The sequence below is a fragment of the Dipteris shenzhenensis genome, chromosome 25, assembly GCF_047967505.1.
Source record: "Dipteris shenzhenensis isolate YYH24624 ecotype China chromosome 25, Dip_SZ_1.0, whole genome shotgun sequence".
NCBI lineage: Eukaryota > Viridiplantae > Streptophyta > Polypodiopsida > Gleicheniales > Dipteridaceae > Dipteris > Dipteris shenzhenensis.
The window spans coordinates 21,944,807-22,088,985 of record NC_141620.1 but is presented as its reverse complement, the minus strand read 5'-3'; the positions used below and the strand labels follow the sequence as shown (position 1 = coordinate 22,088,985).

Below are 144,179 nucleotides of genomic sequence, written 5' to 3'. Positions count from 1 at the left end.
GGCATCCTTGGGTTCATTTCAATTTGCATCCAGCACAAAGCAATTTGAATTTAGCACATAGAAATTTGAATTTTGCACATAGCACTTTGCATTTGGCACACAGTACTTTGCACATAGCACTTCACATTTGGCACATAGCAATTTGAATTTGGCACATAGCACTTTGCATTTGGCACATAGTACTTTGCAATTAACACATAACCACACATTTGTGTGGGGGGAGAGTTGGCACACTTCCTCTCCAAAAATTATAAGACCAAGGAATGTGCCCTTCCTTGGGTTCATATAGACTTGCATTTAGCACATAGCAATTTGAATTTGGTAAATAGCACTTTGCATTTGGCACATAGCACTTTGAATTTGGCAAATAGCACTTTGCAACATTACATGATCCAACTGTGAATACTTCCTAAATAGACTGGTGTCAAGTAGCAAGCTCTTGTTTCAATAGTGTGCTCTTTGTTTTGACAAGTACCATTACTTTGTGTGAATTATGTTACAATATAATCAAATCCTAGTGGCTTTCCCATGGGACAGTACTCTAGTACATGAAACAGGGAGGTGACGTCCATGTATTGATAGAAGTCATACCGTACCTTGTCTTGAGGCCATATGGATGGCTCGAGTCTTTTCCAAGGTGAGGTTTGAAATGAAGTAAAGAAGTCAAAACTGATAGTAGTACAGGTTGTTGTCATATCTGATCTTCAGACTTCAAAACTGATTGCATACACTTTTTTTATAGCCCATCTTCTTGAGACTAGGAAGGCAAGCAATTTGTAGGTGATAAGAGAAAGAAAACTCTGCATGGAATTACTATAAATTGGGACCATACACCATGATAGTGGGCCTTATTCTTCAAGATCACAACATACAAGCCTAAGCAATTTTCCCATTTTCATTCAACACCAAAGCTATTGTGAATTACATTGGAACATAGGAAGACCACACATTGTGCCACTTTTAGCTTTAGCACAATTTCTCCAAAAGCTGGTAGCAAAAGACTCTTGAACAACATGAGAGAGAGACAATGAGCGAGCGACCAAGTGTGCTTACACGCGTGCGCGCGCTAGGGAGAGAGAGAGAGAGAGAGAGAGAGAGAGAGAGAGAGAGAGAGAGATGCTTATCTACCAAATGTTGTAGATGCTTGAACATCACCTAAAGATCTTGGATTATTAGAGGAAGACATTCTAGAGAAGTATTTTGCATTAGAAGTGAAGTGGAAAGCTGATTACTTGGTTAAAGTAAGGCCAGGTGGCAAAACAACAAGTGAACCACTAAAATGAGAGTAAAATGCGAAATAGTAGGAAACGAGAATGACATGATAATTATAAGGAGCTTATTAAAACCAAGTCTACAATGTTTGCAAATCTTAACATCGGCATAGAGGAGAATCTACTCAAATGAGGACCGTGCTTAGATGCATTCTCTTCCTAAAAGAGTACCGTGGATGCTACAATAGTTAGATGCATTCTCTTACTAAAAGAGCATAGTTACATCCCAAAATTTCTTACATGCTTGACAGCTTTATGGATGCACTGGACGGAGAAAAGTTAATCATCACTGAGAATTGTGACACCAACCTAAGAGTTGTAAGATCATTCAATGCACTCCAGGCATAGAAAAGAGAGAGCTAAGCGATCTCTAGCTCTTTCGGTAAGGCAGCAATCTTCTCTTACTTGTGTCATACAAGCAATCATGATTGTGTCACGCTCATTTCCAACATCAATCCATAGATCTTTGATATAGTAACAACAATTCTACGAGTTATAATGTGAAAGGCCCTCATCTGAATGCCGACGAATGTTAAACTGCGATGAGGATGGTTGAAAACGAAAATGCTAAGAAGCCACTTACTCAAAGGCGAAGAATAACAAAATCAATGGTCGCTTTGTCCTCAAAGGCAATGAGACCGAATTGTATAGAAAGACAGAGTCTAACAGAAGAAGCACTGCCAAGAATGAAATGATCTTGCCACGTTTCAGGCGTGAAACTGAAGGAGTTGTCTCGATATACTCCACTCTTTTCTGTGCTAACCAGTGGAATGCCTTGATGAACAGGAGAACGATGACCATGGTACATTGAACTACTCTCTCAATATGGTCATCGCAAAAAGAATTTTCATGAGCTCACGCCATGATTGCTCGTTAAGACGATCTACCTCTGCTGCCTCTCGGAGCGTCCCCAAGAAGATAAACTTCACGCACTGCCATAGAGCACACATGATCACGAGGGCCATGTTCAAGAGCAAAACGATTGGAAGTGGGGAGGAAGAGCATGGAGGGATAGAACTGGACTCTGCTCTGAAAGGCATGGAAGATGATGGCGTAAGCATTGAAGGCACTAGCGACAACGTAAGTACCAAGCTTGACCATGGCGAAAGATGGGATTGCGAAGGGGAGGGAGATGGGGAAGCTAAGGATTGGAGCTCCAAATAAGGACCATGATCTGACGGAGAAAGTGAAAATAAGAAAAAGCAGCGGTACCTAGTACCAAATATCTAGTACCAAGAACAGGAGAAATCCACTCACCTAGGCTACCTGGCATATCACAAGAAACGAATCAAACGTATATGCATTGAGAAGCAACCATTGGTTTGGAAACCCACTATTTTGAGCTTGCAACTGCAATTGTGCATCGTCCATGGTAGAAGACAATTCGACTACAAACAGGAAGTTCCTATTGTCACGAGCAATCACTTGCCTCATCTTGTTCAAAAGCAAGAATAAAAATAGGTGAGAAAACTTGCTCTTCCAAGGATCGAACAAGAAAAATGAAATCCACATAACTCCTTTAAAGAGCCAACATCATGTGCCTTCCAGGCAAAGGAATTAATCAACCACCTGTTGCGCCAGTTTGACAGGATTGAATTCGAAGGGAGTTGAACCTAAACTAACATAGGGGTTACAAGCAACAGCTAAGGGAGGTGAAAAATTAACAAGTTACGAGCGTTTATGATTCGGCAAAGCAGCAAACGGGACTAAAAAACTTGGAAAGAGAGATTATAAGGAAACCCCCCGATGAACAAGATGAAGAAGACGACCAAATGAAGAAGAGAAAGAAAGTGATGAGGTGGACGACAAAGAGGGGTCAGTTATGTTGGAAGGGCAAAAGGCAAAAGAAAAAAGTATTGAGAATTAAAATTATGACACGTGGCTCGACGAAAAGCTACTATTGCTTGAAACCCACCTAAATTGCCTAAAATTCACAAAATTGAGAAAATATTTTTACAGGGTCAATGTATATAGTTTGCACAGGTTTTCTATGAACACCGATAACAAAATTTATAGGTTCATTGTATATAGTTTGCAAGTTCTCTGTGAACATTGGTTGAAAGGTGGCATAATCACTATAATTTTGTTTTTTTCCCCTCCCATTCTTACCCACCAATGGCCCACTACAAGGGGCACATCTACCTAGGGCTTGAAAGAAGGAGACATCCTGCAAGATTCAAACATGGGCAACTCGCTCAGCTAGGCAAATGCCTTGCCACCTGGCCTGCACCGGTATCCATTCTACGTATTACCTAGGAAAAACAAGGAAGGCTTTTTGGCATGTGGTAGCTTGGAGGAGAAGAGCTTAGGAAATGTTGCCACTAGCCATCCTTGGACTCTTGGACAATCAATACCTCTTGGATTACCACCTTGAACTCTTTGACTTTTGTAGACTCATGGACTATCATACACATATGCAAACAAGTATACAACACACACACACACACACACCTGTATACATACACACAAAAACACACATATGCGCATAGTGGCCATGGTAAGAGTTTACACGACCCGCCTTTGACAGGTCATGCAAATCGTACCTTGTTAATAGGTTGCACTCAACAAAAAAACATGGTTATCCATTTAATTAGGGGGAGAGAGAAGAGGAGTGAAAAACACGGGGAGGAGGGGCAATCAACCTAAGGGGGAGCGGGGCGAGATGGTGTAATGGAGGGGAAATTTTTATCCCAACAGGATAATCTCTCTACTGCTTACAGTGTGACCAACCCCTTAATGAATTTGATATTTTGTTTTTTTTATAAAGAGTATTCAATTCATTAATGATGTGATCAAATAACTCTTGACTAGCTTCATGGTGATCCACAGGTGTAGTACATACTATTATTTATAGGGAAATGCTGGACAATCTACAAATAAACCCCTATGTAATGTACTCACAAAGCACAATGCCTTGATTGCGAAAAAAATTTAAATGCAACCTTATGGTCCTACAAGTCCACAGTCAAGATCATCATATGATTCACTTTGTTTCAATTGGTATACAACCTTGAGATTATGGTTCCTCTTTAGCTTAGTGTACCTAGTCTAAAGATAGCCATACAAGAATTCTTAGGTGACCAAAAACTCCTTGACACACACAAGGACATGGTTGATAACCTATTAAGAACAAGGACATAAAACAAGGCAATCTAGTACTGCTATATAACACTATGGCTCATAAAGGAAAACTCAAAGCTTTGGGGCAGCGACCTTACACATTGAAGAAAACTCTTATCCATATATTATTTGAGACATTGGATTGTGTCCCAATGATAAATGGTAGCATTTAGACTCCATTTAGATGGCCTTTTCTCATATCTAGGCTTTACAATCTAATTTTTCTCTTCGAGGGATAATCGCTTGCCAATTCACATCAATTATATATAAGTGGTAGCATGTTAAATATGTCTTGTGCTTTCAATTCAATTGGACCTTTGAATGCCTCTAGGTCAACATGTCATCCGAATCAAATTCAAGACTCCTACTTTTTGGAATAGATTTTGGGCTTCCTATCTATCTACTCAACCTCTATTTGATGGAGGCTTGATGGATGCGCTAATGTCGACCTTGTTTGATGAACACTCCATACTGTTGATGTGGCAGCTATTGTTGATCGAACCTTGTTTGATGACATCAACAATCACAGGAAATTTGACAAGGTGGCACCATCGGTTGAACCTTGTTTGATGATGTGGCACTTGTTCGATAGTCAAGTTTAATTCGATGACTTAGTAGTGACCCCTCGACAATCAAAATTCACATGTGAGGTAGTGATATCTAACAAAACTTTGGGATGTTTTTAACGAAATGCCAAAAGGAACGTATACTATGGTCATGATCAAATAGACGTGATGCATTTGAACAAAAATACAAAAAAGGATATATAACATTTAGATGATACAGTTAGATAAATAGGGGAAGCAATGAAGGAGTTAAAGCAATAGGGACACATGACGAACATAGAACCTTAAATGTTCCTCCAAGTGAATAATAATTAAGATACTAGGGTCATCAAGTTCTCCTCAATAGAGAAAAGTTGATTAGCCTACATCACCATCAAGATTTGCAACATTAAATCCATTAATTCCTCCTCAATGGAGAAAACTTGATTAGCTTGCATCAACATTCAAAACCTCAAGCAAGATGAGTAAAAAAACTGGTGGAAGAAGCATAAGACACTATTAAGGAGAAAAACCTAGACGTCAAGGTCTATGCTGCTTATTGAAAAATATTAAAGAGCCAAAATCTTTGAAGCAATCCAACCAAAACATTGGATTCAAGCCATGGAGAAAGAGTATGATGGCATATTGAAAAACAAGTCAAGGGACCTTATCGAATCATCTTCAAACAAGAACATTATTGGTTTTAGATGGTTTATAAAGTCAAATTGAATGCATATGGCATAGTGGAAACATGAAAAGCAAAATTGTTTACAAAAGGTAACTCTCAGTAAAATCGAGTAGATTTTGAGGAAACTTTTACACCTATGATTAGAATGAAAAAAATCAAATGATTGTCAGTTTTATGTGCTTTGGACTTATATGTTCATCAAGTGGATGTCAAATCAGCTTTTCTTAATGGAGATTTGAAAGAAGTCTACATGCAAGAAACATCAAGTTTTGAGTAAAAGGAAAAGAACATATGGTATGCAAATCAAGGAAAGTACTTTCTATTTCGAATCAATCTCCCAGAGCTTGTTACAATAAGATTAACGGATACTTCAAGACAAGGATTGGTTTGAATGGAGATGATCATGGGTTATACACCCTGAATCAAAATGGTAGCATTGCATGTGGATGAATCATGACTCAATGGCCATTGTGGGCAAAAGTATGAGATGATCGATTAAGTCAAGTAGAGTTGAGTAGGCAATTCGACAAGAGAGATTTATTAGAATTGCTTTACACGTTTTGGGCATTTAGTGATATCAATGGGAATGAAGATGGGATCTTTCTTAATCAAAGAAGATACATTGGTGAAACGCTCAAATAGTTTGATATGGGAAATAGCAAATCTGTCACCGCTCCAATCGAAATAGGTCATGGTACATTCCTGGTACCTTTAAGATTAAGAGTGAGAAGTTCCAAGGGCTACACTATGTTGGCAAGCTAACTTACTATGATAGGAACTACACTATATTTGTTATGCAATAGGTTTGGTTAGCTAGTTCATCAACCCATATGAGTAACATTGGAAATGGTGAAGAGGATCTTCGAGTACCTCAAAAGTATAACCATATATAAAGAATATAAGTTCAAAACCATACCTCATGGGATTCTTTGAACAAGAAGTAGGTAAAGACTTAAACTCCGAAATTGGCTTCACATTCTGCTGAATAGCTCTACCTCATGGGATTCTGTAAACTAGAGGTAGGTAAAGAGGTAAGTTCCGCAACTGGTTTCACATTCTTCTTGAATCAACATCGCATAGCATTGTCAAGCAAGAAGTAGAACACTATTTCTTTGTCCACAACCAAGGCAAATAATATTTTTATGAAGGCATCTATGTGGAACTTGGTTCAATCTAAGGTGAAGCTACTATAATCTTTTATGATAACCTTCCAGTTGGCACATTAGATCGAGCAAGGAGGAATTCAATAATTCCATTGTTTCTTTGAAGAAGAATTGCTAGCTCTATTCACCAAGGCATTGTTGAATTCAAAGAAACACTATGTATTATAGACATTTCAAAAATATCAAAATTTTCTATGTATTATAGACATCAGAGTGAGCAAGGAGGAGCTCAACCCTTCCATTGTCAAGAATTGGTAGACCTATTCAGGCATTCCAAAGGCTAAAGTTTCAAGCATTCGAGGAAATTCTATGTATCATAAACATGAGACCAACTATAAAGGAAGCATTAGGATAATTACTTTCACAAGTCTCATGTCTGGGTAAGCGTACTATGATGTGGACAAGGGGGTCACCCCCATCCACATGTGGATAACTGTTTTCTTCATTGAATGGAAGTGCATTGTAGGTTCATGGTAGTGTGCACTTGCTATATGTCGTTTGTGTTTTCTTTCTCACTTCTCTCTATGTGTTCATTTAAGTGACTATCTCTATTGTGTGTGTGTGTGTGTGTGTGTGTGTCTATCTATCTATCTATCTATAAATCTGTCTGTCTGTCTGTCTATCTATCTATCTATCTATAGATCTATCTGTCTGTATGTCTGTCTCTCTATCTATCTATCTATAGATCTGTCTGTCTGTCTGTCTGTTTGTCTGTATGTCTATAGATCTATCTGTTTGTCTGTCTGTCTATATCTGTCTATCTATCTATCTATAGATCTATCTGTCTGTCTGTCTGTCTATCTATCTATCTATAGATCTATTTGTTTGTGTGTCTGTTTGTCTGTCAGTTTGTCCAGACAGACAAACAGACACACAAATAGATCTATAGATAGATAGATAGACAGATATAGATAGACAGACAGATATAGATAGATATATAGAGAGATAGATAGACAGACAGACAGACAGACAGACATATAGATAGATAGATAGATAGAGAGAGAGAGATAGAGAGAGAGATATAGATAGATAGACAAACAAGCAGATAGAGACAGAGAGAGAGAGAGATTTATCTCTCTCTCTCTGTCTCTATCTCTTTCTCTCTCTCTCTTTCTCTCTCTCTCTCTCTCTCTCTCTCTCTCTCTCTCTATAGATAGATAGACAGACAGATAGACAGACAGACAGACAGATAGATATATATATATATCTCTCTCTCTCTATATATATCTATATATATATGAATGAATGAATGAATGAATGCAAAGAAACCCCATGCAAATGAACAACAAGACAAGGAATAGGACCATTGAATAGGAGTGCCCCTAGCCATGCAACCTTTGGTGGCATGGTTCTTTCCCAAAGCCCATATACTTTGGTGAGTAATCAAAGGCCAAATTTGCCCTTCGATGTGATACATTAGTGGAACCATGTTTGGATGTGTCACTGAGTCAATAAGATCATAGAGCCTCTTGTAATAAGGCACTAACCATTCAAAATTGCACACGCACGTGCGTGTGTGTATGTGCGTAGGTGTGCGTGCATGCGTGCGCGGTGCATGTGTGTGTGTATGTGCGTAGGGGTGCATGTGTGTGTGTGTGTGCGTGCATGCGTGCGTGCGTGCGTGTGTGTGTGTGTGTGTGTGTGTGTGTGTGTGTGTGTGTGTGTGTGTGTGTGTGTGTGTGTGTGTGTGTTATGCTTAGCTAACTACATTCCTATAAATGACCAATTCATTCAAAATTTGAACCCAATATTCAAGTGCATTAGAGTAAAAATTTATATACTTGTCCTTTCACTATACAATATGAGTCATCCACTTTCCTAAAACCTGTCCCTCTATAATCTATGGAAGAACATAAATGATATCGACATCTTAATCTAGGATAAAAGCCATAAGCTGGCCAAAAGTTAGAAAGGTCTCGCTTAGAACGCTTGACTTGTAATCCTTTTGTTTCAATAATACTCACCATCTAGGGGTAGTCCCCTACCTTCCAAACACAAAATCAAAAAACGTGAATTGAAAGATTCCCTTATATAACCATGGATAAGAAAGAAATCAAATTGAAAAGATTCCCTTATATAACCATGGATGAGATCCTTTGGTAGCAATAATATACAAAGTCCAAAGAAGTAGTTATTGGAGGAACCAACTCCCTTTTTACATCACCACAAAATGCACCAAATACTTTTCATTGCAAATCTGTTGGGGAAATGGGTTGACTCACTTGCATCCATCCACAAATGTAGTCATGTTAGAACATGCATGCTATACATTGTGGGACTGCAGGCTTCAATGCCAACCCATAATTGTTATTTATGTCCCTACCTTAACTAAGCAATAATAAAGTCCTTAGGTTCTCCAAATTTTTGTAAGTAGGGCCCCCTAACATTCTCAAAAATAAATTTGTTTAATTAGTCGTTGAGGCGAGGGCGTTGGAAAAAATGTAAGCATTGGAAAAACATTAAAGTCTCTAGAATTCGATGTTTAGAAATTCATTGTTCGAGAATGTTCTATTGCCATAATGCAAATATATAAGAGAGGAGGGACGTGTAGGTAGACCCACGGTAGAGAGGAGGGGGAGAGAAGGGGAGGTAGAAGGAAAGGGGAGGGCTGAAAGTACAGAGCGGAGAGAGAAAGCTGAAAGTACATACGAACAAAGGGAGGGATGAGCAGAGAGGGAGAGCGAGATGGAGGAAGAGGAGAGCTAAGGGCAGAGAGACAGTGAGCAGAGGGTTGAGTGGTGGGGGGAAGGGGGACGGTTGAGCGGTGCGGGGAAGGGGGTGAGGGAAGAAGCAGAGTGGCAGAGCGTTGCTTAGGTTTTAGAGCTTAGGTTAATTGCGAAATTAGGAGTGTGATACATCTAATTAATAAATTTAGTAACCTGAGCCATTACGAGAGAGTGAAGTACCTCAAAATATACAGTTCTACCAATGAAACTTAAATTACTACTATTCCAAATGGTTAGAATTCTACCAATGAAATTTAAATTATTACTATTCCAAATGTTTTCCTTTAGAAAGTAGATTGCATATTGAAATAAAGAATTCCAAAAAAATTGGTACATTACAATAGCTTTCTTATCTTTCATATATTCGCAAGGAATAACTAGTATCTACTCCAACCAATTATTGTATATAGAAAATAAATTCTCCAAGTTAAAAAAAAAATTCCATTATAAAACCCTTCTTTGAAAACCTTATTTCTAATCTACAAATTGCTCAATAAATTCCCTAATAAATCTATGATAAATTTCTCTCTCTACTAAGAGAGAGTGAAACATCTCAAAGTATACAATTCTACTAATGAAATTTAAATTACTACTATTCCAAATGTTTTCCTTTAGAAAGTAGAGAATTGCATATTGAAATAAAAAATTCCAAAAAAAAAGGCACATTACAATAGCTCTCTTATCTTTCATATATCTCCAAGGAATAATTAGTATCTCCTCCAACCAATCATTGTATATAGAAAATAAATTCTCCAAGTAAATAAATAAATCCTCCAACCAATCATTGTATATAGAGAATAAATTCTCCAACCAATCATTGTATAAAGAAAATAAATTCTCCAATAATTAGTATCTCCTCCAACCAATCATTGTATATAGAAAATAAATTCTCCAAGTAAAAAAGAAATTCCATTATAAAACCCTTCTTTGAAAACCTTATCTTCTAATATACAAATTGCCCAATAAGTTCCCTAATAAATCTATGAGAAATTTCTCTCTCTACTAATTGGAGAGCTTCAACTAAAGGACTGCATAATAGATTCCTTTATGCAACTATGTATAATAAATGCTTCTCAGGATAGTTTTTGTCAACTATGTTTCTGATAGAAATGTCCTCCTCCATAAGAACTGCATGAATATAAAGAAAGAACTAGTAATAGTGTCCATTATGCTTAAGTTGATCATAGTACCCCAAAAATGAGAAAAGATCGTACCGTATACAATAAAAGTAGGAAATTGTCTTATGAAAATAAATTTTTTCGTAGTATGTACATACATCTTCTTTATTCCTCAAGTGATATTGAGGTTCCTATTATCAAACTTACATATAAACATGCCTGATAACCAAAACATATGCATTAGAGTTCCTATCTTAGATTGTTATAACTATAATATGCATGTCTTAGACTGGTCTATTTTTTAGTAGCAATAGATGAGACAAAGATGGAATATACCAACTTAGCCTCATTCTTCATGTAGGTTAGATACCTTTGTGCATGGCACTATGAGTGCCATCAACCTTAAGATGCTTCAATGTGATTGGAGGAATTGCCCCATAAAATGGCCCCTTGAGCCTCTTCTAGAAAAGGCATGCTTGTCTTATAGTGCTTGTGTTTGGTGGTGCAAAGTTAAGTAATTTGAATCACAATTGTGCATATCTATACACATATGGATTGAAAGGTGAGGATGAGGATGGCCGCGTTACTATGTGTGCTACGATGACTGTGATGGTGCGCTTGTTTGCCATGAAGACTCCTCTTCAGTGCATGACAAGAGTGATTGTGTGGGATATCATGTCTACATAAGCATGGCAAACTCATTCTGTCAAGAATCCATGAAGTGCATGTGTATCAAGATACATCCTCCCTCATGCAACCATTCCCTAGGTGAGGCTACATTGACTTGTCGATTTAATAGACGAAGCTTGCCTCAATGCAATTCTTGCTGCACGAGGCTAACATACTTTGGGATTCATGGAGTACGATCTTTGCCTTGCTAGCCTGGTATTGTGTCTGATACAGCTTCTTTCATGTGCTTATAAGACCACACAAAGCAATCTTGATATTCAGTTAGAAGTTCTTTTAAGGGCATTAGTTAATCCTTGGCTCATATGCAAAAGACCAAAGTCGAACATCCTAGCACCTAAGACCCCAAATAAAAAATTTGAGTAAAGGTAATCTTTTTCAATCAACCATCTCGAAAAACCAGCAGAAGCTAGAAAGCAAGTCTAGCTTCTTTCAAGGGTCTGTGTTTTTTAGTGTGATGGAAAGCTTTTAATAGTTGCTAATGGTCAAGACGTTGAACAATTGACGAAATTTATTTTGTTTTGCTCTAGTTACATCATAAAGTACAATGAAAGTGAATGTATTAACGCGACTATGTGTCGAAATTTTAGGCTGGTCTTTTATGTTTCTCTCCATTCAGCGACGTCCAGAAGGCTACCAACTTCTTGAATATGTGTGAATCTTGAAATTCACCAATGCTACATCCAGGACGTGCAAACTAAAGATTGCATGGAATTTCGTACAATTGTGATCGTTTGTGGCATCGTGAGCTATCAATTGATGAGCCTCGTACACAAGGATAGAACTATGATTTGCTCTTTTAAAGTTGGCATACAATTATCTAGAAAGCCTAGGTTACATCCCTAATTAGCTAGAATCATTTTCCATCACCTAATGTGCATTGCAAGGATCTATTACTAGTCTAGAACAAAGAAAAAGCCTCCTTTGTGATCCATGTTGCAATTCAAGTAGCCAATTTTCGAAGATATAATAATGATTTTGACACTCTCTCAACAGAGAACAAGATGGTACTGTTATACAAAGGGCTGGACATTTGCATCGCAATCAAACTGTTGAAGGTGCACAGATCAAATATGATCTTCCACAAACTATGGGCTATCCAAAATAGAAATACACCCATATGTTCTCATTCTGCCTCTTTCAATTTCTGGTCCAATCATCAAGTAAAAAATTTGTTCCCGCAAGGCATGGTGGGGATAATACAAGTTTTGTTTTCAGTAATAACTGTACAACTAACTCCATGGTATTTTCTAAATAAATGAATATCTCGGAAAGGAATGAGGACCAAAGGCACAGGCACAAATGCATGAGGCATTTCTTCTATTCTAGCCTTAAAGACTGGGTATATCAAGAATCAGGATAAGCATGCCTGTGATGTGACTTCTGCTAAAGCTCCCATGAAACACAACAGCCTCAATTCTTGCAGATGACAGGAAAATTGATTTAAAGGTGCCGTTGTATGATGATATAAGGGCTTCTAAGTTTTTTAATTTACATATTCAGATCCAACGGATTGAGTTGCAAAACAGAGCACTTTCTTGGAGATGATATAAGTATAATTTCCATGTTTCCATGTCTTGCCACATGCTTATCTCATACTGAAAAAACTCCTCCATAATTTTGTACACTTACTCCCTTACACCTTTTATTTTTACCTTCGCAACCAATGAAACTATGGGGCTCCCTTGTTTTCAGCAAAAACAACTCTGTTATTTGGTGCACTTCAAGCAACACGCCTTCAAGAATCTAAAGAATCATGAAACCGTTTCATTGAATCAATACAGTTTGATACATACCAATGAATTTTAATAAATTTTGTATACATCCAAGGATGGCTCTTTTCTGAAATTGGGATCCTATCAAAGGCCAGCAAGCAGATAACCAATGGCTCTTTTCTGAAATTGGGGTCCTGTCAAAGGCCAGCAAAAGGGTAACATTTTCCAAAATTTGGAACCTATACCCAACGCTCACCCCCACAAATGGTTTCGGTCTGCTAATAAGGCATATCTGACATCCCAGTACATTAGAAACCAAGTTTGCGTGTACAGTGATCTGAAAGGTTGGCAATCACAAAGCCAGCAAAAACCTGTGAAACAGCTTAAGAGTTCAGAGATAACACTACAAAAACATACAAGATGCTTTCATACTCTTCATATTAAACAATACCTGGGCTGAGCCAAGAACATATATGGCAGAAAAGTGCCTCCCATGAATGAACATATCTGCAACCATGGCTAGGGGTATTGTTAAGGACATACCAAGTGTAGCTACCAGAGGAGTCGTCCACACAACAGAAAGAGCCCTACAAACAGAACTCCAAATGTTAGGAAATGCAGACCAATTTTGAAAGAAAAAAATTTACATGATTGGAATACATTTGACATAGTAGAATAGACCGACAATCAAGTCCAACATAGGATAGAACTTGCAGCAAGTTGAAATGCAATGCAACTAAAGAGCTTTTTCATGGACACATACCAGAAGTAGTCAGAGAGAACACTACCAACAAAACCATTCGCAAGAACCACCTCATCCACTTTTGCCGAAGTAGGTATGCTGAACTTAGGCTCTAGATTCAAAGCAGTAAGAGGCCACACTGTCCCACAGTTTCAACATACATAGATATTTATGTTAGTATTCTTATGAAGGCATTTAAATCCCACCTAGTAGATCAGTGATCACAGTTCAAATATTAAGACATGGCAAATAAGAATGAACAAAAAGCAGTACCAATAGCCTTTCTCAAGTTAGACACAACACCATTGTGACCACATTTAAGTCAAATTAGCTAGCATGAAATCTGATGACCTGAGAGAATGGCGAAGGCAGCAAACAGGCCTACTGATTGTGCACACCGTAGATTTTGCAATTGAAATCCAAAATTCAAAACAAAAACAGATAGCTGTGTGCACAATACTGTCTCAGATGGGTGTTGAAATCTTTATTGATAACCAGAATGTCATCCACAGACACCCCTACAATTTCCCCAAATTGTGTGCCGAGTCCATCCATAGCAACAAAAATAAGGCCTCTCACAGTCATGTATGGTAGCTCAAGGAATTCATAAACAACCAGGCTGCTAACAACATCACCAAAATTTTCCCCAAATAAGACTTATAACAAGCTTGGGGATGCTTCCTTGCATCCTTGATTTAAAGCCTCCAAATGTTGTGACTTCAGATACCTCGTGGCTAGCTCATTGGAGCAGAGGTTTTCTTATGCAAATTGTCTGTGGTAGGCTAGTCCTGCTGTCGTGGAAAGTTTTTTTCTGCCTTAAGGAACCCACTACTGAGCTGGGCAACGGGCTTGGGCCAGCTCAGAGCTTAAAATCAGGAGGAAGCCTCTATCCTTCCAGAGTGCCACTTTCGGAAACAGGTTGAGTCCTTTACTTGAGCGATGAGCTATGCCTTTTGCTGCGGTGGCAAGACTGTCTGCAAAATGTTCCCGGCCCCCCCACCCCCCCAAAAAAAAGACGCCCCCCCACCCTTGCCCATCCAATGGGGCTGCAAGTTGTGACATTTTGGTGAAAAATTGAACCGTTGTATGAAATGAATTGCACAGCTGCAGTTCCAAAAACCTATGGATCACTGCCATCTGGCTCTGATGACTTTTCCATCGACGTCTAATGAAGTGACTTCCATCGACGTCTAATGAAGTGATGCCAGCTCTGGTCTCAGTTCATTTAACTACAGATCTGTTCTAGGTCTGACAATTTTTTATGAAAGCAACATCAGGCTGAAGGGAGAAGCCCTAATTGTCTGCATGAACCAAACTATAACTGGGAGCCCTAGCGCTGTGTGAAGCTAAACATTGGCCTCTCCTTTATAAATGCCACGCATCACTGTATGTATACTGAGGGAAGGAAGATTGCATGATCGCAACACACTGAAGCCAGAGAGAGAGAGAGAGAGAGAGAGAGAGAGAGAGAGTATAGTAACAACCAGTCATGTATGTCCAACACTTTATGCTTGAGTCCTAAGGCAGGCATTTTTTATCTTCAAGAGGCCTTCCTTCAACTATAATCATAAAATAGAGAATTGCAAGTGAAACTTCTACAGATCGAGACATTGGTGAGCTGCTTGGAGAAGAACAAAAATGAGGTAATGGACGCAGATATAGACAAATGACTACATTCCCTCTACCGCAATTGATTTCTGATTTTGTTACTAGCCGGACTACAGAGATAAGACATTATCCGATGGTGTGGGGAGTAAAGTAAGTATACACACAAAGATAAACACATTACATACACACAAAGATAAAACACATTATATACTAAAAATCAGCATTGGTGGATTGTCAAATGGGTGCTATGATGGAAAAATCTTCCCTCCAGCCTTCAGTGGCTAGAACTTCCCTGTGACTACAGCAGGAGAGAAATAAATGCAACAGGCTTGCCCTTGGAGAATCAAAGATACAACTCCCAGAATAGTATGAGGCAGCTGCAAATTTAATTTTCCAGTAGCTACGCTGCAATATATCAGCCCTGCTCAACTGAGTCCTCTATTCACTTGGCCCAGATGCTTTGGGCTTCATTCATACTCATGAACACTTCAACATTATATTTTGTCTCCTTTATTTTGCATATTAAAGCACACTAAAGCTTATGCATTGTGACAATATAAGAAGCTTGGCCAGATAAGAAGCTGGCCTTGGATGAACCTAACAAACAACAACTAAGATTGATACAGTTCTATCCAACAGAGATTTTATTCTGATTTCCCATTGAGAAAAATCATCTAAGGAGCACATCCAGCTTTGGGATTTTACACTTAGAACGAAGAATACTCGTGAAAGCACACCTTGAGATAGTAACACATCAAGGATACTTTTGTTTAAGGAAGGATATACACACTCATTTAAAAAATTGTTGACAAAAACAGATAAGGATATCGATAAGTCCTCTTTACCCTCGAAAAGCACAGACCCCAATCTTATGATTGTTTTCATAAGCCAATGAAAACTTATTCGCATGAGCCAGAATTGATGCAGAAACCAGTTTCACTTTATGCCTTCTATTACAATCATCAGCTTAAGATTGGAAATTTGAGAATGCACTAGGGTGCAAAGCCCTGTTCTTTTGGCAGACTTGGTAGAGTTTCAAGGCAAGATGTGTTTCATTCAAGCGGAACAAATGTGCATTACGTCTAGTACGCAGGATGTGCACCAAACTGACGAAACTGACCTCACCTAACCACCAAAGTGCAACAAGCGTAAACAGGCCAATATAACCAAACACCTTCTGCACGTCAAAGCTTTCCCCCTCCTTGCCTGCAAACTTTTTCAGCAACACTACAACAATAAACAAGTAAAACAAATAGGTATAATTAGAAGACAGCAGGGAAAAGACATGTTGATTACCAGTGAAAACAGATTCAATATGAGGATGAAGGCCCACTGCTTAATCACCTTACCAGTGAATAGACCATATGAAACAGCTGACAGCAGTCCCAGTACGTCTCCTATCAGTGAGTGTTCGCTTGTTCTGGTTGCAGAAGATGTGTTAAAACAAGGATTTTGAACAAAACATACCAGCTTTTGTGCAATGTGAATTATACATCTAGGGATGGGATATAATTTATTTAGAGCTCTGTTTAAGATGTAAATCTGTTTCAATTTTAAAAAAGAGATTCTACTGAAGTACACAAGAAAAGGAGGGACGTTGTGGGGGTGGGAGAAGCGGGGGAACGAAACCTACTCGGCTGCAGAAACCTCTGCATCATCTGCTGCCCAAGTCTTCCCAAGTGTGGTCATGAACACTCCTGTGATGCTAATAAACACTGCTAGAATCCTACTGATATTCAAAGAGTCTTGCCCCAGTAAGGCACCAAAGAAGAGAGTGAAGAGTCCTGACGTTGATGAGAGGATTGTTGTGCTGGCAACACTGGTATTAGCGAGTGCGGCATTTGATAGATACTGCCATTTGAAGAGTGTCAAGATCCATAAAGTGATCATGTTACTAGTAAATACTTTCCATTTGCAAGTACAATCCATATTCACGATTCCAGTGGTGACTGTGAGTCGTTGTCTTGCAGTTTTAAAAACTGAAACCTGGTGGCATTAACTTACCTCCGTGAGAAACCACAGCGGAGCTATATAGAAACTGTGTCTTGCAAAATCCCACGAAGTGAGCTGAATGGAACTCTTTGTGTTGATGGTGTCTCCTGCTTTGAGCACTGCTATATCGCCTCCTGCTTCTTCCACAGAATGCACATCTTCTCTTTTTGAAATAAGATGTTGCAGATCCAAATCTGACCCTTTCAGCACGCCATTAGACTTCAGAGGGGATTCTGGAATGCCGGTAGCCTTCACACAGACAATTTCCAAAGAACTCTCCCGAGCTGTATGCCGTGAAGTATAGCGATTTTTAAGATGTGAGTAAATGCAGTCCTTTAATGCAGCAATCGGGAGGTAAACAACCATAAGAGACGCTCCGAGATATGTGAGGGCGAAAGGATGTTTGTATGCTGTAAATATGCTCTGCATTTCATCAGGAGACAATTCAAGGCTTCAATACGCAAAACTACAAGTATTGGCTACGCAAAAGCTAGACCGGTTGAATCAGAATTCAATAAGCCACAAGTTGTGCGTAACATTCTGATGTCTAGGATGAGATGTGGCTCATGATCTAGACATCTCCAACAAGATGGTCTGTAGAGGCTAGATCCGGAATCTAAAAGAAAGAAGCAAGATCCCGGAGGCGCTAAGAAGAGAGGTAACAAAAAGACTATCCGGATTCCGAAGCACCAATGGAGGGAGAAAAACGAAGGTGCACCTGGGTGACTTCGGCAGAGGTGACCCAGATGACGACGACAGAGCCGATGAGCAGCAAGCCTACATTGTACTTCCAGCCCATTGGGGGGAGGAGGGGGGGAGGAGGAAAGGGTGGATCTGAAGGATCAAGGGAGACCCAGGTGGGAGAGGGGGAAGAGGGAGGCCATGGAAGGAAAGAAAGGAGGAGGGGAGGATGAAAGGTGGGAGATTTTTGGCTATGGCGGATGATGGGTACTCACTGCTGATTCCTGAAAACAGAGGAGGTTCAAAAAACAGTGATTTTGGAATCAGAAGAGAATGAAGACACACTGTTGACTGTACAACACTTCCCAATTTATCCTCTGTCACCCCACGTGGCCTCTTCCCCCCCGTCCGATCCTCCATCGTACCGCCCACATCTCTCTCCTCCCCCCTCCCCAAACCCAACTGCATTCCGACCATCATCCCCCATTAATTACGTCCCTAATTGTCATTTACTGCCCCTTAATCTCATCGAGTTGACCGCCAGCTCCAGATTCCGGAATCTACAAAATTTCCCCCCAAATATATTTACCCATCTTCTTTGAGGTCGCTGCTCGCCCGGAAAACCGGTTAACCCGGAAGAAATGGCTTTGTCATCACTATCTCACCGTGGAGAACGTAGTGTCCGTCGCTTTCAATGCTTGCAGCGACTGCCCTTGACGTCCAGAAAAGGACCTAGGTTGGCTTGACAAGCTCCGGTCGTTGCCATATCCATCTTCTACTTGCTTGTTTTCGTGGAGACCCATGGCCATATCTATCTTCTTCTCACCGACTTGATGGGCTTCTTTTCACAATGGGGCCATCGTTGTTGGCCTTAGGGTGCACTTCAAAGTGGGAATCATCGTCCCTCTTCACGAAAAATGTTTTTTCCCAACAAATACAACAAGTGAAAGAAATGAATGACTTTTGTCAATCATAAGGCCTACCCAAAAGAGGTGGTGAATGGAGAGAGAGACGAAATGACAATAAAAATGAGGGGCCCTAAGTCTTGAATGCTCACTTCCAAGCTCATCTCAAAGCCATTAGTGCACTTAACTCCCACTTGACGGTAGCCAATCAAAGCATCACACCTATTTTGAAAGCAAATTAATCCTAAAAATTCGAATTTTTGCTTTACAAAATGAGAATGATTGCTAAGGCTACCCAGAGGGTAGGCCAAAAACCTTTTACCTCCTAGATTTACAATTTATAGAAGCCTCCAAGGGCCCATTGTTGATGGCCCATGTGTCCCATTGTAGAGACTCCAAGAAGCCCATTGTTGATGGGCTTTCTTTTCTAGAGAGAGTCCCTCTTCACCAAAACTGTTTTTACAATTTAAAGAACCCTCCGTTGTTGATGGCCCGTGTCCTATACTAGAGACTGCACTGTTGACGGACCTAAGGGTGGGTCCTATAATAGAGACTCCACTAGGTTCTTAAATTTGAAGTGTGTCTCATGAAATACCTTTTATGATTGCATGCATCATGCATGTGTTTGTGTATCTGCACAAGTGCTTGTGTGTGTACCGGTAGTGTTAAGGGAAAGCCCCAATCCTTAAGGGCCCAAGCAAGAAGAACCTACACTCATGGGCTTTGCCTCGTGGTTTTTATGTGGCATGTATGGACACAGAGAGAGAGAGAGAGAGAGAGAGAGAGAGAGAGAGAGAGACCCATTCTAGAAATAGGAGCCAAGAGGAAAAAGGCAAAGTGTGTGGAAAATCACACATACCAACTTTCAAGTCTCTCTTAGGGAAGTGAGGTATAGCCTAATACAATTTATGAACTAGTTAAGAGGAAACAAGAGGAGTGTGGGAGAGAGGGGAGATGGTAAACCATACTTCTTTCACATGATTCTTTGCGAGGGGAGATGGTATTAAGCTTACCTTGCTGATTGGGTGCTTTTTTAAATAGCAAGATAGATTCATCTCATTTAGACATTTCCATTATGACTTCCGGATTTTGCAAAGATAAGAGACCCATTAGTATATGGAGATCATGCATAAGTCCCCTAATATTTATTGTAAGAACAAATCCTTCATTCACCTTCAATGCTACCATAGCTATTCTAGTAAGGACCTATGGTTGCCCTTGGGGATCTTTTACATAGGGGAAGGATAATCTTCTTGTGCTCTTAAAGGACGTATGCTTGCCCTCTCTTGAGGGTCAGCTCTATCGTGGGTGAGTAGGATGTCATCCGGGCAGGTCTATGAGGAGAAGAACAAGTCGAGTTCAATAATTTGCCTTTCTGATTAATAACAAGCGAATATGTGCATGTACTAGAGTCTAATTTTGTTAGTTCTTCCTTATTTTATCATGGTCCTTGTCATTAGATATGTAGACATTAAAAAGAAACCAACACCCTTTTTACAAAACTACGACAGTATACTTTATCAATGCAGAACTTCAAAAGTACAAAAGAACAATGGATAGTTACACTGCAATGAAAACTGAGAACCAGAACTGAGAGGATTTCATTATTTGGAATTGCAAAACTCTTTGAAAAGAGGTACAAACTCATAGACAAGAAGATACAAACTGTTTTCGAATGTCTCCAAGGGGGGACAACAATTTAGTGATATAGCTGCAGAGTCAGTTCTTGCAGTGTTTTCTCAAAAAGCTATCAGATTGATTACCTTTTGACTATTTCAAACCCTAATACGTCTACATATTTTGAATATTCATATTTAAGAACTACGTATTTTAGGCACAAGAAAAACACCTCACACCTCCTGTGGGCAAGATTTAGCGTATCTTGACCTAAACCCACCTAGTACAAAAATAAATATGACTCAAAATTGAGATTTCATGGGAGACCAAAAATATTACAATAATAGTTTGTCTTCAATGGAGGAATTTTTTTTACAAAAGCATTTGGTTGCACGTTATCTATAACCTCCATGAGCTCAAGAACTCCTCCAAGATCTTATGTATTATTCTTTTCTTAGTTGTTGCTCTGTTCCATTAAAAGATAATACTATTTGCTTAGCTTCAACAATTCTGCTTGAAGCTAATCCACCTTGATAATCAACCCACATTTTTTAGCCTAACTATTACACTAGGCATAAATCTCATAAGGCTTGCTTGCAAATTTGAATAGCTTGGACTTGCCTTGTCGCTATGAAAGCAACTTTTAACTCTTGTCACTCCATGTTGGTGATCATATCTATTTCGTGTGCATCTACTAAATCATGCAGCTATTTTTGGACATCAATGAGCACTGTCAACCATTGAGACAAAAGCACATTCTTTGCAGAGAATTATTTTTTTGTGTAAGCACATCCAAACTAAGCAAAATATCCTATTTGCAGTTCATCAAGGTGAGATTTGATTAAAATGAAGGATATAGACTTTGTTATTAACTTATGTGCCATTTTGGTAGACTATCTGTGATGCCACTTACTTGGTTTGTCAGTGCTACTGCAAGGTGCTTGATTTTGGCCTTTAAGCTCTCTAGCTCCAAATATTGTTTCTTCAGTTGCCTTCTGAATAGACCTCTATTGTTGCTGCACAAAAGCACTAAAATTGGAGAAGGCATCAATGGCCTATCCAATACCCACTTCTTCTATTGTGGAGCTTGGCAGCTTTGTTGACAATGATGGTTTCTTTTCAAACTTATCAAAAAATAAATATGGTAAAGCATGTCTCATTTTCAAATTCAATTTGGTTGCCTTTTTTCCTATTGCTTGAGAAGGAGAGGCACCTAGGGTAGGAGCTATTGATCTTTATATCAGAGCAAACACATGGTTTCAATAGGGGATGTCTTGGGCACTTGCATCATAGCTTCTTGTGCTTCTTTAATTGAGTAGCCAACATTAATCAAATCTCTAAATATTGAAACTGGATACTTAGAGCTGGTGGCTCATCATTTAAATTGTGTTGTGGTTGTTGCTTTCAAGGGAGAAATTGGAATGGACATCCTTGTATTTTGATATTAAAGCATGCTTGCAAAAACGGTTCTAGTCTAGAGTTCTATGGCAATTTTCTTTCATCCTCTCTCAAAATCTGTCCCATGATCCTTGATTACACATAACTTACCCAATTTATTTTAAGCCCTTTCTTGGTTGTGAGCAACAATACATTGTTATCCTTTGACATATAATTGGTTTTTGCAAGCAATAAAACTCAGTCCAAAAACCATGAGAGTTGCATTTTGTACTAATGATTCTTAATATTTTCATAACATAATAATTTCTTGTTGTTTCCAAAGGACCAAATTTTGCTATCATAATGGCATCTCAACATTTCTCCCATTTTTAATTCTCAGCTAATGGTAGCTTGAAATCTTGTGTAATCAAATTGATAATACTAAACAAACGTGGTGAAAGTATGTTAGCTTTGGATTGTTAAAATATTTTGAACTATGATGGGGCATGGATATTTATTTTCCATCTCTTCCTGCTAATGTGAATTTGCCTCCAAGTCGAGATTAATAATACCGATGTGCAAGTCCTAAAATAGATACATTAATTCTATTGCCAATCTCCTGATGTGCCTTGGTTTGATACTAACATCCAAATTAGAGGTCTCTAAAGGCAAATAAGAGAGTGCTTTTGTAGGTGGCATGGTCTTTTTGGGGCTACCAAGGAGAGTGGGAGTACTGTGATGCATAGTTTTGTATGTGTCTGCTTGGACAGAAGCCATAAGTTGTATGCTTAGAGAAGGGTTTTCAAGGTTCATTAGAGAAGAGTTTTCAAGGTTCATTTTCCACAACAATGTGTGACTAATAGAATATAATGAGTATGTGGGTTTGCAAATGAAGTTGTCAATTTGGAGGAATGACGTTTGACATGCAGAGGTAGTTTGTGAAGCTTAGCTTGTCCACTACATTCGAAAACTAAATCACCAATCAACTAATATAGTCATTTGATCAATTTTAGCCATTGGCCCCAATTTTGGTTTCAAGCAAAAACCATAAATTGATTTTTCAAAGGCAATGCCATGCATTTCAAAAACTCAAAATGTACCTTCTCCCAATACATCTACCATCATATCTAAGTTTCATTTTGCCTGGTCTAAGACCCAATTTGTCAAAGAATTAGGCAACAAAGATCAAGGGCGTAAGGTCTATCTTATAGCCCTAACTAAAGGTGTGTGAGAAGAAGCCTCCAATGCTTATAAACTAATGCTAAAGTTTTTACTCAAAATTAGTACCATCCACACATTTATCTTAACATGTCAAGTAGGTAAGTCTATATTGAGGTTGTGCTTGTTAAGTTGATCTTTAATCACATCCAAAGGTTGTGTGTTGTTGTTCATGCATCTATGGCTGAATTTAGTATACTTCTTTCCATGGTTTGAGTGTGGTGAGGACAACTAGACATTATTGAGGACAAGAATACCTCTATCCATGGCTAGAGTTTGCATAGCAAGACCAACCAAGTTGGACTCGGTCTGTCATTGAGGGAAGCAGATTCAAGAGATACAAATTCAATCTCTAACCATAGCCAAAGGTGCATGTGTGGGGTAACCTTTTCTCCAAGTTGGAGATTTATTCGCTAGATTAAAATTTAGCCAAGAACCCTAGAGTTTTGTTGCATGGGTAACCTCTAGCTAGGGCTAATGGTTAAGGTATGTAATTATGCATAAAATGCATGTCAAGTTATTGCATACTACTTTTTGACACATGGTGAATGAGGATAAGAGCAACATTATTGAAAACGATATCATGGAAATATAGATAGACAAATGTGACAATAAAAGCAACTATTATATTGCAATAGTATTTGCAAAACAAATCATTGCCACACCCTCATCTTTCTAGAAGATTATTAAGATTAGATACCTATATATGTAATTTTAAGGAACAAGCTCTATGGCATGGGGTAACCTAAGCATGCTCATGTGAAGTTTCCATCTAGGCTAGGAATGTAAAAATGCAATATCTATGATTACTTAAAAGCCATAGTTGAGCATGCAATAAATGGAGAGAGTTTGAGAACATATGATTATTTAGGAAAGCATGTAAATTGCAGAAGAGCCAATATATGGTCATGGAAGGAACAAGCACAATGTCAATTAGAGGAGTGAAATGTACTTGATCTTTAATGGAATGGATCAAGGTATAAAAAAACTTCATTAGTCTCTCCATTAGCTTGTGAAATTAGAAGTAAAAATTCTTTTAAAGACACACTTGTGTAGAGTTTTTATACATGGGTTCATGATACTTTGTGACTTTTGAATCTCCATGGTGAGAGCGACAAAAAAAATACAATTTGTAAAGGGATGAAGTATTGCTCAATGCTAGTTGCACCTTAAATATTTAGTGCGATTGAGGTTCACTTCTTTAGGTTGGTCATATGCACAAAGTTATTGATCAAGTCTAGTGTGGTTATACACGGTAAGAAACCATAAGATGTTCCCATTACGGATGACCTATTGAGAAGATGACTATTTAAATTGATTGACTCAAAAAGATTGTAAATGGAAATAATCATATAGTTTCAAGAGTTAATGACCTTGTAGTCCATACCAACCCACACATGCAAGCTCATGTGTAATGGAAGTAATACTTTGTGGATGGTCAAATGGAGTCAACCCTTGTTCAAGTTGCTTCATGTGATTATGCATCTCAAATATCCTAAATGTCTCACACCTACACCATCTCTACTATAGAGGATTATTGAAGGGGTTGGGAACATTCATACAATATAATGAGTATATGAACGTAACATTCGTAAAGAATAAAAATGAGAATGACAAAGACATAGAGAATCCAAGATATTTGAGGATGATTTAACAAGAATGCAAAATCAACAAAATGGTAGGTACATATATTTGGACTTTTGGTCTAGTTGTCAAGGACAATGCATGACTACCATGCCACTTGCAGTTCAGAAATGCATGAAATGTTGGTGCCTTGCAAGTTTTGCGAACAAAGAGGAGGTGCACCAAGAATAGAGCTTACTCATGAGATATAGATGGAGATGCCATTTTTGTTGATTGCCTACTCTTTATGATACACAACAAAAACTCTCACATATGATTTGGAAGGTGGTAGCCTAGACAATAAATGGTGTAGGAATTCTACACGGCTCCATAGGTCCTTGATATTAATCAAAATCCCTTTTAAAAAGTGGAAAGGGGTTAGGATATCCCAAAGTGTTTTGTACAACAAAATTTGAATGTGAATTCACTCCGAAAAAAGATTTGATACAAACTTTACACATAGATTCAATGATCTATGCATGGAAAATTAAGTGGCAAAACTAAGTGTGATAACATTGCCATGTTGTGAAAAGTATGAGAATACCACCTACAACTATTTAGCTAAGTGTCAAAGCTAAATGTTTAAGATAAGTGTGATAACATTGTTGTGTGGAGAAAAGTACCACCTACAACTATTTAGCTCAAAGAGCATTTGCTACAAATGAGGATGTATCTAATAGCAAATGATAATTAAAATGTTATTGTATTTGTGTCCATAATAATGAAACATCACTTTTCTTATAATGGGCCATCACTTTTGGAGTATTGGAAAATCATATTATGAGTACAAGCTCCCTAAATATATATTATGAATCTAATTTTGACAAATATTGAATGTACTTCCACATCACCGCGTACGTTAATATCTACCAAATCAAATCCTACTTATTTCATACCAAGTTAAATATCTACCAAGTCAATTATACTTATTTCTTTTGGCTATATGAATGAATTTCCCACTGATACCAAACTATATCTCTAAATCAAACCAAAACAACTAGCTAAACAGCATAGAAGTTACACAAAAAACCACAATTTAAGACCAAAGGGTAGCTAAGAACACAGAAAAGCACATACCATGACAAACACCAAAGAAAGGAAAAGAAATTATTGAAACCACATTGTAGAGGCTTGTAAATGAACCTTTAATATGTAAAAAAGAGCACAGAAAAACACATGCCATGACAAACACCAAAGAAAGGGGGAAAAACTATTGAAACCACATTGTAGAGGCTTGTAAATGAACTAAATGATGTGTTTCAATAAAGTTTAGGATTTATAAACATTTTATTTAGTGTATGATATGAAACAGACAATATCAAGATATTATACATGACTCCTCTTTTTTCCTTTCAAAGTTTATTTATGAAATTTGACAATTGGCATAGCTTAATAAAAACAACTACACTCAAGGAATGTCTAGTGATATGAGAACAAGTCTTGAAAGACCATGGTAATAACTAGCTTGTGGTTGATGATTTTGTTTGCCCTTAGTTTGTAGGTTGCTTTTTCAAGTTGTCCAAGGTTGTGTCTATAGTCGGGTTGCAATCCAAATGATATCAAAGAAAATATATCCAACATCGGATCTAGAACCCTTTATCAAGCCTACATAAGTAAAGCTCTCTTGGATAAATATCGGCACGAGCACACAAAATATATATGTATTCCTATGTAGGGAATGTGTGTGTGCGCGCGCATGCGCTCTTGGATAAATATTGGCACGAGCACACAAAATATATATGTATTCCTATGTAGGGGTGTGTGTATGTGTGTGTGTGTGTGTGTGCACGTGCGCGCGTACGTGCATGGAAACACATGAGAGAACACACATGCACATGCATAGGCACACGTGTGCACACACACGTCCTTCTAATGTCAATTCATGATTGTCAATTTACTCTTCGGTTGGAATTTAGTACAGTAGGTAAAACTAGATATTGTGTAGATATATTAGTACTCTACAAGGGGGTAGAATTTGACCTTGACATTTATCAAGAAAGGCTATGTCACATGAAAAAAGGGGGTTCTTCCTTCTTTTAGCCTCATGAATCTATCAATAGACGGATGGACGATACATTTCTTCTCTTTCAAAAGCTTTAACTAAAATTTCCTCTTTTGGATTTGGAATGCGGTGGACAAACAACTTCCAGCTAATATTGTGCCACAAGAATGTTGCTTTACATGAGATTTATGGAGGTAAATTGCACCTATGTTAGTTGGTGGAGTGGACCTATGTTATCTTCAAAACGTACACACACTTAGGTATTTGCATACATACATACACGTATGTATGCATATATATATATATACATATATATATATGTGTGTGTATATCTATATGTATATTATATATATATACTTATACATATATAATATATGTATGTATGTATGTATGTATGTCATAGTACACCGGTTTGGACATTGGTTTCTAGTGGTAGTTTGTGAAATGGCATGTTTGACACACAAATGGTTTTTCCAAACTCTCTCAAGCACTTGGTTTGCTTATAGTTTTTGAAAACATTAGTGTACAAACTACTAGTCTCTTACATAATGAGGCAAATCTAGGTTTCATGTTAGTAATATTGTAAGGTGATTTGTATATACTTTAACTAATGTACGATTGGCATTGGGAAGAAATTGTCAAATTTTCCCTTACCATGGGACCTATGGATTACTTTAACATACGTTAGGATTTCAAGTATTGTTCATACTATGGAAGGTATTTGGGGCCCATACTTGTGCCTTTGAGCAAATTATTGTAATTTGCAATTGTATACCTTTTAGACCCACCAATGGTCTACCCTTGTTTAATTTCCTAGACTAATTAATAAGGGAGTATGATCTTTACTACTCTTTGAGTTGGAAATCATTAAGATACAAGTGATTACTGTGTTACATCTCCAATGGTGTCATTGTTGCTTAGCTATGTCTATAGTTAAGATGCTGTCCATAAACCATGTGGTTTGTGACTACGTATCTTAATGTGATGTAGCTCTCAGTGTATGTTTGGAATGGGGCTCTTAGTCTATGATCATAACAACTTACCATAATGGAAGTATTTATAAAATACCAAAGACTTTTTTTGAGACTTGGAAATGGATTATCTCAATTTTATATGAGTATCCAATTTGTATGTTTGTAGCACACATTTTCAACTACGACATGCAAGCCATACCTTTATGTAGTAGACCAATGCCTCAATTTCGTATGCATCATTACTTGTTGTTTTGTTCTCATATTTGGATTTTGACAATGTCAAGTGGAATTTGTTGTGACCCTTTATATTGTGTTTGCCATCTATGGCTCATGTGCATTTTGGGTGAACTACTTTGGATGTTAGATCGAATGGTCTTCTTGAGAGAGGGCAGATGTGGCTGGACAAAACGATGAGGAGGGGTTGTGTGTAACATAAACTGGGAGTGCCAAATGTTAATAGGGAAAAGCTTCCCTTTAAAGAGAATGTATCGTAAAAGGAAAGAGAGAGAGACTTGCATGTAAAACTAGAGGAGTCAAGTCTAGGCATTAACTCAAACCATGCTTCTCTCAATACTCAATAATCCAAGAAAGTCATCATACAATGAAATAAGTTGAGACTCCAATGTTCACCTCAATGTCTCTCTTCCACCTCCTTTAATGTTCACTTGCAAGTGGGCTACCCCTCATAAATGCTAGGATGCCCCTCCTATGATACTACTCTTATGCCAAGGTACCATCCCTATGTGCCTAACTCCATCATCCTCCAACTCTATGCCTAACTAATGGCCATAACGGCATGTACAAGTGCGATCTCCGACTCAAGGTAGCATGGCAGTCTTATTAAAGATGGACCTACCACAGACGAGTGGGCCAAACTAGTAACAATCTCATTTGATTAGGATGAGAAAGCACGCTAATCTGATCCCTAGGATTGGATTACTGACCACACACTAATATGACCCTAGGGATCACTCTTTTTGAGAAGATCACCAACCCTAGGGAGGGAATGGAAGATGGAGATGGAGTGATGTCACACAATCAAATCAAATCAAATTCAATTTCCCCAAAGGTCAAGTGACCCTTCAAACATAGAAAAGACACACCACAACACCTTTCATTCTCATACTAAGACTAGATCCCTAGTCACACTAGATGCTCCAAAATACCACCACGGGTGGTGAGATCCAAACACAAAAGAAGCAACCAACATTCAATTCCAACACATCACTGCAAAGAGGAAACCTAACCATGTGCACTTCTCATGCCATCAATCAAATTATGTTCGAAGTTGAGACTATTACTTAGTCAACCCCCTAACTCCTAGCAAGGATTATTTAGTCAACCCCCCTAGCTCCTAGCAAGGATAAAGGATCACTTAAAACCGATTATAAAACAAGGAATAGATGGAACAGACATATTATTGCATTCATTTTTACCCACTTGTAGTAGAGTTCCATTATTGACACTCACACACATAAGTAGAGAACTCACGAAACATGATCTTCATCTTGAAGATTAAGATCATGAATGCTGCAAGTATAGGCTTCAAAGGTGTCGATGTAGGATTAATCTGCTTCACCTTTTGTATTAGCATAGTGTTCTTGTTGCTTCTTTTCTTTTGTCATGAAAATAAAAGCTTGCTATAATGATGTTGTATCTTCTTTCCACCCCTCTAATTTGATGAGGATAAGGGCAATGTCTATGTACTCATCTCTACTGGAGGTTTCATTCATATTTATGCGATCTTTTTCCACTAGTAGGGCCACCATGTCTTCAGACGTGGTAGATGCAAAGTGGAGAACTTACAGAGAGTACTAGAACCATGCTACATCCTTCATGATCTTAAGGCCTTATGACATTGTGGTACTTTTGTGGGAAATGGGAAATTCTATGCTAAGGTGGCGTGTGGTCCCCTACCTTTTCTTCCCATTTTTTCCCCACAATACCGTGGAGGAGCACTTGAGCTCAATGGTTTTGTGGGAAAAAGTGTTTGTGAAGCATTAAGGGATGAGAATTACATAAAATCCATGTTTTTACTAAATATTATGACATTCAAAGTGGGAAATTTGTTTTTCCCATGAAAACCCTTTTTCCCACCATGTCATTACCCCTTTAGTGAGGGTTGCCATTTTGTCCTCATCATTACACTCACTCTTGAGGCTAGTAAGCTGGTTGATAATAGAACCAAGTTTATCAATTCCAAACATTTTAAGAGTTGGTCCCGATGGATCGACAGACTCCACTCCTTTGGCTATCTTGACTCAACTATGAGTCCCCATGCAACCTGCTACCAACTAGCCGCTAAATTCATCCAATCCAAGGGCTGTCTAAGGGCACCCCTAGCAACCAAAAACTCCCACGTCGGGAGTTCTAGCCTATTTTGGGCACTATGGCCCTGGTCACTCACCGACTCCCACCTTCCTGCTATATGGTTCTCCCCCTCCACCTCTTGCTCGTCAACATGTGCCTCCTTCGGCTCCTCAGTCACCTCCAACTCCTCCATCGGTTCCCAACATAGCATCTTCGCAATCTTTTCTATCACAGTGGATCTCAACAAGCTTTGGAGCCCATTGGAGTCTATCCTGCAACTCCAACTACATCTGCCTCCTTCTTTAGTGACTTCACAAACTCCTCCCAGTAGTTGGAGTATGTTCCCTCCACTCACTAAAATAACTTTGTTGTGGCCTGAAATAATTCATACTTTGGGACATCACTCCAATGTGGCTGCTTTACAAATCCAAAATGTGAGTTCTTTTGGCAATGTGGTGTGCATTGTTTCAATTGTTGCATTGTTGAGCACTATGTTTAATTGTTTCATTTTCATTGACGTATGAGGATGAGTACTAGAATAGAGTGGTCTGGTCACGGATTTTACCCCACGCTCTGCATAACTCTGTGGCATCCACATCATGTATAGCTCCAATGACATCTAGCAGTAGCTTTGGGCTTCTTACCCCGCTGGTCATCCCTCTTTTCTCCCTTGTTCTCACTCTAATCTGACGAGGAAAACTCTCTTCATGTGTGGGCATTCATGTGCTCAGTGGCCCTCTTCCTTGCATATGAAACATTTGTTGGCATCATAGAGGGCCTTCTTCTCTTCCTCTGGCAACTTCTTTCCAGGCGATCCTCACCTTTGTCCTGCAGTAAATTTAGACTCGACGGGCTGTTCAAATCTTCTGAAATGCTTATGGCCTCCCTGCTTGTTGTCCCTAAACTTTTGTGATTCCTGGTGGTTGCCCTTGAAGCCCGAAGTCTTCCCCCATAATAGGCCATAAGATGTCTTGGCATTTTCTATCACTTGGGACGTATTGGAAACTTTGGTTTTGATAGAGTAGTCCTGAATTTCCTTTGGCAGCTCACAACAATCTTTCTCAATCTGTTTGGACAGCGCCACACGCCTGTAAGAGCTCACGGGAAGCAAGGCTTCCCAAAACTTTTTATTGTACTCTTCGAGGTTCTTATAGTTCGCGGCATCCATCTTATGCCATGTTGTCATTATATCCACTTCAAAAGTGGTGGTGAGCCAAGCAGATGAGAAAACTTACTTGAACTCAACCCAAGTGTTAGGGGCTTTACCCTACAAGAGTAAATTGGTCCACCATTAAAGTGCATTGCCCTTGAGAAATGTGGATGCCTTCCTGACCTTTGATGACTCTATGAAGTTGCCACTGGCATAGGCAGCATCAAATTGTTGCACAAAAGTCAATGCTTTCAGCCTATCCTGAGTCCCATTGAATGTCTCAGATTTTATAGCAACCCCACCCTCTTTGTAGTCTCTCAATTTTCCCTTGGGTGCAATGTTGTCATACACAGGTGGTTGCAAATAAGGAGGTGGCATCATCTAGCCCAAACTCTTTGCATTACTGCCCTCTCATAGCTGGATTGACAATTCCAGGTCTTATTCCCTACATCTGTGGCATATTCATGGAACCACTCATCATTCCTGGCATCCCCATCTGCATTCCGGGTTGCATCCCTATGTTTGCATACATCATGTTGGCATTTGCAGCCGGCATTCCCCCCATCATTTGTTGCTGGAAATTTTGCATTCCTGGCTGAAGACTCCCCAAGTATGTGCCAGGCCTGAGCCCTTCTGTGGGCTGTCCCACCATTGCTTGGAAGACCGACCCTCCAAAATATCTGGGGTGCATAATTAGAGGGGGAAAGGATTGCTCTCCATAATTCAGTGACTGAAAATTGTTGCCCTATGGGGCATTCCCCAGCCAGGAGCAATTGAGGGTATTATAGGTGGAGTCACGGGTGGCTGTCTGCTTTAAGGTGCATCATTATGCATAGGCCTTTGCTTCATGTGTTTCTTGGCTGCCTTTTTGCTCTTGGGAGGGGCATCTAGTATCTCAACCAGATCTTGGGTCAATTGTGTCAAAGTGCCCATAGCACTTGCCAATTTCATCTTGAAGAGGGCGTTTGCATCTAGTTCTTCTGCTTCGTCAGCTTCATCTTGGGATGCCTTAGTGGCATGACCCAAAAGAACATGCTGCCCCTCATTATTCTATTCGTCTTCACCCTCAGTGGTCTTGTGCACCTCCTCAAAGCTATCTTCTTCATGTTCTGAGATGTTCAAAGACTTCTCATAGTGTGACATGCTTGTCGTTTATATGGTTGTGACAAAAATGTAATGGGGGCTTTCTTTACCCAACATTACCAATGCTCACCTCTGTAGGAAGATGGTGACTATCCCGGCAATGGAACCACTAAAACCGGCCTTCAGTAAACTAAAGGGCAATAAACCGTAACTAGCTTGGCATCCATGTCATTTTCAACCACTTCATTAAACCACTTAGAAACAACTTGGAGAAAGAAACTAGATGGAGGCTAGAGTGCCCCTGCTCAATGAAATCAAACACGAGACACCACACTGGCCCCAAATACTGTGGTCCCCTTTTGGTATTTATTTAATTCCTTTGGCAATGAAAAATATTGTTCTTACACCAAGGGCTCACCCTTGCACTCTACTACACTAGTAGTCCACTGCACAAGCCAGCACTTGGCTTCAAAATGCATCCAATTCTAGTGCACCCACTAAAAACTACTAGGCAAGGCTAAGGCATTTCCTCACAAATGTGTCCAACCAAGAGTGGCAATACATTCCACAAGTCCAAAACAGATGCTCAAACAGCCTCAAGGCTTGAAATGCATCCAAACTGCCCCCCTAAGGGTCTGGCAATCCCACAATCCACTAACCGGCCTCTCGGGGCAGCAATGCATTAACATAGTTCTCACACTAAGCAAATGACCTCAATACACGAAGAAATTCACACACTGCACCTCTGGCTCCAATCTGGTTGCACCCTTTGTAACTGGGTGCCTATTCACAGCTTGAATGGCCAAGAGGGGGCTTCCAACAACAAAGACTTCAAAAAGGACAAAAGAACTCCAAAAGGAAGTCAAAATATCCATACTTGTTGTCCATGGTAGAGGTGCAAGTCTATCTTGCACCTATCCTCTGTCCAACCCCTAAGGTTGTAGAAATGGCTTCCAATCAAGGGGAAAAGAGAGAGAAAGTAAGGATAAAGATTCTGAGAGATGAAAAGCGAAGGAAGAGCAAGGCTCACGTGGTACAAGCCGGAAACATGAGAGAAAGGCTAAAATATCTGCAATAGGATCTCTCGTGGTGCAGAACAACCCGTACAGCATCAAAATGGGTCGTTCAATCAAGAAAACATGTTGTACCAACTGGAAATCAGGTCTTGGACTGTGTGCCAACAGTTTTGGTGCAAGAGAGCTACCTTGGGATGCGTGCCAATAATAAAAACAATTGACGCTTCCTCTAGGCCAATCCTTGTGGCCAAATGGGAATTCGAGGAAGTAGACACTTCCTCTAGGCCAATCCCTCATGGCCAAAATATCCACGAGTGTAGCCATGGTTTTAGATGCACATGAAATTCACGTCCCCCTAACAGAAATTTAGTTTAGTGAGGTTTTAAGTGTTGGAATATGGAAGAAAGAACTAGAACTAGAAACTAGAAATGAGATGACAAGACTGAAAAATAAGAAATACCTTGAGAAGAGTGTAGACAAGACACAAGCTAGACTGATAGATTACAATGATGTGACCCATTGAATATATGGGCCAAAGTACAAGACATAAAGCAAGAGTGCTTATGGGATAATTGTAGAAGTGCCACATGGCACACACTCAAGACATAAAGACTAGACTTAGACTTATGTAGACTAGGAAATAGTACTTAGTGTGCACTTATCTCCAACACCCTCCTTAAGTGGACACTAGGAGTAAGACAGAAAGACAAGACTAGAAGACAGACTTGATAGACTGAGAGATAGAAAACATGACAGACAAATGATCCTGAGACACCCCTCCTCAAGTGATATCCTCATATGGGTCCACAAGGGTAAGGACAAGATGGATCTAAAACACAGTCAGATTGATAGACAAATAGACAGACAGACAAGACTAGATAGACAGAAGACTGACTGTAGACAAATAGAAAGACCAAGACACTAGAACCCCTTGACCTACATCATCGGTGGTCAAGGTGGTAGACAAAACATAGAAGTAATCAAAAAGCCCACTTCTCATCATGTGAGGAAGGAACAGCAGGATCAGCTGATGGAGATGTTGCAGCAACATGGGCTGAGGTAGTTGCAAGAACTGATGTAGAGGTTTTGGAGTAGCAGTCCTTCTCCCGGTGATTATCACGGCCACAAATGGTGCATGGATGAGCCTTGAAACAGTCCTTCTCCACATGATTAGTTTTGCCACAATGGGTGCAAGGCTTTCTTACCTTAGAACTTCCTTTCTTTGCTAAAAATGCAGAGTTAGTTACCTTTCGTTGTTGAGTTCTTTCTTCCTCTTGGAGAGCATTGATGATACCCTCAAGAGAAGGACTATTATGATACTTGAAGGTAGTGACAAGAGTATCATAGGAGTCAGGTAAGCTTTTGAGAAGCACAGCAATAGCAATATCTTCGGAGATGGGAGACTTGACTGACACAAGCTGAACCATAAGACTGCGAAGATAATTGACATGAGAGGCTATAGTAGCTCCTTCCTGCATATGTAGATCAAAGAATGAGATCATAAGTGCAATCTTAGAGTTTTTAGATCGGGCTCCAAAAAGAGTATCCAACGTGATCCATGCTTGAGGAGCAGACTGTATGTCAGAGATGTGATGAATGTAATCATCTCCAAGGCCGAGCAATATGATAGCATAGGCTTTGTCGTTCTTGGCAGCAACAACTTGCTCAGATGGACCTTCGGGAGCATCACGGTGAACAATGTCCCAAAGACCTTCTTTCATAAGATGGCACTTGATTTTGATCTGCCAAGTATGAAAGTTGGACCCATTGAATTTGTCGATAGATATGAGAGAATGAGAGGAAGATGCCATGTAGGAAGGTCTTACCTCTTGCTAGGATGCAAGGGCAGTGTCTATTCCCTTATAATTTTGCAGAAATAAATGAGAGAAAGAGATCCCAGAAGCCGGTTCTCTCACCACTTTGTCAAGGCCATAGCATATGACAGCCCATCGAAGCAGGAGGAACCAGCAAAAAAGGAGAGACTGTTCAGCAAACTGAAAGAGGCAAAAGCTCAGTACCTTAATTCCGGGCAGAAGTAGAAGTGTAAAAAGAATGTAGATCTCCGTGAAGATGGAGCAGGAGAAGTCGTCAGCCTGTGCAGGTACGGATTCTGTACAGTCGTACGGACTGTATGGACGACGTACGGACAATGGCGAGCAGAGTACGGACGACGGCACAGAGTACGGACATACGGACGACGACAAGCAGAGTACGAACAACGGCGCAGAGTACGAACGTACGGATGACAGATTTACATAGATCTGGCGCTCAGATCTGTGGCTGAGCTGCACAGATTTGAAGCGCAGAGACTTGGAGCAGGCGGAGCAGGCGTACACGCAGATCTGAGCGCAATGGCAGGGCAGAAAGAGGGCAGATCTGAGCGCAATGGCGGGGCAGAAAGAGGGTAGATCTTGGAGAAGAGGCGGCCAACAGAAGCGTAGAGGAGGGCGGTGCAGAGGTAGAGGTGCCACGAGAGGCTGAAGAGAGAAATGCCGGCGGGAGAGGTAAACTGAAAGGAGAAGACGAAGCTATGGCTACAGCAGAGTGAGAGGAGAGGAGAGGGGATCTACATGCTCTGATACCATGTTGGAATATGGAAGAAAGAACTAGAACTAGAAACTAGAAATGAGATGACAAGACTGAAACATAAGAAATACCTTGAGAAGAGTGTAGACAAGACACAAGCTAGACTGATAGATTACAATGATGTGACCCATTGAATATATGGGCCAAAGTACAAGACATAAAGCAAGAGTGCTTATGGGATAATTGTAGAAGTGCCACATGGCACACACTCAAGACATAAAGACTAGACTTAGACTTATGTAGGCTAGGAAATAGTACTTAGTGTGCACTTATCTCCAACATTAAGTTTCTTTAAGTGTGGTCTCATAAAGTATTGGTTCGCCTATGCTTCCATCGGGGTGTGAGTATGGAAAGTTTCACTTAAAGGGAATTAAATTAGTTAAGTTTTAAGTTTCATTAACTATGGGCTGCCATATGGTTTCATGGAGCTTCAGTTTAGTGGGGTTTCAAGTTTTATAAAGATTGGGCTGCCATACGGCTTGATAAAGTATGGGCATATGTCGGCTTCAAGGTTTATGTTTTAAGTTTAGTGGGGTTCTAATTTTCTTCAAGTATAGGCTGCCATATGGTTTCATGGAATTTCAGTCTAGTGATTTTTAAAGTTTCATAAAGTTTTGGCTGCCATATGGTTTCACATGTAAGACATTACAAAGATATGGTGTTGTAGGCATAAAGTCAATCCTATGGTTAACCAGTAGTACTTGGGTACTATATATACCAAGTACTTGTATTGTTTCATTTGAACATTCCTATTGGAGCTTTCTTGTGTGTGCACTCTTGCTCACTTGTGTTCACAACCTGTCTCCACAATGTTCCTACATTTGGTATCAAAGCGCTTCCGTCTCTAGAGCCCATTCCCGCACTTGCTTCCAGACACCCGCAAGCTTGGTGCTCCAGTGCGCATTTCTAGTTCTCACATTCAGCACTCCAGCTTTCGTTTGAGGTAGCTCCAGCATTCAGCTCCTTCTCTAGTTCAGTCTGGTGCCTCATTTCATCGCCAGAAACTTGTTTTAGAGTAGGAAAAAAAAATAGTCCAGCAGTTGTTTTTGACCTTTTGAGGCCTGATTTCAATGTTTTTCGAAATTTCTGAGCTATCCGCATACAAATAAACTTGTCCCTCAACATTTCGTGCGAAAAAAAACTTTTTTTTTTTGTCCGTACAATTGTACGGACGTCGGTACGAATTTGTTCGTATAGTTATGCGACAGTGTTGGGAGTCCGTGTGACTTGTCGGAAGGTGATTTCGAATCCGTACGACTTGTTAGAAGGCGATTCAAGCAATTTTTGACTGTTTTTTGGCATTTTTGCTCAGATTTGGACACTTTTTAGCTCCAGCCTCTCCCGGGTGTATTCCAACAACTCCAGGCCTCTCCATACTTCTCCAAGCTCTTCCCTACATTATATTGTGCTCAGAAGTACTCCCGACAACTTCATTCAGCTCCAAGCAGCTCACTTCAGCTCCTTTGTCATCTCCAGCTTACCCACAAAGTCAGTGGACTATTTTGCAAGTGATTCCGACCAAGGTGCGCTTTCAGTAAGTGTTTTGAGCTGTGTATTTCGCTTCGGGATTGTTTTTGCAACCCATACTCTTGCACTCTCAGGTGCATTTGTAGATACTCTGCATTCTTGGATGCATTTGCAGTTACTTTACAGTTGTGGATGCCTTTGAGCTCCGTTGGATGCATTTGAGCACTCGTGGGTGCGCTATTTTAGATTTGGGTTGTGCATTTTCAGTTTGGGATTGCACTTCAGATTGCAGCAGAGTGCAGTGATTGGTTGATGTCATTTTTGTAGTGATTGCATTGCGCAATCAATGGCATTTCAGAGCAACCAGTCGTACTTTGCATTTGCACTCAACTCAGATAGAGGGGGAGAGTACATGTCACATGCATTCTAGGGATTTTTGAAGCAGCATGGGATTAAACATCACTTGACATGCCCTTACACACCACAGCATAATCCACTCTCTGAGAGAAAGAATCATAATCTCATGGAGATGACGACATGCATACTGAAATTCAAGAGAGTCTCAAAGGCTTTTTGGGGAGAAGCAATTGTGACAACCACTTACATTCTAAACAGATGCCCTACCAAAGCTTTGGTTATGTGACTCCATTTGAGGCTTTGTATGGCTTTAAGCCAAAGATTAGTCATTTCAGAGTTTTTGGCTCAATAGCATATGCTTTGGTTCTAGATGCACATAGAACAAAGCTTAATGACAAGAGTGTCAAATGCATTTTCGTGGGGTATAGCACTGGAAGCACGGGATTTAGGCTTTATAATCCCGCTACCAGGAAGGTAATAATCAGCAGAGATATTCTCTTTGTTGAGAATGAGTGCATGCAGCCCGCTAGTGCAGACTTGCCACCATACAATGACACCCCTTTGGACATCATCCAGTTTGCGGATGATGAGATGGAGTCTCTTGATGCTTCCCTTTCTACTTCTCATAGTTCAGATGGCTTGCCACATGTTGAGGATGACTCTCCCTCAAATGTTTCAAATTTGCAGCTAATTAATGAGAATAGATAGCCTCATGTTTGGAGACATTATCAATGCCGTGAGGCCACTAAAGATGTTGATGCAACCCCGAGTGGTACAGCAAAGAAATCTATCCACGCTGGGCAAGATTGACCATTCAAGATGTCAAGGATCAACCTACTTTGTGAAAACCAGGGCCAGCACTCAGAAAAATAAAAAAAATGTCAATTTTGCTTTGATGACCTCAGTGATGGAAGCTGAAAATGAGCCTCACAGCTTCAAGGATGCTCAGCATAGTCTCGCATGGCAGAAAGCTATGGAAGCTGAGATTAAATCCATTGAGAAGAATGCCACATAAGACTTGGTTGATGCGTCCATTGGAAAAAATGTGGTTGGCACGAAATGGATTTATAAGGTGAAATATCATTTAGATGGCACAGTTGAGAATACAAAGCCCATTTGGTTGCCAAGGGATATGCACAAGAGGAGGGGATAGATTATGAGAAGACTTTTGCTCTAGTGGCCAAGATGACCACCATTCGTTTTGTCATCTCTCTTGCTGCGTTTTATGGTTGGTCAGTGTAGCAGATGGATGTCAAGACCTCTTTCCTCAATGGAGATCTTAAAGAGGAGGTCTATATACATCAGCCCCAAGGTTTTGAGGTGAAGGGACAAGAGCACAAGGTATGCAAGCTCAGGAAGGCTCTATATGGGTTGAAGCAAGCACCTCATGCGTGGTATCAAAAGATACATCAGTTTTTGCAGCAAAAATCAGAATTGGTGATGTTAGTACTATATGTGGATGACATCATACTCACTGGCAATGATTTGCAACAAATTACAACAATGCAGTCCCCTTATTTCACAACTTTGACATGACAGATTTGGGCCTATTGCATTATTGTCTTGGCATTGAGTTTTGACAGACCCGACAGACGGTCCACTACTAGCTATTGCTTCTCATTGGGTCCAGCGTATATCTCATGGCTCAGTAAGAAGCAAGAGCGAGTCTGTCTTTCCTCTAGTGAAGCAGAGTACAAAGCTGCAGATTCAACCACTACGGAGTTAATGTGGTTAAGAAGAAAGCTTTACATGACTTGCATCATGCACAAGATGGCGAAGCAAACTCTATCTTTTGTGACAGCCAGAGTTGCATTGCCATAGCCAACAATCATGTCTTTCATGCTCACATGAAACACATTGAAAATCATTACCATTATGTACATGATTGTATTTCTGATGGCTTCACTGATCTCATCTATTGTCCATCTGAGGACAATGTGGCGGATATCTTCACCAAAGCCGTGTCAGCAGATCTTTTCTTACGACATCGACATGGCTTGGAGATCAAAGACATTCTCACAATGTCAAGGGGGGTTGTGAAGTGATTCACAATGACATTGTTTTCATGTACTCCCATAGGTTGCATATCCATCTGGATAAATTTGTGCAACCATGGTACTTCAGGTACTGTAGGGTACGCCTGAGACGTTTCCAAGGTACTTTCAGCCATATCTTTGAGAGGGGATTTGTAAGACATTACAAAGATATGGTGTTGTAGACATAAAGTCAACCCTATGGTTGACCAGTAGTACTTGGGTACTATATATACCAAGTACTTGTATTGTTTCATTTGAACATTACTATTGGAGCTTTCTTGTGTGTGCACTCTTGCTCACTTGTGTTCACAACATGTCTCCACTTTGTTCCTACATCACAGAGTATGAGCTGCCATATGCTTTCACCAGCTAACATATGCTTTCATGGGCTGCCATATGCTGCCATATGGTTTCAAGTTTATGTTTTAAGTTTAATGGGGTTTTAATTTTCTTCAAATATGGGCTGCCATATGGTTTCAGTTTAGTGGTATTTTAAGTTTCATAAAGCTCCAGCTGCCATACAGTTTCATGAAGTATGGGCTGCCATATGCTTTCCCCCGCTGGCATATGTTTTCACGGGTTGCCATATGGTTTCACAGGCTGCCATATGCTTTCAGGGTAGACACTTTCATGGTTTCATGTTTTGCAGACACGTGCAGGGCAGCCTGCTGTTCAATGGGCATTCGTTTTCTATGAATTTATGAATTAATATGGCAGCCATTCGGGGTGTAGCATAGTATGGTTTTGGTTTCGGTTGTAGCTGCCATATGCTTTCACGGGCTGCAGGAATTTATGAATGAATAATGGCAGGCATTCCTGTCGTGGCATAGAATGGTTGAATGCGCATTCCTACAGTAGTAATGTTGTTTTGTTATGATATTCGGGTTGTAAGATAGAAAGATTTGATTCGATGTACATAGAACAAACAAAACATTTGAAAGCAAAAGTCGAGCTTTTTTTATTGTATTGCGGGAACTAGCTGTACGGAAAATAGATGAACATACAAGGAAGAACTCAAGCATGAAAGACCCCAAAGATCTACCAAACTACAGTAAACTGCTTTATTGTCAAATCCATACAAAACTGCACAGAGACCACTCCCCTAACTACGACATACGAGAGATGGAGCTATGCTGCGGAAATAGAACACCCAACCTTGTCCATAGGATGGCTAAAAGGGGCTGCTGAAGGCTGGGAGCTGGATCCTGAAATGAGGGGCAAGCCCCCCTTTATATAGGGGCTGGAAAGGCCCGTTTTGGCCAACCCAAGCAGCCTGAACTGGCCGACCAGCCAATTGGCTGGTTGGCTGGGCTGGTCAGGCTGTTTGCTCAGGCCCAAGGGCTGACCTGGAGGGGGTTGAGGCATGCTGCTGCCCTTTGGAGGCCCCAAAACCTGCCAAATCTGCTGCGTAGGGTGGCTGACAAGATAGCCAGTTGTCACTGCCACCTGGGCTGACCCTAGTGCATGTGACAATCACTCAGGTACAAGATAGTTGAGCAGCTATTTCTAGTGCTCTCCCCCTCCTTGTACTCGACCGCTTCATTATTGATCTGTAGATTGAGGTCTAGCACATAATTATCGGGGACATCGACTTCGAACTCTAGGCAGATATTATGAAGGATGCAGCAAGCTGCTATAACCTTCGGTAGAAACCTCATGTGCGGCCTTCGAACCGGATTGTAGAGAAAGCACCACTGGAGGGGGAATGTATGAAGTTGAAGTCCCTCAAGCATTGGGTATGGGTGAAGGGAAGCGAAAGGTACCCCCCATCACCAAGAATATATTCACGTATTTCGATCTGTCCATCAACAAATGTAGGACCATTCCAAATTTGCCCTCTTTCAGCCATATGGTAGAGAGAAGAGTTTTGATCATCATTCATAGACTCTGCCCAACTTGTGAGAATGTCGAGGAAGCGCAAGTGACTCCTTGCAAAGACATTGAGTACCTGTGGTTACAGTCCCTACAAGCCGTGTGACACACCCCATGAGGTAATTCAATCTCGATATGAGTGTTGTCAATTGCACCACACCAATTCAGAAATCCTCAGAGTGCTTGGAAACCTCACTTGACTTCTTGCATGGCTTCCTCTGTTGTGCAAGCCAGCATAGGAACTGCCTCGTGTTTGTTGAGGGCATTCACAAATTGCTTGACGGCCCTGCCCACGGTGGACTTCTCCACGCCGTAATGCTCTGACATTTCAATGAGCTTCATCCCCAATCCCAACCGAAGCAAATCAATGGTCACTTTCTTCTCCACTGTGAGGATTCAAGTTGGAATGCTTTGCAACAAAAGCAGAATTGGTTTTTGGGATAGGTCGTCCCTCACTAGGTCACAGATAAAGTAGTACAACTGTTGCCTCAAACCTCACGCCATCCTCGTTGGCGTAATCGAAAAGATTCCGCCAAAAATGAAGCGACCTTGGCTTCACATACCATAGTCCATACGCTTTCCTTCTTTGAATACTTTCCAAACGTAAGTACCCATCCACCATTGTGTCTGTTGTTTGTAACGCCAACGCTTGTACTTGCTGTTGGGCATCCTCGTCCTCGGAGTCATCTTCCGCATCAGAGCAGTCCTTCTCAGTTTCAGAATGCTGCATGCCACCTCCAAAGGTCACAATGGCGGGGCTGAATACCTCAGCAGTGATATTCTGCATCAATTTCAGCCAACGCTGCACGCACAGTCCAAGTACCATGGCTGTAGCTGCAAGGGCTGCAAGGGCATGAGGATCCATTGCACGAGGTGCTGGGCATAGGAGGGAGCTGAATGGATCTTCTACGTCTGACTGGAGCTGCAGGAGCTTGTTATTGGAGCTGCTGCGTGTAAGTGAAGATGTTGGGTGTCCCTTGGCTCTCTGGTCAGAGGTTGTGTGTCCCTTTGTTCTTCGGTGAAGCTATGTGATGGAGCTTCGTCTAATCGGAGGTGTGACTGCAGCTGACAATGCTTTTGATTGCAGGCTTCTGAGTGTGAATGGAGCTATGCCTGAGTGTGGCGTGCATTGGTAAAGGTTCTGATTGCAAGCTTCCGAGTATGAGTAGTGCTACGTTTGAGTGGGAGCGTGAGCTACTGGAGGTTCTGATCAGCTGTTGGAGGGTCGAGCTGTTTCTTGCTGGTTTGCAAGTGTTCTGTTTGCCTGTGTGTGAGTGTGATTGGAGCTGCTGCAGGTTTGATCGGCTGCATGCTGGGTTGAGGTGCGTAGGAAGGCTGTCTCACAATAGCGCAGGAGGAAGGCCACCGTCTATTGTAGGTTGAAGGCAGTGGACCACTGCAAATCGTGGAGTGCAATAGCGATCTCCGATTTTCCATGGGCCCTCCACTTGAAGATTTCTGGTGTGCCCCCCAAATTTTACGCTAGATGGAGATTAATCCACCGGGGAGGCCTATTTAGCCGGTCCATGGGGACCGGCTCTAAGGTCGTAGAACTTCAATTTTAAAAACATTTTAATTGGTTATCTTATTACCAAATATACATTCGAGCATACTCCACACTTGGTGCTGACGACATGAAGTCGATGTGATGTATGAGGGAGTCAATAAGCCCGAGGCCAATAATGGCAAAATCACCATCTAATTGCGTTGCTTATCAGCTTTAAGCTACGTGGAATCTGAATCAAGAATTTTCTCGTCTCCAAAAATTAACCTCCAAAGGCCTTCTCATATGAAGACAAGCTGCATTTTCGTCTGCCAGGTTGGGAACCCGATAAATTCTCTCCAAGATATTCATTGGAGAGAAGCAACAGATAGAGCCATGGTGAAGTGGACAAGCTACCAGCAAATAAGATTTAGTAAGACAACCAATCACTGCATTTGTTGAGGGTGAAAAAGGAGGAAGAGGATGAAACCATCCACTGGGAATACATCTCAAAAATCGGGGCAAAAAAGGGTGGTGGCCACCAGCAACAAAATCGATCAATCTTTTCCTTAAGGATAGGAGTAAAAGCAAGGGCAAATTTGATTCTTGCAGTAGAATAATAGCCCCATTGTGGACAGCAACATTTGAGCAAAATGGCGATTTGTACTTCAGAGGAGGGTGATTTCAGATCTACAACATACCCGACATAGTAGCGACAGTTTCGACTTTAGCAAGGAAAGCAACGACCATTTTTTAGAGCTCCAAAATGTGTCGACCATCAGCACTAGAGAAGTTGCAGGCAAATGCAAAAATCATTGTGGAAAATCAAGAAGAGGGTCGATTAAGTAATGCTCTTCATCAAGGTGCAAAAAGCGACGGTGTTTTTTTGCCGTAGGGCGACTGGCCATCTTTGTCAGCTCCAGCAGCAAGAAGGTGCCGATTTGTCCTGAAGGAGGCGGGAAGATCTTTAAAAAAACGGGGAGTTATCCAGTAGAAAGATGGTGATGAAGCAATGTCCATTGAGGCAGCTAATGAGCAGAATTTGATGGGCAGATTTGTAAGAAAACAATGGCTCCGTCAATAAATGTCAGCCAGTTGTGTTGTTGAACAGGGTTGGGCCAGAACGGAAATGGAGGGAAAATTTGAATCGATGGAAGCTCTCCAGATTTTCCGGTGGAATCAAAATGTTGCCGCAGATAGAGTTGCAGCTCCATCAGGGCAGTTGTTCTTGAAAATAGTGACAGCCAAGAAGAAAGCAACAGGCCCTGATACCTGTGATAGTAACATGGAGAGAGCCAAAGAGATGGAGACAATACGGAGGAAAATGCTAAAGTTGATTAATATTCATAGCAAAGTACAAGCCTCATTTTAAAGACTGAGATGGCCTCATCTTGCATACACACATACCTCGCTAATGAGAGGTAATACTACACAATCAAACCAAAGGTCAAGTGACCCTTCAAACATACAAACAACAAACCACCACCCCCTTCATACCCATTCCAAGACTAGAGCCCTGTTCCCACAATAAGCTCTGAGATACCCCAATAGTATGTCGCGTCTCCATGAATCTCTGCTACTACAAAAGATATATGGCTCATATAATCACGTTTGAACCTCCACAAATTAAAAACCATATTATTCTTGATTTACATCAATCTATGTATGCTACACCTTGGCCATGAAGCCTCGTAGACCAAAAGAAAGTATTCGCAAGATGACCATGTGGATGGATATGTGGCCATGTTGGTATAAAAGAAGGTTATAATTTTTGGGTGCTCTTAAAGAGAATTTGTACTGTGTTCTCATCTTGATTCTCAGGTCTTTTAGAACCCAGAATGATGGACTATAGATATTCGGTATGATGGACTATAGATATTCATTGTTGGATGAATGTTGTTTGTGGCATCCAGCCTCTCACAGAACGTCATGATAATTCCCTTTTCCTTGAAACTTTTAGATGATAGCAAATGTCCAGCTCCTTATGGAATATTTGCCAAGACGAAAGGACAGATGGATTTCTCTTGTTCTCATTTTGGATATTAAACCAAAAAAGTATGGAATCTTTTCAAAACTTGAAGCATGCATGCAAGGTGAAAGAGAGGACACATATGTGCACTTGAAGTTTCCACAATTTATGTCCAAACATATATCTGGATTAATCCAGGAACATGCCCAAACTCATTCTCTAAAAACAACACATGTAGTGCAGTAGCAATCTCATGATAGTCACACATAAGATTGAAAACCATAAACTCCATCACACATAGCAAGGACCAGCTACAATGACATACTGATGGCATCAGCGCCAACATTGGGTAAAGGCCATAGTATAAACATATGCTCTCACAAATACAAATCCACACACCCACACATACTCGAGCATTGATAATTTATGTTCAAACATATTTACTTTCTCCAATTTTCAACAGTGTGTCCATCATGTGAACATGGTTTCCTTTCCTCACAGATGTATGCACCCACCCCACCAATTACCACACACAATCTATATCCCCAAGCCCCAGAAACCAAAAAAACAAACAAACAAAGGGGAGAGAAAGTTATTCAGCTCATTTTTTCAGAGATGTACACTCACCCATGCCTGTACAAATGCACAAATGGGGGGGTTTGGGCGGGGGGGGGGAGAGAGAGAGAGAGAGAGAGAGAGAGAGAGAGATTCTCTGACATTACAAATGGAAGTTATTATTATTATTATTCTCGCCAAATTTTGAAAAATAAATTCAACATCCATCTGGCCTTATTCGTCCTGTTCTTTATCATTAAAGGTACCTCCCATCAACGCATCTGTCGCAGAAAACCTTCCGACTCTTCTCAGTTTATACAAGCCGTTAAATCCATCGTCTTTGCTCCTTGGAGGGTTTAGAGTCACCTAGAACTTGTAAACCATATCCTTTGAGTAGCCCGAATCCTTGAGAAGACCCGAAACCTGTAAATGAGAGGGACTCAGTTCTCTCTCTCTCTCTCTCTCTCTCTCTCTCTCTCTGGATCATGCACACCATTTGGTAATTCCAGTCTTCGTTCTAGTTATTTGTATTACCATTATTAGGGGGGTGTGAGACACCTCTAGTTCCCCTACTTAGGGTGGTTTTTTTGGTAGGATGTAGCTCATACTTGGTTCCATATGCCTTTCTTTGGCCTTCATGGCAAAACTGTTTGAAAAGTTATTGAAGAAAAGTGGGCGGAATTGTCAAATGTTAGAGCCCCCTCTCAAGCTTGTTTTAGACTGAAATATTCCACAATGGATCCATACATAACGCTTACAGCTATAAAAAAGGGAGCTAAAGGCAAAGACAAATCAGTGTGGTGTTGCTTTGTAGACTTCAAGAAAGATTGAGATATGGTACCAAGGCAAGAAAGAATGCATTAACTTCAAGTCCCTCTAGAACTAAGGGCTGCTACAGTCAGGTCCTAGCTGAGCTTACACATCTTGTCAAAAACTCCACCCCTAAAGCCTCTTTTTTCAGTGACGTAGGAGTGAAACAAGGCTGCCCCCACACTCTTTGGAGTCTTCTTAGATGAACTAATAAGACAATAGGGCAGATATGGCAGTCAAATTGCAGGATATGTAGTTCTTTTTCTTATCTATGCAGATGATGTGGTCCTTTTTGCCAAGAATGCAGCTCACTTTCAAAGCACCTCAACGTTCCCTCGGATTTCTGCAAAAACACAGGTATGATTGACAAGACCAAGGGGACAATTATTGAGAAAAAAGATAAGTCTGATCGTATTTTGTTTGATGAAAGGTGATGAAATCTTACAAATATCTAGGACTGGATTTTGAGGATGATATCTATGTATAGAAAATGGAGGCCTAAAAGCCTTATTCAGCTTACAAAAACAAATGCAGGAGATCAAACATCTGGAATTGAAGTATGAGGAAATTCCTTTTTCACACTCCAATGTAGCCAATGGTATTGAATGGATTTCAAGTATGGGGTACAAATCTAGCAAAAGAGATGTGGAAAAGAATAGAGAGAATTCAGAAAAGGTTCTTAATACAAGAGTTACGGCTAAGTGCAAACTCCCTATCCCATGATTTTGGCAGAAACCGGAACGCTATCTCTTGAGGGAGAAGCAATATGTCTCTTGATCTCTTATATGGTCAAACCAAAACAAATGGACAGCAATAGAATCCCTTACAAAGTGATGGAAGCCACAAGAGAAAAAGAATGATTCAAAGAGGCACATAATTGGTTGGAAAGGTGGGATATCCCAAGCCGAAATTTACCTGAGAAGAGAGGGGCCATAAGGGACTTTGTGCAGCAGAAAGTGGTAGACACTTTGTGCAGCAGGAAGTGGTAGACACTTTGTGGAGAGGATATAAGGGGAAAGTGGTGTTTTACAAGACATAGATCAACCCCATGTTAACATACAACAATGAGCAGCAGTACCACAAGGGCAATATCTCCATGTACAAGAGAAAGGCTATTTGCAGATTTAGAGTCAGCTCCCATGACCTAGAGGTAGGGACATGTAGATGGATAGACACCCCTGGGCAATTATGTAAAATCTGTGAGGATAGTATGATTGATGAAACCGGCCTTCAATAAATTAAAGGGCAGTAGAACTAACAAATAACCAGCCAACACTGTTATAACAACAATTCAGCAAATATACAACTGGCAGATTGAGAGCTAAAGTTCCCCTACACCAAGATAACGACACAGATTGGCCCCAAACAACAATTCAGCAAATATACAACTGGCAGATTGAGAGCTATTTCTTTACTAAAATGGAGAGACCTGCAAATAGATACACATCCAGTTCAATCTCATTTGCATTCAGTGAATTTCCCGCTCTCAGTAGGCATAAGTGTCCCAAGCATTAACCTTGCTGGGGCCTGCTCTCACACCCCAATGGCAATAGCCATCCATCTCAGTGCAAACACCTGCATAAAACTCGGAGTTGTTGCTAGCAGCCCAAACAATGTCGCACAACTCCCCAGACTACCATAGGTGTCTACTGATTCACTGAAATACCCAAGCAATGGGTGAGAACATAGCTAGTCTGCCAGAACTGCAAGCATCCACTGTGGATCACCCTGCCAACTAAGCTTCCCCAAACATAGCTCACAACAAAGAACAAACTCTCAGTGGGCAACCAACCACCACTCTTTGGCAACAAGGGTATTACATAGCCCACTAGGCGTCCATAACCAATGCATGTTCTCTGTTGAGAATGGCTCCCACCAAACATGGCAAATAGGCATCCATTTCTATTCCAGATGGCTTACAGGATCGTTCCTAGCAACCAATACTTGGTCACACAATCCCTTGCAACGGCGTCAAGTGCCCTCTCAACCACCTACCCCCTCTGAGTAAGGTTAGAAGCATAAACATCCAGCTAGCATCCATGGAAGCTTGGACCAGGAGAAGGACTCCACACTGAGAGTTCCCCTGCTCAGTAAATGGATTAGAATGTCTGACCAGCCCTTCCAAAAATAGCACACCAATAGGCTGAGATTCCCTATGTGCCCATTTGATTTTTTAGAGTAGCTTACAGCTAGCTCTTTGTAACAAAGCAAGCTCCCAGAGCTATTTCACACATGTGAGCTGATCTATGTGACCAGCCTCTCCTTCAAAGCTCAACTGAGACATTAAAACAACCACTGCTGACTAGGCCGGTCTCCATGAGTGGACCCCCACCTGTGTCCTGTAGACCTTGCGCAACCAGGCCCTTTTTAGAGCAGCTAGTAGCCAATGGGCGTGACCCTGCAGGTAACCAGGACCTCTACCAGTGTTCTCGGGCACCAACTCGTGCTTGTACATGCCTTACTAGATGCTCAGACGAGACTCATTCAAAATCAGCTAGCTTGTTCCAGTCACCAGTCACAACACCAACCAAGCCAAAGCTCTTTAAGCACCCAGCAATTCTCCCACGTAAGAGCTCGTCATCAGCCAAGACCTCCTACACGCAGGTCATACGATGCCCAAGCGGCTCTCTGCCCGTAGTCCTTTAGCAGGAAAAGAAGCCCTTCATGGGCAGCCAAGCATTCACAACGTCAAGCTACGTCCTATGAAGCCTCCATACGTGCATATGCTTCAGCTCGCACCATAGCTCCTCTCATGTCGCCCGTTGGCCAGCAGCCTTTTTCCTTCGTGATTCTTCCTGGGAGCTTCCATGGGCAACCTTGCCAAATGCATCCCAAGCATGGGAAAATGCCACGTCGCATGCCCATGTTTTTACTTTGCCCCTTGGTCTTTAATTTGCCCCGAGACCCGATGTGGTCAACTCCAATGACCAACTTAAAGTTCATTTGCCCCTTGCCCCCTCTATGGGGTCCATTCTAATGCCCCAACCTTGGATCCTTTGGGCTTTTGGCCCACAATTTTTACCCCCAAGGCATTACTTGCTAGGGATTCTAGCACACCAAGCAACCCATGACCTTACTCCTTGTTCTCCCAACATGCAAAGCCATTGGTGCCATTTGTGCAAGCAAGCATGAATGTTGTAGTACCTTGCTACATTCATAGGTATGATGTCGCGCTAGCCCCCCCGCAACCCCCCCTGCTGTCGCGCCAAACCCCCCCTGCTATCGCGCCACCCCTTCCTGTTGTTGCACCTCCTCTGCTGTCCACCATCCTCTGCTGCCCGTCCCTGCTGTCACGCCATCTCCCCTGTGGGCGGGACTCTAGGCCTGCCACAGGCCTCTAGGCCTGGCCATACAGCAGCTGAGCTGCTGCCTTAAGCCAAGAGCAGCTGCGCCAGCTGTCCCAGCAGTGGCGAGCAGCTGCGCCTGCTGCTCAGCTGCCCTCAAGCTTGCTGCTAGCCTTGGGCTAGTGCTGGGTATCCCCGCAGCCCATTGGCCCTACTCGAGGCTCCAACAGGCCCTCACGGCCTAGCTCCATAGCTCCGCATCAGCTACAGGCGACCTGCAACACACCAAGATCAAGAAAGGCCCGCAATCAAGGGGAAAAGGGGAGGGATCCTGTGCAAGAATGTAAGATCGCTATTTCTCTACAAGGGTTTTTCTTCAAATCTACTTTGCACTATGCCTACACGAGGGTGTGTGGAGGACATTTGGGGGCATGCCTCAACAAAATATGTCTCATGCTAATTGAAAAAATAGACAGCCTAGAGGCCACAAATGTGGCCTTATTGGCTGAAAAATCCCATGTTGACAGGACTCTTGCTGAGTTTAAAGAGCAGGGAGGGAAAATACAAGAAGAATGGAGGAAAGAAAAGGCCAAGAAAGAGGATTGGGAACAAGAAAAAACAGAATGGATTAATGAGAAGGTAAAGCTCCAAGAAAGATGCATTCACTGGGTGTTGAATTACAGCAAATGAAGGATATGCAAATGCCTTCAGAGGGGAGTTGTAAAGCCATGGAAATACTCAGACAGAGAATGCAGCTCTCAAAAAAGAGATGGCGGCCATGCAGGCCACGATGATTGGGAAACATGCTGAGATCACACAACAACTCAATAAAGGGAAAAGAAATGCTTGAATGGACAGCAGTGGTTAAAAAGGAATCAGTTGCACCCAAGAAGGAGTTTATCTCTGAGACTCTAGAGGAAGAGAAAAGGAGATCCAGCAAGGTCTTGAATGTGCTTGTAAGGGGCTTGACGGTGGGAGATACCCCAATGGCAGATGCCCAAGTTTTGTTCACTAAAATGGGGGCTAATCTCACATGCGAGACAGCCTGGAGAGTAGATAAAGCTGAAACACCGATGAGACCCTTAATACTGAAATTCTGGTCCACCATTATGAGCATGAGAGTAGCATTGAAAGGGACCAGAATATATTTGGATGATGATCTAACCCTCCTACAGCAGGAGCACAAAAGGGAGGGAATGGTACGGGTAATGGCAACAAGGGAGGTAGGAAAATGGGCTGTATATAGAGATGGTAAAGTCATTATCCGCAAGAGACCAGCCAGGGAAGAGAAGGAAGATGGGGAATTATGACGGTGTCGGACCAATGGGATGAATGCACATAATGAACTCAAGATGGCAGTGTGGAACTGCAATGGCACACTCTGGTCTGACCCAGGAGGATTCTCGGAGACATACACTGGGAGAGACATGATCTTTTACACAGAGACACATGAGAGTCCAGAGAGAGGACTGCCCACTGTGGCAGGATATACATCGGAGTCAGCCCACCGGAAGCAAATAAGGGGAGACAGTGGAGTGCGTGGCTCCAGAGAAATGGCCATCCTCTTCAGATCACATTTGAGACCCCTCATTTCAGTGGTTCAGAGAGAGGAACACGCGCGACATATGTGGATCCGTGTCCAGATACCTGATGCCCGACCAACCTACATGGCAGTGTGCTACTTTCCCCCAAATACATCACCTTATGCATACGCAATCACTATGAAGAGACACGGCCCATATGAGACGATACATGATGATCTCATTGAGTTCTCCAGACTAGGAGACAGCCTCCTTCTTGGTGACTTCAATGCACACACAGGTGACAGGCAAGTGGGCCTACTTGACTTCACATTATACTCTCTCATAGTACCAGAACTAGAGACTGCAGAGCTTGGGACAGTGAGACACTAAGCGGATGCACCACACGTGACGGGATACGGCCGGCATCTACTTTGACCTGGGGGCTATCCATGACCTAATCATATATAATGGCCTACAGAGATGGCTATTATCTGGTGGGTTCACTTGTTTCCTGCATGGCGGAGGTACTAGTATAGTGGATTACCTACTCGATCCCCTATCCTTCACCTCACGGATACACGACTTCGTTGTGCCTCCTGCCCCGCTAGGTGCTGACCACTCATACCTATCCTTCAGTATCTCCACCACTACGCCAATCACATGGAGAGCCCCCCCACTCCCACTTGTGTACGGGTCCACTTTGACCAGACCCTTGACCCCGTTTACGTGAGCCATTTGGCACAGGAGCTCCCAGGTTTACTACTTGGGGACGACGTAGACCTCACCCATGCATCAGACACCCTTGCCACAGTGGTCACGCACGCAACTATCAAATCTTTCCCTACGACTCGGCCTGGGTGCGTTTCAGTGGGAAAGATGCCTCAGAACCCTTGGTATGATGATGAGTGCAGAGAGATGAGAGCTCACCTCACGTGAGCAAGCCCTTGGCCACTTGACACCACCTGAGGCACAGAGGATCTCACGACGGTTGACACGCCACAAGCGGCGGGCTTTCCTCACCCATAGGATGGACGAGGTGATTAGTTCGTTCAAAGGAGGGGATCCTACTATCGGATGGGGGCTCCTATCGGAGAGGAAGCCGCCTATCTCCATCACAGGCCCAGGTGTTTGGTACACATACGCACGCTCTCTCTATGATGTTCCAATGGAGGCACCACCTGATATGTCCATTATGCCCAGACCCGCCACTTGTCACTTGTTCACTGCACAGAATGTGCGGGCGGCACTCCGTCGGCTACATAACCGGAGAGCACAGGATCATGAGGGGCTACGGACGAAGCATTTCACACATGGGCACAAGGTTTTGGCCCCGATCCTAGCACAGATCTTCAACCATGCCATATGCCACGGCTTTCCACCCTCTTGGAGTGCTACCACCATCGTCCCAATACACAAGGCAAGTGACCCCATGGACACTGGGAACTACCGCACTCTTATGATTGGCCACACTCTAGCCAAGATCTATGGATCTGTACTAGAGAGAGAGATCAACAGTCACATAGAGGCACATGGGCAATGTGCTCTAGGGCAGGCAGGATTTCGGAGACAGCATTCCACCCTAGACCACATCTTCACATTGAGGGCTATCATTGAGGAGGCAAGGTCGAGGCGTCAAAAAGTCTATGCCTGCTTTGTAGACTTTCGGAAGGCTTTCGATACTGTCCCACGATCTCGCATGATTAGGAGACTCCAAGAGATGCAGATCCCAGAGGTTCTGATTCGGGGGGTGATGAGCCTATATGAGTCCTTCAGGGGACGTGTTTGTACCCCAGGAGGCCTATCAAGCTGGGTGGAGAGCACGATTGGGGTGAAAAAGGGATGCCCCCTCTCACCAACTCTCTTCGGCCTCTACATTGATGAGATCGCATCCTTCATAGACCGCCGTCTGGGAGGCGAGCCTTCATAGACCGCCGTCTGGGAGGCGAGGGGTCACCGCTGGCTGATTTGTTGGTACCGATACTACTGTATGCGGATGACATAGTCCTCCTGTCGTCCTCAATAGAGGGATTACAGAGACATCTGGAGGCCCTCGAGGAGTTCTGCACAGAGAGAGATCTGACACTTAACCTTAGGAAGACCAAGGTTATGATCTTCAACACCTCATACAGAGTGCTCCATCGACATATCTTCACTTACCAAGGTCAACCAGTAGAGATTGTGCAGTCCTACACATACTTGGGTGCAGTTTTCACTTGGGCCAGTTTTCACGATGATCCATGCAGCTCGAGCACGCCTCACGGAGGATATGGTGCTTTGGCCCGGCTAGAGCGACAGTATTTCCAAGCACACGTCCAGGATCCACTGCCGAAGTACTGGCTTTTCGACACCCTAGTGAGACCAACTGCCATGTATGCAGCACCATTCTGGGGGTGTGATATTGCAGCAGCAGAGTGGAAGAGATTTGAGCGGCTACATATAATCATGAGATCCAGGATGATTCGTAGTAAGCCCTCAGTCCCCCATCAGATAGTACAAGCAGTGTTTACTATGACCCCTCTTCAAATCGATGCCACCTTTCATACAGTGACCTTCCTCCATAGAGTCTGGGACCTACCCCGTGAGAGGCTACCGAGACTGGCATTGGAATCCTCTATCCGACTGGCAGAGAATGGGTTTGATACAACATGGTATGCATGCGTCTCTACTTGGTTCGAGTCATGGCATTCAGATGGACAGGCTCCCCCCTTTTCAGTACAGCGTGGATGCACCCCCCGAGCTGATTCCACGAGATGAGATTAACCGCATCATACAGTTAGACCTCCTCATCCAAGGGTTAGGTTCAGCAAGGGGTTCTACAGAAATAGCCAATATGGAATGGCCTACCGTCTCCTCCAAATCCCCCTCAACTCCATCAGCCTCAACTATCAAGACTCGGTACTCTACAGTTGCAGCCATGACACCCTCTCCGTATGCACGCAATTACCAACAAGAAGGGTCCAAACGGCCCATCATTGGGCAACATGAACAGATTTATTAGCAGCAAGCAGTCAGAGAGTTAAGGCTTGAGTTGGCATAAGTAAAAACCCGACTTCAAGTTCTAGAGGGACCTGGCAAGCAGGCAGTAATTGCTAAGGTTGTGACCTCATGTAAGAATTCTCCTCCTACTCCTCAACTAGTCTCTATAGTCAAAGATATGGTTCATATCTGAAGTACAATCAATCAAGAAAGAAGTGATTGAGGAGTTCGACACAAAGGAAAACCAGGCCGATGTCCAAGAAGAGATCAAAGAACACAAAGCCAAACATGATAATGCATTGAAGATTAGAGTTAGGGGCTCCCTGAAGGATGGTTCAAAGATGATGACTCTTTCAGTGAGACTTTAGCACATGTATGTCAAAGTAGCCATGCCTAATATTGAATGGAAGGTTGATGATGATAATGGTGATGATGTGAAGATGAGGATGATGAAGGAGCAACTATTATCCAGCACTCTGGAGGACATGCTATCCTTACACTTAAGTCGTGAGATTTACGAATCATTCTTACAAGTTGAAAGGGACTAAGATATGGATAGCTGAGGAACTTACACGAGCTCAATTGAAGAACAAGGCAACGGAATTAGCTAAAGTCAAGGCTGCTAGGAAGGATGGAAAATGGGCAGTTTACCATGAAGGCATAGCACTAATCAAAGAGTTTAAATCCAAACCAAAAGACTCTCAGTCTTAAACTAATGTTTGGCGGATTACTATTCAGACTATTATGTAGGTACTCTAAATAAAGGGGTTGCTTTTACGGAGCTGCCATGTGACCTCCCTAAAGCAGATGTACTAGATGGTTTTTTTGCTGTCCCATAGACTTATTGGTCTCCCATGGACATCAATAGACTCTCTCTCTCTCTCTCTCTCTCTCTCTCTCTCTCTCTCTCTCTCTCCCGATAGACACAGATACGTGAGCTCTTTGCATCACATCAGAGGGCCATCAAGGAGCCATGTTATATGGAGCCTACACATGTACTTGGAGCTCTAGCTCTGATTGATTTTTTTACTTGCATTCTTAGCACTTAGTACTCAGCAAGGGCCTTAGTGTGCCCTTTTCTTTCAGCCCACAGTGGCTTGTATGGGTTACATATATTTTGTACTTTGTCTCATAGACCCGCGAGGTCTCCCGAAGACGTTAATACACCTTCTTTCTTTCTTTCTCTCTCTCTCTCTCTCTCTGGTCTCCCATGGACATCAATAGACTCTCTCTCTCTCTCTCTCTCTCTCTCTCTCTCTCTCTCTCTCTCTACCCCCTCCCCCGAGAGCCCGACTCATCAGACACCTGCAAGAGTTGAGTTATGAAAAAGAGATCACTTGGGCAATCATGGTGCATTATAAAGGGTCTCAGGAAGGGTTAGAACACACTTGGAAGCACTTCATACTTTCTGCGAGACACACAATTTGAAGGTCAACCTTCATAAAACCAAGGTCATAATCTTCAACACCCCCCGAGCAGCCATGTAAAGACAACACAGTGGTTGCATCTATACATACTTGGGGGTTCTCTTCTCCGACTAGATCTTTATGCCCGACTGAGCAGGAGATATGCTGCATTTGATGGACATGAGCGATAGTGCTTCCACTCACTTCCAAGATCCCCAGACCAAGATTCTTCTCTTTGACTCTTTGGTCCACCCAACAGATATGTATGGCAGTGCTTGCTAGGGGCCAAACCTATCAGAGACAGATTGGGCCCAAGTTGAGAGGCTTCACGTCCTAATGCTTTCATGGATGATTGCGAGAAGCCTTCAATCCGACATCAGATAGTCCTGGCTGAGTTTGGAGCATCCCCGCTACAGTTTGATGCAGCGTTCCACGTTATCACATATTTCTACCACATCAGGGATTATGGCTTTTGCACTACAGGACGGTGCACGCCACCGTGGTTGACCCTATCCTCATCCATGACACTGGCAGCCAAAGGCTGACCAGAGGTGCTAGTATGCACGTACACGCAAGTGATTTGAGAGTGTAGGGCTCCACATCAACAGATTACCCCCTTCCAAGACAATAGTGAGGGCCCCTACGTCCCGCTCACATATCATGAGGTGAACCACATCATCCAATAGGATCTCTTAAAGTTACACACATTCACAGCCTGGTTGGCACCTGGTGAGCTCCTTGTGAAGCTTAATTTTTACATAGATCATTACTTGCGGATTTCAGCACAGAGCTTCATTGATCCACCAGGATACACACAGATCCACCTCCCTCACTCCTTGAGGCTATCTATTAGGAAGTTCCGCGTCTCGTTACACCGACTTTGTATTGAGAGTGGACAGGCAAGGGCATTCCTAGAGAGGGTCGCATTTGCACCCTATGTGATCATCAGGAGATTGAGTCGGAGGACCATTTTGTGAGAAGTGCAGCGGAAATGAACAGAAACAGAGAGAGAAAGAAAGAAAGAGAGTCTATTAATGTCTATGGGAGACCAACAGGTCTATGGGACAGCAAAAATAGTACATCTGCTTTAGGGAGAGCACATGGCAGCTCCCAAGAGTGCAAAAGCAACCCACGGTAAACTGCCCATTTTCCATCCTTCCTAGCAGCCCTAACTTTAGCTAATTCCGTTGCCCTATTCTTCAATTGAGCTCGTGTAAGTTCCTCAGCGATCCATATCTTAGTCCCTTTGACCTTGTAATATTGTCGAAGAAGCTTGATCCGTAAATCTCGTGACTTAAGTGTAAGGATAGCACGTCCTCTAGAGTGCCGGATATTAGTTGCTCCGTCATCATCATCATCATCATCATCAACCTTCCATTCAATATTAGGCATGGCTGCTGTGTGTGTGTGTGAGAGAGAGAGAGAGAGAGAGAGAGAGAGAGAGAGAGAGAGAGATTAACGTCCATGGGAGGCCTCACGGGCCTATGGGACAAAGTACACAAAAAGCGAACTCATACAAGCCTTAGTGGGCTGAAGCAAAGGGTACGCTAGGACCATTGCTGAGTACTAATCTATGCTAACAAAATCATAATCATAGAAAAAGTCAACTACAACTGCATAGCGGGCCAGATCAATCAATCTATCCAAGCGCTGGGACGAAACCGAAGCCTAGTGCAGTGATGGCTCTCTGATGGGTTGCAAAGATGTCTCGTATCTCTGTCTGTCGAGCTGTCTCACGCTGCAGTGGGGAGGCCCTATATCAAGGCTGAGCTGTTGCTCCAAAAGAGCCGACCTGAGGGCCAGCAGTAGCAAGATCAGGATGCATAGCCAAAACCCACTCAAAGCATGATCATTGTGTTTTTCCAGCAAGACAAAACCCACTCAAAGCATGATCATTGTGTCTGTCGAGCTGTCTCACGCTGCAGTGGGGAGGCCCTATATCAAGGCTGAGCCGTTGCTCCAAACAAGCTGACCTGAGGGCCAGCAGTAGCAAGATCAGGATGCATAGCCAAAACCCACTCAAAGCATGATCATTGTGTTTTTCCAGCAAGACAGCATTGACCAGTAAGGCTCAAGGAGACGACGGGATCCCAGGATCGGAGCAAGAGACATGTTAGACTCGCCAGCGGATTGAGGCACGGATCAGACAAGGGAACCTTGCCTCCACGCTCACCAGATCCCAGGCTCAACAAACATGAGTGACAGTGGAACTTGTTTGTCTCACGGGGCCATAGCTAGAGACCACAGCGGACCACACAGGCCAATAGCCATCAGCACTCCATCACAGGTTTCATGCAGCCACAATAGTTCACACATCCCCGATCCCTTCTTGAGTTCTCCGCTAGCTTCCAGAGGATCACCATAGTGCCACCAGTCCTCCATCCTTGCCATGAGCTCAGAGATCTCTCTCTATGTACTATCATTATGATTATGGGTTTGTTTGTTCTCGTCATGAGTGTTGATGCCCACTTAGAGGCTCCAACCCCTAGCTCATTGTATAAGGTTCCTTTTAGTCTCATAGATCCTTAGGTCTTTCAAAGACTTTTAATAAACTCTCTCTCTCTCTCTCTCTCTCTCTCTCTCTCTCTCATACGACGCCTACATGATATGATTGATTGATATGATATGATATGATCATGATTATGATTATGATTCTGTTAGCATAGATTAGTACTCAGCAAGGGTCCTAGTGTACCCTTTGCTTCAGCCCACTGAGGCTTGTATGAGTTCGCTTTTCTGTGCACTTTGTCCCATAGGCCCGCGAGGTCTCCCGTGGACGTTAATATATCTCTCTCACACACACACAAGGTGTATCAGGCAAGGAAAGCACAAAAGTGGCTGTCTATTTAGATGGAAGGGTCCCCATCAAACAAATGGGAATCCTATTTATATGTATGCCATATTGATAAATTAGAAAATCTTAATCATTCGTAGCTAGATTCTCACGACTCTATCGCCTTTGCAAGGCATCACGATGACAAATTTCTCTACTAACTGCAGCCATATTACTAGAAATCTCATCAGAAACAGCTCTCGAAATACCCACAGGAAATTATTACAACGGCAAACAAGACACAAGGTGGATCGTACCTCAACATCTAAGGCATCTTTTTCTTCACAAAAACTCACTCTAATGCCTATGATGTCCAGTCCTAAGTGTAGACAAATAGATCAGAAGAATGAATATTTGGTGACCCCACGTTCTTTACTAGAGCGGATCCAAGGGTTTGGAGGTTAAAAAGGAGATGACTTCCTGTTTTCTTCCTAATGACCTATCGACAAAGTAGTGATGTACTCATGATATTGAATTCCATGCAAGATAGTATCTTTTCAATTGAAACTTTACTTTTAAGCCATACACGTGTTTTCCATTCAAGACACATGATGGCTTTGATGTGTTTGCTCGTCAACTGTAAGGTTCTTTAAGTAGCAATAAAAGAGCTCACTATTTTCCAGTAATCACATCCCGCAAAGACATTTTGATTGCTTACATAGAGATTTCTTTCCATCGCAAAAACAATAAAGAACAAAATCTTCATAGAGTACCTCTCCTTGTGACTTGTCAGGTGCCTTGTCACCAGATATATGTTTCATCATACCAGGTGGTCCACAAACCTGATAAACATCACAAAGATCAGTCAGGAGGAGCCAAAGATTCATTCCTGCTTAGCATACATGTGATATCTCCACATACTATCATTCCAATCAGCTCAATGCATATACTTTAATTGAAAAACATGGGACACTGTACCCACTTTGCAAGCCTATGGCAGATCCAAGTGATAGGCTAACAAACCTCTGCTCATCACAACCATCAAGATCCTTCACTCACTCATGTAATTCATAGGAAATTGGAAATTGGAAAAATTACATTACATAGTAAATCGTCTAACAACGGAGCATACTGAACGTCAATCTATAAACCCATATCTGACCACATTGTCCTACTATGCGGCACACTTATAATGGACAAACTCAATCTCAATTCATTGGCCAGTTTAGAATCTACTTTAACCAAAATGAGATAACTCTAGGAAACCAAGAAAATAATGACAAGCTATCAATGTGTTGTGCCTTGCGCTGTATCTATGAAACAATGGATTTGGATTCGAAGCCTTGGAATCATTGCTGGATAACAGTACAACAGAACATTGGGCTGGTTGATGAGCGTAGGATTGCTAGCATTGCTAAGTTGACGTGGGTGAGAAAACTGGACTTGAATGTGTTTCATGTGTTTTTTCAAAGCAAGCACATTTGGTAAGATCTTGCTGAATGAGGTTGAGACTCCTTTTTCAGTGGAACACGTTGCAGATGTTTTCATCTATAGTAAGGGCTGGGATACTAGTGAAGCATGCTCCTCTTTCTGAGGAGAAGAAGATGAACCCTTGAGCTCTTGTATTCACCAGCCTCATCTCTCTCTCTCTCTCTCTCTCTCTCTCTCTCTCTCAAGCCCTTAGACACCTGACCTCATCTAAGGCGCATCGCATCTCATGTCGGATGACACGACGTAAGAAGTGGACTTTTCTCACTCGCAAGATTGACGAGGTGGTCGGATCCTTTCGAGGGGGAGACCCAACTATCAGCTGGGGACTCCTATCAGAGGGGAAACGGCCCATTCCCATCATGGACCCAGAGTTTTGGCACAAATATGCATGCTCCTTATACGACATCCCAGGTCAGATGCCACCAGATATGTCCTCTATGCCCAAACCCACTACTTGTTCACTTGTTCACTGCGCGGAACCTAAGGAATGCCCTTGTCCGTCTGCATAACCGGAGAGCACCAGACCATGACGGGCTACGTACAGAGCACTTCGCACATCGACAGGAGGTCTTGGCCCCGGTCCCGGTTCTAGCGCAGTTGTTCAACCATGCAGTATGCCACAGTTTCCCACCTACTTGGAGCACTACCACCTTTGTACCAATACATAAGGCGGGGGACCCCATGGATATAGGGAACTACCGCACTCTCATGATTGGCCACACTCTGGCTAAGATTTATGGATCGCTACTAGAGAGGGCGATCAATAGCCATACAGAGGACCATGGATAGCGGGCTCTTCAGCAGGCAGGCAGGCTTCCGGAGACTGCACTCCCCACAGGACCTTTTTTTTACCCTGACAGCCATCATCGAGGAGGCAAAGTCGAGGCGCCAAAAAGTCTACACTTGCTTCGTGGACTTTCAGAAGGCTTTTGACACGGTCCCTCGCACTCGCCTGATCAAGCGACTACAGGAGCTGCATCTCCCAGAGGTCATGATCTGGGGAGAGATGAGTTTATACAAGTTCGTCAGAGGGCGAGTCCGCGCTCCTGGGGGGCTACTAGATTGGATTGGGAGCACCATAGGGGTGAAGCAGGGTTGCCCCCTCTCACCGACTCTCTTCGGGCTATACATTGATGAAATCACATCCTTAGTTGATCGCCTAGGAGGAGAAGGCTCCCTATTGTCTGATTTGATGGTACAGATACTACTATATGCAGATGACATAGTCCTCATTTCGTCCTCAGCCGGATTGCTGAAACACTTGCAGGCCTTGAACATGTTTTGTAGAGAGAGGGACTTGACAATCAACCTTGGCAAAACCAAGGTTATGATCTTCAACACATCCCAAGCATTGCTTCATCGACATCGACGTCGACATAGTTTCACTTACTGAGGGGAGCCACCAGTGGAGATGGTGCAGTCCTATACGTACCTAGGGGCAATATTCACAGGAACAGTCTTCACGATGACCCATGCCACCAGAGCACGACTCACACAAGGGAAGGGTGCCCTGGCTCGATTAGAGAGACAATGCTTCTTGGCGCATTTCTAGGATCCACCGACGAAGGGCTGGTTTTTTGACACTCTCGTGAGACCGACTACCATGTATGTAGCACCTTTTTTGGGGAGTGACCTTTCAGCTACTGATTGGAAGGGATTTGAGAGGCTACAGGTGATCATGGGATCTAGCATGATTTAGAGTAAGCCTTCAATTCCCCATCAGATCATACACGCAAAGTTCACCATGACACCTCTCCAAGTGGACGCCCTCTTCCAGACCGTGACTTTTCTCCACAGTGTTTGAGCCCTACCTTAGTGGAGATTACCGAGACTGGAACTGGAGTCATCCCAAAGACTAGCAGAGAGAGGCTTTGATACAACATGGTATGCGTGGGTGTCCACATGGTTTGATAGTCACGGTTTCTAGATGGATAGGCCCCCCTTTAAATACAACATGAATGCACCACTGGAGCTCATTCCACATGATGAGATTAACCGTATCATACGGTTAGACCTTCTCCAGCTCCACACATCTCGGGCTTTGGGGGGGGGAGCAAGAGTTCCCCACCAAGACCCAATTCTATCATGACTACTTTCTGAGGATATCAGAGCATGGTCTCATCATCAAGCCCGAGTACCTCGAGGATAGGAGAGTCTCACACGCCTTGCGGATTACTATTGGACAAATACAAGTCTCGTCCCACCAAATGCGGATTGAGGCTAGGAGAGCGGTTGGCATACCTAGAGAGCAGCCGGTCTGTAGACTATGCACGATGGGGGAGGTCGAGACAGAGGAGCATTTTTTGTGTGTCTATCCAGCCTACTATGAGATCCGAGGGTGATACCATTGTCTCTTTCAGGAGGGGCTCGGCTTCCACTCACACGACTGATACATTTCCCCGACCAGGTTTGCATTGGGCTCTACCTAATTGAGATGCGGAGACACAGAGATTCCCTTGTGCGGCAAGATAGAGATCAGCTACCGTTGATGCCTCAAGACACTGAGCTAGACCGAGCACAGACACACGTCACTGATTTTTACACATCCGAGCCAGCACCACATGAGATCAAGGGGGAGGAGCTCGAGGAGACAAGAGCACTATGGATCAGCAGTAAAACCTGTCACTAGGATGTGGCTGGACGAGAGACGTGGAGACCACACATGACACGTGGGGCGACCACAGCACGCACGATTGAGGTCCGACCTATCTCAGCCCTCCTTAGAGAGGACCGCCAGAGACGAGGCATTACTCTCGATGTAGCCCATCGGATACAGAGACCCAAGAGAGCGCGCCCCCCACCACCGTGGGAGATAGCCCGGCAGACACAGATACGTGAGCTCTTTGCATCACATCAAAGGGCCATCAAGGAGCCGGGTTATATAGAGCCTGTACATGTACTTGGAGCTCTGGTTCTGAGCAGTACTAGATTGCTCTTTTCCTACTATTTTGTACTAGCTTTTTGCATTTTTAGCACTTAGCACTCAGCAAGGGCCTTAGTGAGCCTTTTGCTTCAGCCCACAGTGGCTTGTATGGGTTACATATATTTTGTACCTTGTCTCATAGACCCATGAGTTCTCCTGAAGACGTTAATACACCTTTTTCTTTTCTTTTCTCTGGCTCCAGACAGCCATGCCCTTACTGCTCCAACTGTCGCGACCCTGCTCCAACAAGCTGCTTTAATAATTGTGCCATTCTGTTCCAACAAGATGCTGCAAACATCCACGCCATCCCTGCACAACCGTTGTGATTCTGCTCCAACAAGCTGCCAGACAGTTGCGCCAATCCATTCCTGCTGTCGCGCCATCACCAACAAGCTGAACACACTGCTCCGACAGTCGTGCCACTCCAGAAACTCTGTTGCCTAGGTGCTGCCCCCACTAGAGTGCTGACTGGAGTCTACTTGCTACTGGGAAACCACTGGGACCTTTTAGATTGCTGCTGTAGATGCTGGGTTAGTACACTTGCTGTACTTACCAGTCAGGGGGACAGATTACCCTGTGGACTGTCTTTTGGACTGCAACAACAACAATGTAAGGATACAAAACAGTCTATATGCAAGGTAATCTGCTATGTAAGGGATAAATTGCATTTCAAAGACTTTCAGAACAGCAGGGAAGTGCAGAACTGTGAGCCCAGCATAGACAGTTCGCTGGATAAAAGAACTAGGGGTGAGAAAGCAAGGACATACAGCTCCATTTGCATGAGCACACAGACGATAGGCGACCTCCATACCAAAAAATGTGTGCCCACCATGAGAGAAATATGCAAAAAGCAGGATAACGGACACTGAGCACCTACCAAAAAGCTCAAGGAGAATAAGGATAGTGATGACCTTATGCGTGCCTCTATGCAAGAGGAGATGGACAAGCGAGTGTTAGGCATGCAGGTACACACATACAATCTCAGCTAAGCAAGATGCAGGAGGAAATGGTCCAAATGCTGAATGCAAAAACCACACCATGGCTCACTAATCCAGAAGATGGAGACCCAAATTGCCACCCTTGAATGGAAAGTGAGAACTTGAGGGCACATACTTAATTTGAAGAAGGGGAGATTCTGTCACCCCTCAATGATGAGCTGAATACACTTAGAGAGAAGATGAAGATCCCCCAGGAACAAGAGAAGAAGGTGAATCTTTTTTTTTCCCCAGAGAAGAGAAGGCGAATCTTGGGCTGAGATGATTAAGAAGACACAAAAACAAATGAAACAAATGAAGGGGTCACCAGAGTTGGCATGCAAAGCGATGGAAGAGTTTAAATCAGAAAATGAAAAGCTCACCAAGGAAATGGCTGCCATGCAGAACGCTTGCACGTTGAACTCTCCCAATAGATGACTAAAAGGAAGGCATAGATGTTGGCATGGAAAGAGGTTGTCAAAAAGGGTACATCAGCCTCAAAATGATAAGAGAAGGAATAGCAAGGCCCTGAATGTCGTTGTTAGAGAGTTAGCAATGGGCGATACCCAGGTGGCTGATGCTAAAGCATTGATCACCAAGATGGGTGTCAACCTCACTTGAGCTTGGAGAGTGGGTCAGGCCGATGCACAAGCAAGGCCAATGGTAGTGAGATACCAGACAAGAGCGGACGGATCCACCTTCATGAGTATGAGGGCAACATTGAAGGGACCAGGACATACTAGATGATGACCTCAGCTCTAAAAGCAAGAGCATCAAAGGGTAAGACACGAGGGGAAGTGGGCTGATACAAAAGATGGCAAGGTAATTATTCAATAAAAAGGACAACGAGAACATAAGGATTCAGACAACACATGACAGTGTTTTGGCCTACACGACAGGAGTATAGCACAAGCGTGGCTGTGTGGAACCATAATGGTACCATTTTGTCTGATCCAGGGGGGTTCTCAAAGACTTACCCTGACAGAGATGTTGTCTTTCACACTGAGACACACGAGAGTCCAAAGAGAGGGCTACCCACAATGATAGGATACACCTAGGAGTTGACTCATGGAAAAAAGAAAAGGAGAGATAGTGGGATATAAGGCTTTGAGGTTGTGCATTCTGTACCTGCAACTGGCCATACATATGTGCCGCCATCCGTACAACATACGGATCCCATACTGCATTCCGCCATACAACACCGTACAAGATCTGCCTACCATCCGTACTCCGTACTCCCGTATTGCAGGTGGTCGCCACCAGCTCTCCACACCAAGCGTCGTACATCGTCTGTACAACAATATGACTGACCCGTCGTGAATTCCGCCGTACTGTTTTGTACATCTGCTGTCAACGCACCGTACAGGTCTCCGTACACACTCCTGCATCCCGTACATTTACAAGAGTCTGTACTTTTCTCGGTGCATTTGCAGGTCTTCTGAGCAGGTAGTCTTTGCCAGGCATTTGTGCCCAAAGCCATTGGTTGGTTGTAAAATTTGGGGCATTTTGCATTCGTGGGCAGACATTGCAGTAAGTCTACAGGTGTTGAAGAAATTTGGGGCTTTTGTGCATTTTTTGGCACACATTGCAAGCAAATTGCAAAGATTGGACAAGAATTTGGGACTTTTGCAGGAGAAGTACTATTTGGGTGAAATTTGGCTTGATTTCAGCTCAAAATTTGGGGCTTTTAGTTTTGCACTGCAATTTTTTGCATTTTTGGGGCTTTCAGGCAATTTGCCCTCATTTGGATGCAATTTCCCTGAAGAAATTGGGCCTTTTGGCATTCTGATGCAATTTGGCAGTGTACAAGCATTTCGGAATTGTTGCAGGTATTTTTGAGTGACATTGGAGAGCTTTTGCAGGATAACTGAAGTGCATTCTAAGCCTTTGACAGGCTGTGACAGTATTTGTCACTGTGGGCAGATTTTTCTTTGCAGATTTTACTTGTGCATTTTATATCCCAGGAAGGGATTTCACTTGGTCAGTCTGCTGTTTTTTTTTATTTTAAAGATTATCTGGTGAAAATGGCTCAGAACAACCCCAATGAGGTGTTTGGGGTTCTCACACAGGAGGATAAGTTGGATGGCACCAACTACTCCTTGTGGAGTTTCATGGTTTGCAATATCTTGGTTGGCAGACATCTTTGGGATTATGTCAGTGGAGATGAAGCAAGACCAGATACAGGGACTACACCTGTCACTCCTACAGAGGGAGGCACGGGTAGAGGTGCAAATGCAGCACAAGTAGTTGGAGCAGCCACTCCGGGAGCTCCCACAACAGAGTAGAAAAGATGGGACTCTAGAGATGCACAAGCTCTTTCAGTAATTTATCTTTCTATCAAGAGGTTCATAATACCTCATATTCGGTCATGCAAGACATCTATGGCAGCTTGGGAGATACTAGAGAGTATGTTTGCAGCAAGAAATGATGCCAGGGTTTCCTTTCTAAAGCGAGAACTTTCCAATACGCATATGGAGGAGAGAGATTCCATGAATTCTCACCTCACAAAGCTTCAAGACCTCAGGGAACAATTGTTGAATATTGATGAAGTCATTCCGGATTCAAAGATGATCACCACCACTTTGAACTCTCTTCTTGACTCCTATCTCGGTTTCCACACCTCGCTGAATTTGTCATTGAGGGAGGGCAGCAATCCTCTCTCTTTTCATGAGTTGGTAGGAATTCTATTGCAAGAGGAACAAACTCGCAAAAATATGGCAACCCGGGCTGGCGAGCATGCTATGCTCTCCAAGTTCAAGCCCAAGGGTAAAGGGCAGCAAAAGCCACATGCCAATCAGCCCACACATCAGCATAAAGCTGATTCTGGACAGCCTTCTTATAAGGCAAAGGGTGATACAAATAAGCAGAAAAAGAAGGGCATCTGTCATTATTGCAAGAAGCCAAGTCATTATATTGGAGAATGCAAGAAGCGCATAGCCAAAGAAAAGAAAAGGGATTCCGGTATGGCTGTGTCAGATGCATCAGTTCCACATTCTCATGATGGAGTTGATGTTACAGCCAACTTTGTTGAAGAGCACTATGCCTTTCTATCTTGTACTTCAGATTTTCCAGTCGGTAGTTCAGATGTTACAGCCACTAATGATGATGACCCATATGCTTTCTTGACTTGCAATTATGATCCTTCAAAGGATGCATGTTCTTTTAGCGTCGATGGGACACTTCATACTTGGTATTTTGACAGTGGTGCTTCAAAGCACATCACTTCCAAGAAGAGTCTGTTTGTATCTCTGCATTCTCCACCCACCAAAAAGAAGGTAACTTGTGCGAATAATTCTTCTTATTCAGTGTGTGGAGTGGGAGACATTATTCTCACATCCACTGATGGCACAGATTTCAGAATTTCAGATGTTCTCTATGTGCCAGGGATAAAGAAGAATTTGCTTTTAGTGTCCTCACTCAATAGAGGAGGATTTCAGGTTGTTTTTTATGATGACAAGTGTGCAGTCAGAAACAAAGAGAATGACTATGCTTTGATGTTGTTTGGCACTTTGTATCGGGGTCTTTTTCACTTGCATTATCAGTTAACACTCCCACTGCTGCGATGCAAAATGCCGAGTTATGGCATGCCACTTAATGACACTTCAGAGGCATGATATGGTTGATGCATTGCCTCCTTTGGAGTCACCTCCTCCTCATGCATGTGAAGGCTGCATTCTTGGCAAAATGCATGGACTTCCCTTCAAAAAGGATGGTGTAGTGAAAGCTACATGGAAATTACAGCTTATTCACAGTGATGTCTCCGGTCCCATGAGGACACCTCTTGTTGGGGGTTATGTCTATTTTGTTACATTCATAGATGACTTTACCAACTACACTTGGGTCTATGGTGTCAAGGCAAAATCAGAAGTGTTTATGCATTTCAAACACTTTGTAGCTATGGTTGAGAATGAGACAAGACTCAAAGTGCAGACACTTCGAACAGAACGAGGGGGAGAGTATATGTCTCATGAATTTGAGACATTTTTGAAAGAGAAAGGCATCATGCATCAGCTTACAGTGAGGCTTACACCTCAACAGAATGGCAAAGCTGAGCGGAAGAATCGCACTACCATGGAGATGGATAGATGCATGCTCACAAGTAAGAAGTTGCCTCATAGGTTTTGGCTAGAAGGCCTCATGTGTGCCAACTATATTTTGAATCAGGCTCCTACAAAGGCTTTGAAGACAATCACTCCCTATGAGGCATGGCATGGGAGAAAGCCTTCAATGGACCATTTCAGAGTTTTTGGTTGTGTTGCATATGCCCACGTGCCTTGGAGTTTAGACACAAGTTGTTAGATAAGGCACTCAAATGCATTTTTGTGGGATATAGTTCACAAAGCAAAGGCTATCGTCTTTACAATCCTGCTACAATCCTGCTACACACAAGATTTTTGTTAGTAGAGATGTTATATTCTCTGAAAATTCCGCACATACACATGCTGAATTTCAGATTCCAGCCCCTTTAGATGATGTGTTTGAGGGGATGCTTCCTATAGCATTTGGTTCCCCCGCTGAAACTCAGAATTTACAGCAACCTCCTCTAAATCCACATGTCCGGATTCAGCCCCCAGCTGATTTAGTACCACCTCAAGGTGTGGATGAAGTTGTCAGGCAAGAAATTCAAGAGATACACGCAGCCAAAACAGTCCCGAATTGGTTGCTTCAGACTCTCAGGGAGAGTAAGCTTGAGGCTCCATTGCCTGGCAAGACTCGTAGTGCAGTAAGGCACACAGGGGGGGCTCTTTCAGTTGAATCAGCTTATGCAGGTACTCTTCTTGATGAGGAGGAGCCTGAGACATTTAAAGAAGCAAAGGATAATGTGCATTCGATGAATGCCATGCATGATGAATTGCAGTCCATTCATGAAGGCTGGTTGCAAAAGGATATGCTCAGAAAAAGGGCATAGATTATGAGGAGACTTTTGCTCCTACATCCAGGATGACCACCATCAGGTCAGTTATAGCAATGGCTGCAAATTTTGAATGGAATGTTCATCAGTTAGACATTAAAACAGCTTTCCTTAATGGAGACTTGTTGGAAAAGGTTTATGTCAAGCAACCTCCGGGCTTTGAAATTTCAGGAAATGCACATTAGGTATGCAAGCTGAATAAGGCTTTATATGGGCTGAAACAAGCCCCACGTGCATGGTATGCAAAAATTGATGCCTTTCTAACCAGCAAGGGGCTGCACAATAGTCCAACTGAGAGTACCCTCTACATCAAGAAGGATGGGGGGGATATTTTGGTCATCATTCTTTGTGTAGATGGCATGCTGCTCACCGGATCAAATGAGGAAGTAATTGCAGATTTCAAAGTTCAATTGAAAGCTACATTTGATATATCAGACTTGGGCTTGTTACATTTCTATTTGGGGATCCAGTTTATTCATAAGAAATGTGGCATTGTTATGTCTCAATCCAAGTATGTTCAAAAGCTCTTGGACAGATTCAACATGCATGATTGCAAGCCTATGTCCACTCCCATGGAGCCGGGGCTGAAGCTTACAATGCATGATGCAAGTGAACCAATTGATGTCACACTCTATAGCTAGGCTGTTGGTTGCCTCATTTATCTCTGCAATACACAACCTGATATTCAATTTTCAGTTTCTCAAGTGAGCAGGTATATGCACAGCCCAAAGATTATGCATTGGCAGGCTGTAAAACGCATCTTCCGTTACTTGCAAGGTACAAAGTCTTTTGGCTTGATGTTTCCCAGGGGGGGTGACTTGCAGATGCATGCTTACAGTGACTCAGATTGGGCTGGAGACTATGATACTAGGCACTCCACCAATGGGAATTGTTTCTTTCTAGGACATGCTTGCATTTCTTGGTTGAGCAAGAAACAATCTACAGTGGCTACCTCCTCATGTGAAGCTGAGTACAGGGCAGCTTTCACAGCGACAGTTGAATGTGTTTGGCTGCGTCGTTTATTTGCTGATCTTCGTCTTTCATTGGAAGGTCCTTCTCTGATTCTCACAAATAGTTAGAGTGCTATAGCAATGGCAAAAAATCTTGTGTTTCATGCTCGCACGAAGCACATTGAGGTTCACTATCACCACGTCACAGAGAAGTTGCATGCATGAGAGATCAGTATGATCTATGTGTCAACACATGACAATATTGCAGACATCTTCACCAAAGCACTTCCATGTGAGAAGTTTGAGGCATTTCACAGTGCCCTGAACTTATCTCCTTTTAGTGATTGATCATTTCCTTGTACATGACATTGGCACTGCAGGGGGGTGTTAGAATTATTATTATATTCTAGCAGTGACCAATGTAATGTAATAAGTAGGTTAGGGGTACTTTTTCCTCTTTAGAGGTTTTCCCCCTAACCCCAGTTAGTTCACTAACTACGGTTAGTGAAGGATAAGTCTTTGTCACTTAGACAAAACCTTTCCCTACTTTTGTATGTTTCACTTCTCATCTATTGCAACTTACGTTCAGCACTCTGTCTCTCCTACTCTCTCTTTCTCCATCAAGATGGGATAGTACACAACCTAATCATATATAACAGTCTTTAGAGATGGCCATTATCCAGAGGGATCCTTGTTTCTCACATGGAGGGAAACAAGCATAGTGGGCTACCTGATGGGTTCCAAGCCTTTGTGCGGCAGGGTTGGCCTAAGCGAAGAACCTCTTCCACTCTATCTTTTCTATCAAAGACAGCAAAGACAGCACTCTCTAGGTCCGCAAGGGTGATGCCAACTTGCTGATCTTAATTCTATGCGTTGATGGTATGCTTCTGAATGGACCTTCCACACAGAATATTGCAGCCTTTAAGGCTGATTTGAAGCAGACATTTGCAATGACAGTTGGCATTCAGTTTTCTTATGTTGAGGGGGATGAAGCATATTGCAGCCTTTAAGGCTGATTTGCAGCATTTGCAATGACAGTCAGCATTCAGTCTTCTTATGTTGAGGGGGATATTATGGTCATTCTAAATACTTGAATAGCTCCTACACAGATTTCAGTTTGAGGATTAGAGACTAGCCTCTACACCCATGGAGTCTAGTTTTCTTTTCTCTATGGATGATGCTGTTGAGCCCTTTTATGCGACTCTCTATCAGCATGATGTTGGATGCTTGATATATTTGTGCCACACACAGCCAAATCTTTAGTATGTTGTTTCACAATTTAGCAAATTCATGCACAGTCCCAGTACACAACATTGGTAGGTTGTGAAGCGCATCTTCCGCTACTTAAAAGGTACCCAAGATTTGGGCCTTCTTTATGGTCACAATTATTTACTTGCTTTGCATGCTTAGGATGTTATGGCACTAGAGTATCACATAGTGGCAACCGTTTTATGATTGGAGCTTCATGCATCCGTTGGCTCAATAAAAAGCAGCCTACAAGTGCTACTTTTAGTTGTGAAGCTGAGTACACAACCACTGTGGAAAGCTTAGCCCCTCGTATGTCTTTGTAGGCTAGTACGAGTATTATTTAGGACTTTAAGTCCCCTTAGTCAACGTATGACTAATAAGTCACTAGGCCGTTAGGACTCTTAGTCCTAAACCTAGTTATAGGTTCTTTATATTGTGCTTCAGTTCAATTGTATAGCTGCTCCAATATACGTACAGCTCATCTTGCCTCCACTACTACTCCATGTTTCTGTCGCTTTCATGTGTCACATTCTCCCCTTCATTCCCATTAGTGTTTTTGGATGATATCCTAATTTTGTAATAAAACTTTGTCCGAGCATGATACCCATTTAGAATTATTATGAATATTGTAAGGCAGAAGAGTCTAGATGTGACTAATTCAAGCATGAGATCTTGTATAATCTCTACTGATAGGACTTACATTGATGGTGCCAAGGTTAGGGAGGTATTGGAATGGCCTATCCCTCAAACCATTAGATAGGTTCAGCCCTTTCTAGGCTTTATAGTATTCTTATAAAGACTTGCATGACACTTTCAAGATTCTAAAATATCATGTTACTATCGCACTTATGCTAGCTATTGTGGATCCTAATAAGCCATTTGTGATTGTAATAGATGCTAGTGACTTTGCTATAGGTATTGCTTTGCTCTAAGATGGAAGACCAATTGCCTTCGAAAGTAGAAGTTAAATGATTCTCAGCTAAAGTATTACATATAGGAAAAGGAATTATAAAATGTAATACATGCCTAAATGTATTGAGACATTATTTATATGGCTCAACTTTCGAGATTTTAGTTGATCATGAAGCTCGTAAGTGTTTTCGTAGTTAGCCTGACTTGAGGGCAAGAAAGGTAATATGGGCAAAGTTAGTGCAAGAGTTTGACTTCTAGATTCGATATTGTAGGCAGTTAGAAACAAGTAGCAAATTCTTTGAGCAAGATTGGTCAATTTAATGTGCTATTGTTGAAATGGAAATTGATTTCTACATTCTCTAAAAGGCTAATGCAAGACCAATAAGTATTATCTAGCAAGAAGTCCAAGATAGTAGCCGATATATTACGAACATCAACTTTGAGAATGAGGTTAGATATCAGTATACAATCCGAAATTGATTGTTAGTTCGTACACATATAAGTGATAGAGATATATGAATATCACGACAGCCTAGCATAGGTCATCCTGGTATACAAAGGATCTATGATTGGGTCAAATGGCACTTTTATTAGATGAAAATGTAAGTGTATGTCTAGGACTATGTGGTAAGTTTCAACAACGCCAAAATTAATAAGACGGAACCATTTAACATTTGAGGTATATTGCATCCTCTACAAATTATTGATGCTAAATAGGAAAGTATATCTATGGGTTTTGTCACAAGGTTATCCCAAACAAATAGAGAACATGATGCAGTCGTAGTTGATCAACTCACCGAACTTGCACAATTTTTACCTACTTGGATAAATGTAAAGGCACCAGAATTAGCACAGCAATAGTCAGCTTTTTAGACTTTGTGGTTTACATAGTGACATATTGACCAAGATTACTCACAGGCCCCTTGTGGCCAGCTATGTGCACACACCAGGAGAAGCCATAAGATGACACCCAAGACTAGTCCTTGTCGTCAACCTATGAACATAAATATTCAGCTCAAGCTTTGAAGTAGTAGCCTTGATCAGCACGTGAGCTCATACGCTCAGCTCAAGCCCCAAAACACCGACTAACAGCAACCCGTGACCACCGTACGGTTAAGAGGCGTACATGCTGCGTTGAATCAACAATTAGCCCGTACGTACGGACTACAACCCTCCATGCTCATGCCACCCTCCCGCGACCTGATTTCCGTACGGCGGCCCAACTGCCATGTGACGTGAATCCTTTGCACTTCGTCACCCCATGAGATCCCGTCGGTCGTCGTCCTCTTTCCTTTCCTTGAGGCTTCCAAGGTCCTCCTTGCCAAAAGCATCTGGGCATGGGGAAATGCCATGTGGCATTCCCCGCTTCATTTGCCCCTTGCCCCCTCTAGTGGGACCTTTTTAAGACCCAACCAATGGCCAACTTTGGATCCTAAGGTTCTTTGACCCCTCTTGGGCCTAAACCTCTCATTTAGTCCCAAGACACCCCATCCTCTACATACTAGTCCTTCATTGCATACAACTTAGGAAACAACGCATATGCTTCTCATACAACCTAGTCTGCATGAGGAAAATATCTCAAGGTCTGATGATCTGTCTGCATAGTGAAATCAGCCCCTAGCAAGTAATGCTCCCATGGAAAAAGAGCATGAGCCACAACCAGCCACTCTTTCTCACATACTTGCAAATTTGTTTAACATCCAGCAACATTCTAGTCTTGTAGGCAACAACCCGTCCATTCGGCATGAGGATTGCTCCAATGTTGTTCCCACATACATGACAGTGGACAACAAAAGCCTGACCCACATTGCCATTACGCATAGCAGGGTTTGCTATACCAGCCCCAGTACCTTGCGTACCAAGCATGCCTACAGGAGCTCCCATAATGCCATGCATTCCATTTTGCATTCCTTGCTGCATGCCAGTGTTTCCATTCATAACTCTCTGCATTCCGACCTGCATACCCCCAAGCATAATCCCTTGCAAGCCTTGCATGCCAGGCTGAAAACCAACAAGGCGATTTCCCAGCATTCCTTGGCCATTCCCATGGCCAGCCACTACTTGAAACACAGAACTACCACGAAAATAACCCGATTTGCATGCTGAAAACCATTGCCTTGGCCATGCAAATCATCACCAGGATTATGAATAAACTGTTGCAATAGAGCACCCTGTCCATTTGACATACTTATTGGCTGGCATGAGTCCATATGGCTTCCTATCAGCATTCTGATCATCATCAACAGAAGCTCCCTCAAATAAAGATTGTCCATCTTGAGAGGACTCATGTGCCCTATCCCAATCCTCATCACTATGTGACATACTTGCTGAATTGTCCTTGCTGCAATTCAATGACGGCAGGCAATACTTGCACCAGAGACAACCACAGGCTCACCTCCTTAAAGATTATGGTGATGTCTCCTCACCAAAGCAACCACGGACTCACCCCCTTGAGGAAGTTGGTGATGTCCCAGCGACAGAACCATGAAACCGGCCTTCAATAAATTAAAGGGCAGTAAAACTAACAAGTAACCAGCCAACACTGTTATATCAACAATTCAGCAAAAGTATAACTAGCAGATTGGGAGCTCGATTGCCCCTGCACCAAAACAAAGACACAGATTGGCCCCAAACCTTGGTGCCCCTTTCGGTATTTCTTTCATTAAGTGACAGCCCCAAAATTCTAGGCTAAATAAAGGATCCATACTTTCTTACATCTCGGGCATTTCACATCCCATTAGGCATTCACATAGCCTCAATAGCCTTTACTATTCACTACTCTCACTAACCCTAGCAATAGGACTTCATTCCTATTCCAAAAAACTTGCGCACCGCCTTGAACTATCACTAGTAACCACACTTGGCCACACAATTCCCAATAGCTGTCACTAGTGCCACATTAGCCATCTATATGCTCAAAGCAGAAAAGGAAAGTATACAAGAGCTTTCTCCACTATCCAGAACTACCATTATCAATAGTCTCTCACTCTATGGCCCGCATAAATCCTAATACATCGCATAATGATCAGCCTACAATCTCTGGGAAACCTGCACTCGAACTGAAAGCAGTACCCGTGCATCTCTATGTCTACAATGGCTCTCCAAACTAGCTTTCAACCAAGAATAATTTGAAGGAAAGAATCGGGCATTCACAATTAACCCAAAGGCAACCAACTCAGCTCATTCACGAGCAAACGCAAAAGCATAAGGGCTGTACTCAGCCCCACCAAGGAAAAACACAGGTCCCTTGTGGCCAGCTACATGCACACGCTAGGAGAAGCCATAAGTTGACACCCAAGACCAGTCCTTGTTGTCAACCTGTGAACATACGTGTTCAACTAAAGCTCTAAAGTAGTGGCCTTGATCAGCCCGTGAGCTCACGTGCTCAGCTCGAGCCCCAAAACACCGACCAACAGCAACCCATGAGCACCGTATGGTAAAGAGGCGTGCGTGCTGCGTCGAGTCAATGAAGGTACTCAGCTCGTACATACGGACTACAACCCTCGATGCTCACGCCACCTTCCCGCGACCTCATTCCCATACGGCGGCCCAAGCGCCATGTGATGTGAATCCTTTGCGGGACCTTTTTAAGACCCAACCAATGGCCAACTTTGGATCCTAAGGTTCTTTGACCCCTCTTGGGCCTAAACCTCTCATTTACCCCCAAGACATAATTTCCTAGGGGGAAAACTTGCATATCCACACCCCGTGGCCTTGCCCCTTAGTTTTCCAAGGTTCTGCCCCACGCAAGCACATTTTGTTGTTCTAAAGTCCAAAAATGTACACAGGAAATAAAAGAGAAAACAAAAGAGAAGAAAAGAGGTAACAAAAACTTTTTGAAAACGAAGACATACTTAGCAAGGAAAGCAACACATATACTTTAGTCTACTTTTCAGTGAAACGCAATGTCATGAGACCCTTACCACCTGCCTAGTTTTTTGAGTCAACCACATCTATTCATCTAACTGCCCTTGTAAATATGATAATTGTGTATCTACATGTATGTATTCATCAATACATGCTCATAACTCTCTAAGCTGGCCCACTGCCCATTCAAGGTTTTGGTCTCCTTCAAAAAGACTGCATACAATCTCCCTCATTGCAGCATAGTCAATCTTTAGCCTTTCCAATCTTCTATTACACTTTAACCTTTGTGTTTGCAGATTTCATCCTTGCAAAACATTTATCACACACTGATCCTACATTTTTGACACCAAAACCCACTCCATGCTGGTAATAATTTTTATTTCCCTGGATTAGATCTGATTTTACCAGGCAAAGATGTATGTCTAACTTTCATCCCACTCAAGCCATTGGCCTGGGTATCAACAGCACTGCCAGAAAAACACTTTATACTTCTTAGTGGGCTTTAAGCCAGGAAGCTACTAAAACTCTACATAAAATTACTACAGCTTTCCCTTCTTTTTTGCAGATATTGTATGTGTTTGCACATGGATGAGTATACAGGTTCGATATGATTATACAATGCCAAGTTATTCAAGTGCTCAAACGCTGAGAAATCCCAAGTGCAGATTGCAGTTCGCATGCCAGAGGCCTTACAAGAATAAGTGTGTCATCTGATGGCGCAGGCATTCCCTTCAGGACCATATCCTTTGAAATGTAACCAGCCCCACCTTTCCAGCCAGGTGATGGTTTATCAACAACATAATATACCTGACATTTCAAATTCAGCTTCTTAGAACAGAAACGTTCAAGGAATCCTTAAACTGTTAACTCAAGCATCACCCAGGCACAATGTAAAATGAGAAAGCATAACTCGCCTTTGTTTAAAATGACTAGGGTAGAACAATTTGATTTAAAACATAAATGGCAAATCAATACTATATGCTCATGGCATACTCTTCCTCCTCTCATTGGTCCTTCCATGATGATCCCCTTTGCGCAGAGCCACTGTGTGCAATGTCTCTCAACCTTTCCCTTTGTGTTTCAGCTTTACTTCTATTTTGGCAATGTGGGAATTTCACAAAGCATGTGTTGTTCGCCATGCCAACAGCTTCTTGTATCCATTCTACAAAATTTTGTGTTTAAACTGAAATAATTCCTTTATGAATCTATGTGAAACCCAAGTTTAGAGCTAAAATGTTGAAAATCAGTATATCCTTTGATGGTTATTGAGAGATGTTTTATTAGTTGATTGAGAACTTCGAGGATTCCTTGAGAGAGCCAAAGCATTTGTTACATTATGATCTGAGTTATGGTTTCTTACCATTGCATCCTAGCTGCATTTATACATATATGCCTGAGTCAAGCCTATGTTTCTGCATGCAAATGTTTCTCCAGTCCTTGTTTATTGCTTGGGGTGGTAACTCGTGAGAAGGTAGCATCAGTCCAAGTTGACTACTCCCTAATATGGGGATTTTGACCACGTCCACATATAAGAGCGTAGACGAACTCATAGATCTTGGAAATGAAAAAGAAATACACATTGGTCCCTGTAATATGACCATTTCAATAACTATTTCTGAAGAATTTTAAAAAAAAATAACCATTCTGAATAAGCAAAGCCTATGTACTCCATCTATGGTTTAATAATGATTAATCCAACTTCTTTTATTAAGGATGATGACACAGGAAAGTGATCTTCAGATGCCATGAGATTACTATACTTCTTTCACCAAGAAAGGTAGAAGTAATGCTTTCTCAAGTAGCCTTGGCATATATATATATATATATATATATATATATGCCAAGGCTACTTGAGAAAGCATTACTTCTACCTTTCTTGGTGAAAGGTAGATAGAGAACTCCAAATCAATCCATAACCAATGATGATTATAATAAAGGACACTAGCTACAGGAAAGTTAGTAAAGCATTTGTTTATAACACATGTTGAATTGACTTTAAATTCTTTCTTGGTGGAAAAATGAATGAATAGAGATACTTGGAAACTAATGTTTATAATGAGTTCAAATGAGAAACCTGAACATCAAGAAGTTCTTTTATATTTTTGATAATGCTATCCTGCCGCCAAGTTCTTTATGAGAAACGTTGCATCTTATTGTAGCGGCTAGCCATCCCCCTTTCTCCTCTCTGAAGCAAGATGCTTCTTGTAAAAAGAAAGAGGGGAGGAGACTGTTTTGTGAAAGGTTCTGATTGAGCTTATGATTAAAGTATGTAAGGCAAATATGTGTTATCCACAAAGACATGAAATTCAAAGGCCTGCACATTGCATGGGTCTGCTCAAATCTCACAAGCCCACAATTGCCCTCAAAACACAAAAAGATATAAAACAGTCAACTATCTCTGCCATAGGCATAAAACTAACATCTTGATTTTACTGTAGAACTTGTGAGCTCCACAAAAATGTCAGTGTCTGTGCTTGTGTTCACACACGTTTTTCCATGCTCATCCCCTCTTGCAACATATCATGAAGCTCTGCCAACCGTGCCTATGCAATCATACTGGATGATATCCCATTGCCTAACAATTAGCCCACCAGAGATAGACAAATGAACCATCACTCCATGCTGAATGGTTTGTACAATTGTTGTGGTATATTTTTCACAGACTAACTTTGCTTACACACCCATGCTCATGCTCAGTTTGCCTAGATTGATACCAATACAATCTCAGTGATGCTGAATTTTAAGCTGCTTTCCTTGCGAGTAGATGCACTGAGTATTCTTCAAGCCTGTGCAAGAAGCAATGTAGCCCACCCATGCAATTACATGTCCACATCTATCTCTTAGAAGGATCACAAATATGTTTTGAGCTCACAAGTTCTTTGCATAAAAGTACCTTGTCTAAATAGTATTTGCCAAAATATGGAGGTAGTTCAGAATAACAACCATGCAGAGGTTACTTCACCAATCCTATTCAAACGAGGCGATGTCAGTTCGACTTTTTGGAGATGTTTCTTGCAATAGTGATGCACCCCTGGTTCCCATTCACAAGCTTAAAATCTTCCGATACATGATAGGTTGTAGTAAAGATAAATTGTTGCTCTAATATGTTTTAAAACATTATCCAAAATTGCAGCCTCCAGAGCTGATCTTGATTGGGAGGTAGATTACAGCAAAGGCAACGATATTCCTCTGTTTACTATTGGTTAATCCAGATACCTGCCAGATCATCCATGTTGACATAAGAAAAAAGAATGAGGTCTGAACAAGAAAAATAAATCATCGTATGAACGAAGAGGATTGTCAAGTTGATGGGCCCTTGTTAGAGTAACAGGGTCAACTCCCCGTTTGTAAGACCTCAAATGAGGAGAGCATGGGGGAGTAACACCTGTAGAACTAAAGGGCGTGAAGAGGGAGGTTCCTATGTGGGCAGCACACAAGCTGCTACATGGGCAGCTCAGAGAGTTTTAATAAAGATCCACCCCTTAGGTTAGATCCGTCCTGGAAGGGACAGCCACGGTGTTGCTATCACACATGGGCCCTGGTTTAGGGGAATGCAGCCTACTTGAAGCCCCATTGGAGGGGCACAAGGGGCTCTTGTTGGCCCTGAGAATGGGCAGAAATGGTGCCAATCTAGAAGGTGAAGATAAAGAGCGACATGGTGCTAGGAAGATTTAGAGTATCGCCACAGGCAGAGAGCTAAACACAAGGATCAAGTAGATGCCACCGATAACATAGTAACACCCGGTGACCAAACACAGGCAGTATAATGTAAGGAGAAGGATGCAGAGGCATTATCTCTGGTCATTTCACATGCAATGATTCCACACATCCAATTGGCGGATATGTCAAAGGAGGACTAGACATACAGAAAGACTACAAGCAAACAGCACTAGCCAGATCTGTGCGCTCCTAAATCAATTGTTTACAATGAAGATGAAGGAAGGAGATCTAGAATTTGATTAAAGTCAAGGTTGTTAGAGATACGCTAGCCGCAATAGTTCAGAAGATTGACACAAATCAACTAGTGTTGTTAATGCTGAATATGCTTCCCAAGAGCTTCAAAAGTTTGAGTTGAGCCTGCTACTCATGCAAGGGGAATACGAGAGTGTAGCCTATATAAGGCTTGTACTTCACTTGTCATGTCATACTTGATGAATGAATGAAAGCCTTCATTATGTCTTCATTTGAGTATCACTTCTTCACTCCTTAGCCTACCTCTCCCTCTCCCTCACACCATGTTTCTAACATGGTATAAGAGCTAAGCTAACCCTGCCATAGCTGCCCTGCCACTTCATCATCTCCCTAACCCTAATCCGCCCATAGCTGCCTCCTTTCAGCTGCTCCTACCCGATTAGGGTTTCTGCACAACCGCCTCCATTCTACCTCCGTTTCCAGCCTGCCTACTACCTTCACAGCTCGCCTTCATTGCTGTCCTCATTTCGCCTCTCTTTTGCAGCTTCTTGCGCTACTTTCTGCCCGTCTACCATCTCCTCAACCAGCCACCATCACCCGGGATCTCTTGGAGCTGTAGTTGGTGCATTTTTTCCTTCCTTGTCTGCTGGTTGGTGCTCCTTGCTTGCTGGTCGGTACCTAGCAGCCACAAGCGCCTGCATGTGTGGAGTTTTTTGGCTGGCTGGCATGTTTTCCAAGAGACGCCCTGCACACGAGCTGATTCGGAGCTGTTCCATTCCCGTTTTTAGGGTTTGCAGGCCACTACAGCAGAAATCAACCACCTACCTCCATTGCTTGCAGATTTTCAAGGTCTTTTGGAGGTTTTTTTACCTGTTTTAGAGCTGCTTCTTGCATTTTTGGGTTATTCCAAGGTTGCTGCTACAGAACCATCTTCAACAGAAAGAAAGAAAGAAAGAAAGTCTATTAACGTCCACTGGAGGCCAAAAGGTCTATGGGACAGCAAGAAACCCTCTAGTACATCTGCTTTAGGGAGGGCACATGGCAGCTCCCAAGGAGTGCAAACAGCAACCCACATTATTTAGAGTACCTACATGATAGTCTGAAAGAGTAAACAGCCATACATCGGCTTAAGACTAAGAGTCTTTTGGTTTTGATTTGAACTCTTTGATTACTGGGAGTAGAGGGGGACTTGGAGGAGAGGGTAGGCCAGTCCATAGTTGGCTGTCTGTTTAACCCCCTAGCTTAACCTAACCCCCGGGTTGGGTTGGGAGTTTAGCCCAACTTGGGGTTAGGGTTAGTTTGGCTGCTTCTAACGGGTACGGAGGGAGAGGTATGGATGGAGAGGTACCAGCTATTGCTGACGAACTGTACAGTACTAGCTGCCTGCTGACGGGCTGTACGGACGGGGGAGAGGTACAGACGACGGATGTACAGAGGTTTGGAGGTACGGACTAAGTACGGAGGTGTGGAGCTGTTTTTGGGGCTAGGCCTAGCCTTACTCTTCTAGAATAGCCAATTTTTTTGCCTAGTGTCGTGCTACCAATACTTCTACTACAACATCTTCGTATAGCTTGGAGCTGGTTTGCTTAAGCGTTTCGCACATTTCGAGATATATTATTTTCTTTGGCGCTCCTCCAGCTATCTTCTTGAGGATTTCGGACCTGCTACAGCACCTAGAGTAGTCCTCACTCCCACAAGTGTTCTTCTATTGATTCATTCTTGCACAGTTTGCTTACTAAAATGTGATCGCTTAGGATGGCACTTTAGGATGCCAAGAACTGAGCATGGGTTAGGATGCTCGCTTAGTAGCTCCATCCTCTTGCTCGTTGTATCAGGTTTTTCTTCAGTCTCATAGACCCATCGGCCTTTAGCAGACTTTAAAAAACTTTCTTTCTTTCTTTCTTTCTTTCTTTCTCTCCCCCCCCCCCTCCGCTACCCCTCCACTACACCTTTGCTGGGTTTCTCTCGCTGCCCCCCGCTGCCCCTTCCGCTACTACCCCTCCGCTGCACCTTTGCTGGGTTTCTCTCGCTGCCCCCCGCTGCCCCTTCCGCTGCTACCCCCTCCGCTACCCCTCGTTGCTCCCTCCGCTGCCCCCTCCACTGGTACCCCCTCCACTACCCCTCGCTGCTCCCTCCGCTACCCCTCCGTACCCCCTCGCTACCCCCTCCGCTACCCCTTCGTACCTCCCTCCGCTACCCCTTCGTACCCCCTCCGCTACCCCTCTCTCCCCCCCGCTAGCCCCCCCGCTACCCCTCTGCTACCCCCCGCTACCCCTCGGCTATCCCCCTCGCCACCCCTCCGTACCCCCTCACTACCCCTCCGCTACCCCTCGCTCAGCCCACCCCCCCTCCCATGCTACCCCTCGCTCAGCCCCCAACCCCCCCCCCTCCTTTTTTTTTTAAAAAAAAATAAATAAATAAACCTCCTCAACAAGGGGGGGGGGGGGGGGGGGGGGGAAGGGGTCGGAGCTGCGAACGGGGGTTCTCCGACCTCCTGCAACCCCATAATGAAGGGAATAGGGGGATGAGGACAGGAGACTAGGCGAGAGTCCCGTTGGTCCAAATTTGCATACGCGTGGAGATGGGGAAGGGGAACGGTGACAAGGCAAAAACACAAAAGCAACTCAATCTGGAGGACTTCAACAAACGCAGCAACCGGAGCGGTTTGACAGTGGACAGCACCGCAGCCCAGAAGAAAGGGGCCCCACCCAAAGCCCATGCTGCTCACCACATCCTCGAACTCTATGATTACCACCACTATTTCACCACCATCATCTGCCTCAAAATCTACGCCACCTCTCCTTCCCCTCTCCTGCATCATCATCACAGGTCTCCTCTCCAGTAGCCTCACTACTAGCCCCACCGGCCACGGCTCCACAATACTTTCCCCTTGTATCACCTCTACCTCTCAGTCAGCCACCCTTCATCACCTTGTCCATCCTCGCTACTCCTACATACCACTCCCCCACCCAAATCATGCTGTCCCCACCCTCAGTACAACCTCAACAGCCCACCTTCATTCCAACCCCTCTCGAGATCCAGTTCCCACCTGGACCAAGACATCTTAGGCCCCCACCAGATGCTTGGGACTCCCTATTGGCTGAGATACACAGCATCCGGGCCCGTCAGGCAGAGCTGACACATTACACCTAGGAGCAGGCCCGATACACCCAGGAGCACGCCCGCATTATACACGAGCAGGGCACCCTTATCTAGGGACTCAGGCACGACATCACACAACTTCGAGAGGAGCTCGGGACCCTCAGAGCAGTGCATGGAGGGACCCCATACACAGAGATGGAGGCACAGATAGCCACGATACAGTCGGCTATAGCAGAGACGACTAGATGGGTGGACGTGGCGAAACGGGAGCCCGCAAAGGCAACCGTTTCAGCCACCATACAAGAGCAGCAGCAGAGGGCTTTGAAGGCCCTCAACATCTGGATACGAGGGATCACGCAAGACAGCACCAGCACCACTACCACGCCCATGGAGGAGGTGATCACCTTTGTGACCACCACCATGGGGTCCCCGACCATGGCATAGAGGGAGCATGGCGTGTTGGGAGAGATCCCAACCGAGAGCAGCCCCTAGTCATTCGCTTCAAAGATTCACATGCTCGACTAGCGACACTCCGACGCCGAGCCGCTCTACGAGAGCATCCCACCGTGTCCATGGACGAGGATCTGACATCACTACAGATTGAGGAGCGACGAGTTCTTCTACAGCAGCGGGATGTTGCCCGCAAGGAGGAAAAATGGGCCGTGCTCCGAGATGGTAGGTTGCTGACCAGCACCCGTCGGGCTTCCACTCGTACCCCCTAGGGGAACGGGGCCTATGAGACTCAGGTTTCCAAGACCCTAGATTGCACCATTTGGAACTGTAATGGTACCTTATGGTCAGACCCAGGGAACTTCTCGGAGTCTTATACAGGACGAGACATAGTCTTTTACACGGAGACACACCAGAGCCCAGAGCGTCCACTACCGATAGTCAATGGCTACACATGGGAGTCAGCCTTCAGGGATGAGACGAGGGATACAGGAGGAGTCCGAGGATCAGGCGGGGTCGCAGTATTATACAGGTCTTCCCTCGCTAGAGCCATCTCCATTGAGAGGAAGGACACACACTCTCGATTCATGTGGATCCGAATCCGACGCACAAACACCCGTGACCTTTTCATAGCAATATGCTACTTCCCGCCAGACACATCCCACTTCGCCAGAGTGGCACGAGAGGAGGGTGAGACATCGCCATATGCACCCTTACATCAAGATATCCCAGACCTTTCAGCCCACGGAGAAGTTCTCCTTGTTGGGGACTTTAACGCCAGGACGAGCACGCACCAGGCACCACTCCTGGACTTCTATCATGCTACCAGACATGGACCTAGACGGAGCAAGTATGACCAGGACCTCATCGGATCGACACGGGCCTGTTACACCATATGGGTATGTGCTCCTTGATCTGGGCAGGATGCATGATCTCATCATCTACAACCGGCTTGACCTATGGCCCTCCTCAGGTGGTTTTACTTGCTTCCCACACGGGGGGGCACTAGTGTAGTAGATTACATCATGGGATCCCCTACCTTCACTTCATGTATCATCGACTTCACCGTAGCACCACTCCCTCCAGGAGCTGATCACACATGCCTATTCTTCACTATTGCCACCCCACGCTTAGCCACACCACACACACCACATAGGAAGCACGACACCTACCACGACATACACTTTGATCACAGCCTCTCACCGGCCTACTCTGGATGCCTAAACAGACTCCTAACCTACATCGATCACAGACCACTCATAGAGGACCGTGCTGCCCTAATTAGTCGCACACTCCACGAGGCTGCCCTCCAAATATTTCCCCACACCACACGGTCCACTAGACCACCACCTCTTGGTTCTGTACCCTGCAACAATTCGTACGATGCGGAGTGCAAGGCTTATCGCCGACAGCTCCGACTTGAAACCAAATGTCACCTCCCGAACACACCAGACACGGTACGCAAGTACCGACGTCTCTTATGTCGGAAGAAGCAGGCATTTCTTCGTCGAAATGAGGAGCTACTGCTGCACATCTTGTACAACAGCTACTCTAAGGTTTTTTGGCGGAGATTCCTTGAGCGTACGTCTCCATCACCCCTCACCGACACGAGAGTCTGGCACACGTATGCACACCATCTTTATGATGTCCCACACCAGCCCACTCCAGATCTCATACACACACCTCGCCCCACCACTTGCACGTTATTCACCAGAGGGGGAGTCAAGGACGCGACATTGAAACTGCACAATGGCCGAGCTAAGGATCACGAGGGGCTATGCAGTGAGTTTATCGCAGATGGGATCGACACGTTAGCCCCGATCCTAGCAAAGCTATTCAATGACAATGTTTGCCTTGGCTTCCCCCGCACCTGGACACTCAACACCATCACCCCCATCCACAAGGCAGGGGATCCCATGGACCCGAGTAACTACAGGACTATCATGATTGGACATGTGATGTCCAAGATCTATGCAGCTGTATTGGATGCGTCGGTCAGCCTGCTCGCAGAGATGAAAGGGCTCAGAGTAGAGGGTCAGGCCGGTTTCAGGCGAGACCATGGGACTATGGATCACATACTCACACTCAAGAGTGTCATTGAGGAGGCCAGATCACGAAAGGAGAGGGTATATTGTTGTTTTGTGGATTTTCGCAAAGCCTTTGACACAGTACCTCGAGCTCGTCTCATCACACGCCTACAGACACTGGGATTTGATCAGGAGATCCTCTGGGCAGTCATGGCACTGTATGAGAGAGTCTCAGGCCGAGTTCGAACGCGCAGTTTGGACAGATGAGATCTTGAGTACCATAGGGGTCAAACAGGATTGTCCCTTATCACCGACCCAGTTTGGCCTCTACATCGATGAGCTTGAGACTTTCATGGAGGTGTTCGGAGGAACCGGTTGCTCACTTGCCGGGATCATCATCAGGATTCTTCTGTATGCAGATGACGTGGCACTCTTGTCGTCCACACCCAAGGGGCTCCAGCGACACCTGGATGCACTACAGGCTTTTTGTTTATCCCATGACTTGGAGGTCAACCTTGGCAAGACCAAGGTCATGATCTTTAACACCTCTCGAGCAAGCATGCAATGGAAGCACTTTACTTTTACTTTCGGTGGGTCACCAATTGAGATCGTATCCTCATACACTTACTTGGGGGTCATCTTCTCCGGCCTGATCTTCACGATGAGACCAGCAATGCAGGCCAGACTGAGCAGGGGATACGCCTCACTGGCTTGGCTAGAGAGACAATGCTTCCACTCCCACTTCGAGGACCCTTGGACCAAGGCTCTTCTCTTCGACTCCTTGGTCCGACCAGCCGGTATGTATGGCAGCCCTTGTTGGAGGCCTGACATGTCAAAGATAGAGTGGACACGGGTGGAGCGCTTGTAGATCCTCATGCTCTCACGGATGATCCGGGGGAAACCATCTGTACCACATCACATCATTCAAGCCGAGTTTGGTGCTTCTCCACTTCAGCTAGATGCAGCCTTTCAGACCATTATATATCTACACCAGGCTAGATCATATGGGGACTGCACATCAGGGAGACAGAGGTTGCCATGGTTGGCTCTCGATTCCTCCATGAGGTCGGCAGCAGAGGGAGATGAGCGATGCTAGTATGCACGGACTCACACATGGTTTATGAGACTAGGGTTCCACATCGATAGGATACCTCCTTTTCAGTATACTTTAGATGCCCCTCTGATACTCCCACCCACCATCCCGATCGGGCCACAGACCAACCAGGTCATTCGAGAGGATCTCCTGCAACTACACAGAGATTACTGTCTTCCTTTTGCAACTAGTCTGGCTTTGTATCTTTCAATGCTTCCATTTGGATTATACTTCACTTTGTAAACCCATTTGTTTGCTATGGCCTTCTTTCTTAGTGAAAGGTTGCATAATTCCCAAGTATTATTCTTGTACAAAGCTTCCATTTCTTCATTCATAGTTTGCCATTATGGCTTGTCAACCATCTTTGAAGTACACTAGCTATTATGTAGCCACGATGGTAGTCATAAGAGCATAATTGGTAGTTTCAACCTAAATTGCTTTGCCTTTTTTAGCATATGTTAATCTGGCTGGTGATCTGCTTTCCCTGGTAGACCATCTGAGGTGTTGTTGCTCTTCTCGAGGTGCTTCTAGCAATTCTTGCTCTTCTTCATCAACCTTTTTTGTAGGTGACTGAGTAATCGGTGTGTCTATTGGAGGAGGGATTCATCACACCACCGGGGTACACTGAGGTTCATATGCCTCACTCACTACGGATCTCCATCGGACAGTTTCGGGTATCATCACACCACCTCCGCATAGAGAGCGGCAGAGCAGAGGGGATTCCTAGGGAGCATTGCTTATGCATATTGTGCAATTGTCAGGAGGTCGAGTCGGAGGACCATTTTATTTTTAGGTGCCCAGTGTACTACGAGATCCGCGGTCGCTACCACTGCCTCTTCAGAGACAGTTTTTAGCCACAAAAAGTCAAAGCATAAGGCTGTTTTCTCAACTTTTAGCACTTTGCATCTATCTTTGTCAAATCTCATATTGAAAACTTCAGCCACTAGCTTTTGTATTCTAAACTTCAAGTCTTCTAGCTCGAGAAGACTTGAAAGGAGAAGAGGAGACTCTTTTTCCAGAATGCTTCGAGAGGAATTAAAAAAATTTTACAACAGAATCACTCCTATAGAGTCATTTAAAATCCAGCTTGAGTGCGAGGGGACATCTACCTCTTTTAATAAGTCCCTCCAAAGTTCATGGACACTAGGCAACATGGCTTTGAAGCAATAGCTTAGCCATTTAGAGACATCCATCAAAGTAGTCTTACAAGTAACTACAATAAATCTTGGCTTTTTTGAGTTTTATGAAACTTCCAAGCAGCACAAAGAAAAGGTATACTTAGATTGCAAACAAACCCAAAAGACTTACAAAAACTCTGATGTTTTGAGATCAAATCCTTTTGAGAAACTAAGGCAAGGGCGTAAGTTTTGGGTCCATAAAAGAAATGACAAAATTCCTATGGAATTTTCGAAGAAGAGTTTCATCTTCTTTAGAAAGATGGTTACTTTGCTTTGAGCAATTAACCGAAGGGACTTCTTCTAGTTTCAAAGCAACTTTCTTCAAATTCTTCTCTTTCCATTCTGATAAGATATTTTAAACACAAACTTTGAGATTCCCTTATCAATAGCTTTTAAAAGGCAAGACTCTTTAAAAGAGTACTATCGAAATTTCGTGCCTTTCATGAAAAGGTCTCTTAAGTTACTAGAAAGAAAAATTGAGGTATTAGCTGTGACTACATATCCTAAATCAGCATCAATTAAACTTTGGAATCTCTTACTTTTACAACAACAAGGTTCTCTAAGGATAGAAGATTTTGTTTGCTGTGAAAGCCTTTTACCTATCTCTCCATAGTTGAAAGCTAGTTGAAAGCCTTTTGTCCTAAAGTTTTTACATACTTCAAGCTACTACTGGATGCTTCCAAATTCTTCTCACAAAATGAGGGAGAGAATCCATTACTTCAGGGGACTTCGAAATTGAGTTTAAGCCTATCTTGTCAAGTGAGGGAGAAGTAAAAATACAAATCAAGAGTTCCTTATTTAGATAGACTTCTTTGCTTTGAAAGGAAGCTTTTACTTTTAAGAAGCAATCCAATGAAGTTTTAAGTTGTATATAATGGAGCTTATTTAGATTCAAATCCTCAAAAGAGAAGTTTTCCAAGGAGTATTGAAGTTTAAAAAGAACTTTGACATTAGATTTTTCAAAAACTTTTATTGAAAAAAGACCAGAGACATTAATCTATCTAGGTAGAGTAGTCTTCTTTTATAGTCTCGAGAAGCAAAAACTCTTGGAACTGAGGAAGTTAAAGGAACTAAAGGAGGAAGTGGAGGAAGAGGAAGTGAGGAAGGCAACTCACACACAACATGTGAGATTGCAGGAGAGCTAGGACAACCCTGTAACATAACTTTAGGTTTCCTTACGATGTTAGGTGTATGACTATGTTGGTAAAGAGGAATGTTAAAGGGCTTGATATGAGTTCTCCACATCAAAGGGTTCTTTTTAGAGGTTCTTTTATTTTTACGAAGAGTTGATTTTCCTTCCAAATTAAAACCTCTTGGGAAGAAAGAGTGTAAGGTTCTCATCCAAAACAATTCACGAGGACGAGCAGCCTTGTAAAAATCCTTGGCATTATTAAAACAAAGTTATTGAAACATTTGTCCATATAAGAAATGACAAATTTCCTATGGAACTTTCGAAGAAGAGTTTCATCTTCTTTAGAAAGAAGGTTACTTTGCTTTGAGCAATTAACTGAAGGGACTTCTTCTAGTTTCAAAGCAACTTTCTGGTTAACTGAAGGAACTAGATGAGATCCTAGTTCCAGAGCAGATTTTGGCACATAAGGAAAGGAAGGTCAGAAGTAGAGTTTCCTGTCGTTACTTGGTGAAATTTCAGAATTATTCACCATTGCATGCAAGTGGCTAGAAGAGGGTGATGTGGCAGATACACCTCATATGTTACAACTCTACCTGGAAGCTTTTCACCTTGGGCCAACTTTACTGTCAGACTCAACAGAGCGTAGGCCTAGAGCATTGCATGATGCTCAACAGAGGGATAGTACCTCCGTTACTTTGAAACAGATAGGCTCAGATATCTAGAGGTCGCTTGGTGACATTTTATGTTCACCAGAGGTACTGCTTGCTAACAGTATATCCGCCTTGGGACTTCTATGATAAGTGTACTAGTCACTATAAGATAGTTTTTACAGCGTATATGGATTGCTATCTTAGGCTCTGAACAATCACAGGTCGCTTGCCATGTTTCAAGAGAGGGGTATGTACGAGGGCGCAAGTTTTTGAACTTGCATGTGGGCAGGACCTTGGAACAATAAGTGGGTAAGGCCATAGGATGTGGGTATGAATTTGTGAATTGGTCCAAAGAGGGGGCCAAGGACCCTTAGAAGAAGCGGATGCCACGTGGGATTCCCCATGGCTGGGATGAGTTTGGCAAGGTTGCCAATGGAAGGAACTAGAAAAATCACGTAAGCGCGCACTCTTTTGACGGCGGGATTTGGTGAGACTGGAAGAAAGGAATTACGTACAGATTTATGCGTCTATACAGACTTCTAGGACTTCTAGTGCTGGTACGGACTCAACTGCTATATGGAAGGCACATTATGGCTATGAACGGAATGATTGCATGTATAGACGGAAGAAGCAGTTCCGGGATTTTATGCAAGTGCCTGGGACAGATCTGGATGCTTATTGTATGCTTGATGAAGGCAAAGCCCAGCAGGGCTGAGGCAAAGGGGCATTCATGCCTAGTGGAATGTGGACTGCTCTGGATGCAAGAGGATTTGTGACTACTATGTAATCCTTTCCAGGTTCTTCCAAGTAATTGCAAAATACCGAAAGGGGCACCAAGGGTTTGGGGCCAATCTGTGTCCTTGTTCTTGAGCAAGAGCACTCAAGCTCCCGATTTATATTTGAAATATTTGCTGAGTATTATTAATGTGAAAGCATTGGCTGATTAGTTGTCTATTACCACCCTCTTGTTGGCCTAGAGGCCGGTTTCACTTGCACAGTTATAACATGTCTCATTTTTTAGAGAACACAATGATCAGAATTTATATCTGGATTGGTTTTTGCTCCCATTGATCAGTATCACGATAACAGGAGAGAATTGCAACTATCTGCACACACACAGGTGCTTCTGTACCCTTGAGTGAACAAGTGCCACAGCCACGCTTATGGGGCATGCATCTGGTTTAGTTTGCACCCACATGGGCGCTTCTGCACACACATCTGGGATCATAACTATAAATCAGAATCTGTTGGCACGCATTAATCTGTGTAAATGTCTGACTGCTTGTTAATTTGTGTGTTACTCTTACTGTGCAATTTTGTGTGAATGTACCAACTGCAGTACATGCAACTTTGTACAAGGGGCATCGGGCATCATCAGTGTAGTGAAAGTACATGCAAAAAGCCAAAGTAGATGATAACCTTGAAATTTGGATGCTCGGCAGCCAAAGCATCAAGTTTCTCTTTGAGAAGGATATCATCAGGAGACATATTCGCATATATCAAACACACCTGCTCAAAATCCACAATCAAAGAAATTGTAAAAGTTTTTTGGAACAAGAACATCTGGTGCAATAAAAAGACAAATGACACGGCATATCACTTACTTTTGTATTGTCGTCTTTGTTACTAAGAATTGCATCTATAATCTGCAACATTGGAGTTATTCCAGTCCCTCCAGCAATCTGTACACAAATAAAATTAAATATGTACATTCATAAAACTAGGATATATCTCCTCTTAGGGCTGCGTCCGATTTGTGAATGCAGCCCCATCAGCTGCAAAACTGACCCCATGTATTCTTGTTTTCTCGAAGTAATATAATCAGCACTGTTTTTTCGGAAAAAAAATAATAATAAATAAATAAAACTAGGATATATCAAATCTACCAAATTGAAAATTTTCCTTGAAAATGAAGGTAAGAAAGGAAAGAGAGAGAGAGAGAGAGAGAGAGAGAGAGAGAGAGAAGGAAAAAGAGGGGGGGCAGGGGAGGGTATTTGTTCTTTGGGGTTGAACATGAAACAAAGCTAATAGTAGAAAAGAATACTATTTAATAAGCAAGGCTTCCAAATTTTGAACAATATGCCAATCCACAAGCAAACCAATCCCAATAGTTCGCATCTAATATCCTATGCATTAGGCTTCATTTCTCTCGACATGAAGAAAAGAATTTATCTAGAAAAAAGAAACACCATCTCGTTGTAGGAAATTATCCTCTAGTGTTTGAATGCACTAACACAAAACTACCAAACGAGGCCAAACAAGGGGAAGAAAAAGCTTACCATACCAATGTATTTCTTCATGTTGGGCTTATATGGAAGCTTCGAAATTGGCCTGCATGAAAATGGAATCAGTATGTTGACCTGCACCTGGTTTCTAAACTCCTACTCCCCATCACCCAGCATTCTTCAAGCAGTACTTCATAAATTCTTGCTTCGAAAGTAGCGTAATATATTTTGCAGAGATTACAGCTTGCTTATAAGATGTGTTGGCACTAGGGAAGACTGGTTCAAGAGCAGCAACACAGATTTAATTGCCTGATTTGCAGAGGCATGCAGAGTGGAGGATCTCCATCTTTGCAAGAAGCAGAACTAAGATATTGCTAATTTATGCACAGCAAAAATTAATCATGTACTACAGGTCACTGGGTAGGCAATGGTAAGAGTCCAGGTTCAAACATAATAAAAGGCCAAAAAGAATAAAAGGACAAGCTCTGGATTTATAAAGCATTCTACCCTTTGACTTCCAATGTGTCGCCAGGTTTAAGATTTCCAATATGTTGACTCATTTTACCTTCAGGATAGACCTGCAAAAAAACAACCAACCAACCTAGGTGAAACTCTCACAGTATTGTGGCAACAAATGCATAGGTGAACTTATTTCAGTGCTTCTATAAATGCTCCTGTATATAACAAAACAGAAAAGTATGGCAAGGAAACAGTTTGTTGATCACCACCCCGCATACAAATTTCAAAACCAGAGGCAGTAAAACTCCAAGAATGATTTTTGCTTAACTCACACATTGTACTTACACCCACACACACACACACACAAAGAAGACCGATTATAAAAAGAAAAGGGCAAGGGTACAGGATTTGTTTCAGGGAGCCGGGCGGCGGAAAGGAGGGGCGAGGGGTGGGAGGTATGGGGGGTTACATATTGCAGCAGGTGAGGATGCCACTGTATTAAAGTAGGAGAAAACAGCTTGCTATAGAGGCCCTGTGAAATGTTAAGAATGCACAAAAGTAATAAAGAAATGTTTGTTGAAAAGACTGTATCAACTCTTTGAAGGATCCTCCTCAATCCTCTGCTCTGCCACTCCTACAACTATTGGGACCAAATCTGGCTTCGCAGCAGTTCTAACTAGGAATAATCATGATAACTTGAAAACCCATCAACGGTGATAATTGTTCGACTGCTAATAATGCACCTATTGTGAAAAGTGGTGAAACTTTAGGGGCCAAGTCAGCTTTGTTACAACTCAAATGATCATGGTTAGTTGGGCAGGGAATACTTGTGTTGTTTTGGTCAATATATATCTATAAAAACACATTTGCATAGTTTCAAGTCTTACGAGAAAGGCATATTATGCTAAGTTTCTCAAAGAGACCTTGAGCATATATTGATTAGGGAACTTCCCAATTAAACGCCTTGCAGTACTTGTCTTTGACACTTCAAACTTTACTTTTTCACAATCCTTGAACCTTCTGAGTCTAAGATAGAATCATTCAATGGATTTGGTTAGCACAGTCCAAAACATTTTTACAAAGGCAAGAAAAGACCGAGAATAGTCCCTGGACATTGCAAAAAATGAAGGGCCTTCGTATTTTAAAGCTTCAAAATTCAAGCTGAAGTTGCATCACAGCCTATTCTTTTGCTTCATACGTAAAAGATACAAATCAGCCTTCAGCTTCTCTATTTAAAAACTGACTTTAATGAAGTGAGAAATCACACATAGCATCCTACGAAACATTTTTTCCTTAATCATCCCATCATATGGGTGTTTTTGCCACACTTGAGAAATCTAGGGAAGAAAGAACGAAAGAAAGTTTATTAAAGTCTAAGGAAGACATATGGGTCTATGAGACAATGAGAAACCTGATACAAACAAGCTGCAAGGTGGAGCTACTAAATGAGCATCAACACCCATGCTAAATGCTAACTGCTACATAGCCATAATAACATCAGTGATACCATCATAAACATCAATATCGGATATCATCTCCATCATTGTATCATATCATATGTCGACAAAGTACAAAGTGAAATCTGATCCAGTATCGAGGCTACAGCCCCCCCTCCCTCCCCCGTCATGAAAATGGAGGGAATGGTAGCATGAAGTCAGAGATAGAATGTTGCCGGCTGCTTTGTGGACGCAATCCTGTGCGGTCTCTTACCCATAGCTCTACGTCTGACAAGGGATACGGTGACCCCTGTCGGTCGCGCTCCAACTCTAAGCAAGGAGGGGATGTCCCCACGTGTAATCTATGCACATTGCATCTGTTCATTGCATCTGTTCTCTACCAGATTTGTTGCGTCGCAAGCTCTGGGTCACGACTTTGTGGGTGAGAGTCGGTATAGCACGGATGGAAAAACTCAATGATCACAGTCTGAGAAGAGTCTACCAAAGTGCTCTGCTCCTGTCTCTGTGATCTAAGTAGGCACTCTTGGTGTCTGACTGCCTCATGAATGAGAGAGAGACAGACAGACAGACAGACAGACTATTACAAGTCTTTAGAAGACCAAAAAGGGTCTATGAGGCTAAAAGAAGATGATACAATGAAATAATGGGTGAGCCACTAAACGCACATCAACACCCAAGGCAAATACAAAATCCATAACCCTGCCCATAACCACGTCGGTACATAGAAGGGCAAAACTCTCTGAGTGGGAGCCAGTGAGAGTGCCAACCCTAGGAGGGGGCGTCGGTGTGTGAGGCTGCAAAAGCACTGTTATAGGGCGCTAGCGACGGTCAGCATGTACAGCTCGCTGAAGTCTCCTGGCCGTAGCCCTACGGCAAACAAGTGCCACAGTCACTCCTGTGGGTCGTGCATCTGGTCTAGTAAGCATGGAAGCGGTCCCCTAGCGTGATCTGTGCCTCAGTGAGCTAGCGAGTCTGGCATGTCTCTGACTCTAGCTCAGCTCCTCGCGGTCGCCATCTCCGTGAGTCCTGCTGGTCAAAACTATCTAGTTGGAAAAACCCGGTGATCATGCTCTAGGTGAAATCTGGATAAGTGTCATGATCTCCCCTACATGCTCTGAGCAACCGCTCCCTATGTCATACGGCCTCATGAATGAAGGCTGCCAAGCATCTCTGGGCTAGGTGGGATAGGAAACTGGGTAGGGAGTCAAAGACATCTCTGAAAAGGCAATGGTATCAACCTCTGATCTCGGAGAGAGAGAGAGAGAGAGAGAGAGAGAGAGAGAGATGATATGATGTGACTGTATTAAAGTCCGCGTGGGACCCTTCAAGACCTATGGGACTAGCAATTACCAGTAACAAAAAGTGATCCTTACATCCAATGAACAAACTTGCTATGTAGCGAGTACTTGTTGGGCTAGCTTGTGTTAGTCCTAGTACCTTGTTGTGGTGTTCCAAAACTTCTTTTAAGTAGCTTCCTATCTTTTTGGCTCGCTGCTACAACAGAACTTTCATATGGTTTTTGCTATCCCCATAGCCTTCTCTGATGTGTGCGTAGGCTCCAAATCTTAGGAGTACACGCGATTCATTTTGTACCTCCCTTATGGAGCTAAGTTTGCATGTTATTTCCTCTCTGGGTGTAATGAAGGGGAAAAAGGGCCAAGTAGAGGTCCTTTAGGAGGAAAATGTGGAGGGACTACATAAGTCCCCATCCACCCCCTACTGCGTAGTAGCTGATGCCATCTGATGCACTAGCTGCGCCTGGTTATATGTGCTCGCTAACGGAGTGATAGGTGCATGAACCCCGAGCTGGGTCTCTCTGCCAAATGCATCTCTCCGAAGTGATGGCATACCAAAGGGCTGAGAAGAGGACTGAGCTCTCTCCCAGGGGTGTGGGCGGCCATATAAACGCAAGCCAGCTCCAAGCATACTCGCCAGTGCGGTGAAAGGAGCACTAACCGGATGCACATCAACAGGTCAGCCCAAAAGAGATGGCTCAGCCTACATAGATGCAGAAAGCTGTGAGCCAAAAGATGGCTTGACATCCTGCAAGAAGGTGCTTTGTGGCACAAAAAATGCATTAAGGTTTTTTTCCTTTGCAGGCGGGATGGGCAACAGCAGCACGACGAAGGCGACGGAGGGAACGACAGGGCGGGGCATGGCGTGGCTGGCAACGGAAGGACGATAGGAGCAACGACGACGTGTGAGACGCAACAGGGGGCTGGTGGTGGGCAGCAAGCCACTTTTGATGACATGCTGGCAAATTCTTTGCGCTCGTATAAGGCCCTACTTGAGGCCATCAAACTTGAGATGTCCTTCTCCGATTATGTGAACCTCAAACGTGATGATGCCCGCACTTCTGAAGGTTACACACACAAGAATTATGCAACCAGATCAAGGACAAACTCATAGTGCATAAGTTCAAAGGGGACACTCGCACACTTAATGAGCTGGAGGAGTGGCTTACAAAGTTGGAAGATTATTTCCGCTTCTACCCAAAGCAGGATGAGGATCGCATAATCTTTGCAAGTATGCACATACAGGACTATGCACATACTTGGTGGCGTTATATGAGGGACTCACCTCAGAGGCCAGCCACATGGAAAGAGTTCAAGGAGTTGATGATCACCACATTTGTATCCCCGCTCATACTGGAGCAATATCTGGCTGAATTCTATTCATTATCGCAAACCGGTATTGTCCAAGATTACTTGCAGCATTTTTGGAGACTTTCCTTGTTTGTACAGGAGGTATCTGCTAAGAGAGGGAGGTTGCTGCATTCCATCCAGGGATTGAGTCCCTCTCTCGCAGCAGATGTGAAGGCACATAACCCTCAACAATTGAGCGTGCAGCCCAATTGGTAGAGGTAATAGAGCCCAAATATGCCAGCAAGTATAAGATGACAGCAGGCAGCGCATATGGGAATGCAAATGAGGCTGAGGAGAAGCCTAAGGTGACTGATTGAAATGAAAGAAAATCAGCAGCAGCACCATTTCCGAGGTTTCCCACAGTTATAGGCAACAAGATACCATATGCTAAGCCATACACGTCATTTGATGCTAAGCTAGGAGCTAAAGCCAAGTGTTGGACATGAAAATTCAGAATTTAAACAACACACCAAGGCTATTATGGACAGCAAAAAGAGGGCAAACTTATGCTTAAAGTGTGGTGAGAAGTAGACTCTTGAGCATCGGGAAGTTTGCAAAATGTGTAACAGTGATATTGCAAAACTCAACATGATTATTGAGATATTGGATGATGAGGATTTAATGGATGCTTCTGAGACTTTGAATGCCACTCATGATGATTCAAAGGGTGCACAAATCGTGGAAGAAGCTCCAGATGTTGTAGCCACGAAGGGGGCTAATTTCCCCTTTGATCCCGGTGGTGCTAATGAAGACCCACATGTAACATGCAAGGCCGTTGGCCTAAAATCTTTCATGTGGAGCATCAGGTTGCTATGCCTTTTCTTGCGCGAGAGGATGCAAATGGTGATGTTCTGTGGACGAGGAGGAGATCTATTGGGATGCGCAGCAAACAATTTATGCTATCTCTTCTCATGCAGGCACCACCACCTTCAGCACGTTCCCGCCATCAAACTCAAGCAACCCAGCCGCCACGATCTTCCAGTTGTCCCACTCATAATGAGTGAACAACTTGGAGTCTTCTAGGCACGATGTTCTGAGGGTCTATTTCAACCCGTCCTTCCTTTGGCTAGGTCCGCAACCAATGAATATTTCCAAATAACCTAGACCACGAACTCTTACTGAGTTCTCAAGCAGGTACTGTTCTGGCTTCCAATACTCCTTGTCCATCACCTTCTAGCAATCTGTGTCCGAGATTTGAAGAAGCACCCACACTTCCCCTTCTGCCTTTGAATAAGGCCAATTTCTTCCAATCTCGCATAACCTGAGACAAATGAAGAGCAGAGCCTCTCCACAGCATGCTATAAAGGCTAAAATGAAGAACATCAAGTACATACCAGATCATCGTACTGCCTGTGTGCTTGCCCTAAAAGCAAACCATGCACCTCATCGAGGCACATAGCATGTGTAATCCTGTATTGTCTTCTTCTAAAGTACATCATCCATCTGAACATGAAACCCCATGGCACTCCATGGAATCCACCCTCGTGTCAGTATCAACAGCGATGCACCTGGAAGATTCCAAGCACTCCATGCTTCACAAAAGCCTCTGACTCCTCGTCGACCCACATCTCAATGTCAGACATCATCACAGTGGTTTCTAGGTCGGCATATCTGACCTCACTAACAAACAAAGATGTCACCAAGAACAACTCTTTGATTACCACATTTGCTTTGTCTTTTGTGTCACCCTTTGAATCTGAGTCGGACTCCTTCCTTTTGTTTTTCTGATCCGCCGCCTTCTTTCTGCATTCCTTCGCAAAATGACCTGGCGTGTCACAATAGAAGCACTTCTTCTACTGCTTCCTCTTGGAATGTCCTCGTCATCAGAGTCGTCTTTCTTGGACTTGCCACCTTTTGGCTTGCCCTTCCCTTTGCCAGCAATGCCTTGTCATCTTTGTCGTTGTTGTAGAGCTTATCCCTAGCTTCTTCCTGTAGCAATAATGGACCCAACTTCTCAAAATTCAGAGGTTTGGTCCTCAATCCTACCGTCATAGTCGTTATAAAGTTTTTGAAACTCCAAGGCAGCCTCCACAATACCATCAAGGCCAATGGCACAAGTCCACCTTCTAGCCAACTGATGCCAATTGATCCCTCACCCTCCTTCGCGCAAGGGCACTATCTTCCAGTAGGGGAAGTCGATTCCCAAGAGCTTCTGAATCAGGGTCGTCCTTCAGCAAGGTCCCTATCCCTACCTTCAGGCTCCCACACCTGTGAGCCTCCTACTGGGCTCTGATACCATGTTAGAAATCGACCAACAGAGGGTACGCACAGCGAAAGACTGAAAGAATAGCCCAGGAGCTCACACAATGTGGTGTGGGGTGTGGAATCACAAACTTCTTAAACTTATGTGCATAGCATAGGTGTGCAAACTCATCAATAAACAATGAATTAGCCAGATAGAGAAACCACCATAATACTATATTTCCGTCCAAAGCTATGGACACAATACAAAAGAGAGATCTAGAGTCCCACCAATGGTGGGGTCCTCTGATCTTACCACAAGGTCCTTCTCCTCTCTGCCAGTTATCTCTAGAGTCGGATAGACTCGAGTCTATGAGCTCAGTTTGCAGCTCTTCTTGTTCTCCTCTACCTCCTGTGTGGCTCATGGCTGGCTCATGTGTGAGGTGAGCTCTCATCTCTCTGATTCAGGAGGTAGAGGAGAACAAGAAGAGCAGAGCTGCAAACTGAGCCAGTGTGAGGTGAGCTCTCATCTCTCTGATTCAGGAGGTAGAGGAGAACATTACCCGAGGCACAGCGGATCTCACGGCGACTAACATGCTGTAAACGGCAGGCCTTCCTCACCCACAGAATGGATGAGGTGATCAGTTCATTTCGAGGGGGGGGATCCCACCATTGGCTGGGGGCTTCTATCGGAGGGGAAGCCACCTATCCCCATCACAGACCCAGGTGTTTGGCACATTTATGCATGCTCTCTTTATGATGTTCTGATGTAGGCACCACCTGATATGTCCACTATGCCTAGGCCCACCACTTGCCACTTGTTCACTGCACAGAATGTGCAGGCTGCACTCAGTCGGCTTCGTAACCGCGGCTTCGTAACCGGAGAGCACAGGACCATGAGGGGCTGCGAACAGAGCATTTTGATCATGGACAGGAGGTTTTGGCTCCGGTCCTAGCACATATGTTCAACCACGCCATATGTCACGGCTTCCCACCCTCACGGAGTACCACCACCATTGTACCAATACACAAGGCAGGTGACCCCATGGATACTGGGAACTACTCTCATGATTGGCCATATGCTGGCCAATCAGAGAGTGGGGTAGGTACAGCATGGTATGCACGCATCACCGCATGGTTTGCCAGTCACGGCATTCAGATGGATCGGCTTCCCCCGTTTCAGTATAGCATGGATGCACCGCCTGAGTTAATCCCACGGGATGAGATTAACCGAGTCATACAGTTAGATCTCCTCCATCTCCACACATCTCGCACTTGGGGGGCAGACCAGGAGTTCCCCACCAAGACCCAACTCTACTATGACCATTTTCTGAGAGTATCAGAGGATGGGCTCATCATCAGACCTCAGTATCTCGAGGAGAGAGGAGTCTCACACGCGCTGAGGATTGCCATCGGACAGATGCAGGTCTCATCCCATCAATTGAGGGTCGAGGCAGGGAGAGCCGCAAGCATACCCAGAGAGCAACGGACTTGCAAGTTGTGCACAATGGGGACGGTCGAGACAGAGGAGCACTTTCTTTGTGTCTATTCATCCAAGGGCGCTACCACTACCTTTTACACGAGGGGCACGGCTTTGGCCCATTCTCACGACTGATCCACTTCCAAGACCATGTCTGTATTGGGCTCTACCTGATGGAGATGCGACGACACAGAGAGACGCTACTACGACATATAAGAGAGCAGCAGGATCAGACCACCGCACCACAAGATACTGAGGTAGACCGAGTGCAGAGATAGGTCACAGATTTCTATGCATTTGACTCAGCTCCAGGACACTCTGGGGTAGAGGAGGAGCTAGCCGACATGAGAGATATATGGATCAGTGGAAAGCGCCAACATAGCACTGCTAGACAAGGGACACAAAGACTGTACACGACGCGACAGGCAACCTAAGCACACACGATCGAGGTTCGACCTATATCAACTCTCCTCAAGGGAGATCGACCAAGGCAAGGGATGTATATGAATGGTGTCGAAGTGTTACAGTATGGAGAGAGTATACCAAAAGTTTGGAAGGTGACAAGTAATCCCTGGGCCCTTGAAGCCTATTCCAGCATATGGATCTTTTGAGAGGTGGGGGTTGGACTTTGTGGCACCACTCCCTTGCTAATCTCGGCGCAAGAATTATTTATTTGTAGTGACAAATAATGCAACTCGATGGGCAAAGGCCAAGGCGATAGTCAATAGCAAGGCTAGCACAGTTGCAAATTTTCTCTTTGACCAAATTTATTCACGCTTTGGTTTTCCTATGGAAATTCTCAATGATGGAGAAACCTCTTTTAGAAATGAACTAATTGAATATGTGGTACATAAGCGAAAGATAAATCATAGCATGTCCATGCCATACTATCCCCAATGTAATGGCTTGGATGAGAAAACAAATGGATTGTTGTGCAATTCAGACATAGCCCATCGGATCAATAGATCGAGGAGACCATGCACTCCACCACCACAAGAGATAGCCCGACAGATGCAAATACGTGAGCTCTTTGCATCTCATCAGAGAGCCACCATGGAGCCTAGATACGTGGAGCCAGTTCATGCACTTGGGACTAGCTCTGAAAACTTGATTTTTTCATGCCACCCTCATGCTATTTTGCTACTTTTTTGCTATTTTGTACTAGTATAGCATTTTAGTACTCAGCAAGGGCCTTCGTGAGCCCTTTGCCCCGGCCCACGCTGGTCTGTATGAGTTACTTGATTTCATACTTTGTCCCATAGGCCCGCGAGGCCTCTTGCAGACATTAATCTCTCTCTCTCTCTCTCTCTCTCTCTCTCTCTCTCTCTCATAGAGAGCCCAATATATTTAATTTTTCTCATCACAGACATCAACTTTGGGTACAGGCCCACCCCTTAACTTTGATTGTATCTAGTTTTTATTTCAGTCTCGTAGACCCTTTGGTCTTTCGTAGACACTAATAGACTCTCTTTCTTTCTACTGAAGAGAAAATTTGTGACCAATTGTTGTCGGGCTCCCCGTCCATACACAGGTTCAATGCTGGTAGTCAATCATTCGGCTCATGTCTAGGATACGCTAGTCAAACAAACATTGGTATCGACCTAGGATTAGCCTTCTAGTGGCCCACCGTACCAACACTTCTCAACCCCTGTCAACTGCAGGCTGCATGGACCCCTCCACGTTAATCTATGTCAACCCTCATCAATCAAACCAAACTGTCTAGCCCTGTTGAGATATCTAATGATCTGAAAGGAGACATCTGTGAGTGGGTTCTCACTGAACTCCGCAAGTATGATATCATTTGGTACGCATGTCTTTCCTCAGATCACATGTGAGATCACCCCAAAGGATAGCCTCTCAAAATCCAACCCACTCAATCTCTCTTAGATCTACTATCCCAATGGCCTACGTATACCCGAGTGGAGAGCCAAAAAGAGGGAATTTAGTGTTTGGCAGTGATACATGTCCTTTAGTCCATCACATCCCAACTCGACATAGTATCCGACAATCTCAAGTACATAAAAGAACAAAAACATGTCTTTCCTCACAATCTGGAAAAAAAACTGGAAATTGTCCTGCTAATAGCAGCTGCTACGATGTGGCCTGTCTTACAAAAAAAACTTGAAAATTGCAGTATTGTTGTGATGAAAGAGCCTTTTTTACCTTGACCATCAGATCAAAATAACCTTTTGAATCTGGTGGTGAGATTGGAGTGTACCTGGAAAAAGTTTAGAAATATCAGATTTGCCAAAGGTAAAAAACCTTTGACTTAGTAGATTATCTTCTGCATGTTTTTAAACACAAGCAATGCAAACTAAAATTACACGTTCACTCTTTTATGCATAACAAGGACATCGGGAGAGGATATATGAGGCAGGAAGAAGACAGGTATGCTAAGAATCATGTGCAGGGAAACAACAAAGGAAAAGGATCATGTGTCTAGGAAGAGGAACTTGGCATATATGTGTTGGTTGGCATTTATATCTTACATCAGAAAATGCCGTGTACTAGACAGCCTCTCCATACATGAAATCATTGAGAGTGATAAAAATTGCAAGAGATAAAAAGGGATTCTTCCTTCCCCTCTTTTTTGGAAGGGGGAAGATCTGCATATGGTCCACATTATAACATGACACAAAGTAAGACTAATGTCTGCACATAAAATAAGACTCTTCGGTCTGTATACGTCTCTCTGTCTTAGACTAATGTCTGCACATAAAATAAGACTCTTCGGTCTGTGTATGTCTCTCTGTCTTCCTTTATGTGCAGGGAGATACAAAAGACCTTCCAATGGTTATCTCCCCTGCATCACGACAAGTGCTGCAAAGGAAAGGAGGGACCGGGGAAGGGTGGAGGCAGGTGGGTTTTTTTTTTTTTTAGGGGGGGGGGGGGAGAGAGAGAGAGGAGAGAGAGAGAGAGAGAGAGAGAGATCTCACGGTCTAATGACATAATTTGGTTTTCCATCAGCTTTTGTGCCAATTTGAGCCCTGGATACAAAAGAGACATCCAAAACATCTTATCAGCCACATATTTCCAAAGTTCTCCCCTTTCTCCTTGCTTTTTCCCAATCTTGCAAGTGAATGCCAGTGCACACGTGCTGGGTATGCCTATATGTATGCATGCAGATGGTCATACTAATACCATCTATACAAAGTTAACGTGCTACAATACTTTGTAAGGGAAAAAGAATAAACACAAACTACAAGGACAATACCAAATTGCAAAATTTCACATTAGACAAATGGGTATCAAGACATTCGTGGATAAAAACCTGGTAAGCAAACAAGAGGCCACATCCATCCCAAACTTCTCATCATCATCAAACGTGAACCTGAAAAGAATGACAAAGATGGATTTAAACTTTCACTGCAGATTCATATTTGTAGAATCCCAGTAGTGTAGATTGTAAACTTTACCATTTTACAAAAGAATGCATTTCTCCCAGTAAATCACAAAACAAAACCTCACCTTACCTGAATATTTTTGTATTGGGACTAACTTTCTTTGTTTCCTGTAGCTTGAAGTGAAGCCATTCATTTGGATTCAGAGCTGGCTTGGTTGAAACCCCAAAATACAAGCGACAATTGGTCAGATTTCAGCAGCAGATGTAAGAAAATCAATATAAGTAATTGAGCCTGATAAGAAATTACAGAGCTTGCTTGTCCCAGAATTGATGTTTTCATCCTCTACACCCACGTTTTCCTCTGATTATGAGGCTTTTTCAAATTATTGTCCTCTTACATTGGACAAAGGAAAACTCCTGTACTTTGAAGGGAGGATATTCTCTTAAAAAGATTGAGTGACTCTTCGAAAAGAGAGTCCACAAGAAACAAAATTAGAGTATGAGAGATCTTACCTGTTTTCTCAGCTTGAGAGTGTACTTGATCTGATGCCACCTACCATGATTAACAACAAAATAAAAAATTAGCCACAAATATGAGCAGCATTTTGAGGTAACTTCATTTGATATATTAAGCCAAAAGTCTATCACGTTTACAATATCAGTTATTGTCCTGTAACTATGACACAGCTGCCATTTAAAAAAACTCCAGGTTTCCTGCACTTTCATGCATGTGCTACAAAGGATTTGTGAAACAGAAGCAGCCCTGACTCTAAATTCTGAGACAACTATAGATCCTAGGCTGGCAGCAAAACAACTTTCGGGAATCTACGAGGGCCAAGCTCTTGATTGCACGGATCCAAATATATGTTGGAAAACATAGCATAGTAGCTTGCTATAGGCCAACTTCCTCACAGTAGCGGAAGATTTACCCTGAGATCACAAGACACTTCACAAAGACACCACTCAACTGCATGTGTCTACTGAACAGTAAAGAGAATAACATAGATCTGAAAGAGAACTATGGTGTATATTGGGAAGCAGAAGCCGGAATCTGAAGCTTACGAAAAACACAGGAGTGTATATTGCCATACAGTACCAACAGTATCAAAACATAAGTTAAAAAATAATTAAAAAGCCTACTGTAGGACAGCCCTCGGGCAGGCCTAACTGTCATATGGTGACTTCGTGCACTAACTGCCCTAGTAATAAACACTACTAACTGGCCTACAAGGCCATACCAGGGTAGATATATGCTACAAACCCCCCTCCACGGTGTGGCTGAAGTACTCTAAACACATCTCAGACGTACCTGGAATGGATTCTATGGTTGCATGTGTTAGTCCAGCAAGGATATGGCAATCTCAACGGGTAGCACTATCAAGTCACAAATGAATCAAGTGTACAGCTAGCCAAAAAGCTTCAAACTCGGGTCGCGGTAATGCTTTAGTGAAGATATCTGCCAAACTGTCTTGTGCATGAACATAACACAAATGAATATCTCCTGCTGACAATCCTTCTCTCACACAATGATAATAAAGCTCAATGTGCTTAGTCCGAGCATGAAACACTAGGTTTCGTGCAATTGCCAAAGCACTTCGATTGTCAGTGTAGATAGATATCTGACTAACATCAAGATCTGCAAGTAGTTTCTAGAGCCAGATACATTCCACAATAGCTGTAAAAGCTACCCTGTACTCACATTCACAGATAGAAGTAGCGACTATAGGCTATTTTTTGTTGAAACACGATATACATGAAGTGCCGAGCATAAAACCGTTGCCAATATGCGATACACTCCAGTGTCATAACATCCTGCCCAGTCATTGTCTGTAAGAGCATGCAGGGTAAGAGAGAAACCATGACTATATAGAAGTCCCAAAGACACATTTCACCACTTGCCAATGCTGTGTATTGGGCCATGCATGAATCTGCTCACTGGAAACAGGCATCCAACAGCCTGCTGGCAGAGGGTGACATTAAATGGCTAGCTAGGATCATACAAAGAGAAACAGGAACCATGTTCCAAAGGTGTAGAAACTCCTCAAACTGAAACAGTGCAAGAGCTGTCCAACGTATTTGGACTAACTCATCATAACGCCCCCCCTCAACATGAGCAAATTGAATGCCAAGATAGTAGTGAAGCCAGCTGGCACAAGTCTGTCATCTCAAACGACTGCTGCAAATCAGCTTTATAGGCTGCAATATGCTGAGCATAAGGTCTAGTCAAAGACAAATCATCAACATATAGTATTAAAATCAGCAAGTCTACATTACACTTGCGGATATAAACAGTGCTCTCCATAGGACTACTCTAAAAATTGAGTCTTAGAAGATGAGCAATTATCTTGGCATACCAAGCCCGGGGTGCCTGCTTGAAACCATGAAGGACTTTATGCGAGCGACATAACTTATTTTCAGATCCTTTGACCTCAAAACCAGGAGACTGAGTAACATACACCTCCTCAAGTAAGTCTCCATGAAGGAAAGCGGTTTTGATAAACAGTTGATGCACTTGCCAAAGATGATGGGCTGCAAGACAAATCTGATAATTTTAATGTGAGTGTGGGTACAAATGTTTTCTCAAAATCAATGCCTTGCTGCTGAGCATAGCCTTTTGCAACAAAACAAGATTCGTAGCGGTCAACACTGCCACCCGCTTTCCCTTTAAGTTTATAAACCCATGTTTGGTGGTACGTTTTAGGTATGTTAGATTTTTCTGGGAAAAAAGAAATGAAAAGAGGCCGCGCAGGGGGGTAATTTGTGTTTTGTTTTTTGTTCAGAAAAAGGGTGGGCCTAAAATCGCCACACGGTGCCTATTTTGAGATTCTGCTTCTACTGTTCGATGCCTACTCCTATCCTCCTCTGTATATATATATATCTATATGAATCCTAGAACATGCCCAAAACACATCCTCTAAAAACACAATACAGAGCAGTTTCAATCTCATGATAGTCACTCGTGAGGTTGAAACAATAAAATCCATCACGCATAGCAGGGACCACTATGGCATCCCACTGACGTCATCAGTGCCCAAGAATAGGTGTAGACTATACTATAAACATATGCTCTCACAAATACAAATCCACACACCCACACATACTTGAGCATCCATTTATACAAAGGTCTTCGTACTGAGTTTCTGTCGGCACTCCAGACTTGAAGGACAGACTCAGCCGTGACAAAGGCTAGCACTAAAGGAGAAGGCTAATCAAAAAGTAGTCCACATTCTCTTCATTCAAGCTACAACTGCTTGTGAAGAGTAAATGATTTCATTTTAGTCTCTCCCAAGCGAGCATCCAAGCAAAACAATGCTTAGCCATCTAGTTGATAGGGGAACGCACCACTTAAGATGGAAATTGTTTATCGCAATATCAGCACGCTGCAACATGGACGAAAACTTCACAGGGTGAAATTCGCATGTCCGCTAATAGACTGGTGCTACATGTAGTATGCGATGTTTCTAGAATCTGGCTCCAGCTACCAACTATCTTATCGTTATATTACTATAAAGAATGTCCAATTCAGTGGTAGCCTGTAGGGGGGGGGTGTTGGGGACTCACCCGTTCTCAACAAACTGATTGGGTGCTCACAAAGTTGAGGGCAAAACTTGAATATTGGAAGCTTGCAACTTGGCCATTACATGTTCGTTTGCAAATAACACAATCCATTTTGATAGCATACATACAATTTTATCTGCCTCTCATCATGTTCACTAAGGCAGATCTGGTTTCCTTTATGTCTGCTATCATGGAAATTTTCTGGTGTTCAAAAAATGGCAAGAAAAGTCTCAGATTGCTCTCTATGCATCGTCTCTATTCTCCAAAGATGCACGGGGGTCTGAACATTCTCAATATTCAAATGCATCTACTTGCTCACAAAGGGAAAATGATGTTGCAGTTTATGCAAGGAGATCAGCCTTGGGCTTTCATGATCCGCTCTCTTTTATTACATATTGATACTTCTGCTTTTGGGCATTGGCACCCTACCCAGTGGGATTTCCTATTTGGCTCTATCCAAGGCAAGATCAAAGGCTGCCCTTTTGTCTCTCGTCTGCTTCTTGATTGGAAACATATTTTATCCCACTTGGAATGGAATGGCCGGGATTCTTTGTCGGGAAATTCTTTGAGGGCTGAGAATATTTATTGGTCTAAAGTATTCCACCCTTCTTTGGCTATACAAGAACCCAAACGTTCTTATTTTCTCTCTTTCAAAGGCATTTCTTCTGTGGCGGATGTACTTCAGGATGATGGCACTCTTTTATCCTTTTCTATGGCTGCTAGCAAATACGGTTTGGAAGCTCATTATCGTCCTTTATGGCATAGGATTTCAGCAATGCTTCAACCGTTCTTGCCGGTATCTCGTTTGGAACTTCAGAATAGACTTGAGGATTGGATTTTACATTCTTCTTCCTCTTCAGCCCGTCCTTTGAAGCTCTCACATATCACAGTGTCATCTCTGTATAAAGTGTTACTATTTCCGCCTTGGATTTCTCACACAACAAATACTGTTTGGCATATGGATCGCCCACTAAAGTGGTGGAGAAAGCGACTGCGTCTCCTTTGGCATTATAAAGTCCCTCTTCGGCAACAGCTTTTCCTTTGGCGAGTCCTACTTGGCATTTTTCCATCTGGCCAGTTACTCGCACATAGACATATTGCTCCAGCTGTTTGCCACAGATGCTTTACTATGCTGAATCTGTGCTTCACATCTTCTGGCAATGTCCACACACTTGTGATTTCATCGCTCTCATTAGACAGAGGCTTCGAGCGAGATTTCCTACTATTACTTTTGGCAGGTTTTTCTGGTTGTTTGGTTTTCATCCAGCTAGACAGGGTTTTGACTTATTTTTTGTATGGGTACGCTACTGGGCACTGTGGACTTTATGGATGGACAGAAATCATAGAGTCTTTGGTGATCCCCTATTTTCATCTTTTGTTTTTTTCAAACGATCTCTGCAGCAATCATTCTATGATTGCGTTCGCGTTCAGACTCGTTTGATTGATCAGGATGTATATACAGATTATATTGAGATTTTCAGTTGAGTAGTAGTTACTCCACTTTCGAAGTAACTATGAATGTAATTATTTTACAACAATAAAAGATTTTTTCGTGTGTCTCAAAAACACTTTTTTAACGTTTCTGAAGTTTTAGGAACTTTAACTTGAAACGCTTTTACGGTTCAATACCTGACGTACCTAACAACCATAGTGCTAAGAGTGCAGAAAAAAACTGTGACCTTCTGTCCTCCAACGTGTGTATAGCTTCAATGATCCTGAAGCTGGCTAACTAGACTGAACTGGTTGCGCTCTAAGCAAGCAGTTGCATAAAAAGCTGAAGCATAAAAGTCTCAGCTTGTGTTGTGGCAGGCCAATTCTACTAGCCTTTGGTATTTCAAAAAAGTTCACACACAAACAAACGCTGGTATAAAATCTCCTTGTAGAGGAAATGCCTTATTTGAGACACTAAGTCTCACTCTGTTTTGTTGGGAAATGTTTAACAAATGAGCTTGTCACTACTTGTGAGCTGGGAGCTATTATTGACTAATTGAGTGCACGAAGCTCAATCGTGAGAGATTTTTCAGTTTTCGAGATTGCCCTTAGTAAGTATTACGCATTAGAAGTTAATAACAATTGAAGATGTTATGAGAGACAATTTAAGGTTGGAATATTTCAGCCCTATCACACTGAACCAACTAATAAAGTCTGCTTCAAAAGGAGGTTTGGTGAATGCTTTACTGCTGAATAAAGCATAAGTTTTTACTATGCTTTGATTAGGAGATAGTGTGGCTACAAGTTTGGTTGTTATTGGACCAGTTGACGTGTATGCCAGTTATTACTATTCTTCTGGTTTTCAGATTTATCACCAGGATCACACTAATACAGGACACAACACTGTAGACTGAAGGAGAAACGGTGGGCTGCTATTCCGGCCATGATGGTAATTGATGAATTTTATTTTCAAGACCTCATACACTTAAACCAGTACTTCACTTTCTCTCCTTTCTCGTCCTCATAGACCTTTAAGGTCATTCAAACACCGAACAGTATTTGGATCATATCAAAAGCACGGCAATAGCGTGCTCTCTCTCTCTCTCTCTCTCTCTCTCTCTCTTCTTGCGGCATTCCAATTCAACAATGCCAGATACTCCGCTCGCATTTTCGAGACATACAAGGCACCGCGAGCTGCACCTGTTCCTGGCACACTGAATAGAATGCTGCAGCCCCCAGCATGACACTGAGTGACGCGAATGCGGATTCTCCTTGATGAGGAGCCCTCGAGGAACTTGAGAAGGAACGTGAGCCACGATCGGAGGCCGCACCAGCAGGGTGGAATAGCGGGACAAAAGCAGAGCGGAAGGCGGTACGCAAAAAGGAGTGGTGAGCAATTGTGGAGGAGCGGTGGATGAAGAAGGCCATGGTGGCAGTAAAAAAAACAGGCGAAGAGAGGAAAATGGAAGAGCAAACAAAGAGAGGAGAAGGGAAGATGGGAAGTGTTGAGAAGCAGAAATGATCGAAGGGAAGAACGATGGTAAGCACAAAGCTCAAAGAGAAGGCTGACGTGTGCTTGTTGAAATATTCTTGTTTTTGGGACGCAAAGTCATAAGTTACAACTCCTTCACAAAAACTCCAATTTCTATCCCTTTTTTTTTTCCCACTCTTTCTCCTTCATCCACTTGTCTCATTCTCCATCTTTAGTTGCTCCCATACAACATTAACTCTTTCAACACTTGTTCTCAGAAAACATTTTTCTCAACAACTCACAACACTTGGCCACTTGTATTCTTCTGTAAAGATAATGAAAGCTTTAGAGTTCTTCGGGAAAGCTAATGAACGCATTAGAGTGATAGGTAGAAGCTTGAACTAGAGGTGTTTGCCTTTCTTGCTGCCTTTTTTTTTTTTGTACAATCCACTTTTACCTTTAATTTATCCTTTACGTTACCGCAAAAAATCACAAAACTTGGGGTTTCAAATTTTGAAGGTTTTTCCCAAGAATTTGCCAACTTTTTAGCTAAAATATAACTAAATTGCCTAAAATTTTGCAGATTCAACCAAATTGAGAAAATGTGTTTTACGGGAGAAAATGAAAATGTTGCTATATAGTTTGCAAGTTTTCTATGAACACTGGGTACAACACCCCCCTTGTCGAGAAAAGATTTGCTCGGTTCACACTTTCCGCTTACATGAGAGGGCATCCTCGCGTAGTTGTAAGTAAGGTGGCTCCATTTAAGGCTAGAAAAACAGGAAGAAGGAGCACAAGAAGGTGCTTGGTTGCAAGACTACAACAAAATATCCACCGTCTCAGGTGGCGCTCCTGTGTATTGGTTGGTGGAGCTCTGCAACGTAAATGCTCAATTGGACGAGAGATTTTGCTTTGAACGAGATGAGCGAATTTGCACGCTAAATTCTTGGCACAATGAGCTATATTTCGCCTTTGCAGAGAAATAGGGAGCGAAAATCGAGGATGTGGGAATGCCCTCTAAATAGACAAGCATTTACAACTTCACTAGGGCACGGGGTGTTGGATGTCCAGCATCTTGAAGCACTCCCTCTACAATGTGCCACAAATCATTTGGGCACCATCTGGCGACCACATCCTTGCTACCCAAACTTGGGCACCCTATGTGTAAATAAATAGTCTTAGGGTCTTAACAGGCCGTCCTATGTGTAAATAGTCTTGGGATCTTTACAGACCACTAGAAGTCGCTCAAAGAGTGCCCATTAATGGAGCACTTAAAAAATGGGACAGGTAAGTTATTGTGGGCAAAACCTTTACACATACACTGCTCACCCAAACATGCATAAAATATTTGAACAACCCATTTATGGGATTCTTCTAACAGGAAAGCAACCCATTGGTTGGAATAATGAGTGCCCATCCATGGGCAACCAACCTTGGCTTCCCATAGATGGGCAGATTTTGGGCTTGACATGGCAGCCAAGTAGGACACAAGGAGGAGAGTATGGTGGGCACCCTAAGTGTCGGCCATGGGTTTTATTTATTCCCATTGCCTGTGAGGAGTGTCTAGGGCGAGCGGAGTCTCAGTGTGTAAAGACCCTTAATAAAGGTGTTTACACACCTGTTGCCCAAATTTGGCATTAGGGGTGTGGGAGAAGGTTGGCACCATGTTCCAAAATATCATTGGATGTGCAAGAGTAGGGTGGACAAAATATGGGGCAACCAAACTCCTTCATCCATCCCCCGCCCAATTCTTGAACCATGGACCCCATGACAAAAGACAAGAGTTTAACCAATAAGCTACATCGAACCTGCTAACAAATGTAGGACTAGTTTGTGGATTTTCCCATGCCCATCTCCTCGATGTGTAAAGCACATCCGCCTATCCCTCAAGCAAATGGGCAAGCATTTGAGGGTGGTGTACCCATCCTAATGTATTAAGACCCTTATAACCTTCTAGGGCTAAAGCACCAAGGTACCCTCAATGCATGTTTATATCATCAAGGTACCTTCAATGCATGTTTATATCATGAATGATAACCTGGCATGCATATGGTGATCTTGATATTTTATTCTTCATAAATGTATCACACTAATTTGTGGTCTAGTTGTGAGTCGTCTATAGGAGATTCTTGCAATTTCAAAGGTGTTTAACGATTGAGGATTTTTTTTTATCGTATCAATATTGAGGTCCTCGATTGAGGAGTTTTTTTAATCATATCAATATTGAGGTCCGCGAGACTAAATATTTTCATGTTCGTGTCCGAATGTCTTAAGTTTGGTCATGGTAATTTCTTAATAGTCGTAGTTTGATGTAGGTGTCAATATGTGTTCAGTATAATATATGAATCATTTAGTTTTGATATCTTAAATATAATTTTTATGCTTTCATGTTAAGGTAGTGTTGAAGAGTGTGGTGTACATTCTTTATTGCTTTAATGTACAAGTACCTATGTTTGACAACTCATTCATATATAGCTAGCAAAGTTTTTATTATGTACGCTTTACATTCTTATGCGTTAGTTTTTTACCACCATATAATAGAGGATTCTATTAGGTTTGTTGCCAAATTATAACCTAATTCATATTTAGGTAATGATCTTATATTTAATAATTGTGTGAGGGCAAGATTTTTCTTAGTTAACCTTTGAGATCTATGGGTTGTCGCAGGTGTTATACGTAGAATGTGAAATTGTTGCTTGATAAGAAAATTAGTCTTTGCAGCCTACTTGCATTTCTTTTACAATACATTTAATATGTTTCCATTCTGGATTCATGTTTGATGCATTAGCCTCTTTTATTGTCATAGCTCGTTTGTAGATGGATTTATGTTTCTCATACATGTCCAGACCATAAACCATCGGTCACCCTACGATTGTATAGCAAAATGCAAAATCACTAAGTTGTATGACAAAATTGGTCTATCACATGTATGTGATATCCTTTCCACCAACCATTTGGGACATGTTTCGATAGGATTAACTCAAAGCATGACTAACTCAGGTAAACCCTCAATAGTGGGAATTTTGAAACTTTTTCACAACATAGCAGCATCTTCAGTGAAGACACCACTTACGATACTGACATCTCTAAGGCGATAGGTGGCAAGACACACTAAGGCAACTCATAAGCCAAAGCTTATGGTCAACTTGCAAAACAAGATTTCTCCCTCCAAAGTCCACCTTGGGATATAAGAGGGTTTGCATTCACTACTCTACACATGTTTCCAAGTATATGGAATCCTTGGATCAATATCTTCTTGCCAGCAACTCAAAAGGGAACAAAGAATGCTCTTTGGTATTGAAGTAGGCAATAGGGGTGTTACATTTTTTACCACTATTGTCGTCTTAAGAGTATTTTGTGTTTTAAACTTTGTAAAAGTCCATAATAATACCCATAGAATCCCCCTTGTAGGCCTCATATTGTGAGCTATCAATTTTCATGATCCTTCCGATAAGTTTTGAAAGCTTTTGTAGCATGGAAAAGCTTTCTTGGGTGCCGCATCATGCAGGATATGCTGAGGCTGAGCTACACATGTCTTAGCCGGTGTCCATGGTTGGAGCATAATGGACAATAGAGTCTCCTTGGCCAACCTAGCAAAGTAATGTCCATATAAGACTCATACTTGCCATCAATATCTACAAACATAGTATTATGCAATGGCTACCTTCAATAATGTTTTCCTTATTTGGCTTGCAGAACTATGGAATGTTATGGTAATGATATATCCACAAAGGAATCTACTTACATTTTACTTATACTACCTACATCTACCTACTTATGTAGGGTCAGTAGCTTGAGTGTGGTTAAAACACTATAACAATAACTTAGAAGGTAAGTGATTGACCTTGGGTGAAAGGATGGCAAACTATTTGTAACTATGGCCTTTTTCCCCCCCAAAAAAAAAAACTAGGCTTGCATATGGGCTTGTATCTCATTTATGGGTACTCTATTAGTAGTACAGGCTAGGAGTGTGGCTTATATTTTATGAGTGTCATTATGGATTGCTAGCTACATCTTGCATGTTGGTTGGAACCATATACGACTACATCATGAGACTATGAATGTCTTTTGTTGGTTGTATTTTTGGACAAACTCCCTATGTCAACTTTGCACTGGGACATGCCATTAATCTATAGCCTACGCTCATGCTTGAACTATTCTAGCCTATGTGGCATATCCTCATACAACTCCTTTTGAGGTATTACACTTACTATGAGCACTTCATGCATATATTGCCGGTTGCTAAGTTTGCCTTCATATTGATTGACTTATGGGCCTTCATATACTCATAAGAATCCATCTTTGCTAGCTATATATACTTCCATATAGACACTTGACAAATGCCTATGTGAAATGCTATGACCAACGTCATGTTGGAAAGGTCACCTCCCCATCTATAGCCCCCAAATGAGGAGAGCATGGGGGAGACCTAGAGCATATGCCCAAAGAAGAGAGAAGAAAGGACAAAGGTACCTAGCTGCTAGGCAAGGGTAGTAGCAGGGACCCGAGAGAAGAGGCAATGAGCTGGTGCCAACATCAACATGACACACAAAAAATATATTCTTTTTGTGGATTCTATTTATTTTCTAGTTTGCACAATGCATCTATGTGAAGCACATGAAGTTAAGAAGTTTGTGATTCCACACACATTGTGTGAGCAATCGAGCTATTCTATCAGTCTTCCATTGTGTGTACCCTCTATTGGTCGATTTCTAACATGGTATCAGAGCCCAAGTAGGAGGCTCACAAGTGTGGGAGCTTGAAGCATGGACCTTGGTGAAGGAAGACCCTAATTCAGAGGCTCTAGGTAATTGCATTCCACGACTAGAGGACTGTACCCTTGTAAGAAGGAGGGTGACTTGGGTTCAGTTAGGTGTGTACATAATTATTTTCTACAAACGGTTGAGTTTGCTTACAATTTTGCTGCATGGTTTAGTAGTAGTAAAGATGTCCATTTCAAAAGCAGAAGCCTCTTCGGCCCCTTCTCTCCCTTCCTCCTCCTCCAATCAAGTTCCTTCTAAATTTGGAGAGTTTTGAAAACTAGATGGGACTACTTATCCTATCTAGAATGTGAAAATACAGAGTCATTTAATGATTTGGAAACTGTGGAACCTAACAACGGGAGCAGAGGTGAAGCTGGAGGACATGTTGGACAAACAATGGAGGATACTTATACCAATAGATGGAGAGGAAATCGAAGCATGTGAGGATACGGATGCTCATGCCTTGACATTGATCGTAAGGACTACGGTGGACTCTATGATTCCTCACATCTAAATGACTGACATGTCAGTAGAGGCATGGGTCATTCTGAAGGATTTGTATGAGATAGATAATACATCCTGGATCCTGACTCTTCATCATCAACTCTACAATATGGATGAGGGAGATTTGGTACATGACCTCTTGATGAAGATCAAGGTGGTGAGGGATCAAATAGCATCAGTTGGTTAGAAGGTAGATTCAAGATAGTTTACCTTGATGGTACTTAGGAGGCTACCATGGAGTTTCAAGAGCTTTGTTACGACTGTGACAGTAGGACAGAGGGCCAAAACTTTGACTTTTGAGGAGTTGGGTGTGTTACTGCTCCAGGAAGAATCTAGGGAAAAGCTCTAAACAAAGATAACAATGACAAGGCATTGTCGACAAAGGACAGGGCAAGCCTAATGGTGGCAATCCCAAGAAGGATGATTTTGGAGATGAAGAGGACACTTCCAAGAAGAGAAAGCACAAGAAGAAATGCGTCTATTGTGATGAGCTAGGCCATTTTGCGAAGGATTGCAAAAAGAAGAAGGCAGATCATAAGAAAAAGAAGGAGTCCGACACAGATTTAGATGGTGACACAAAAGACAAAGCTAATGTGGTAATCAAAGAACTGTTCTCGGTGACATCTCCATGTGTTATCGAGGTCAGATATGCCAACCTAGAAGTCACAGTGAAGATGTCTAACATTGGGATGGGGCCGGCAGGGAGTAAGAGACCTTTGTGAAGGAGGACATGGAGTGCTTGGACTCTTCTAGGTGCGTGGCTATTGATACTGACATGAGGGTAGAGTCCATGGAGTGCCTTAGGGTTTCAGGTTTAGATGGATGCTTTAATTCAAAAGGGGGCAGTACATGATTACACAGGTTATCAGTATGTGCCTCCAGTGCCTCCATGAGGTGCATGGTTTGCTTATAGAGCAAGCACACAGGTAGTATAACATTCAAGTATGTGTTTGATGTCATTAATTTAAGCCTTTATAGCATGCTATGGAGAGAATCTGCTCTTCATATGTCTCAGGTATTGCGAGATTAGAAGTATCGGGTCTTCTTCGAAAGTAGAAGGGGAAGTGTGGGTGTTTCAAATCTCGGGAAGGTGATTATGGACAAGGTGTACTGAAGCCAGAAGAGTACTTGCTTGAGAGCTCAATGAGAGTTTGTGGTCTAGGTTATCTGGAGATGTTCTTGGGATTTTATTTTTTGAGATGGTTATTTGGTTACGGACCTTGCTAGAGGAAGGACTGGTTAAAACAAACCTTGAGAGCATGGGGCTTGGAAGACTCTAGTTGTTCACTCATTATGAGGGCGACGACTGGAAGATGGTGGGATTTGGATTGCTGAAGTTCAAAGGCAGGAATGTGACTGAAGGTGGTGGTGCCATCTGGTGCTACCTTGGATGGACTTGTGTACTAGGATGGTTTGCTTGTGCATGATTGGACCTAGAGCAGCAAGAGCCACTGGTTGAAAAACCAGGAACCAGAATTGACTCCAAATTTTTCCAAAGGGTTCATGTTGGCATTGGGCTGAGCAGTGTGAGGGGGTGTTGGAAAGGTCACCTCCCCATCTGTAAGCCCCCAAATGAGGAGTGCATGGGGGAGGGAGACATAGGGCATATGCCTAGAGAAGAGAGGACAAGGGTACCTAATTGCTAGGCAGGATATGTAGGAGCATAAGGCGAAGTAGAGGGCAGCATCAGGGACCCAAGAGAAGAGGCAATAGCTAGCATTGATATCAGCATGGCATACAGATTTGTACAGAGGCTAGAGCAAGGCCTGCATGGCTGGATTAGAGGCGGACACATGGCAGGATCTATAGGCAAGTATACAGCCTGCAACAATAGGGCCTACAAATGGCGCAAGAGGGCAAGGATACGGGAGGGCAGGAAAGCATGGGTGCAAGGCATCGACATCCTTGAGGCCAGATGGTGCAGCAAATAGAGGGGCTGCAAGTGGGCAGCACCCTGTCCTTTATGGAGGGCAAGCAGGTTGTCGACCGGCCAACTAGGTCGACCAACACACTGCTCCCTAAGGGCAGCCCACAACCCCATATATGGGGAGCTATGAGGTCTGTTGGAGGGCTTGCTGGGTAGGAAAACATGGCAAGTCAGTGCACATAAGGGGAGCTACTAGCCCCAATAAAAGGGCCCCCTTGGGGCGATTCATTGGTCCAGCAAGCTAGTAGTTTGGGGAGCAATAGGAGCAATAGAAGACTCACACTGAGGCCCATCTAGGAGGCAGAGGAGTCCCAGAGGTGCTATAGACTGAGCTCATCTACCTAGGCTATCTTCTAGGGTAGCAAGGTGCTGAGGTCTTTGGACGGAGAGTGTACATATGCTCAAGGTGGAGCACGCAGGCTCAAAGATCTAGAGGTACCAGTAGATAGTACAAGATCCTTTTGTTAGGCTCAGAGGATCACATCTTGGTGGGACTCTGGATCTATCTTTTGTATTGTGTCCATAGTTTTGGATGGAAATACATTCTTTTGGTGGATTCTACATTTGGCATGGTTCACTGTCTCTATGCTAGTCTGCACAATACATCTATGTGAAGCACATGAAGTCATGAAGTTTGTGATTCCACACACACTGTGTGAGCTCCTAGGCTATTCTATTAGTTTTCGCTGCCCTCTGTTGGCCAATTTTTAACGTCATACAATTGTGTGAAGCATTTCTTGTACAAACTTTGAGTTGAGACAATAGCAATTCTAAGTCCTCCCATTTTGAAGTTTGCATCTGTTGCCCATGACTCATATGATTACCTTTGATGGCATATATGGTAAGAGAACCAACGTCTCATATGGAACATACAAGTGATTGTGAGGTGTAGTCAAAATGTTAAGTGAAGAGCTCCTACATGGTTAGGCTGACACTAAACATGGGCCCTCTTACCGAAAAAAAAGAGGAGGCCCAAGTAGTCTTTGGCTTGGCTATTCAGTTGTGACGGCGGGTAAGCTGCTTAGATCGCTCCAGTCCTAACAGCTCTATGTAAGTGACTCTCTTTTAAAGCTCAGAGGATTGTCTGAAGCTTAGTACCTGGAAGAGGATGCTCACATAGTGTGCATCAACCCTCACTGTTTTCCCCAACTTGCATGTTACCCTCGTCACAGTCTCACTTGCTTGTTGCTAGTGAGTAGAGAGTTCTCGGGGCTGCTTTTAGACAAGTGAGGGGAGAGTGTCTAATCTAGTACAACATTCATAGTGGTTGCTTTAAAGGTTGTGAAGGACTTGTTGGACCTCGAGGCGCTACTCCATGATGATCTGGACATCGCTAAGAAGACAAACAGAGGGAAGGAGGAGGAGAATGGATAGCCACAGGGGAGGGGCCACAGGGGAGGGGGCGAGGGAGTAGCCATGGAAAGAGCCGTTGAAAGTAGGTACCTTGGGAGAGGTATGGGAGGATAGGAAGTCATAGCCATGGCGGGAAGAGCTGGCTGCCATGGCCATACTATTTGCCAAGAACACCCTCTTAGATACACACATACACACACACACCCCCCAAAATGGTGAAGCACCTCCCTAATGAACTTCAAAGGGAGGCCACAATTCTTAAAATGTAAAGTTTGGCTCTCACACCTTACATAGAAAATGGAATTGAGAGAAACATACACTAGGCAGAAGTGCCATCAACCTCAAAGTCCTTAGGTGTCAACTAGCCTAGCAACTGGGTGCATATTTGAAGGAAATTTTGCAATAACATAATGGGCACGACCAACCACATAGTGCCAACTTAGGAATATTTGAAAATTGTACCATACTAGAGTTTCCCATGCTTGCCCAAGGTGTATTGAATGCATCTAGGAAGTGGGTTGGACAAGGGTTGCCCTTCGGGTACACATGGTGCGACAGTGGTTTCTAGTCCCATAGATCTTGTAGGGTATGAAGAAACTTCAATACAATCTCAGCCACCTACTCTCATACTCACACACACATGCACGTGTACACACACTTTTCACAGTGCTTTATACTGCATAGTGCTTTATACTTCACCTATTGGGCATGCACACACACACATCTTACAAAGTGCTCTATACTTCTCTCTCTCTCTCTCTCTCTCTCTCTCTCTCTCTCTCTTTCTCCCACTAATCACACCAACAATCATTTTTCTTGCAAGAAAGATAACAACTTTATATTAAAATAAAAACTATATTGGGAAAATACAGCTTAAGAGCTTAAAGCACCTTGCAAAGGTCCACTCCCTTTGGTCTGTTAGAAATTAGCCTATGTACTTGGATAGCTACTCGTCTGCCTTCAACCCAGAAGCTCTTAGATCATCTAAGGCTCCTCTGTGGGTTAAATTGCCTAATCTTCCCTTAACTTTCTGTAATTAAGCTGAGAACCTATATTCAAGTTAAGGCAAGGTCCTAGGAGTTGAAAAAGAGCATTTAATCAGTGCAAGAGCCCATCCACATGTCTATGCTCATAGACCTGGCAGAGGAGCTACTCTAGAATCTATTTATTTATTCCCTTATCCAAGAGTATAACCTCTTGTATATAAGAGGTTAAACTCTTAGATGCTCTAATTTTGAATGCTCTAATTTTGGTTTGACTTAACCTTTGCATCTTTCTCTCTGAATACTCTAATTAGATGCAAAGGTCTAAGTCAAACAAAAATTAGAACATTTTTTGAATGCTCTAATTTTTGTTTGACTTAGACCTTTGCATCTTTCCCTCTATTCACCTTGATAAACTATAACAATAAATAAATAAAATCAAGTAACATGTAACATGTGAAAACATCTCTTATGGAGAAAAGTAAAATTCCATACGAGCAAAATGATTAAATGCATTCTTGTTCATCTTAAAATTTGGATGTTGTTGATGGAAAAAAAGATCTTCAAAAGCACAATTCTCCATCATTATGTTTGTATAGATTTCTCAATAGATTATTTGGATACCTTAACATAAGTTTGCATTTCTACTTGAAGAAGGCTTGACATGCTATTGCAACATGAAGAGATACAATAAAGTATACATATATTGCATGGAGAAGCCTTCCTTTGAGCATTGCATGGCTATAGCCTAACTTTGTCTACTAGACAAGAGAGGCATGGAATGATAGAGCTTTTGGCAAGTGAGGATTTAGTGGAGAAGATGAGAAGCTCACACAAATGAGGCCGAACAATGTTGCTTCCTTGCACCGAAGCAAGTTCAAATCAAACTCAATATTCTTCAATGCAAGTCAAGATGAATTAGCGTTGTTGCCCCATCTATTCTTCAATGAAAGTCTAGATGAATCGGTGTTCCCCCACCTTTTGCCTACATGTGTTGAAGGATCATTGATGAAGTCAAAAGGGAGGGGGATAAGAGTATTCCCATTAGAGTCAGTCTCCATCTCTCAATAGTCTGGGGATTGTCCCACTATGGGTAATGTTACAGGATACACAACATTTGATATTGAGGTTGCAATAGAAAATGACTCATGAAATGAAGTATGTATTTGCTTGCACTGACATTTTTCTCTTTGCCCCCATAAACTAAATTGTAAAAATAATTAACTTCTGTGATAGCTTGTGACATTTTCAAATAAATTTTGTCTATCACAAATTGCAACTAATGTAAACCATTCACCACCAACCATTCATAAAATCAAAATCAAATAGATGAACATTTTTCAAAGTTTTGAGGCTTTACCAAAACACTAGCGATTAGATCAAAAGGACATCTACTAGCAACTCCAAAACCAAAGAAGTAGTTGCAAATGCACTCTGAGAAACATCTCATATTATTCTTGGGAGTACATGTAAAAGATATTATGACATAGTAAATTGCACTGTATGTATTCTATTTTCTACCCTATCTCATATTATTCTTTGGAGTACATGCAAAAGATATTGAGGCATAGTAAATTGCACTGTATGTATTCTATTTTCTACCTTATTTCAATAGTGTAACGTTAGCAAGCATTGGTGATTTTTCTTGTGCACCATGCAATCACCTCTCTTCCCACACTCTCCCTACTTCGTCGACATGGTATCAAAGACAATGGATCTCTGCTCTTTTACAAAATTTGTACTATATTCATTCGATGTTGCAAAGTTGGCTATGCTTTCTATTTTGCTTTAGAAGTTTTGGATTTGGAGCTCTCAAGCTCACAACACATCCTTCCAAATATTGTAGCCTTTTAGCTTGTTTTTGTTGAAGGGAGTGGTTTGAGGAAGAAGGTGTTCCAGTGTTAAAGAAAAGTGATCATGGCATCAACCAATTGATGTGCAACTTTTGTTTTTGGAAAGTTCTTCAGGTGAGAAGCCTTAGATCTCTCACAATTTGTTTTGAATTTTCTTAAATGTGTGTGCTTATGGAACTGGGACTCTTGTGCGTGCCTTTAGGGTCTTATTTTCAAATCCTTGAAACGTTTATATGAAAAAGTGCATAGTGATTTTTTTGACAATTTAGAGTTTGTATCATTGGACGTGCACATTGGATATATGAATAGACCATCGTTATGGTAGCTTTGTCTGCAACTCATTACATGGGTTGATAGTCTTAAAATGTTTATCACTTTATGACAATCACTTTTGACAATTTTATCTTGAGTACCCTTACCCTTATCCACATGGGCTTGTGCACAATGCCTAAGAACCTCTTTTTGGCCCGAGGTACCTCTAGGGCCACTTATTTGTTAGCATAAGACATTGCCTCTGTCAAGAGTTTAACTATGAGCCATTGACTCTTGTGAGTACATAGATCAAGGCCATTAAGGCTTGTAAACCCCAATAGGTGCCCCATCATATGAAAAATGGGAGATTCCTTTTTGGAGAAAGGAAGAAGGGTGGAAAGGAAGAGGTCAAGGCCATGATTAAACTAAGGTATAAAGGGGATGAATTAAGGAATAATGGAAACTAGGGCCATTAAAGAAGGAGGGACATGAGATTGGGGAGGGGGGAGGGACCAGTCTCATTAAAGAGGAAAGGACATCTCAAAGGAGGAGGGGGATGAGGGAGCATTTATAATACTATTATAAGGAAATGCACACGTAATATTACTTTATAGCTTATTGGTAGGGCTCACGCATGGGAAAAAGAAGGTTTTGGGTTTGACATCCTCAATGGGGGTGGGGGTGTGAACCCACGATGTGTAAGAGGGTGTTCCTGTGAAATAGTGCCAGCTCTTCTCCATGGCTCTCTCTGCTTTGAGCTGCTCTTTCCATGGCTGCTCTCTTGCTCCATCTCCTGTGGCTATCCGTTCTCCTCCTCCTCCTCCTCCTCCTTCCCACCCTCCTCCCTCTGCCTATCTTCTCAGCGACGTCCAAACCTTCATGGAGTAGCGCTTCAAGGTCCAACGCGAGCTCAAGTCCTTCTTCACCTCCAAAGCCACCGATGTGGTCGCATCTCCCCTGCTTGCCTGAAACTAGCCCCGAGACCTGTCTCCATGCCAACGGCAAGCGAGGGCATCCCGCGCTTTGCTTGGCCGCTTTGTGAGCTTGTGGGTTGCACGATGCCTGTGGCGTGGGTGGTGGAGACGATCCACAAAATGTCTCTCCGTCTGGACGACAACTGAATAGGCTGGCTAAAGACTACTTGGGCATGTTTGATACACTCAAAGCTGCTCCTGAGTAGACCTAGTCGATTGAACACAGAGTTTTCCCTTCTTTTTTGTGGGTAAGGGCCTTAGCACATGGATGGGGCTAGCATGGGTTTAGGATGGGAATATTTTTGTCATCATTACTCCCATCCTAGACCAAGTGGTCTAGGATGGATTTAGAATGGGAGTAGCCACTTTTTCTCCCATCCTGGACCATGGCCTCTTGACCTTGGCAGCCAGAATGGGTTCCCCTTTTTTAGGGATTCAAAAACATGGAAGGATGACATGTGTCCTTGTCCCCACAAGGTCCCCACCTGTTAAACACATGAAATGATGCCATGTGTCCTCTTTCTCCTAAACGCATCCCTAGTTCTTTTTTTGTAAGCACATGGTGGGATGGGAATAGGATAGAAATATGCATGGGACCACTTGGGACCACCTTTTCCCATTCCCATCCTATTTCTTCCCATGTGCTAAGCCCCTAAGAGGCCTACTTTTAGTGTCAACTAACCACGCAGGAGCTCTGCAATTAAAGTAAAAGTCCTAGATCTAATAGGTGCCGTGAGATCTTGGCATAATAGGAATGGGAAACATTGGGAATCTCCTCTAACCAGCCCATAATTAGTTTCACCAATCCACAATTATGAATGGGAAACATTGAGAATCTCCTCTCCCAATGACTGACCAGCCCACAGTTAGTTTAACCAATCCACAATTAGTCTCTTATAAGTCAGTCCACAATTAGTTTAACCAATCCACAATTAGTCTCTTAGTTCATTTAGAGATTAATTTAACCTTGGGTTACCCTCTCAAAGGCCTTGCATGTGTGGGGATGAACCATGGGTCGCGACTTTCCTGGGAGGAAAGTCCTTGGAACCTCCCTCGTGGAGGGATATGGAACTACACAATTATGTACATCATGACACCAATTTTGGAGTCACAAGTGACTTGTGAGCTGGTGTCATTATGTACATAATTGTATAGTTCCATATCCCTCTACTCGTGGTTATCTTGCCATATGTATCATCAGAGGTAACCGTACGAGTCATGGGCAACAGATAGAAACTTCAAAATGGGAGGACTTAGGATTGCTGCTGTCTCAAGTCTCAAGTCAAAGTTTGTACAAGAAAGGCTTCACAAAATTGTGACTATCAAGATCAATGTGAAAAATGCTTCAAGAGACTAGTTATTAAAGCATTAAGACGAACCAAATACAAAATTAAGAGCTTAATCTTGTTCAACACAAGATATGGAGCCACAATCGATTCAAATGACTAATCAAGCAACGTGACAGAGAAGATGAGCATTAAAGCCATGAGATTGGCCAAATGAGAGCCATGGAGGTTGAATGAGTCGTGCCTAGGGTGTCACTCTGTACAAAATGTAAGATAGCAGGTTCATTAATGAAAGGCGAGTTTTTAGTTTTGGGGACTTACAAGCTGTTTATAGATGGGAGGGTCTAAAAAATATGTATCTCATATAACTATTGTGTATAGGACTTCAAAATCAAAATTGCAAAATTTAGGTGTACAAAAGAAGGGAAAATAATTACATTAAAAAATGTAAAACTTTGAATATAGGGGTATTTTAAATGTGTGCTTGTGGTTTTTCTAGTACATCTTATTACCTCCATTATTCAAAGGGATTAGATTACTCCTAGCTTTATTCTTAAAAAGCATGTAAAGGGCCCATGAACCCAAGGTACTTATACATCTTCATTACCTTATAATTATATTAATAAGAGCAACACTCCCGCAACCGACACATGCCAATACTTTTCTCTACACAATAAGTTGCTTTCCTTACAATTGTGTGGATGGGATGTTTAAATTGCAGAGTCTATGGTTCCGCTTGCACAATTAATTGTTGAGAGAAATGAAGCATGAGAGGTGGTACATGCTTCTCAAGAATTGAAGTATAATTGTTGGAGTGAGGGGGGGGAAGAGAGAGAGAGAGAGAGAGAGAGAGAGAGAGATGATACGAGACGGTTTTATTAGAGTCTGTATGAGACCTTCAGGATCTATGGGACCAACGATCATATTAACTAATAGTGATCCCTTACATCTAGCGAAATAAAATAATACAAATTTGCCAGCTAGTGAGTGCTTGTTGGGCTAGCTTGTGTGCTAGCCCTAGTACCTTGTTGCGGTGTCCCAAAACCTCTTTTAAGTAGCTTCCTAGCTTTTTGGCTAGGTGTTCTAGCAAATTTCTCAAAATCTCTCTGCAGCCCATATAACCTCTCTAATGTGTGCTTAGGCTCTACATCTTAGGAGTACATGCTGCTCATTTTCTACCTCTCCTGTGGGGGGGGGGGGGGCGAGAGAGAGAGAGAGAGAGAGAGAGAGAGAGATGACATCTTGCTAAGGGCCCAATAGGTGAAGTATAAAGCACTATGAAAGACGTGTGTGTGTGTGTACGTGCATGTATCTGTGTTGCGTGTGAGTGTGAGTAGGTGGGTGAGATTGTATTAATGTTGGATTAGGCCTATAGGACTAGAAACCACTATCTTACATTTGTACGATACAATTTTCAAAGATTGGTGAGTCTCTTGGCCATGCCCATATTTTTGTTGTAAAATTCCCTTTAGATATGCACCCATAGGAACTCTGAGGCGGAGGGCATTGCTGCCGGTTGTACTTTTCCCTGGTATGCATGTATCCTTCATAGTCAAGGAGTTTAATCTTCATTTTCTATTTTCGCTAAGAGGTTAGAGGTAGATTTCACATTTTAGGGATTGTGATGAGTGTTCACAAAAGACCTATAAACTATGACATTTTTAGGTTCACGTCTCAATATATTTTCTCAATTTTGAGAAATATTCAAAATGTTTCAATTATGTGAGCTAAAAATTTGCAACTTCTTTAGGAAAACCTAAATTCATGAATGCATGAAAACTGTAGTGTGTGTGTGTGCGAGTGTGTGTGTTTTGTGTGCGTGTCTGTATGCGGGTGTTCGTGTGAAATAGTGTGGCCATGGCAGCCATCTCTTCTTGCCACGGCTATGGCTGCAAGATCTCTGTCTTGAGCTGCTCTTTCCATGGCTGCTCCCTTGCTCCATCTCCTCTGGCTATGGTGGGAAGGAGGAGGAGAACGGACCCTCCCTCTGCTCGCCTTCTCAGTGACGTCCAGACCGTCATGGAGCAGCGCCTCGAGTTCCAACGCGAGCTCAAATCCTTCTTCACCTCCAAAGCCTCCGCTGTCGACGCTGCACTCGATCAGGCCCTCTCCCCCCGCTTGCCTGAAAGCAGCCCCGAGACCTCCCTCCTCGCTAGCGGCAAGCGGGTGCGTCCCGTGCTTTGCCTGGCCGCTTGTGAGCTTGTGGGTGGCACGGCCGAGACGGCGATGCCTGCGGCGTGCGCGGTGGAGATGATCCACAAAATGTCTCTCCGTCTGGACGACATGGGCGATGACGTTATTGCCAGGGGAGGAAGCAGGGCGGCCTTGATTGCGGGCAGTGCTGTTGTGGCCCTGGCTTTCGAGCATATAGTGCAGGCGACCAAAGGCGTGCCCGCTGAGACTGTGACGAGGGTGATACGCGAATTGGGGAAAGCAGCGGGGGTTGATGGACTGGTGTCAGGGCTCGTGGTGGAAAGAGCAATTCAGGGGGATCCCAATATCGATTTGGAAGTCCTGGACTATATTCATTTGCACAAGACAGCGGCGCTGCTGGAGGGATCGGTGGCGAGCGGGGCAATTTTGGGAGGGGGCTCTGAGGCAGCAGTGGAAAGACTTCGGAGGTATGCACGCTGCGTGAGCCTTCTCTTCCAAGTGGTAGTGGATATCTTGGACGAAGCTTCAGACAGCACCTCTGAGCACAAAAAGAGAGCCACTTACACAGAGCTGTTAGGGCTGGAGCGATCTAAGCAGCTTGCCCGTCAACTGAATAGCCAGGCCAACGACTACTTGGGCATGTTTGATCCCCTCAAAGCTGCTCCTCTTCACAATCTTGCAGACTATCTTGTAGACCTTGTCGATTGAACACGTTTGGGCTCGAGTTGTCCCTTCTTTTTTGTGGGTAAGAGGGCCTACGTTTAGTGTCAGCCTAACCAAGGAGCTCTTCACTTAACATTTTGACTACACCTCACAATCACTTGTATAGTTCCATATCCCTGTACTCTTGGTTCTCTTACCATATAGATCATCAGAGGTAACCATACGAGTTATGGGCAGCAGATGCAATGGGAGGACTTAGAATTGCTGCTGTCACACGTCTCAAGTCAAAGTTTTTACAGGAAAGGCTTCCCAAAATTGGACTATATTATCAGGATTCACGTGTATATCAAGATAGAAATTGCATCTTGAATGCTTGTGACTATAATCACGAATCAATTGGATTTTGCTGGTCCTAAAGGTTGCTTCAAAAAGAATGACCCCATTGTAGGGCTGTATGGTGAGTAAAGAGGCATGGTTCGGTTGCTTCAAAAAGAATGACCCCATTGTAGGGCTGTATGGTGAGTAAAGAGGCATGGTTCGGTTGCTTTTGACTGAAATTTGTGAAAATAACTTCAAGCAATAGAATGAACCACTGTCTGTATTGAGCATCTAAATGAGTATGCTTGAAAGCTTTTTGTACAGTCTTTGGTTGCAATGTCTCTGAATTTGAGAGTTTCTCGAGCTATGCAAGATTTGGCAGTTCTTCCTCCTTGTGACTAAATCACGAATCAATTGGATGTTGCTGGCCTGAGCCTAGCTTCAAAAAGACTGATCCCAGTGTAGGGCTGTCTGGTGATTGAAGATGCATGATTCAGTTTCTTTCTACTGGAAACCTTAAAATGTTGGACGAGTTCAAGCAAGAGAATGAAAATCTGTTAAGTCTGTATTGAGCATCTCAATGAGTATGTTTGAAGTCCTAATGTCTCTCGAGCTATGCAAGATTTGGCCGTTCTCCCTCCTTGAGATGAATTATGTCAGGGGGGTAGGAGGATTTCTGAAGATCGTACAATTTAAAATTGAGTTTTTGAAGGTTGGATGGACATCTGAACCCACAGAGGCAATAGGCTAGCCAAAAAAAAAATCTTGATCTTTTCGCACCCGAATCTAGCCGAGTTATCCCAATCCTCATAATCCTAACCAGTCTACTTGAATATAATATTCAATCCGTACTTCGCGTTCCATTAAACCTTTCTTCAAAAGCTTCCCCCCTCAGGTCCCAGAAAGAACACCTTGGATGGAGTAAAGCCAGCAGGGACCAGTGCATAAACTTGTAGATAATGTGTGGGATGTACAGTTATACCTGTCATAAAATCGGAGTATTGTTTAGATTTGTGTTTTGGCAAGAACAATGCTCATAGCTACAATACTTTTCTTGAAAGGCCTGCAGAAATGAAGCTTACCTTAGGGCAGAGTGTACCATCTGCGTCACGTGATCTGGCATATCAGGATGAATTTGGCATGTTCCTGGCTTCATCTAGATGCGTGTTTCTGCTGTATGAATGTGGACTACCGTTTTATTAGCCTTTGCCTTTATATGCTAGAGATCTAAGCACTTACCCTACCCAATAGCCAGAATATGTAGTATATATTGCATCGAGATTCGAAACATGTCAATCTGTGCATAAAAGGACGTACCCTACGGACATACAGCGCCTGTTCCTCTCTTTGCACCTCAGAGGGGTGCTCCAAAACTCTGCCTTGCTGCCTCCTCTCAATGAGCTTCAGTGGCTTCTTCAGTAGATGGAGGGAATGAGGGCACGAGACCCTTAATATAGGGGAGGTGCTGGTCTTTCCTAACTTGGCTCTAAATTGGCAGACCCAGATGCTGGCTAACCAGCCATCCGGCCGACATAGATCTGGCAAACTACCGGTCTCGTCAACTTGTTTCTTCTTCTGGCCAAGCAGGCTTTCTGACCAATCTAACTGTGCCACTCTTATGGCTCCTTGATCTTTGACACAGTCTTCAAGCAAGTTACCAACGCCAGGTTCTTCTTAAATGCCGTTGTAGGAAGCTAGGTACTTCCCTCAGCGCCCATTAGATCGCATCATCCTGAATCTTTGAGCTTATACACCAATCAAGTGTTGCCAACTACACTACACAGCCTTCCTCATTCGCATCTATGCCGGTGTACATGCGAATGAGGACGGCCTCATTTTGAGTGCAATCTAATAAGTAAACACCTTCACATAGGACTCTTGATCTTTTGACCACTCTTTAAGTAAGACATGGGCAATGTAACCACCTAGGAAGTTTATGTGTGTTTTTGGGTGTATGTATACAGGGGTGTGTGTGTATGTGTGTGTTGTATACATGTTTGCATATGTGTATGATAGTCCATGAGTCTACAAAAGTCCAAGAGTTCAAGGTGGTAATCCAAGAGGTATTGATTGTCCAAGAGTCCAAGGATGGTTAGTGGCAACATTTCCTAAGCTCTTCTCCTCCAAGCTACCACATGCCAAAAAACCTTCCTTGTTTTTCCTAGGTAATACGTAGAATGGATACCAGTGTGGGCCAAGTTGCAGGGCATTTGCCTAGCTAAGCGAGTTGCCCATGTTTGAATCTTGTGGGATGTCTCCTGCTTTCAAGCCCTAGGCAAATGTGCCCCTTGTAGTGGGCCATTGGTGGGTAAGAATGGGAGGGGAAAAAAACAAAATTATAGTGATTATGCCACCTTTCAATCAATGTTCACAGAGAACTTGCAAACTATATACAATGAACTTATAAATTTTGTTCTCGGTGTTCATAGAAAACCTGTGCAAACTATATACATTGACCTTGTAAAAAATATTTTCTCAATTTTGTTAATTTTAGGCAATTTAGGTGGGCTTCACAAGCAGGCGCCCAAGGGCCCGCTTAGCCAATCATTGTTGGATTGGTTGCTATCCTTTTTGTGATTTGTCGCCGTTGCCTTGCCATCCCGCACCAAGTGTCTAGGTTTTAGATGCATGTTATTGATGTATTAGCAAAGATGCGAATTCCACGTGAAGTTTTTGTCCAAGTTGTGGCAGGGTAATATCTTGATAATTCTTCTATTTTTTGAGTGTTTGCCTTGTGAACTATTTTTTGGAAGCACTTTTGCACTTGTACGTCTAAAATGAAACAATCAACTTCAGAAGTAATTGTAGCTTGGAATAATAGAATGTGGACTACTTTTTAATTAGCCTTCTCACGTAGTGCGAGCCTTCTTCATAGTTGTGTCTCCCTTTCACTCTAGAGTGCTAACAAAAACTCAATTGAAGACCTTTGTATAGATGCTATGTGAAGGCACATGATAGGAGGAACAGAACGGAAAATAAATGGAAGAACTAGAAAGCAATGAAAGGAAATGGAAAGTACAAAGCAATGATATAAAAGCTTGATGTAGACCACTTTGATGTGACACTAGACAAGTACACCACTATATAGTGTGACACTAGACTCTAGAAAGCCGAAGTGTATATGGGATAACTCCCAATATGTCATGTGGCATGTCTAGGACTCACTAGACAACCCTTCTCCCATTTCTGGTATAGATGCTCACAAGAATTGGATACCTTGTACCATGACAATGGACTCCATATATAGTGTTGTGAGTGATGGGTATGCGTGTCCAAGGCATGGTTGGTTACACTGCATTGACGTAGACCACCATCGCATATCCACTATAACACGTCCACCATCTTGCCCACTAATGAAGACTCATACATATGGAATATGTACACATGGAAAAATAAGAAATATTCCAAGTATTATTTTGAGCCCACCTATTGCACCCTTGACCATCTCCTTAACCATCAATGGTCACAACAACGGCCCCTTCTAGCATCTAAGCTAGGATTCCTAACAAAGATACATGCACCAATGGCTTCTCCTCATAATGGAACCTTATGAATGTGTAGCATACATCAACGTTAGATATATGTTGAGAGGTGGGCATTGAATATACTAAACCCCCCCTCAATGTTGACCCAAACATGAACTACATCCTTGGTCCAATGCCAGATCGATGAAGCTGTAGAGAGAGCTGCTTCTTCCCCTTTTTCTTATCCTCTAGATCATATACCTGTATGCCTTGGATTCTTGACCATATTCAAGAAAGATACATTTCTTGCTCTTGGCCTCAAGCTTTGTCCTATTAGCATCTAGAATATGCATATAACAATCACATCCAAATGTTTTGAAATGAGAGACGGAGGGCTTCTTATTACAGTAAGCCTCATAAGGTGTCATACCCTTAAGTGCCTTGGTGTAGAACCTATTAACTGCCTCTGCCCAAAAAGAGTTAGGTAGCCCCTTCCCTTTCATCATGCACTTTGCCCCTTCCACCATTCTGTGGTTATGGCATTCCACAATATTGTTTTGCTAAGGTGTATGTGCAATAGGTTAATGCCATGTGCCTTGCAATAATAATTGAATTCACCTAAAGTGAACTCTCCTCCTCAGTCCATGTGATGCTTCTTCACCTTCCTTTATATCTCTGTTTCCAAAAGCTTATGCCACTCTTTGAATTTTCTCAAAAGTATCAACCATATCACAAATGAAATATAGCCACATCTTCCTACTAAAATTGTTGATAATAGGCAAGAGATAGGAAAGATATACCCAAAGCACCAATAGACTAGCTATCGAGGAGACTTTGCATAGTTGTTTCTCTCATATGGAAATGCCTTCCTTTGTTGCTTGTCCATCATGAAAGCCTCGCATGGCTCCTGCAAATGTGGAATTGTTGGTAAGTATGTTACCATCCTAGATTTTCACATCTCCTTAAGCATGGCAAAGCCGATATGTCCAAATCGATCATTTCAAAGTTTTCTTGTACCTCCATGTGATGTAGCGGTGAGAGGCTCAGCTCATATAAGTTGTTACACCTTACACTCATCATGAAAGCCTCACATGGCTCCTACAAATGTGGAATTGTAGGTAAGTATGTTACCATCCTAGATTTTCACATCTCCTTAAGCATGGCAAAGCCGATATGTCCAATCGCTCATTCCAAAGTTTTCTTGTACCTCTATGTAACGTAGCGATGAGAGCCTCAACTCATATAAGTTGTTGTAGCTTATGAGATTCTTAGCTCATATAAGTTGTTGCACCTTACAACTCTCCCCACAATCTTGCAATCAACATTAATAATTTATTCTTCTACGTTCTAGAAGCGGGCTTCAAGGAAATATTTTTTCATTTGTAGCAATAAAAGCATATTTCTCTTGATGTGTGATACATAGAGGACATCTAATATCTTTCACTCTTTACCTTTAGCTTCTTCTCTGTAACTATACTAATCTTTCTTACTAGTCATGTGGGGAGAAGCTCCACTATCCAATGTCCAAGAATCATCAAGAGGTATGGTCGAGATGATGAACATACCTCTTCAATGGAAGTGCATACTTCAAGTTCTACGTCATCATTGTTGGTGGCTAATTCCCTTCCATGAAGTCTTCAAGCTTATATTCTTCTCATTGGCCTGCTTCTTTCTGCAATCCTTTAATGTGAGATCCTTCTTGTTATAATAATAGCAACTACCTTGGAACTTCTTCTTTTTTTCATTAGAAGAGACCATGCCTTTGCCTTTTGCGTTGACCATGAATGCAACATCACCCCCTTCTCAGACTCTGTAGCTATGTCTCTTCCTCTAGCAACATTACACTAAATTCTTCAAAGTATATAGGTGGAGCTCTAGCTTGTGTGTTTGGTACAGTGACCAAACCATCATATTTTGGAAGAATTTTTTGAGTGATAAATGCTTTTGCAACTTCTTATCTGTAAGCTTATTCTTTAGGCTTTGAATCCTGGTTTGATTTAGTATCTCATACTGATTTCTCAATATGATCCATGGCTCCAATGCTCTTGTGGTATGCTAAATCAAAGTCAACATAGGTCCAATAACACTGGGGATGATGGTGCAAGTGCATTACTATTGTGCCTCTTCCATGCTCAAAGTAGTGTGGCATCCATAGGAGGTTATTTGTAGCATCTTTTGTGAAGAGAGTGGGAGAGAGGTAAGGAGCTTTCTCACACACACAGAGGGGTAATACACACAAAGGTGGAGGCTGAAAACAGTTTTCCTCTTCTTAGTTGTGAAAGCCAAAAGAACTCTCTCTTTCTGTACAAAAGGAATAGGTGAACCCTATATGAGCCACTAACTAGAGTACATAAAGATAGCTGTCATCCAGCTCTTATTCATGGGCGGTGTACCAACCGCATCTGCAGCTAACAAGTCGGTGACATAAATGCACAACTGTTACCCTGGCATATCACGAGTGGAGCTCGATATCTCAACACTCCCCCTCGAGCTCAATCCCAATTCCTGCACACCAAGCATGTCTCTGAACTTACACATCTTCTTTGCACCGAATGCCTTTGTAAATATGTCAGCTACCTGATCCTCTGTGCTGACATAAACTAGTGTGATGGTTAAAGGTCACTGTGCCTTGACCCCGGTTATGTACAATACTCAAACACACATATAAATGAATGAAAAAGAAGATTAGGGTGGTTCTGCACCCACCAAACTTGTGTGGCTCTCTGTCTCTCTCTCTCCTTCTTCCGTTCTTGCTTCCATTGAGAGCACTCTCAACTGGTATCAGAGCCCGGGTGATCTAGCTGAGCGTGCGTGAATGCTTGAAGCTCAGCAGCTCTGTGGGAGGAAGGAGAAGCTCTGTGGGAAGCTTTGTGGGCGACTTTACTTGCATCCGAGTGTGCAGAGACCGTGGAGAAACATTTGGAAAAGTCACTTTGGCTTTGCGAAGTGGTTTTGAGAGCCTGTTGAGAGCTTTCAAAGAAAACGTCGTTTTTTGAGCTTTTCCCTGTTCCGTTCGATGACCGAGATTCCATATTGACTTGTAGAGGCAACTATTGCTTGCTTTTGGTGTCCACTTCACTTCAGGAGCTTGGAAACACCTTCATTCTTGAATCTGGGGTCATTTCAGTGGATTTCTGACTCACTGTGTCAGTTCCTGCGTTTTTTGCCCGGGTGTTGGAACTCAAGTTTGGAGCAACCATTTGCAGATCTGTCAGTTCCGGTGGACTCAGGAGGTCCTAAAACTTCTATGTTGCTCATCATTCGCACTCCAGTGGAGTTTACAAACAGCTCTGTTTCAAAAAACGTTTTTCAGTCCGTGTGTTGGACCCAGTGATTGAGACCACGGTTTCCAAAACCGTCTGTCCCATTGCGTTCCGGACGCCCAAAAACCCCTACCTATCAGTTCTTGCGTGATTCGGTGGAGGATTTTCAGAGTTATAAATCTCTGTGTATTCGATTTCGTCTCTCTGTTATGCATTTTTCATTCTAAGGTTTTGAAACCTTAGATTTATGCCACATGGCAGTGGATAAGTGTTGACTCCCATTTCTCACTCATCGGTTGGGATTTTGGAGTTCTGGCAGAAGAGAGATATTTGCAGATTTTCTTGCTGAGTCCGATTATGCAATGGCGCCCATGTTTTGAAGCATCTCAGGTTCTATTTTCAGTAGCGCTCATTACCGTGGGACTATGATTTCTTGAGCATACCTTATGCAGATCACTCTGGTTGCAGTTTGAGTAGTGTGCGCTCATTCGTGGTATACATTGGGTTGCAATGGATGATTTATAGGCCATTTGGATGCATTGCGGTCCTTGTTGGATGCGCTGATAGGCCCAAATTGCCTTGTGGGATGCTATTTTTTATGGACGCTTTGCACATGGATGCTATTTTATGCTGAGGGACAGCTTTGACACATTGTTGGTGATGCACTGATAGTGCTATGCTCTCTTGGATGAGATATAATTGATGCATATGCCAGTGGACGGTGTTTATGCTTGAGTCATTTGGCACTTATTGGCATTTTCTTTTGGGCCAGATTTGCTCATATGGATGCATAGTATATGCACATGAGTCAGATGCATCTTTTGATGCTTTGAGCTTTGAGTTTTGGTGATATTTCACTTTATTGTGGCATACACATTTGGGTGCACTTGGTATTTGGTGTGATTCTCTCTTGTAGGCACTAGCATTTGGGATTTTGCTTTATTTGCATCATGGCATCCTCTTCCATGCCTGAAAAGGAGTTTTTCAGCATTAAAAAGTTTGATGGGACAAACTTTTCTTTGTGGAAAGAACAAATAAGGGATGTGCTTATTCAAAAGAAGCAGATTAAACCCTTGGCAAGGATTGAAGCTAAGCCTGCAAATATGTCTGAGGATGATTGGAATGAGTTGGATGCATTAGCAAAGTCTACTATTAGACTTCATCTTGCAGAGTCAGTTTATTTCATAGTAGTAAATGAGCAGACTACTGAAGATTTGTGGAAGAAACTGTGTGCCACTTATGAGAAGGAAACTGCCTCTAATAAAGTTTACCTCTTGAAGAGGTTGTTTGAGCTGCAGATGAAGGAAGGGGTCTCCATTGCTTCTCACTTGAATGAATTCAATATTATTTTCAGCCAGCTTCAGGCTCAGAAGATGAATTCTGATGCGGAGACTAAGGCAATATTTCTCTTATGTTCATTGCCATCCTCATGGGATACCTTCCGTACAGCTGTTAGTAACTCTGCACCTGGTGGAGTACTGAAATTTGATGATGTTGTGGGTAGCTTGTTGGCCGAGGAGATTAGACGGAAGTCTATGGATGGCAACAAGTAGGATGCAGCCTTAAATGTGCAAAGGGGTAGATCACAGTTCAGGGGGAAGTCCCAAGAAAGAGGGAAGTCACGTAGCAAATCCAGGGCACGGAACATTGAGTGTTACCACTGTGGCAAGAAGGGCCATATGAAAAAGGATTGCTACAAGCTGAAAAGAGAGCAAAAGGATAAGAAAAAGAATGCAAATTGGGGTGCAAATCAAAAGGAAGAGAGTCCAAGGGAGGACAAAGGAAAAGTGAAGATCAAGGAGATCAATGCAGTCACACATGATAGTGACAATGACGTTCTCTTCATGTCTAGCTTATCTACAGAGTTGCTTACCACTTCAGATGATGCATATTCCCAGGATTGGATTTTGGATTCTGGTGCTTCATTCCATGTTACTCCCCATAGGGAATGGTTCTCCACTTATGACAGTGGAAAGACAGGTTGTGTGCATCTTGGAAATGACTATGCATGTGACATAGTGGGAGCAGGTGACATAAAGTTTTCTTTTGCAAATGGGTCTGCATTTGTTTTGAAACATGTGAGACATGTGCCTAAGCTGACCAAGAGTCTTATTTCAGTGGGTCAGTTAGATGATGCTGGTTTTCACACCACTTTTGGCTTTTAGAGTTGGAAAATTCAAAAGGGCTCTATGCTTTTGGCTAGGGGTGCCAAGTGTGGGACTTTGTATCCCTTACATGTATTAGGGGTATTTGATCATGTTGTTGCAATAACCGAGCAGCCAAGCACTTCTTTGTGGCATTGCAGGTTGGGGCACATGAGCCAGAATGGAATGAAACTCTTATGCCGTTTGGGTTATGTACCGCATTTGAGTTTCTCTGATTTTGAATTTTGTGAGCATTGTCTCTATGGGAAGCAGACTAAATCAGCCCATAAAAGAAGGGGAAAGAAAGAGTTTGAAATGCTTGATTTGGTGCATTCAGACGTATGTGGTCCCATGCCTACACGGTCATTAGGCGGGGCTGAATACTATGTGACATTCGTTGATGATGCAACTAGGAAAGTGTGGGCTTATGCTATAGCTCGGAAGAGTGATGTGTTCCAGGTATTTCAGAAATGGCTGGCCTTGGTTGAGAATCAGTCAGGTAGAACGCTTAAATGCCTACGGACTGACAATGGTGGAGAGTATCTCTCTCATGACTTTCAGCATTTCTGTGATATACATGGGATTAAGAGGGAGCTCACTGAGAGTGCTCTCAACGGAAGCAAGAACGGAAGAGGGAGAGAGAGCGAGAGAGAGAGACAGAGAGCCACACAAGTTTTGGTGGGTGCAGAACCACCCTAATCTTCTTTTTCATTCATTTATATATGTGTTTGAGTATTGTACATAACTGGGGTTAAGGCACAGTGACCTTTAACCCCACAACCTCCCACTTAAAGGACAATGTGCCTTTAAGGAAGAATAACTAGTGAGCATACTATCCAATGCCCATCAATACACGACAATACTCAAACCGCTGACTAGGTAGACTCTTCGTCAGCATATCTGCAGGGTTATCATATCTGTATGAACCTTGACAAGCTCTATGCGCTTGTCCTCAAGTACCTCCCTGATGAAATGGTACCTGACCTCAATGTGTTTGGTCTTTGCATGAAAGACCGGATTCCGTGCTAGCTGAATAGCACTCATGGAATCACTATGCAATGTCGGTACACCTGTATGAATCCCCAAATCTCCCACTAGCCAATCAAGCCATATAGCCTCCTTGCAACCCTCTATGGTTGCAACATACTCAGCCTCTATGGTAGACAAAGCAACGCACTTTTGTGCCCAAGACATCCACAACACTGCACCACCTGCAAAGGTGAACACATAACCAGAAGTGGATCTCCTACTATCCACATGCCCTGCATAGTCTGAATCTGTGTACCCAAGTACACGCATGTCTCCTTTACCAAAGCAAATGCACATCTCCTTGGTACCCTTCATGTACCTCATGATGCACTTAACTGCCTCCCAATGCCTCTTTCCTGGATTAGCCATATACCGGCTAACAACTCCCACTGCAAATGCAATGTCTGGTCTAGTAGCTATCATAGCATACATAAGACTCCCAACGGCTGATGCATAAGGAACCTTGGCCATCATGGCCCTTTCCTCATCTGATTTGGGACTATTTGTATGACTCAGTTTCACATATGGAGGCAATGGAGTACGCACTGCCTTCCCCCCCTCCATATTGAAACGCTGCAATACTTTTGTAACATACTCCTTTTGTGAAAGCCAAAGGAGTTTCCTACTCCGATTCACGCGTGATGCGCATACCAAGAATATGACCTGCAAATCCCAAATCCTTCATATCAAAGGCCTCATGCAACTTGGCCTTTAATGCATCTAGCTCATAAGTATTCTTGCTAGCCAATAGCATATCATTCACATATAGTGCCAGGATTATCAGGCTACTATCCTTAGCCCTTTTAGTGTAGAGGCAGTGATCAATTTCACTCCTTCTAAAACCCTGCGACCGAATGAAAGCGTCAAACTTTTGATACCATTCTCTAGGTGCTTGCTTAAGACCATAGAGACTCTTCTTTAGCTTGCAAACTAAATGCTCTTTGCCCTTTTCTTCAAAGCCTGCCGGCTGCACCATGTAAATTTCCTCATGCAAATCCCCATGCAAGAAAGCTGTCTTGACATCCATCTGCATAAGCTCCATATCCTCTATTGCCACTAGTCCAAGCATGCATCTAAGTGTGGTCATTTTCACAACCGGAGAGAATATCTCATCAAAGTCCACACCCTTCTCTTGCTTGAACCCTTTAGCAACCAAACGGGCCTTGTACTTAGGCACATCATCACCTGTGACCTTCATTTTGTAGACCCATTTACATGGCAATGCTTTCTTTCCATGTGGCAAAGAAACCAAGTCCCAAGTCTTATTCTTCATAAGTGAACTCATCTCTGATTGCATAGCATACTCCCACTTGCGTTGATCCTCACGCATCATAGCCTCTTTGTAGCAAGAAGGCTCCCTGCAATCAGTAAGCATCACATAGTCTACCCCTGGAACAAACCTATCAGGCGGTCTAGACACTCTAGATGATCTTCTCAAGGGCATTTCAGCTTGCTGTCCCACTTGCATATCAGCCACATTTGGCTCATCATTTCCACCAATAGATGATCCATCATCTACCCTTGATTGTATACCTGTGGGAGTACTTGGTTGTACCATTTCTTGCACATTTGGTGCATGGACAGCTTGCTGTCTATCAACATAGGCAGGTGGATTCACATCGTGGAAAGTGATTCTCCTCATTTCCACATCCCTCATGGGTGCCTTATGCATCTTCTTCTCATTGAGAAGACCACATCATGGCTGCGTATGATCTTCTTTGCTTCTGGATCCCAGAGACGATAGCCCATCTCTCCACTTTCACCATAACCTAGAAAGATGCATTTTCTAGACTTAGGATCTAGCTTCTTTCGAAGCTCTTTTGGCACATGTGCATATGCCTCACACCCAAATATACGCAAATGAGAGTAAGAGGGCTTCTTTCCACTCCATGCCTCTTCAGGAATACCACCATCCAAACTCTTACTAGGTGATCTATTGATCACATGCACTGCAGTCTTCATTGCCTCAGCCCAAAAACCACCAGAAAGACTTGCATTGGAAAGCATGCATTGCAACCTTTCTTGAATGGTACGGTTCATCTTTTCTGCAACTGGATTTTGCTCTGGAGTACGAGGGGATGTAAGCTCCCTCTTAATCCCACGAGTATCACAGAAATGCTGAAAGTCATGAGAGAGATACTCTCCACCATTGTCAGTCCGTAAGCATTTAAGCATTCTACCTGACTGATTCTCAACCAAGGCCAACCATTTCTGAAATACCTGGAACACATCACTCTTCCGAGCTATAGCATAAGCCCACACTTTCCTAGTTGCATCATCAATGAATGTCACATAGTATTCGGCCCCGCCTAATGATTGTGTAGGCATGGGACCACATACGTCTGAATGCACCAAATCAAGCATTTCAAACTCTTTCTTTCCCCTTCTTTTATGGGCTGATTTAGTCTGCTTCCCATAGAGACAGTGCTCACAAAATTCAAAATCAGAGAAACTCAAATGCGGTACATAACCCAAACGGCATAAGAGTTTCATTCCATTCTGGCTCATGTGCCCCAACCTGCAATGCCACAAAGAAGTGCTTGGCTGCTCGGTTATTGCAACAACATGATCAAATACCCCTGATACATGTAAGGGATACAAGGTCCCACACTTGGCACCCCTGGCCAAAAGCATAGAGCCCTTCTGAATTTTCCAACTCTGAAAGCCAAAAGTGGTGTGAAAACCAGCATCATCTAGCTGACCCACTGAAATAAGACTCTTGGTCAGCTTAGGCACATGTCTCACATGTTTCAAAACAAATGCAGACCCATTTGCAAAAGAAAACTTTATGTCACCTGCTCCCACTATGTCACATGCATAGTCATTTCCAAGATGCACACAACCTGTCTTTCCATTGTCATAAGTGGAGAACCATTCCCTATGGGGAGTAACATGGAATGAAGCACCAGAATCCAAAATCCAATCCTGGGAATATGCATCATCTGAAGTGGCAAGCAACTCTGCAGATAAACTAGACATGAAGAGAACATCATTGTCACTATCATGTGTGACTGCATTGATCTCCTCGATCTTCACTTTTCCTTTGTCCTCCCTTGGACTCTCTTCCTTTTGATTTGCACCCCAATTTGCATTCTTTTTCTTATCCCTTTGCTCTCTTTTTAGCTTGTAGCAATCCTTTTTCATATGGCCTTTCTTGCCACAGTGGTAACACTCAATGTTCCGTGCCCTGGATTTGCTACGTGACTTCCCTCTTTCTTGGGACTTCCCCCTGAACTGTGATCTGCCCCTTTGCACATTTAAGGCTGCATCCTGCTTGTTGCCATCCATAGACTTCAGTCTAATCTCCTCGGCCAACAAGCTACCCACAACATCATCAAATTTCAGTACTCCACCAGGTGCAGAGTTACTGACAGCTGTACGGAAGGTATCCCATGAGGATGGCAATGAACATAAAAGAAATATTGCCTTAGTCTCCGCATCAAAATTCATTTTCTGAGCTTGAAGCTGGCTGAAAATAATATTGAATTCATTCAAGTGAGAAGCAATGGAGACCCCTTCCTTCATCTGCAGCTCAAACAACCTCTTCATGAGGTAAACTTTATTAGAGGCAGTTTCCTTCTCATAAGTGGCACACAGTTTCTTCCACAAATCTTCAGTAGTCTGCTCATTTACTACTGTGAAATAAACTGACTCTGCAAGATGAAGTCTAATAGTAGACTTTGCTAATGCATCCAACTCATTCCAATCATCCTCAGACATATTTGCAGGCTTAGCTTCAATCCCTGCCAAGGGTTTAATTTGCTTCTTTTGAATAAGCACATCCCTTATCTGTTCTTTCCACAAAGAAAAGTTTGTCCCATCAAACTTTTTAATGCTGAAAAACTCCTTTTCAGGCATGGAAGAGGATGCCATGATGCAAATAAAGCAAAATCCCAAATGCTAGTGCCTGCAAGAGAGAATCACACCAAATACTAGGTGCACCCAAATGTGTATGCCACAATAGAGTGAAATATCACCAAAACTCAAAACTCAAAGCATCTAAAGATGCATCTGACTCATGTGCATATACTATGCATCCATATGAGCAAATCTGGCCCAAAAGAAAATGCCAATAAGTGCCAAATGACTCAAGCATAAACACTGTCCACTGGCATATGCATCAATAATGTCTCATCCAAGAGAGCATAGCACTATCAGTGCATCACCTGCAATGTGTCAAAGCTGTCCCTCAGCTTAAAATAGCATCCATGTGCAAAGCGTCCATAAAAAATAGCATCCCACAAGGTAATTTGGGCCTATCAGCGCATCCAACAAGGACCGCAATGCATCCAAATGGCCTATAAATCATCCACTGCAACCCAATGCATACCACGAATGAGCGCACACTGCTCAAACTCTGCTCAAACTGCAACCAGAGTGATCTGCATAAGGTATGCTCAAGAAATCATAGTCCCACGGTAATGAGCGCTACTGAAAATAGAACCTGAGATGCTTCAAAACATGGGCGCCATCACATAATTGGACTCAGCAAGAAAATCTGCAAATATCTCTCTTCTGCCAGAACTCCAAAATCCCAACCGATGAGTGAGAAATGGGAGTCAACACTTATCCACTGCCATGTGGCATAAATCTAAGGTTTCAAAACCTTAGTATGAAAAATGCATAACAGAGAGACGAAATCGAATACACAGAGATTTATAACTCTGAAAATCCTCCACCGAATCACGCAAGAACTGATAGGTAGGGGTTTTTGGGCGTCCGGAACGCAATGGGACAGACGGTTTTGGAAACCGTGGCCTCAATCACTGGGTCCAACACACGGACTGAAAAACGTTTTTGGAAACAGAGCTATCTGTAAACTCAACCGGAGTGCGAATGATGAGCAACATAGAAGTTTTAGGATCTCCTGAGTCCACCGGAACTGACAGATCTGCAAATGGTTGCTCCAAACTTGAGTTCCAACACCCGGGCAAAAAACGCAGGAATTGACACAGTGAGTCAGAAATCCATTGAAATGATCTCAGATTCAAGAATGAAGGTGTTTCCAAGCTCCTGAAGTAATGTGGATACCAAAAGCAAGCAATAGTTGCCTCCACAAGTCAATACGGAGTCTCTGTCATCGAACAGAACAGTGAAAAGCTCAAAAAACGACTTTTTCTTTCAAACCACTTAACAGGCTCTCAAAACCACTTCGTAAAGCCAAAGTGACTTTTCCAAAGGTTCCTCCAAGGTCTCTGCACACTCGGATGCAAGTAAAGTCACCCACAAAGCTTCCCACAAAGCTTCTCCTTCCTCCCACAGAGCTGCTGAGCTTACAAGCATTCACGCACGCTCAGCTAGATCACCCGAGCTCTGATACCAGTTGAGAGTGCTCTCAACGGAAGCAAGAACGGAAGAGGGAGAGAGAGCGAGAGAGAGAGACAGAGAGCCACACAAGTTTTGGTGGGTGCAGAACCACCCTAATCTTCTTTTTCATTCATTTATATATGTGTTTGAGTATTGTACATAACTGGGGTTAAGGCACAGTGACCTTTAACCCCTTAGCTCACATCCCCTCGTACTCCAGAGCAAAATCCAGTTGCAGAAAAGATGAACCGTACCATTCAAGAAAGGTTGCAATGCATGCTTTCCAATGCAAGTCTTTCTGGTGGTTTTTGGGCTGAGGCAATGAAGACTGCAGTGCATGTGATCAATAGATCACCTAGTAAGAGTTTGGATGGTGGTATTCCTGAAGAGGCATGGAGTGGCAAGAAGCCCTCTTTTTCTCATTTGTGTATATTTGGGTGTGAGGCATATGCACATGTGCCAAAAGAGCTTCGAAAGAAGCTAGATCCTAAGTCTAGGAAATGCATCTTTCTGGGTTATGGTGAAAGTGGAGAGATGGGCTATCGTCTCTGGGATCCAGAAGCAAAGAAGATCATACGCAGCCATGATGTGGTCTTCAATGAGAAGAAGATGCATAAGGCACCCATGAGGGATGTGGAAATGAGGAGAATCACTTTCCAGGATGTGAATCCACCTGCATATGTTGATAGACAGCAAGCTGTCCATGCACCAAATGTGCAAGAAATGGTACAACCAAGTACTCCCATAGGTATACAATCAAGGGTAGATGATGGATCATCTATTGGTGGAAATGATGAGCCAAATGGGACAGCAAGCTGAAATGCCATTGAGAAGATCATCTAGAGTGTCTAGATTGCCTGATAGGTTTGTTCCAGGGGTAGACTATGTGATGCTTACTGATTGCAGGGAGCCTTCTTGCTATAGAGAGGCTATGATGCGTGAGGATAAATGCAAGTGGGAGTATGCTATGCAATCAGAGATGAGTTCACTTATGAAGAATAAGACTTGGGACTTGGTTTCTTTGCCACATGGAAAGAAAGCATTGCCATGTAAATGGGTCTACAAAATGAAGGTCACAGGTGATGATGTGCCTAGGTACAAGGCCCGTTTGGTTGCTAAAGGGTTCAAGCAAGAGAAGGGTGTGGACTTTGATGAGATATTATCTCCGGTTGTGAAGATGACCACACTTAGATGCATGCTTGGACTAGTGGCAGTAGAGGATATGGAGCTTATGCAAATGGATGTCAAGACAGCTTTCTTGCATGGGGATTTGCATGAGGAAATTTACATGGTGCAGCCGGAAGGCTTTGAAGAAAAGGGCAAAGAGCATTTAGTTTGCAAGCTAAAGAAGAGTCTCTATGGTCTTAAGCAAGCACCTAGAGAATGGTATCAGAAGTTTGATGCTTTCATTCGGTCCCAGGGTTTTAGAAGGAGTGAAATTGATCACTGCCTCTACACTAAAAGGGCTAAGGATAATAGCCTAATAATCTTGGCACTATATGTGGATGATATGCTATTGGCTAGCAAGAATACTTATGACCTAGATGCATTAAAGGCCAAGTTGCATGAGGCCTTTGATATGAAGGATTTGGGACTTGCAGGTCATATTCTTGGTATGCGCATCACGCGTGATCGGAGCAGGAAACTCCTTTGGCTTTCACAAAAAGAGTATGTTACAAAAGTAGTATAGCGTTTCAATATGGAGGGGGGGAAGGCAGTGAGTACTCCATTGCCTCCATATGTGAAACTGAGTCATACAGATAGTCCCAAATCAGATGAGGAAAGGGCCATGATGGCCAAGGTTCCTTATGCATCAGCAGTTGGGAGTCTTATGTATGCTATGATAGCTACTAGACCAGACATTGCATTTGCAGTGGAAGTTGTTAGCCGATATATGGCTAATCTAGGAAAGAGGCATTGGGAGGCAGTTAAGTGCATCATGAGGTACATGAAGGGTACCAAGGAGATGTGCATTTGCTTTGGTAAAGGAGACATGCGTAGACTTGGGTACACAGATTCAGACTATGCAGGGCATGTGGATAGTAGGAGATCCACTTCTGGTTATGTGTTCACCTTTGCAGGTGGTGCAGTGTTGTGGATGTCTTGGGCACAAAAGTGCGTTGCTTTGTCTACCATAGAGGCTGAGTATGTTTGCAGCCATAGAGGGTTGCAAGGAGGCTATATGGCTTGATCAGCTAGTGGAAGATTTGGGGATTCATACAGGTGTACCGACATTGCATAGTGATTCCATGAGTGCTATTCAGCTAGCACAGAATCTGGTCTTTCATGCAAAGACCAAACACATTGAGGTCAGGTACCATTTCATCAGGGAGGTACTTGAGGACAAGCGCATAGAGCTTGTCAAGGTTCATACAGATGATAACCCCGCAGATATGCTGACGAAGAGTCTACCTAGTCAGCAGTTTGAGTATTGTCGTGTATT

General features: G+C 42.9%; 3 protein-coding genes across 3 annotated transcripts; 1 reads left to right on the top strand and 2 right to left on the bottom strand.

Moving 5' to 3' along the window:
• Window positions 1-13,089: 13,089 nt before the first annotated feature.
• On the bottom strand, window positions 13,090-18,393 carry LOC147885610 (EamA-like transporter family). Its single transcript, XM_087396336.1, has 8 exons — window positions 18,094-18,393; window positions 17,388-17,798; window positions 17,017-17,234; window positions 16,733-16,803; window positions 16,509-16,610; window positions 13,797-13,914; window positions 13,485-13,620; window positions 13,090-13,404 (listed from the first exon to the last, which is right to left on the bottom strand). Exons 1-8 carry the CDS (start codon window positions 18,172-18,174, stop codon window positions 13,342-13,344), a joined length of 1,200 nt encoding a protein of 399 aa, XP_087252462.1. The 5' UTR covers window positions 18,175-18,393; the 3' UTR covers window positions 13,090-13,341.
• Window positions 18,394-45,793: 27,400 nt separating this feature from the next.
• LOC147885609 (FAD/NAD(P)-binding oxidoreductase) lies at window positions 45,794-109,649 on the bottom strand. The gene is made up of 13 exons (XM_087396441.1): window positions 109,229-109,649; window positions 103,553-103,592; window positions 103,170-103,245; window positions 102,968-103,027; window positions 102,633-102,683; window positions 101,860-101,914; window positions 91,982-92,052; window positions 91,529-91,580; window positions 90,854-90,931; window positions 90,669-90,758; window positions 76,399-76,512; window positions 59,202-59,270; window positions 45,794-46,079 (listed from the first exon to the last, which is right to left on the bottom strand). Exons 1-13 carry the CDS (start codon window positions 109,454-109,456, stop codon window positions 46,023-46,025), a joined length of 1,041 nt encoding a protein of 346 aa, XP_087252567.1. The 5' UTR covers window positions 109,457-109,649; the 3' UTR covers window positions 45,794-46,022.
• A 15,531-nt stretch (window positions 109,650-125,180) lies between these two features.
• Window positions 125,181-126,852, top strand: LOC147885608 (geranylgeranyl pyrophosphate synthase, chloroplastic-like). Its single transcript, XM_087396034.1, has one exon. The coding sequence runs from the start codon at window positions 125,252-125,254 to the stop codon at window positions 126,254-126,256; it is 1,005 nt and encodes a 334-aa protein (XP_087252160.1). The 5' UTR covers window positions 125,181-125,251; the 3' UTR covers window positions 126,257-126,852.
• Window positions 126,853-144,179: the final 17,327 nt, after the last annotated feature.

Bases quoted from the DNA above. Each gene is read 5' to 3' on its own strand.
- LOC147885609 (XM_087396441.1), bottom strand. From the start codon at position 109,456: ATGGCCTTCTTCATCCACCGCTCCTCCACAATTGCTCACCACTCCTTT. The intron at 103,593-109,228 runs GTGCAGCTCGCG...TAATCATGGTAG, and splicing joins ATTCAGTGTGCCAGGAACAG to GTGGCATCAGATCAAGTACA. The intron at 46,080-59,201 runs GTACTCTATGAA...TCTCATTTACAG, and splicing joins CTGACAAGTCACAAGGAGAG to GTTTCGGGTCTTCTCAAGGA.
- LOC147885610 (XM_087396336.1), bottom strand. From the start codon at position 18,174: ATGGGCTGGAAGTACAATGTAGGCTTGCTGCTCATCGGCTCTGTCGTC. The intron at 13,915-16,508 runs GTGAGGTCAGTT...ACTGTGGGACAG, and splicing joins TGTTGCACTTTGGTGGTTAG to TGTGGCCTCTTACTGCTTTG. The intron at 13,405-13,484 runs GTATTGTTTAAT...GCTGTTTCACAG, and splicing joins ATGTTCTTGGCTCAGCCCAG to GTTTTTGCTGGCTTTGTGAT.
- LOC147885608 (XM_087396034.1), top strand. From the start codon at position 125,252: ATGGCAGCCATCTCTTCTTGCCACGGCTATGGCTGCAAGATCTCTGTC.